The sequence below is a fragment of the Primulina eburnea genome, chromosome 3 (assembly GCF_022965805.1).
Source record: "Primulina eburnea isolate SZY01 chromosome 3, ASM2296580v1, whole genome shotgun sequence".
In the NCBI taxonomy this organism is placed as follows: domain Eukaryota; kingdom Viridiplantae; phylum Streptophyta; class Magnoliopsida; order Lamiales; family Gesneriaceae; genus Primulina; species Primulina eburnea.
Window position 1 is genome coordinate 46,089,513 of NC_133103.1, and position 109,465 is coordinate 46,198,977.

Sequence of the window (109,465 nt, forward strand, 5' to 3'; positions counted from 1 at the left end):
TAACTGAAATCAGATTTGATAGGATCAGATATCTGATAAAAAAAATGAAACTGATTCAGAAGAAATGAGGATAGCTCAGAATACATAGACTATTAAGCCAATTTCGGACGATGACTGTTGGTATTTGAAACCGAAGATTGAGTATATCTCTGACCGGGATATTGATTGTTATGTGTTGTTGCTTGGCATATACGGAGGTTGTATAGCCATTGTTTTGAGGTTAATTATATCACGAGTGAATTGCTTGCGATTTCGAGTACGAAATCATATCTTAGAGGGGGAGAAATGTAATGCCCGAGATTTAATGACTGTAATCAAACGTTGATTAACTGTCAGAATTGTGATTAGCAAATATCACAGGAGCCAAATAAGACATGAGAGGTGAAGCCGGGCGTCGGTACATTAAAAGCTAAGATGTTGGGCAGAACATCTGGCGCCCGAGCGGTAAAAAAGAACCGCCCGAGCGCCAATGCACTATATTTATAAAGTTGGTCAGAACGTATGGCGCCCGAGCGGTAAAGAATTACCGCCCGAGCACCAATGGATAATAAGCGTGGTCTCGGACAGAAGGCTTCGCGCTCGAGCGGTACTTTCTTACCGCCCGAGCGCGAGTCATGCAGAACGGAAAGATGCCACTTGCCCTGATGCATGCGCGAGATATATATATATATACATACAAACGTTATTCAGAAATTGTAAGAAGAAAACCGAGGGAAGCTCTAGATTCTTACGCCTTTTTACTTCAATCCGCCCGTCTGATTTTGAATCCGAATACGGTATCGTGTTCCTATCAACGCAGGCTACAACTGGACGTAAGTTTTGCTACGTTCTGACATGTTTTGAAATTATGATATTGTCAGAATTGAATAGGATTCGTATATGATGTTCTTGTCATGTTAGACATCATAGAATCGAAGTCAGGTTGAGAAACAGACTGATTATGGAATTGTTATGATTTTCGGAGTCGATTTGATTGAGATTCGATATCATAATTGTATTATCATTGAGATTATGAGTTATACTGATACTGCTTACAAAGTCTGGTATTATATCTGTGATGTTTGGATTGACGGGGTTATCGAGACTGTATTGTTATACCGTCGAAACATCAGTTGATTGATATTGAACATATTCGGTAGTGATTTTGATTATATCGTGATATTGTCGATATGAATTGGATTGTGTCTTGATTCGACATTGATCAGATTATGTGTTTTGATTTGAATTGATCGGAACAGGTTCTGAATTGAGTTGTTATTGATATTATATCTATTCGGTATTGTTATTACCAGATTGGGAATGGACCGAGATAGAGTCGGGACTTCTTCTTCTTGTGAGCGAGAAGATAAAGGTATAAATTAATGTTGAGTTGGGATTGCACAACTCGAGTGAGGTTTGATTCGAGTTTCCCTAAATCACATACTTTACTTATTGCATTGATATTTGCATTGAGTTGATTGATATACTTGTTCTCTTGAATTATAGATGACAGGTGTTAGACGAGTAATCTTGTGACAGAAGTTCCTGATCGTGGTGGAATCACCACGGGAACTTTGCACGATGTCTCAAGATAATGATATTAGCGATAGAACTACAGTCCATGACGGATAGGTCAGGACACTGGATGTTTGGTTATATCGACGTGGATAGAACTGGAGTCTTTTCTATTACTGTTGGTCGATATAGGAATACCACATCTGGAAACCGGGATCCCTAGGCTAGGATTGAGTCTAGTCTAAAACGTGGAGTCACGAGTTTGAGTGACAATTATATTGATTTATATTTATTAATGTTGACTATGTTCCTGAATATGGTTCATGTTCCTTGTTGTTCCTGATATTGGTACATGTTTAGAATATGAGTTATTCTTGATATGGAGTATGTCCCTGATGTTGGTACATGCTTATAATAGAATTTATTCTGGATATTGAATTATGTTCCGGACTAGGGTACATGTATAGAATATGATTTATTCCTGTTATGGATTGATATCATGATTTTGATATATGATATGATTTTTGAGATATGCTTTTATATTGTTTATATGATAGCATGTATACATGATTTTTACTGGGATATTTATATCTCACCGGAGTTATCCGGCTGTTGTCTTGTTTGTATGTGTGCATGGCAACATGTGGGATAGAAGCGGGGTCAGGACAAGAACGAGGCTGGACTAGATAGCGTGGAGATCCGGGCTTTGAAGCAACGTAGGATTCAGCACGGACTTGTAGTTGAACCTAGTCGTATTATTGTAGATCATACATTAGATGTATGTGATATCTAATATGTAATTTGAATTTAATTACATTATGTTTCCGCTGTGTAATTTATAAAAAAAAAAATTTAGACCCTGTTTATTATACTTGATCATTCATTCTTAGAGACATAAGGAACGAATTAGCGTCTGGGTCCCACATGGATGATTTGCCGGTCATGTCTCACTCTTATCCCAACGGTAGACTCTTCCCCTACCAAAATTCGTAAAAATTAGGTCCATAAATCGACTGGATCTATCAAATTTTTAGAAACAAAAATCTTATATTCTCACATCATGAATATATATCACAATTATTTTAGAAACCTCTACGATCTTGTTTAAAAAAACGAGGTCATGGTAAAATTAAATTTATTTATAGTACCACAAATTACCATTCAAAAAAAAAAGAATATATATGCTATCTGTACTATATTGTAAAGATGAAGATCAAACTTCAAGTAACTAACAAAGTATGAACACTTCATAATTATAAGTAACACTCTTATCTGTGATTAATTTATTAATTATTTATTTTATAACTTATCTAACAAAAATGAGAATAATATATTAATTAATTAATTAAATAGTTATAAAACTATACTAAATCACTTGAAAAAAAAGGAAAAAAAAGAAATCGAGCTCTTTCATCAAAATAATAATAATAATAATAATAATAATAATAATAATAATAATAATAATAATAATAATAATAATAAAAAAAAATTATATAAACATAAATAGTCTAACAAGCTAATGATCTCCATGATCCCGATCTTACTAAACAAAATTTGTAAAAAAAAGAAAAAAAAAAATTCAAGCAATCGTAATGATTGGTCTAACACACTTTTAAAGTCGAAAAAAGACAAATCACTGTCATCTTATTTACCATCATTAAATAAATAAATCGTGATTTGCTGTACTGATTATTTCCCTTATTTTTTTTAAAGTGGTTTGTTGTTACTCTAAAGTTGACTTGATATTCCCATTTCTATATAAAAAAAAAAATCGTGATATATTTTGTAAAAGAGAGAGAGAGAGTGAGAGAGAAAAATGGCGCAAAGCAATGGAAAGTTGGAGAATTCTGTGAAGATTCCTGAAATAAAATTTACGAAGCTCTTCATTAACGGAGAGTTCGTTAATTCCATATCAGGTTCTCAAATTATTATTACAGTTATCTATGTTTCTTTTTGATCTTATTACAATCTGGGGAGGAGGTTTTTGTTGTTCGAACCTCGAGCTTGCTTATTTTTTGTTCATACTAAATTTGAGTTTTTTCCTTCCCAGAAAACCCATACATAAATTCACTTGTTATGTAGTAGCGATATATATATGTGTATATATATATATATCTATCTATATATATATATATATATATATATATATATATATATATATATATATATATATATATATATATATATTATGTATATATAATTTACACTTAAGGTACCGTTTGGTTCGCTATATTATTTATCGGTATTTTTAATTAATCTAATCTCATGTTTGGTGCACCATATTGTTTATCTATATATCAATCATTTATCTTACACTAATCAAATTATCAAATATTTATCTAACATCAATCAAATCATTGAATTGAAATTACTATATTACCCTTAATAAATAATATTATAAATATTTTCAAAAAGACAGAACGGTGATATCACAGTATCTCAAATTTAATCAATCAAATCAAACATTATATTAACTATCATTTTTATACATTTTATTATTAAAAATTATTGCTTATCTTCGTATTAAGACATCAATATCATATACTATATAGTAAGCATGATGTCCAAATATGATCTTAATTTATATTATTTTATAAATATATGGTCTTCATCATCATCATGATGAAGAAAGAAGAAGCAAAATTCATTTTGTAAATTGGTTTTTGAATGGGTCAAACTTGGTTTTAATTCAATAAATTGGTTTCTTTTGTATTTTTGGTGTTTTTTTTTTTAAAAGATAATTGACATGACACCTGCTGCCCTTGATTTAGTGCTAAAAATTGATAACACGTAGTCAACATGTCAAAGTTCCAGTGAGAGGAAAAAAAGTTAGAAAAATATAGTTTATTGCAATTTAGGTTGGGGAAAACCCAACCTGTGAGTTGACGGACCGGCCTATTCGACAGTTTTAAATATTTTTAATATTAATTAATGATCAAGTGATATTATCATGTGGTATTATATATAAATAATATATTTTTGTTTTTCAAATAATTAGATTAGTTATGATGTTCATATATATATAAAAAAATTCCTAAATATTTGATTTAATTATAAAAAAATTCCTAAATATTTGATTTAATTATGATTTTTTACTTCTAAAATAATATTTAAATAAATTGAAAAGTTATTTATCCTATGTATATATAATAGTTAGTTGACAGGAATATTAAATATGAAATAATATAAGGACAATTTTGAAAAAAAAAAATTTGATATCCTTCCAATATGCTCAATTATTATATATGTCATAGTATATAGAAATGGCACTATGTAAAAGATATTACGATCATACTAATATGAAAAAATCATTTTTCAATATTGGTTGATATCGTTAGTCGATAACATATCAAAATTATATATATATATAAACGAACAGCATGTTGAGCACTTATTTTCCAATTTTTTTTTTTTTTTTTTTTGTGGTGAAGGGATATTATTAGATGTTTGGCTTAAATGTGAGTTGAAAATGAACAGGAAAAACATTCGAAACAATAGATCCAAGGACAGAACAAGTGCTAGCACAAGTTGCAGAAGGAGACAAGGAAGATGTGGATTTAGCTGTGAAGGCTGCCCGTCAGGCTTTCGACGAGGGCCCTTGGCCTCGGCTGCCCGGTGCGGTGAGTAAGACATATATACTACATTTACTTTCACCTTTCGTATTATGTTAATTGAAAGAGCTAACTTTTTTGTTTGAACTAATAAAGTGAATTATAATTATTCTAAGCAAATTATTTATAGATATATATTACAAATTACATAGCTATTCATTACATACGAGGAAAGTGACTGAAAATGGGTATCTATGCTTTAAAATATTAAGGTCTATCTTTCTAAAGAGTACAGCTCTAATAACATATTTTTAGTCATTGAATTATTATATCCAATATTTGGTGACTGAATTAACTTGAAAATTCTTCGACAAATTTAGAGATAGCTAGGAACAATGAGATATGATTTTGATTGGGTGGAAGAGAACGAATAATATATCATGAAAAAAAAAAACAATATAATGTTATATTTACGTACATAACATTTAAGATATTAATTGGTTCGTGGGATGAGACGATGAGTGATATAAGGATACGATAAATCCATATATATGGATAATACAATGATATATAATTATATACTTTTGTATAACTTCAGTCAAATGTTAAATGAAACAACCAAACTGTGTCTTTATATATAATAAACTTTGAAAACCGGTTTTAAATTTATTGGAATCGAAACGAAGAAACACATGAACATGTGTGAGACCTATGCTAAATACACATTGAATATTTCTTTGAAAGTGGCATAGACTAAACTTGAATATGGTATACATGTTAGATATTTATACTGATCTTGGCAGGAAAGGCGACGGATAATGCTGAAATTTGCGGATTTAGTGGACGAAAACGCTGAGGAATTGGCAGCCATAGACACGATGGATGCTGGGAACTTGTACAGTTTTGCGAAAGGCCAGTATATCCATGGTGCAGCTAACCAAATAAGGTACTATGCTGGTGCAGCAGACAAAATTCATGGGGAGACATTAAAAATGTCGAGAGAATTTCAAGGGTATACATTGATGGAGCCGATCGGTGTCGTCGGACTCGTAACTCCATGGAATTTTCCGAGTACGATGTTCGCAATTAAAGTTGGCCCTGCACTAGCTGCTGGTTGTACTGTGGTTGTCAAGCCTGCTGAGCAAACACCTCTCTCTGCTCTTTATTATGCTCATTTGGCAAAGCAGGTAAACTTGTATTTTTTATTTGATATATATTTTCAGGCTTAGTCTTCCATCTTTCATTTCTTTGACCATTTTAATCTTTTTTTCCGCGTGAGAGCTTATGTGACACTATACAAGTCAGCGTCGTGTCAGTACCAATACAGAAAAGACTAAAATGAAAAAAAAAAACGAATGAAGACTAAAATTTGATAACAGAGATACAATGACCAAATTGAAAATTTCTATGTATTTTCGTGTTTTGAGCAAAATTTCTCGGTGAAATGGGAGTAATGTAATTATGCAACCTTACCGTTTTTTTTTTCTTTTTAAATGGCTATATATAGGCTGGAGTTCCGGACGGGGTGATCAACGTTGTGACAGGATACGGATCCACGGCCGGCGCAGCCATTAGCTCACACATGGACATAGACATGGTTAGCTTTACGGGATCCACCGTGACAGGGCACCGCATAATGCAAGCCGCTGCAACGAGTAATTTGAAATCTGTATGCCTCGAGCTAGGAGGAAAGTCCCCATTCATTATTTTTAAAGATGCGGACGTTGACAAAATTGTTCCTCTTGCTCTCATCGGATGTCTTTACAATCAGGTGAATTTCAAGCTTTACATATATCGCGACATGAATAAAATCCAAACTCGAAAAATTCGTCACTTGTAACTTTTATAATGAATGCATCAGGGCCAGATTTGTGTTGCTGGTTCTCGGATTTTTGTTCAAGAAGAGATTTATGATACATTTCTCTCCAAGTTGGAGGAGCATGTCAAAAATTGGGTTGTTGGGGATCCTTTCGAGCCAAATGTACACCAAGGCCCACAAGTAGGTCGATTCATGAAAAAAAATATATTATTTTTTGTGTCACAAGTAATACTTTTCTTTGTCAATATGGATCGCGTTGACTCGTCTCTTAGATATAAATTCGTGAGACCGTCTGACTTGATTTTAATTCAGTTAAAATTCCCAACAAAATATACGGAGGTGGTACAGAATTGAAATCCCTTTTGTGTGATTTCTTGTTTACAGGTTGACAAAAAACAATATGATAAAGTTCTGTCATACATCGAACTCGGCAAGAAGCAAGGTGCTACACTATTTAGTGGTGGCAAGGCTTTGGACAGAAAGGGATATTACATCGAGCCAACAATATTTACTGATGTCACGGTAAGTATATTTGATCTAAACAAATATAAAAGAAATGAGTAGGTCACAGATACTAATATGTGAGACGGATCAACCTTACTCATATTCCCCCTAAGTTGATATATTTGGGTTTTATTCTTTAATAAGTTGAAATTTAGTTTTTCAATTTGTTGGTCTTTTTCTTTTCTTTTTTTTGACTTTCAGTCTTTGATGAAATGCTCAAATAACATCGAATGATATTTAAATGACAACAATAATTGCCAATATGAGGTAAAAAATTACCACATATCTGGCACTGTTTTAGCATTTTGGAAAAAAAATGATTAAAGTAAACAAATGACTAATTTATTTAGGCAAAAAATTTTGTGAGACGGTCTCACGGATCGTAGTTTGTGATATATATATCTTATTTGGGTCATCCATGAAAAAATATTACTTTTTATATTAAGATTATTAATTTTTATTGTGAATATCGGTAGGATTGACCTATTTCACAGATAAAAACTCGTGAGACTGTCTGACAAAAGACTTACTCATTTATTTAACCAAGACCAAATTTTGAGTACATAATGTTAAAACCTTAAAATAGACCATCAACTTACAGACTTTTTTTGTTGTTGTAATTTTATTTTCCCCAAAAATCTGCATAGTTAAATAATGTAAACAAGAAGTTTAATTTTATTTTTATTTTTTATATTTTATTTGTAGGATGATATGGCTATTGCTACTGACGAAATATTCGGGCCTGTAATGTCAGTCATGAAATTCAAGTAAGTAATGATCCTTATTTTAATTATTAAATTTAAAATCTAAGAAGAAACAATTTATTTTTGTTCTTTTTGTGATAATCACTCGAACTGACATTATTTGAAAAATACATTATATATTTTCAGTTCCATAAGTTACTGAGAATCGGTACATTTTTTTCATCTCGATTGTTTGAGGCTTGAATTAATTTTGCTTTTTTTTTGGTTACGATGAAACAGAAAAGTCCATACTGACGGCTGATAAATATTAGACGTTTTTTTATAATTGAACTGAAACAAAATGACATTGCAGAACTGTTGAAGAGGTTATAAAGAGAGCTAATAGCACAAAGTATGGGCTAGCAGCGGGCGTAATGACGAATGATTTGAACATTGCTAACACGGTTTCAAGATCCATCAAGGCTGGTACAATTTGGATCAATTGCTACTTTGCTTTTGACGATGACTTAACTATTGGAGGCTACAAAATGAGTGGGTTTGGTAAGGATATGGGGATGGATGCTCTTCAAAAATACCTTAAAACCAAATCTATTGCCACTCCCATATATAATTCACCATGGCTCTGAATTTGTCCATTTCTGAGTTTGAAAATATGTTTGTAATAAATTATACTGTCACTCTTTAATAATTTATCGTCAATGTTTTGTCTCAAATTTTCTGCATGCTATGCTTGTATATCATCACATGTATGTTAAGGTCATATCTATCTCTACTGTAATGTATGTATAAGGGAACCAACGGTGGTGGATATTGCAATTGTCATGTCATCCAAATATCTTCCAATTTTTAATATTCAACATTGTAGCTTCTTGATTTGTGTGTCGAATGAATAACCGGGTTTTTTTTTTTGGGCTTGAGGTAGCATGCGCGTGTGAGAAGGTTTGCAGCGAGATGGTTGTTGTTTGTTTGTTTTTTTTTTTTCAATACTTTTTAATTATATTTAATTATTAAATGAAATGTACTTTCCATTCAGATTTCTATTTTTTAAATATATTTTAAAATTGTGTTGCAAATCCAATTGACTAGAATGTTGGAAATAAGCAGTGATTATTATATAAAACAAATGTTGCCTACAACGTTTATTCTTTCCCAACGAAGTAATATTTTGAACGTTAAAGTTCAAAAATAATTCTATAAATACATCAGTTTTTAGGAAATTAAAATTCATATTTTCAACATCCTACATAAATATTTTTATCACAAAAAAATATTACATACAAATATTTTTTTGGAATGGATAATAATTCCAATAATTATTTTAGGGATTTTTTGAACTCTCCAAATATCGACGAAATTTCAAGAAGAGAAAATTCCCGAATCCGTCCGAGTTTCCATTTCTTACACAACACTCACATAATTTGTAATATTTTCTATATCTACCACCATATTTTTGGAACGCCCCTTTAGCTCCGTAGAATACATGTCCTCCAGAATATTGGCTGAGTAGCCAATATTTGGTGCAAGCTCCATCCCATATAATTAATCATCTTCAATCACCGGGGCTCACAAATATTTGATTGATGATGAGATCACATGTCCCACAAATGTTATTGTGGATGACCTAACTCGATCCTCTTGCAAGTGAATTAGGATTCAAATTTTATGGAATAAAGTTGAATTATGACTATTTTTATATTATATTACATATGATTTGTTTGTTTGGTTTTTTTTTTCCTTATCGCTTTGGTCACATTTAAAGCAAGCACCCATTGGAGAGGTGAAAAAATGTCTCCATCAAGTTTAAACATGCATGATCGTGGTTTTTAAAATTTTGTCAATTTGGGATGCATGTAAGATAATAACATATTTCCAAAAGATTACTGACTTAATGTAAAAAAGATCTTGATATCTCTTCGTTGAATATAAAAAAAGATAATAATATATTAAAAAACAATATGATAAAGTTCTGTCATACATCGAACTCGGCAAGAAGCAAGGTGCCACGCTATTTAGTGGTGGCAAGGCTTTAGACAGAAAGGGATATTACATCGAGCCAACAATATTTACTGATGTCACGGTAAGTATTTGATCTAAACAAATATAAAAGAAATGAGTAGGTCTCATGCGACACCGTCTCACGGATACTAATATGTGAAACGGGTCAATTCTACTCATATTCACAATAAAAAATAATACTCTTTGCATAAACAATTATAATTTTTCATTGATGACCCAAATAAGAGATCCGTCTCATAAATTCGACCCGTGAGACTGTCTCACACAAGTTTTTGCCAAAAGAAATTCGCAAAAGTGGTCTCTTAAGTTGATATATTTGAGTTTTATTCTTTAATAAGTTGAAATTTAGTTTTTCAATTTGTTGGTCTTTTTCTTTTCTTTTTTTCCACTTTCAGTATTTGATGAAATGCTTACATAACATCGAATGATACTTATATGACGACAATAATTGCCAATATGACGTAAAAAATTACCACATATCTGGCACTGTTTTAGCATTTTGAAAAAAAATGATTAAAGTAAACCAATGACTAATTTATTTAGGCAAAAAATTGTGTGAGACGGTCTCATGGGTCATAGTTTGTGATACATATATCTTATTTGGGTCATCCATGAAAAATATTACTTTTTATACTAAGATTATTAATTTTTATTGTGAATATCGGTAGGGTTGACCCGTTTTACATATAAAGATTCGTGAGATCGTCTCACAAGAGACTTACTCATTTATTTAACCAAGACCAAATTTTGAGTACCTAATGTTAAAACCTTAAAATAGACCATCAACTTACAGACTTTTTTTGTTGTTGTAATTTTATTTTCCCCAAAAATCTGCATAGTTAAATAATGTAAACAAGAAGTTTAATTTTATTTTTATTTTTTATATTTTATTTGTAGGATGATATGGCTATTGCTACTGACGAAATATTCGGGCCTGTAATGTCAGTCATGAAATTCAAGTAAGTAATGATCCTTATTTTAATTATTAAATTTAAAATCTAAGAAGAAACAATTTATTTTTGTTCTTTTTGTGATAATCACTAGAACTGACATTATGCATATCAAATTATCTTTGAAAAATACATTATATATTTTCAGTTCCATAAGATACTGAGAATCGGTACATTTTTTTCATCTCGATTGTTTGAGGCTGAATTAATTTTGCTTTTTTTTTTTGTTACGATGAAACAGAAAAGTCCATACTGACGGCTGATAAATATGAGAAGTTTTTTTATAATTGAACTGAAACAAAATGACATTACAGAACTGTTGAAGAGGTTATAAAGAGAGCTAATAGCACAAAGTATGGGCTAGCGGCGGGCGTAATGACGAATGATTTGAACATTGCTAACACGGTTTCAAGATCCATCAAGGCTGGTACAATTTGGATCAATTGCTACTTTGCTTTTGACGAAGACTTACCTATTGGAGGCTACAAAATGAGTGGGTTTGGCAAGGATATGGGTATGGATGCTCTTCAAAAATACCTTAAAACCAAATCTATTGCCACTCCCATATATAATTCACCATGGCTCTGAGTTTGTCCATTTCTGAGTTTGAAAATATGTTTGTAATAAATTATACTGTCACTCTATAATAATTTATCGCCAATGTTTTGTTTCAAATTTTCTGTGTGTTATGCTTGTATAACACATGTATGTTAAGGTTGTATCTATCTCTACTGTAATGTATGTATAAGGGCAGCAACGGTAGTGGATATTGCAATTGTCATATATCATCCAAATATCTTCCAATTCCTAATATTCACCATTGTAATTCTTGATTTGTGTGTCGAATGAAAACTGGTTTTTTTTTTTGGCTTGAGGTAGCATGCACGTGTGAGAAGGCCTGCAACGAGATGATTGTTGTTTTTTTTTTTTTTTTTTTTCATTTTTCAATACTTTTTAATTATATTTAATTATTAAAATGAAATGTACATGGAATGTCTCTTTCCATGCATAGTTCTATTTTTTTAACTATATTTTAAAATTATGTTGCAAATCCAATTGACTAGAATGTTGGAAATAAGAAGTGATTATTATATAAAACAAATGTTGCCTACAACGTTTATTCTTTCCCAACGAACTAATTTTGAACGTTAACGTTCAAAAATTTTATAAATACATCGGTTTTTAAGAAATTAAAATTCATGTTTTCAACATCCTACATAAATATTTTTATCACAAAAAAAATATTACATACAATTTTTTTGGAATGGATAATAATTTCAATAATTATTTTAGGGATTTTTTGAACTCTTCAAATATCGACGAAATTTGAAGTAGAGAAAATTCCCGAATTCGTCCGAGAGTTTTACGTCCTCCATTTACATTTCTTACACAACACTCACATAATTTGTAATATTTTCTATATTCACCACCATATTTTTGGAACGCCCCTTTAGCTCCGTGGAATACAGGGTAAATTCTCGGTTTAGGTAAATTCTCGGTTTAGTCCCAAATCTTAAGTGTGTTTCTCGAGTTAGTCCCAATTCATTTTTTCGACCCAATTTAGTCTCAAATCTTCCCATTATTTTACCCAATCGATCTTACCGTCAATTCGGAGTTTGAATTAACGGAAGAGAAGAGAAATAAGTTTCTGTCTTTCTGCCTTAACAAAAACCCAAATCAATTCACTTGCCCTAATCGTTCCTTTCTCTTCCAAGCTGCCTGCTGCAACAACTACCTCCACGCACCGATCAGTTCACCAAGCCGCTTGCCTTTCTGCCTTGAACAAAAAACCCCAATCAGTTCACCAGCCCTAATCGATCCTTTCTCTTCCAAGCAAGTCCATAGATGCCTGCTGCAAGAACTATCTTCTTCCACACACCGCTGCACGCTCGATGTAACCAAGTGTTCTTTTCTTCGCTACTCATTCAATTTTTAATGCACTGCAATTCCACTCACAGCTGCATGTTTCATATAGTCACGGCCATGGTTTGTTCTTTTATTTTTAATCGCCTACAATGGCATTTGTGTTCTTTTCTTCGGTTTTTTCAATGTTATTTTTTTTCTTAATTATAGGAGAATTCTTAATCTGGTTTGCATTTAATTTTTAATTGCCTACAATTGATAAATTCTTGACTATTATTCCATATGTGATTAAGGTGACTGAGTGGATACCTAATGACTAGACGGACTAAAACCTCAAGAAAGAGCACTCCAAATTATGGTAATGCAATATTTTTGTAACTGTCATACTTTTTTATTTTTTTGATGCATTTTCTCGATAATTTAATGTAATTTTTGTTTTTTTATTTAGGGTTAATTGGGGAACCAGATCACTTTACAATTAAAATTTATTATAATGGAAGATTCAAATCTCTTGAGAAACACGATGAATACATCGGTGAGATGTTTGAATATTTTGATTATGTCGATCTTGATAAGCTGGGAATGATTGAAATGTGGGGATTTATGGAAGAGCTTGGATTTGAAGATAAAAATTCTTTTAGATTTTGGCACAAAGTTGGAACTACAATTAGTGAAGGCGGATATTTGGAAAATGATTCGGATGTGTTGAATATTAGAAAGTATATTCCAATTAATTATGAGGTTGAAATATATATTGAACACTTATATGGTAAGAATAACGAAGTTGGAGATGAAAATGTTGATAATTTTGATAACAATGAGTATGATTTTGTAGAAAATAATGAGTTAGTTGATGCAGTTGTTGTCCATGATATAGAATCTATGAAAGGAAAAAGTGTTGTCCCCGAAAGAGAAAATACAGATAATCTCTTTCATAAAATGCATGAGTATGACAGTGAAATGGATATTTGTGCAGATAGTGACGATTTGACCAGTCTTCATGATTCTGATGAGGATGAAGTTAAAAATCATTTGTTGTTTGACCCAAAAAAAGATTTTGAAAATCAAGAGTTGAAGCTTGGTTTAGTGTTTAGCTCAAAAAAAGAAGCAAAATTCACAATTGAAAGTCACTGCATTAGAGAAGGAAGACCGGTGAAGTTTGTAAAAAATGATAACATCCGATTGTGGGCTAAGTGCAATGATGATAAATGTTGTTGGATGATCCATGTTGCGAAGATGACTAATGATAGTTGTTGGCAAGTCAGAAATTTTGATGGATGTCACAGTCATTGTGTTCGTGATTTTAAAAACAAGTGTGTCAACTCAACGTGGATGGGGAAGACTTTTGCCAAAAAATTCAGCACAAATCCTAAATTGGGACACTTGGAGTTTAGGGAAGAGATTTCTACCAATCTTCAGTCAGATTTTTCAAGGAAGACAGCCTACATGGCTAAGAGAAAGGCGGTGAAATTAGTGCAAGGTTCTGTCGATGAGCAGTTTCGGCAAATAAGGAAGTATTGTGCTGAATTGAAAAGATCCGACCTGGGGCTACTGTAGTTTTGAAGTTGACAGAGGATGACGAAGGTCCAAGGTTTCAGAGATTGTACGTTTGTTTTTCAGCTTGCAAACAAGGATTTAAGAATACTTGTCGGCGTGTCATTGGTGTTGATGGATGCTTCCTAAAGGTAGAACATGGTGGGCAATTGTTATCGGCCGTGGGGCTAGATCCGAATAATAACATTTTTCCAATATGTTATGCAATGGTTGAGCATGAAACAAAAGATAGTTGGACATGGTTTCTTTAGCTCCTAGATGAAGACATTGTTGTTGGCAATGATCCGCATACTTGGACATTTCTGTCAGATAAGCAAAAAGGTTGACTCCTGCACTTGAATCTTTGTTTCCTGATGCTGAACATAGATTTTGTGTGAGACACTTAGAAAGCAATATGAAACATGATGGATTCAAGAGTGTAGCGGTTAAGATTGCCTTTTGGGCTCCGGCAAAACCAACAAGAATTGAAGAGTTTCAAGTGCACATGGCTGAATTGAAAGACATCAATATTAAACTCTTTGATTTAATGTTATTCATACGAGTTCAATATATTCTGAAATGAAATGGTTGATGTGATATAATTATTTTGTTTGTATTATTATAGATTAACCAATCAGTGAACATTCATACACCTGCTTTTATGAAAGATGGCGTGAGCTTCACAACAGTGTCACGACTACGTGCTTCAACAAGTGTTCGAGGTATAGTTGGTCAGTCATCATCTTCGCCACGAATTCATGGGGTCAAATCTAACTCTTCTCAGGAATCTTTCAACAAGAAATGAAATTGTGGGACGTGATATTCTGTCGAGAAGAATTTATTTTGTTTAGGAATCCAATTTCTTTGTTTTCTACTGTTTCAGTGCTTCAAGAAACTTGTTGGACTTGAATTAGTCATGGATGTGAAATGATGTTAAAAGTTGTTGTTCTCTACTGTATGAACAATTTGAATGCTGCTGCTTTCAGTATTAGATGGAATACTGTATGAATATTTTGAATGATGTTGCTTTCATCGAATTAGTTGGGCAATGTTCAGTATTAGATGGAATACTAACAATGCTTGATGCATTTCTTCTGCTCGCATTCCAGTTGACTATATGATCTTCAACTTAATGGTTGGAGTTGTCTGCATTCTCATTTTCAACCATTTACGAACACTTAATAGTTACATAACAGCATATGAGGAGGACCTTTATTGTGTTTTATTTTCATTCCTTTATGTTGTTCCTCAATCAAATGTTTAGAACAGATCTTTACGATTCCGAGAGCAAATGATCTGGCTGGAACGAGCAAAGGCTGATTCAACTTCATTCTTGGAAACACTGCTGCCATGATCTGCTATTTTATTAAAAGAAAGTTTCATCTTTTGAAATAACTTAGTTGTGTGTAGCTGTTACCACTTCAACTCAATGACTATACAATTGAATCAGCAGCATTCATTGGAATTTTCGGCTGCAAAGTTGTATTTAAAATGGGTTCAACATATTAGAATTCATAATACCAAAAGCATCATGAAATGATATAAACGCAATTCACATCAAAGCTTAATAAATTATATGAACTGTGCTGATCAGTTTACATCTCTTATTTTCATATCGAAGATGTCGTTGTGAACTCTTTTCATTCAATTGATTCAAGTTTGCTGCTACGTGTGAAAGAAGTTCACATTTTTTTTACCAATACACCAAAATTATACATAGTCTTGAGTCAACGAACGAACACTACAAATCCAAGTTAAAGATACACAAAGATATCTAATCTTCGCCACTAATTTCTAGAGATTGTACTAGTTGTTTAATCTTTTCCACTAACCCTGCAACCTTTTTTAAATGATTGCGGTTCTCATTTTCTAAATCTAAAAGCAAATCTTTCACTTTTAATAATTTTTCAGCATCAGTACTTCTGTTTGGAGCAGTGCTAAAAGTTGCACACGAACTTTCTTCGTCAAACATAAATGAAGCAGATGAATTTTGTTTCTCTAGGTATGCATGAAAAGCATTTGATGCTTCATCCCTATTCCAGTATGATTTATGAGAAGCCCCACTGAATTTGTTGACTTGACTATGTTCTTCTTCCCATGTCTTGTATACACCAGGTTTACGTCCAACGAAGACAACATATGTTTTCCCCTACAATACAAAAAAATACAAAGCAATATTCAATGTTTTATAAACAAGTATGATTACAATATAACAGTACTTGAAATTAAAGGGTACACCACCATTTTGTTAGCTTTCTTCGATGACCTCCTCAAATGAGAGGTAAAAAAACATGATATTACATGAATGACAAAATTATATTTTTAGAAGCCAAAGTAAAATATTAGTCATGTAAAGATTTCGGCTATTTAGGAGCAGGAAAAAGAGTTCTCATATGTCGGTAAATGAACCTACCAAATGACAGTCATCATTCATATTTTATAAAAGATCATATACACAACAGAATGAAGGGCATGAAGTAATAGAAATCGTCAATGTACTTGTCTTTGCCCAGCATAAGGAAAGGTCTTTAAGAATCATATTATCATATATGGATTCCATAAACTTACACCACCAAACAAGAACTAACTCAATTTATTTGATTCGCTGTTAAAAGCACTGAGGATAGTTATCAAATTGAAATCAAGCAGCTGTGGTGAATGCTAGAGACGAATATCAACATCCAAAAATGATTTTGTGCAGTTCACTCTCTTTCAACTTCACAGCCGCAACATTACCATCCTGCAGTCCAAACAAGCCCTCAACTTCCTCCCATAATCAGCTTTTTATCCATTCAAGATTACCATCATCTAATCCTCGGATTCTCTGTTTATCTGTCTAACTTAACCAAAGATTTTCACGAACCCATCTGAAAAATACTGGAAAGCCGACTTGAAATTGAACAAGTACCGAAGAAAGAACAGATGATTACCTCGAGAGTGTGTCGGTGCGTGGAGGAAGATAGTTGTAGTTGTTGCAGGAGATAGGTTGGAAGAGAAAGGAACGATTACAGCAAGTGAATTGATTTGGGTTTTTGTTAAGGCAGAAAGGCAGAAACTTATTTCTCTTTTCTTCCGTTAATTCAAACTCCGAATTGACGGTAATATCGACTGGGTAAAATAATGGGAAGATTTGGGACTAAATTGGGTCGAAAAAATGAATTGGGACTAACTCGGGAAACACACTTAAGATTTGGGACTAAACCGAGAATTTACCCTGAAATACATGTCCTCCAGAATATTGGCTGAGTAGCCAATATTTGGTGCAAGCTCCATCCCACATAATTAATCATCGGGGTTCACAAATATTTGATTGATGACGTAGATCACATGTCCCACAAATGTTATTGTTGATGACCTAACTCGATCCTCTTGCAAGTGAATTAGGATTCAAATTTTATGGAATAAAGTTGAATTATAACTATTTTTATATTTTATTATATATGATTTGTTTGTTTGATTTTTTTTTTTTTTTTTTTTTGCGTTATCGTTTTGGTCATATTTAAAGCAAGCACCCATTGGAGAGGTGAAAAATGTCTCCATTTCAAGTTTAAAACATGCATGATCGTGGTTTTTAAAATTTTGTCAATTTGGGATGCATGTAAGATAATAACATATTTCCAAAAGATTATTGACTTAATGTAAAAAAGATCTTGATAACTCTTCGTTGAATATAAAAAAAAGATAATAATATATTAAAAAAGGAAAAATTATAATTTTGACATTATATGTTATTCGACTAGTCTTTTGGTCTTGTATACTTCACATATTTATATGTTTTTTTTATGGATCGAGTCATCTTCTTTGTCAGCCCGTTAGTCTATTATTCTTCGGCCCACTAACTACTCGATCAATTTCTTTTTCCATTCAAGTGGATTTGGTGAGATTTGTAATTGAAAATATCATTTTAGTGGGATAACTTTTAATGACTTTTTCAAATGATAGACTTTTATGGATTTGATATATTTTTATTAACTTTTACAGAATCTCACAACTTTATAAACAGATTTATGTGGATTCATGTAGAGTTTTTTTTGCAAGATTTTTATTGAATTTTACAGAATCTCGCAGATTTATAAACAATTTTATGTGGATTAATATAGACTTTTTTGCAAGATTTTTATAGACTTTTGTGAAATTTTTTTTATTGGATTTTATAAATTTTGTACTTAATTATAATATATTATTTTTTATTAATTTCTTTGAACTAATAATTATTTGACATATATAACATATTCAGTTTGAAATATATTTATAATAATAAATAAAATTACTTATTAAAGTAAAAACATTTAATACTTACATGTATATATATGTGGGTTTGTGCGCATGTTTGTAAATTTTTAAAAATACATCAATTGATTAATATGTAACCTTGTTTTTGAATTGATAATATACATGTGTAAAGAATATTATTTATCATTGTGTGGATACAATGTTGTATAAAAATATCATAGCTTACATTTTAATTGAAAATGCTAAAAAGAATTTAAAAAATCATGGTTGTTGCGAGCCTATTCAATTATTAAGAATTAAGCGGCGTTTTTTTGGGTCATCTATTATTATTATTATTGAATATTACATTAATTTGTATAAATTATAAATTAAAAATCACAAAATCAATTCTAGAATTCAAAATTTTCTATGATATTAAAATAAAAAATTATTAAATGAACAATCAGCCAAAAAATGAAAAATTATTAAAATTTGAAGGAAATATGAAAATATATAGAGACACATTTTGAAAATTTGAGAGAGTGATAGAGATATATGAGAGGAGAGAAGATAAGAAGAGATGTGATGTGAAGCGATAGAGGGAGAAATAAATAGCTTGTGTACGAGTTAAAAGTTTTAAAAATCCATCCAAATCTTTGGGTTGAACCTAATACAATTTTTGACAATTTATAGTTGTACTTTAGGCTTTAATGTTTGTATATTAATGAATTTCATAAAGTTATTAAAAGTCTATTAAAAATTTGAATACCTCTAAACTTTCATAGAGTTTTGAAAAGTCAATGTTGAATACCACTTGACTTTTTAAAACTCTATGAAAGTTTATTTTGAACACCACTAGACTTATATAGAATATGCTAAAATCTTAATTGAATATATCTATACTTTTAATATCTACAAAAGTCATTAAAAGTCAATTCCAAAATGAGATTGATATTTATTAGAATTTGATGAGATTTGATTTAACTAGATGAAATCTTTGCAAATAGATAAGATTTCATGCGATTTCATGGAAATTGAGTTAAAAAAGAAATAAAAATATATTTACTAATAATTTTTTATAAATTGTTCATAAATTTTAAATATTCTTCTCAAATTTTATAAAATATCATTAATTTATCCAAAAATACATATTATCAATTCACAAACATTTATATCATATATATTTTTGAGAAAATCAATTTCAAATATTTTTATGTTAAAAAATTCTATAAATAAAACATTTTTATTAAAAGATTGTTGTTTTAATAATAAAAACCTAATTTATCAAAATTTGATAAATTTATTTTTAATGATAAACTTTATAGTTTTTACATTTATTAAAAAATCATTCAATTAAAAATATTTTTATATGCCTGAAAATACATTTTTTCCTTCATAAAAATAGGAATATTTATATAAATATTGTTAATAAACAAATCATTTTACAAAATAGAAATACAAAATTTTTTAAATATAAAATAAATTAGTTTTAATGGTTAAAACAAATTCCAAATTACATTTAAAATTTTTACCAAACACCAAATAGAATTTCAAATTCATGAATTTAAAATCCAAATCCAAATCGAAATCTGATTCGGAATCTAATTTTTTAATTATCCAAACATATTGTTGAGATACTTTTCTAATGTGTATGTTGTCAAAATTTAAGGCTTTTATCTAAAATTTTAATTTGTTTCACATTTTATCCTCATATTGTTTTTGACACCCCAAAGTTATTAAGTATTTTCAATAAAAAAAATACTCAATCAAAATTTTTTTATATCCCATAAAAAATTACGTTTAAGTTTTTTTTTTAATACAAACCTTTTATAATAAAAGAAAATAATATATATAATAATAATAATAATAATATAAGTAAAGAATAATAGTTATTTTGTCAAAAGGTAAAAACTTGTGTGATAATGTTTCACGAATCATATTTTGTGAGACGAATATCTTATTTAGGTCATTTATGAAAAAATATTATTTTTTATGCTAAGAATATTACTTTTTATTGTGAATATCGGTAGAATTGACATGTCTCACGGATAAAAATTTGTGAAACCGTCACACAAAAACCCCAATCTTTATCAAATATTAAGTAAATTAAAAAAAGTGAAATGAAGTGTTCGTATATATAATTCATCATATATTTATATTTTTAAAAAAATATATTTTAAATATCGAGTTTTTATGTCAAATTTAATATTTATATATATGCAGGTGAGTCGGGGAATTGTGGTGAGAGCGCGAGAGAGAGAATCCATGGTTAAAACCCGAGAAATTGTTTTCCACTCTATTTTCTCTGTTCTCTGAGCTGAAAAAGTTACACTAATCTTCCATTGTTTTCTTAATCCAAAAGTGATCGCTCTTCATTCGGTAACGATTTCTCGGTAGATCCATCAAGATCGACGATGGATCAGCGGAAGGATTCCGAAACCCTAGCCTCAACATCGAAGCTCAATGCGAAGGCTCCTGAATTTGTCCCGCGGTCCGCTGTATCCAATCCAGCGCTGCGGATGTTGCAGATTTACGCGCCGCCGCCGCCGCCGCTCCTGCCGCCGCCTTACTATGCATACGAGAACCACTTACCTGTCCAGAACTTTAACCAGAAAAATACCGTCCCTTTTTATGGGAATGTTCGCCCAGTGAGTTTCAACGAGTCGAGGGAAGATCGCAATGTTGCTGCAACTTCCACGAAAAATGGATTGCAAGATTCTCATCAGAAAGTTCTCAATCAGGTGAAATATGGTTTTTGTTTTTATTTTAAATATTATGGTATGAACCTTTTTGGGTGATCGGTAGACTAGATTCATTATTGGACTAGTGTGTTTATTTACTCACGTACTGAAATAGTTTGTAATTAGCTCGGTGTTTTTGTTTACGTTTGATTTTGTCTATGGCTACTTTGGGTTTGCTTCAAATTAACTTGTTGAATTTAAATGGTGTGTACGGATCATGCTAGACTATAAATATCACTAAAGAATTTTCATTTTGAGAATAGATGGAAGAGACAATTTCATGTTAATTAAGATCAAATTTGTTCGTAGTTTAATGAAATTTGCTTTATGCTTTGCAGGTGGAATTTTATTTCAGTGATATCAATCTGGCCACAACTGATCAGTTATTTAAGCTTATGTGCAAAGATCAGGAAGCATATGGTATGATATTTATGTTCAAGGTTTTTTCTCTGTTACCAGTAAATTGATTCCAGAATTTAATTCATTAGACTCTAATTAAGAAACTTAAGGATTTCTGGTTGTTTTAACAATGAAAGTGGGGGCCCCAATGGATGAGTCATCTACTGTAAAGAGTTGTTCTATACAGAAATATAGATTGCTGCGAGTTTGCATGTCTTTGTTTGGTCGTGCATTTCTGAAAGAGATATGTGTAACAAGTGATAGTATGCTAGCGAGGTTTATAATGAGGGACAAATATTCCTTGTATTTGTGAGTCCTATTATTGGCTTACTAAATGGATGCTCCAAACTCTGGAAGATCTAACTTTTAGGTGATATGGACTGGAGTTGGGTGATTGATTGCAATAATTGGTCTCTTGAACTTTTGTTTTACTAAAATGAATGAGTGACTGTAAGTTGAAAGTCGTCCCTTTCTGTTAGGAGAGATCTTGGTTTTCCCTAGCGGGGGGTGGCCCGTGGGATTTGGAAAGGGAAGGAGAAGAAAGTAAGGAGGAGGATGAGATCTGAATTTAGCTACCCACCAATTGATTGTTTTCACTGCATAATTGGTTGGTGACTGCCAGGCTGGATCTATAGTTGTTGATCTTCTGATCAAAGTTTTATTTCTTATCACTGTTATGCTTTTGATCGGGCAAAAATTATATGGGATTCAGTTATTGATATCGATTTTCAAGAGAATGGGGCCTCACTTAGATAAATGAAAACGTGGGAATTTGATGCCTTTCTTATGTACTTAATTCAAAATCAGTTCAGATACTTTTGACACATGATTTCTTTACTGATTTTTAATGTTTCTCAAAACTTCAGCTTAATGACCTTTTATTTTTTTTGCCATCCTCTAATGCTGCAGTACCACTGTCATTTGTTGCGTCTTTCAAGAAGATAAAAAATGGAATCAGTGGTAGCTCTCAGCTTGCTAGTATATTGAGGAATTCCAAAAAACTGGTACTATTTTGTCTTAAGGTCATTTTTTATAATGTCTATTTGGCTGCCTTGCTAGTTTTTGCTATCTTCCCTCCTGATTGATATTTTCCTCTAGGTGGTTAGTGAAGATGGCAAAAAGGTTAAACGCCAGCATCCACTAACTGAGCTTGATATGGAAGAGCTTCAAGTAAGTCATACGCTATATGTCTTTATGCATTTTCATGTGTGATAAACCCAATTCCTTTGCAATTAATTTTTATGTTAAGACGGTTTACATGTGTGCCCCTTGAAGATATAATTTTGTTGACCTAGCCTAAACTTTTGTCCTGGATCGGTATCTTCTACCTGTAGTCCCGCATTGTCATTGCTGAAAATTTACCCGAGGAACATTCTCATCAAAACCTCATGAAGATTTTCTCATCTGTGGGGAGGTACATATTATTCATCTTGTTGAAATCAAATGGAATTATTTTTATGGCATGAGATGTGCTTTTGCTGCTTCTACACTCACCTGAATGATTATTCTACCAGTGTGAAATCAATTCGTACCTGTCCACCTCTGCATCCTAATGGTGGCGCGTCTTCTGCCTCTAGAATAGGAAAAGGGGATGCCATGCATTTCAGCAGCAAGGTATGCTCTCAAATGACAAATTTTACCTTTGGAACTGAAGCTACCTAAGAGTTGTGGATATGCTTTGGAACTAAAGCAACTGATTTCATTTTGGTCTTACGAATCTCTGTGTGCAAAACATTTTTGCTTTCTTCTAAATCTTGCATCACTCCATTGTAATATGCTCCGTGGCTCATGTTGTTTTTGCCTTTAGTATGTTCGCTATCAAATTAAACTATTGTTTTACTGTTGTAAGTTATTCTGTGTGCCACTGACGACTTTCTCTTTGGTACAATCTGCTGTAATCTTAAACCTCTGTTCGTTTGGATGGTTGTTTGGCTTTCCTCATATTCCAGAAGTGAGACCATTTTGAATGAGTTCAAAAGTGATATTTGTTGATGAATTGATTAATAATTGTTTTCTGTTTCTATATATATATATATATATATATATATATATATATATATATATATATATATATATATATATATATATTATATTTGGTTTCAACTTTCAACTTTTCTATCATGTGATTATTTTTTTCCGGGCTCAGATAAATGTCTTAAGCTTATTAGGTTATCTTTCATTCTGATCCTCGTGGAAATATTAATAAGTACCTAGAAAAGGAAAATGGGATCTGCAGACTTACAACATAATGAAGCCGTCGTCTTCAGAACATAGTAGAATTCTTCTGAATTGTAATCAACTGTAATTTCACCTTTTGCTTTCTGATGGTGTCATCCAAAGGGAAAAAGGACGGGGGAGAGTTTTGTGTAGGTGGTTAGGAGTACAATCAGTAAAAAGAGATGGATGAAATGAATGGTTTTGTTTGTATCTAGCCATCAGAGAAAAGCTACAAGGAAACGTGAATCTTTTTCATGCTTGTTGTCTTTAATATCATGCATGCTCTGTATTAGAGAATCTACCAAGTAGAGATTTCTGCACTGTTAATGACATGATTGTTTTACTGGATGTCCTGTATGAAAATAAATATGCAATACTATTTGTTTGAACTATGTTGCAGTTCCCTTGTTAGTGATTGAATGATATTCCAAATGATTTTTGTTCAAATTTCGTCATTGTTACAATTTATGGTGTTATTTTTATTTCTTGCTTATTATGTGCAAGATAACATCCATAACCAGTGAATTAATTATTTTCTTGTAGTTTCATGCTTTTGTGGAGTACGAATCTACTGAAGTAGCAGAAAAAGCTGTAACGTCTATACTACATTTGAGATCATCTTACTTTTATCCCCTCTATTTTGAAAACCTTGTCTTGTTTTCTTTTCATCACATTACTGTCGGTTCTTGGTTTTCGGCAGGTTGTTGAATTGACAGACGAGGGCAATTGGAGGAATGGTCTTAAAATTCGTTTGTTAAAAAATGTGGTATGTATTATGCAAAATTTTGTGTCTCAAATACAAACATGCACACTCACTCGTTTATACTTAGGCAGAAAAAAGAAAGATTTGGTTGTCCTTGTATTATGAATGGAGCCGTGGTTGATCTTTTACGAGGATCCGTTGTCATTATTTGTGAACGACGGTGCTTCACACGAACATATTCTAGTTATTCGGAGCTTTTTAAAGTAAATTTGTTTGATCTTTTGCATTATTTTCGGTCAGAACCATTATAGGGGTCTGACTGTATGTTCAAAAGAAAAAAGTTCATGGAAATTATGGAGGTCAGTTGTACTGGGAAGCACGTGGACAATATGCTGAGATAGGCTAATGTTTGAAATGCCAGAAGTCTATAATGTTGAAAATATCAATTTTGGGATATTTTATGTAGATAGCTGGATCGAAACTTCAAAGGAATCGCGTTTAGTACATTAATTATTGAATGCGAACCTACATTAGGAAAAATAAATCTAATATCAATGATTTTAAAAAATGTGTAGTTGTGTCGAAAATGCATCTTAACCAGCACTTGTTTTCTTATTGTCATGAATGAATGTCGTTCTTTGCAAAAAAGAAAGCATTGATTGTGTTAATTGTCAAGTATGTATTTTGATGTATCCCATGAACTTTTCCATTTACAGCTAAAATCTGTTCAGGTGCGAGCTAGGAGAGTTGGTCATGATGTTCAACCCATTGCTAAGAAAGATGAAGAAGTAGTGCCTGAGATACAGCAATTGGAGGAAAATAATTTGGAAGATTCTTTGCAACAATCTGATGCCCAATTTCCCGAGCTTCAAGTAAGGACTTCCAGTTTCCTTTTTTAGTACTAATATCAAATAAAATTCTTTAGTGAGTCCATCAAACATAATCAATTTGAGTACAAATTTTGAATGGACTTGTTTTTTGTAGTTTGGTTCTCTTCTGCACCATCATCTAGGAAATTACGAGCATTATATATGTGGCTTTGGCTTAATAAATAAGAACAATCTCGAAGGTTCGCACACCATTTGTGGCATTTGTGGAACATGACTAATAGGACTATACCCATTTCCAGTAATTTATTATTATTAGCCTTTACAACTGCTGAATTTTATGTGATAAGTAAATCTTACCGTGGTCACATATTGTGATTTCAAAAACCTTTCATTTTCAGACTTTGTTATAGTAACTGTGTTGGACCACAAATTCCAGACTTTCTTGCTTACATTAAGTTAATCCACAAATTTGGCTAATCGAAACTCCACATGTGATTGAATGGCTAATTTTTAGACCTGTACATGAAATCTCAATCACTTATTTTAATTACCTAAACATTTCGAAACGACCTCCTTTAATTGGAGTCTCATCTGAAATACTCCATTGACATCCCAAACTTTTTTCAGTCTTGAAGGACGAGTTTCATGAGTTATGGTGTTTTATTCACTGAACAGGGCGAGGATAATATTTGCGGTAATCCTCATGGGAAAGGGCCAAATAGTGTTGGTGGCAAAGGCAAGGGAAAGGGGATGGGACGTGGGCGTGCTCATCATCCCATGAATTGTGGTAGCCAATCCGGACCTCCACCTCCACCTTTGGAAATGTCCATTCCAACTGAGAGGCTTGTTGTAGCTAAAGTATCTCCTGTTCCCCGGATGCCTGATGGCACTAGAGGATTTTCTATGGGTCGAGGAAAGGCAGTAGCTATTAATGTACTGTAGGTATATTCTGTTTCCAGAAAGCCGAAATGCAAATCTAGAAGCAAAAATGGTCTCAAAATATCTGCACTGCAGAGGGTGTTAAAAAAACTTCTATAAAAAATATTAGAATTTCCATCTGGCAAATCCTTTTTGTTGAGTAATTAAAGAGTGGAACTTGGGATAACCTCTCAAGAACTATTGTAGCATGTTGCTATTTCCTTACTCAATATAGAGGCACCTCATTGTAGATATTAAACTTTACAACTAGATTCTTATTCATCTATATACACCTAAAAGAAGAAAAGAATTCTAGTAAGATTGTGTATCTGACTGAACTGAGTTGTGTTATCTGATTTTTTTCCCATATATGTTGATGTTTTATGTATGCGAGTGATTATGTAAGCGAGTATGTGATGGTTCGCTTATGGTTCCGGCTTTTGAATAGTATTGGTAGCTTTCACCTGATAATACATGTGCATTTTACTTGCAATTTTGCCAAGTAAATTTACTGGTAAAGCACCAAAGGGGACTATCTTCTATATGGGGTCAATAAAATATTAGCAGGATGGGTTGGATCATGTTTTGTGCAACAGAATTTTGAATATATGAAATTAAAGGTTAAAAGACTACTGCATAAATATCCGATTTTAAAATCCAGTGGTTGATATTTGAAATTTAGAATAAAAAGGTGGGTGAAATAGGAGGGCAACCATCCTTCTTGAGGAAAGCATATCTCTGTTGCTTCGTTTTCTATCTGTTTGGGGGTTTGGCAATGCTTACCAATTTTTATTTGGTTAAATACTATGGAAGCTTCTTTTTCTTTAAAGAAATAATAACACTATGATAGCTAAAACTTTTATCATCTATACGTCATCTATGTTGCCAGTAAGGTTGTCTCTCGAGGAACAAAATTGTGTAAAATAATGAAGATTTATGGTTATATGGACAATGCATAAAAAATCCATCTAGTTTAGATATATTCCCGGACCATTCACTCAATTTCCTGGTGCGCTAATTTAATCCCTCAAACTTCAATGTACATTAAGTTGCCTAGGCCACGTCCCCAGGTTAACTTTCCCATCAATAATTATAGATTCAAACACCCACGTGTCATCTGTCACTGTAGTGGTTGAGGTGGACTTGGGACTATTTTTGTTTCTCTCTTTTCTCTGTTTTTCCCTCTTTTTTTTCCAGTATTGGCCGTGGAGATTATTGTAAGGCTCGAGAATTGTCAATTGACATTGATGTGAGACTTAAAACCATGAGAATGCATGACATATAGAGTGGAATTTTTGAAGCATGGCCGAAGCCACACCGCACCCGCGGTGCTAAGACTACCGCACCCGCGGTGTAGGTGACAGAAAGTTGAGGGAAATTTGCGAAGCAACACCGCACCCGCGGTGCGTGCAAGACCGCACCCGCGGTGGTGGGACCGCACCCGCGGTGGTGCAAGCGCCGCACCCGCGGTGATCGAGATTCAGAAAATATTATTGCTGCCGAGAGCACACCGCACCCGCGCTCTTGAGTTGCCGCACCCGCGGTGCTGCATGCAGAAGTGCCACCTTTGTTTGTACTTATGACACATGGCATGTATATATATAGAGTCTCATGCTGATTCATTCGTCTCCATTTTCAGTAGAGAGAACCGAGAGCTCCTTCCAAAATTCCTCAAGTTCCTCATGGCTTTGAATTGAGCTTGTATAAAATTCATCCATCCGAATTTTGTTCCGAGTTAAGATTTGCGATCCTTACAGCGTTGGCTACGAAAGGATGTAAGTATTGTTCATTTCCAGCATGTCTCGATATGTATGTGTTGGGGGAATTCAGATTTGAGTTAGAATATGTGTTCTTGATATATAGAGCATCGTATATTCGTTGTCGGATCGATTTTCAGACACCGTATGTTATTGGCTCGATTTTCAGCATGTATTGTGTTGAGAATATGCAGATTTCAGCATGTATATTGATAGTATGAGTTGCTTGTGATTGAGTATGATGGAGTAGACTATTAGTGAGTTATCGGTATCGAAGAAGTACGCTGTTACGCCGTCGAATTGCATTGAAACCGATGTTAGCTTTGTATATTGATTTGCTTGAGATGTATATGATTGAAGTGCACATTGTTTATGCCATTTCAGATTTGTATTGGCTATTGTAAACTCGAGACTTCGACTACGACACCGACGATTCGACAAGAAAGGTATAATTCATGTGGTCACGGGATTGCACAACTCGATTCAGATTTGATACGAGTTTCCCTAAATCACATACTAGATTGTTATTACATTGATTATGTAATGCCTTGTTTATTGATTTATATTCGAGTCCTGAGATAGGAGAGATTGGCAGACTTGCCAAAACTAGACGTTTCGGTGTATCGACGCATAGGAGCAGATTTGCTATATGTGTAGACCCTCGATACAGAGTTGACCGAAGTCTAGGAATAAGACGTACCGTTGCCCCGAGTGGCTGGGTAGGTGACAGACCGTCTTATTCACACCGGGATCCCTAGATTAGAAAAGAGTCGAGTCAAGATTTGAATATTGAATACAGATTTGTATTCTACTACATGTTTAGATGTATATTCATGTTACTTGATTTATGTTATGCATTTGTACATGATTTATTACATTGCATGCATCCATGTTTTATACTGGGATATGTTCTCACCGGAGTTATCCGGCTGTTGTCGTGTCTGTATGTGTGCATGGCAACAGGTGGGGCAGGATCGGGGTCACGAGCTAGATGAGAGATGATGATAGCGTGGAGATCTCGGGCATTGCAGATTACTAGTGTTTTCTTATGAAACTTGTACTACTTATGTTTGTAGTTGTCATTTGAACACTAGTGTATATTTGTACGAACAGACTTGTATGTACATTACGTTGTTTAATTTCTATCGAGATATGTTATGCTTTAGTTAATACATTTGAATTAAAGTTAAAAGCAAAATTTTGACCCACATTTTCGAACAAAGATCCAATTAAATCCCAAAAGAATAGAGTTAGAGCCCGGGTCCCCACAATTATTTTGTGGTCGGAGATGAAAGTCAAGCAAAAATTGAAAAGTAAAAAAAAAAAGGAACAGTTTGGAGAATCGAGAAAGTGAGGGCACATCTTTACAAAAAATGAAAGAAGGTGAGGACATTTTGGTCATTGTAAAAAAAAAACTAAATTAATCAATCATATTAAATCTTACCAGACATAGTATGATTTATCATATTCAATTTATTACACGAGAAATTGGCCTTCAATCCTCAGCCGTCGATTTTTTTTGTGTTCAGTCCCTGAGTATTCTTTTAGTACCACATTTTCACATGAACTGTACCACATTTCCACATGACATAGTACCACAATTTTGTGGATAGAGCAACCCAAAGAAATGTTTTGATTAGAGATTTTTTACCGACTTCCCCATTATTATACGTATTTTTCAATTTCTTATTTCTCAATTTATCTATCATTGGTTCATCTCATAACACACAACAAATGGCGCCTAAGGTCTCTTTGTTGATGTATCACACGCTTTTCTACGGACCATGGCACTACAATTTTGTGGATGTGTCGTATGAATTTAATACAATATACAATGGCTCCAAACAAATTGAGGGACCAACAAATGAATTCAACATATCTTTTAAAATGAACTGCAAACTTATTTAGTTAGCCCCACCCTTTACTAGTACTTTAATTTGCACAAACCGCTCCACCACTCAGCTCATCAGCGAGAGTATGAAAACATTGTGTATATAATAATTTCAACAACAGATGCAAGCAAGACAAGGAGCCAATCTCATTTGTGCAACAATGGGATTCGATCGAGATGGCCGAAATTTATGAACATCTCTTTCCAGGTAAGTTTCCTATGACATATTGTCACTTACTGAAGGCAGAACTCGATTCAAGAAAGTTCACGAATGTATGAGCCGTTCCATGACCATTTTCACCACTGTTGGAGCATCAACTGTAACCGCAACCTTCACCATTGGTTTATCACACCATTCTGTAACTTCTTCAAACCTTGTTCCATGTAGGAAGTTAAACGTATGAGTTCCATGAAATCCAACAATAAAAAATCATTTCCATGCGCGTCATTTTGTATCAATGAACTTTGATTACCATTAATTATTTCACCAAATGCTAAATTCTCTCCTCAGTAATTTTCACACCCTCCCACAGTTGCACTCATCCGGACCATCCAAAAATGTTGTCCAGGTGCTAGAATTTAACAAAATGGAAATATAATTTCGGGTATATGGTTGCTGAAATTATAATTTGCCTCAACCTTGAACCCCTGGCTCACTCACAGTCCATCCAAATTTGTTTATTAAGTGATGAAACTAAAATGAAACAGAAAATATATGATGGCAACTAGTTGCTAAGAAAATCATTTGCACCAGCAGGATTTACCTTTTCTGTCTATTGTAAAATAAAGTTAAACCCCTTGTGATGCCAATCGTCTGGACGCGGACAACTCCTTCTGTGTAGGTGAAGAGTGAAGGATCAACAGCAGCAAGAAGAGCTGTTGGGTCGTGTAGGTAAACACCTACACAAGATTTAGGTTAAAAAAAGACATTAACAAACAATGATTACATTTTCATGTGGTCTGGCTAACAGACCTTTAGTGCTGTAGGCTTCATGATGATAAGAAAAATAAACATCTAAAATCTTGCACAGATACTTGGCGAATTTTGCATTTGTTTCTGCCAGCATATCTCGATCAGAATCTGCCAAAGAAATATACAAAACCATCTATCAATAGTTAAAAAAAGTTAAAATTAAAGATCAATGTCAATTGTCAAATGGCATGATTGGTAATGGCAAACAAGAATGGATACCAAACAACTATTAACTTGTATCAGAGTAATGAACTAGTAAATATAACAGTTGATTTGACATTCTAGAGTAGCAAGGACATACAACCATAGTTTCCCTCATCCAGTAATGTGTCCAAGACACTGCTAATACAACGTAGGGTGGCCAAAAGTTGGCCTTTAAAGCACGAAATGTTGCAAACACAAGAATTACCAGTTAAAATAACTTGATGGGTGACATTAATCCCCACAGCTAAGACATCAGCTCCACTTGTGAATACAACATCTGCAGCATCGGGATCTCCAAAAATCTTGGAGACCAGTAAAACCATGATAATGATAACTGCTTAACTGAAATTCAGGTGAACAACTAAATAACTTACATTTGCCTCAGCTGCTGGGTTAACATTCCCATTTACTGCAAATGCACCACCAAGAAGAATTATTTGCCCAATATTTTTTACAAAGGCAGGATCTGATTGAATAGCCTGCATAGACCAATTAATCTTGGAAAGCATGATCAAGTAACATCTTAAAACTGTTTGCAGCTAGAAACGAACCAGTGCAATATTTGTTAATGGACCCAAGGCCACCACGGTGACCTGTCCAGGATAAAGACTAGCTTTTTGAACAAGGAAGTCTGTCGCAGACTGCTCAGTTGGCTTTCCTTTAGGTGGAGGAAAGTTTTGATTGCCCAATCCATCAGTGCCATGGACAAAATCAGCAATTCGAAGTTTTGTACCTTTCTTTAATGAAAAAATGTTTAGAAATCATACCTACCCAAAATCTGGTTAATATCAGTTAAACAAACAGCATTAGTAGAATTTAAACAAGCAAAAGAAGAAGATTGGCCAAGGATTAAGCAAGCAGGTAGCCAAACAGTCACAACACCCGACTGTAGCAGATCAAAGTTGATACTTTAACTCCAACCATTCAGAGTTTATCAGTTTAAATATTAATGCACATTATCCTACCAACTGCTGATTGACTAAAAGTTTTCTACTCTGTCTAAAGTCAATCAGTTTTTTCAGAAGCTAAGAGCTAAAAATCCCAAAAGCAAATAAACATTAAATAGACTTTTAATGATGTGTACGATGATCCCGACTTCATTAAATGCGTGAGTGCTTAAACATCAGTATTGATGGATGAAAGCTTCCAGGCAAGGTTATTAGAATTAATGTTTTGAAGTTCTGCTCACATGATTATGAAGGTGATTTAAGGAATAACGATTGGCAGAAAGTGACTTAATGTATCAATTAGTTTCCTCAACCACAATATGATAGCTGTACGTAGTAGCCATAAGTTTTTTGTTGCAACAAAAATGAAATTCATGATGAGTATATTGTTTTCTATCATGTCTGTCAACATCCACTAAATCTCAGATAAGTTTTAACCGACTAACTGCCACGACATTGGCAACTCAGTTTTGTCAGTAAACATACACGAGTTCTAACAAATTCATCAGGTAGAATGAACTCCACCCTTAAATATTAAAATAACACACCGTGTTAAAAGTTCCTGAACCGATTTTATATTGGATAAATGTGTTCCTCATTCCTGCAAAACGTTCATGAGCTGGGCTCATAATTATACATATGTGACTTGATGTTTCGGGAACATATTTTTTATTAATTAAGAGGAAAACAGATTATACTGGAATGGGCAGGGAAATAAAACTAACAGGACATATCACAGTGCATAACACTTCCGTGATTGTACTAAAACCTACTCGTATATTATAATATAGAACATACAGTTAGCGTCACATGAGATCCTTCAGCAACAGGAATATCTGTCCTCCCCGCAATCTCCAACTGTATTAGGAAATATAAGTTACAAAAATCGTCAATAAGAAACTAATGAACTGCACTGAATTACAAAACTAAGGCATTGCATCAGTGATCACTTTAACCTATTAATATAATTCCTTTCTTAAGAGTAAACATCATTCAAACCAAATTATTTCAGACATTTGCGGGATTTCAGCCCATCAGAACCGGGTTACATTTAGTTTGAATGAAGCATACTAACTGATGTGCTACTCTCCAGTCTCTTCATCAGTATTATTATCTTATTCACAATCACATTAAGAAAAGATATACATCAAACTACAGCAATTGAACTGATAAAGCATAACACTTGAATGATCCCATCCTCTCTCCATCCCCTTTTACCTTCCCTACAGGGTGATTTAGGCTTCATAACAGAAAATTGGAAAAAAAAAACCTGAAATAATATACCACATAAGCAACTATATAACTCAATAATCAACAAACCCAACCTAGAATCAAGATTCGGACGCCCTTTCATTCATGTTTCCCAGTAAACATTCCGGATTTACTTTCCTCGGCAAAATCCAATATCCACAGAGCAAAAAAAATAAAAAATAAAAAGGCGAGAGATTTATATATTTACCAAATGCAAAGCATTTCTGGTAGCCAGAGTGGTGTATACGTTGCCATAAATAGTAGTTAGCCCAATCACGTCAATTTCCGGTGATTGCAAGGCTAAAAATATCGCCATAGCATCATCTAATGAAACAAAGTTCATCAAAATATCAATCGAAAAGGGAAAGAATTGGAGCATCGCAAATAAAAAATCTGAAAATAATTTCTCGAGCAGAATTAAACTGAAAAAGTACCGATTCCTGGATCCGTGTCAATGATGATCTTCTTGCGTTGCTCCATATCTGAAACTACGATGATCTCGTCTCCTTTTCGGTTCTGAGTCAAAATCAAGAGCTCAGCCAAATTTATGCTATGAAATTTTTATTTTATAAATTGTCGGGTATTTTCGAATGGCTTATTCGGTAAGTTCGGTTTGCTCGCAATAAAAAAATTTTGATTTTTCAATATTGTCACGTATGTATGTAATCGTGAAATATGTCGACTCAGTTCATATCAATATTGAAATGTAATATTTTTTATATAAATAATAACATTTTCCATTCGTCGGGTCGGAGCAAAAATCTCTTTCATAAAATTAATCGATGAGAGTTTTTGAGTAAATTCAATTCGTGCACGAGACCATGCATGACAAACTGTTTCTCTCTATATTGTCTACTTCGTTTATTTATTAGAATCTATTCCTTGTATTTAAATACCAAATGAATTCTAAAATATACATTATTATGTAATCCACAAGTTATGGTACACATTTGATTACTTCGTTTATTTATCAGAACTGAACTTTTGCCCGAAACTAAAGCTTCGAACTTTAAAATATTTTCGAAGCACGAAATCTTGTTTTCGTAAATATATAATACTTAAAACATTAATTTTGATTTATAAATAATAAAAATATTAAAATATACGGGGCGATTGCTCTTTCTTGGCTCCGCCACCTTATAAAAATGAGTTTAGAATGGACCACTGATTGCCATAAACCTGTAACCAAACATATTAAAACTTGATTATTCTTGATAAAAGAAGAGGTTGGACTCTAAACAAAATAGGCTTCTGTACATACATAACAGATGTAGTCAAAGGCAAGGACATGGTTTTTTAATCATGTAGTTGCACTAAACTGTATTAAAAAGCTATACTCGCATTGCTAATGATCAAAGAGCAGTGATCCCCCTCTTCTGCATGGGTCCTGCTATGGTTCCTTCAGTGTTCGAATTCCTAGACATGATATATCATACCGACTTCGATAAGACTAATATGAGGAATGTGAAGTGCCACTGCCGGACCTCTGCAATTCTTGCGCAGAAATGAGTACCCAAAGTCGATAACTAGCTTCTTCAAGAAAGATGATGACCTCCTGGCTTTTATGTAAGAGTGCCCCATGATGTACGCGACACCCGCTTCTTTTGCTTGGATCAAGTCTAGGAGTTCATCTCTTACAGAAGGATCCATCACAGGATTTTGAGGTATTTGAAATCTCAGTTGACGCCTTCTGATCTGTGGGTTCTCATCTTCATATGATGATCTTAAACTCCGGAGAGTTAAAGTTTTGCTGCTTTGGATGGAACTACTCGTGCCAAATTCCTCCTCCTCAGATACGATGAGGCTCGATCCAGATTGAAAAGATCGGGAGCTTATGACCGCCATCCTACCATCATAAGACACTGAGTCAGGGCTTGAGATCTGTTGCTCTACAGCTTCCATTTGAATAAACTCCGCTATACTCTGAATCAGCAGGTCCTCAAAGTGCAAGTCGTCTCCCTGCAAATCCTTGTACCCATATCTTACAATGCATCGGTACATTCGATATGGTCTCGGACAAATGCGACCAATGAGGAAGCGTTCTTCAGAAGTAACATAGGGAACTGGAACGTACTTTACACAGACGAATACCAAAACATCATGGAATGCAGGGAGATTTGTTACAAAGTGTGAGAAGATCGAGGGCACTCCTGTTGCCAGCTCAGAATATATGAGACCTATCCCAGGCACACGGACAATACCAAGACTTGGACCTAGTCCAAGGATCCATTTCAGAGGCACCTTATTATGCAAATCAAAGTTGTACTTCTTGAGGGTTCCATAGTGCCAGACAAACATGATAAACATAAAGATGACAGCAAGTACAAGTGAAACCCATCCTCCCTGGGGAACTTTTACACATGCAGCTGACAGATATGATGCTTCAATGATCCAAAAGAAAACAAGGAAAACAACTGCAAGTATTATACTTCTCTGCCAGACAAACACCATGACAAGTGCCATGAGAAAAGTTGTGATGAACATCACTGACATGACAGCTAGGCCTGGCAAAAAAAAAATGATGGAAAGAAACGCAACTCAAAAGGTAATCTAAGTAAAAGTGATAAGTAACATCTAAGTTAAAGTGATAAGTATTGATTGAAATGGACGAAACATAAAATAAAAATGGATAAAAATAGAAAACGTGAAATTGTTGATTAATATTCTCCGTATCCAGCCTTGTTATTGATAAAATACTCAAGTGTTGTTCTAGCATCAGCTATGCAAATTCCACTTTATTAGGTGGTGACATTAGTAGATATGTGCGGAAAAATACAAAACCCTTTCAGAAATTTCTCCATTTGTCATATAAAGTATGCTATGCAGAGAAAATTTTCATTTAGGATACAGGTGTTTTTCTTTGAGGAGTGCAATCAAGTAATTCAGTCCTTGCACATCAGCTTGAAGAGCCTCGATGTGCTTGACTTCTAATATAATAACAAAGGAACTTCAAACTTTAATCACCAACTCCTCCTAAACATATGTGAAACAATCTCTTCTACAGTTATCAACTCTCTACAATACCAGCAACAACAAACATAGCTACTGAGGGTGAATGATAGTTTATAATTCCAAATCAATCTGCTAGTAACCTTTTTTTGCCTCAAGCCTCTAATAATTGAGTTCGAAAACATCTCTCTCAGTGAGACTGCAAAACTTATGTACTCCGCAGAGAAAAGGACAAGCAAAGCCCAATATCTTTAAACCTCAATCATTACAGACTTGAAAGAAAGTAAATATTGCCAATAGATTGGTTAGATAAAATCAACTACCCAAAAATTTAAGTAGTTAACTTCATGTTGATGTTCCGGTGATTGGCAGATGTTAAAGAAGAGGGGTTCGTGATTGTAGTGCATAAATTGGAATGAGTTCTTTAACCATATTAATCCACAAGCTATGTTATACCCCATGTAAAGGGGTGGCAATTGCATACAAAAACTATGACAAAAATTGTTTTGGCACTTGGGTATTTGCTCGTGAATATTGATTTTTTGACCAGATCATGTAAACCATATGTTATGTGTCTATTTTCGTACCATTCAAAATGTGACATAAAGTAAGAAACACTAATCTAGCTTCTTTTATGTGGCCCAAAAAATGTAGCCGTCATGCTTACTTCCTACACTATTTCATACCATTTAACAGTTACTATGCACACAGTGCACATCAAGTCGCCAAAGGACGCAAGGCTCAAAAGCAAAGATTAAAAAATTAGGACATGTCTCAAAGAAAATCAACTGTTAAATCATAAACGAGTTTCTGTCCATGCATATTGAACTCCACAAGATTACAGAAGTGCAACAGCAGTTTCTAAGGAAGATAATTTCACCACCTACACCATCATGTCATTTGGAATGTGTTAGGATCAAGTGCTTACCATTAGACCAAAAGCTATAATTGTTAGCCCACGCGCAACTTTATCCCTTATACTTGTTGCAGCGCAGAGTGCACTAGACCCATTAGTCCGGAGAGGTGCGTGTCTATCTGCTGGTACTGTTTCATATCCTTTAGAGATCAGTCTTACCCTTTCCCTACCGTCGGCCCTGTCCCCAGCAGAGACAGTATTACCCGTTAAGATCTGGTATCACTCTTTTACGGTCCACTTAGCCAACCAAATCAAGCGGCGTAATGTCAGCAGTTTGACACATTAGAACTTCTCAGGAGGTCACCCATCCCAGTACCACTCTCACTCATGCACGCTTAACCCAACATTCCCCCCAAGAAGTATAGAAATATTCTTCTTGGGAGACATGAACCCATGACCTCGCTCTGATACCGATTGTTAGGATCAAGCGCTTACCACTAGGCCAAAAGCTATAGTTGTTAGTCATGACACAACTTTATTTCCTTCTACTTGTAACAGCGCGAAGTCCACCTAATTGGATGCTAATGGGTCGTGATGCAAGGCCCATGAGTCCGGGAAGGTGCATGTCTATCTGCTGGTACTGTCCCATATCCTTTAGATATCAGTCTTACACTTTCCCTACCGTCGGCCCTATCCCCAGCAGAGACAGTATTACCCGTTCAGATCTGCTGTCACTTTTTTATGGCTCACTTAGCCAACCAGATCAAGCGGCAGAACCTCAGCAGCTTGACGCATGAGAACTTCTCAGGAGGTCACCCATCCCCGTACTATTCTCACTCATGCACCCCAACAGAATGGTTGCCCCTTCTTCATCCGTTTGTCATTGTTCCTAATTCATATCTTTGTTGAAATAATTTATTTTGTAATTTCTTACATAAGGATTATGAAAATATTGGATCCCCGCCTACACAACCAAATCGTTGATAAAACTCCACGATAACAATTTCTTTTGATCCAATTTTTCTCTTCATCCAGAATAGACAAAAAGATTTTAGGATAATAAACAATGGCTATAGATTCGAACCCATAGGAGATGATACAACTAGAATAGAGATCTTTCATTTCCCACTGAAGCGAGCACATATCCTTATCCGCATTATTTTCATGAAGAAAATCGGTTTCACAAGTAGGAGTCAATACGTACATGAGGGTAAAAACTCAACTTAATTTTTAAACCTGGTCTACTACCAAAAATTCAAACTCGTTTCGAAATAAAGTTTCATTATATTCTTTGTGCAATAGTTTGGAACTAATGATAAACCACAAACAAAATGGATTCACGAGTTTGTAAGATTTCAAATAAACACATTTCAAGTTCTTTCTTCATCCATCACTTTAGTGAACAGAGTCGGAGAACAAAGCAGGACAACACAGAGACCAGGCATTGTAATCTTCTTGCATGACACATTAGAGAATGAAGTAGAGAATAAACATTACAATTGATATAATTGAAATACTGTAAATTTCATCTAGACTACCATAAAACTACACACTTGTAAAGAAACGATACTGCCTATCTTCGTATTTGAGACGTGTATAGTTAAAAAATTTGAAACCTTCATTTATTCAAAATGATAAACTTCTTCATGATGGCATACCATTTAATAAAAACAATTTGGAAGCTGATGACCATTATAATCAAAATGGTAGTTTATTGGACCAAATTCAAGATGCTAAAAAGAGAAATTAGAGTTTGGATTGAAGGATTTGGATATGAAGAAGTATTTAAAAAAAAAATTGAAATGAGTCCACGTTGATAGAGATTTGAAATCCATCGCAATGACTTTAAAAATAATTATTTGGGATTTGAATCTATTGTCAAGTGGATTTGCTCAAACAAACAAATCGATTTGTTCTTATGAATTTGAAATTTCATCAATCCAAATACAACATAATTGTTAGTGTAGATTCAATTACAAGATCCAAGTCCATGACAACTAAAGAGGCTCTTAATTGTCTAACTAAAAAGTTTTAAAGCACACCAATTTAATCAGCAAGAATTAAAGTGAATCAACTTGATTGAAGCCCAAGCTAGAAGGCTTCATTAATCGGCTATTCAAGAGCCAAAGGGCAAAGCAAGCAACATGAGCTAAATTTATCAGCATGACTTGAAGTGAATAAACTTGATTGAAGGCCAAGATAGAAGGCCTATATTGTGAGGTTGATTCGATTTAAATTAATTATCTAAGACTTACTGGTGTTCATGTGCTGATAGTTTATTTATATAAATGTTTTTTTTTATTTTCATATTTTTGGTTGGTAACTTTTAGTGGCCAATATATATATTAGTTTAGACCCATATTACATTATCTAAGTATAATATAATCTATGTATTTATACGTAATAATAAGTTTTGACAGACTTTGATGAATATTTCTTATTTATATATCTATTTGTTCCTAAATGTTTTAGTCTAGCAAATAAAAGAACTTATCAAGTTACATAGCTCAGCCTAATTAATGTTCATGGGATGATAATTTATTTATTACATTATTTAGGGTTGATTTATGCATTTATATGTAGGAGATTTCCTTTCAACATATGTCCACTGATCTTTTAATTTTATATAATAATTTGTGAGAAAATTCTTGAGTGCCTACCAAATAAAATAACTTATCAAGATCTTGATATTGTGGCTTCAACTAGAGTTATCATTTTCAAATTGTTGGAGAAGTGGCATCCTAATTCATTTTCAAATTTTGATGAAATTTGGTTCACAATTGATATATATAGTTGGGTTGATTTTCCAAGTAAAATATAGGACTAGTTTCCGAGATCTATGTGTGGTATCGTGGTGTTAGTTGAAGATGCCCCGAAAACTTGGTAAGATTATGACACAGGAACCCTATAGTATATTGTTGGGTTCTCATCACTTCGGAGGTGAAATCACTTGTGGCTAGGATGCTAAATTTCAATATCTTTTGGCATTATAAATATCAAACAAGAGTTTCTAATAAATATAGTATATGGTGGTTAAATGGAAAACTATTTTTTTGTGCGACTGGGATACAAGATACTGAGACGCATAATCTTTTCCCAGTGATCATATTGAAAGATATAAAAGGACACAAAATAAAAGCTTTTCACATTCATCAACTTACCGTATGCATTCCCTATGGTAGTTGTTTCTTGAAAGCCAACAGCAATAGCAAGAGTAAGGATCATCAGAATCCAGTTGATCTCTGGTATATAGATCTGCCCATGGATTTGCTTTGAGGTATGCACAACCTTCACACGCGGGAAGCAACCAAGAGCATGGCACTGCTTCACAATAGAGAAAGTGGCAGAAATTATAGCCTGACTGGCAACTATAGCCGCAAGGATTGCAATTACAAAGACAGGCCAGAAAACACCACCTGCAGGATAAGCAGAATAGGACTAGTTTTTCAACCACCATAAATCTTATAGAGATATCATGTACACAGAAGCAATACTAACCAGGAATGGAGTCATAGAAACTATTCGGAATCGAAGAAATATTTTTTGACAGATAAGCAGCTTGCCCCATGTATTGTACTACCAAGCAAGGATATACAAGGCATATAAATGCAAGCTGCAAAACAAAAGGGAAAGATTCGTGTTGAAAGAAGCACAGATGAAATTTTTCTTGTATGGAGAGAACCATGATTGATGACTAATACTGTACGAGTCCACAATCTATCTTATAACAGACATGATATAACAAATATTCTATGGATCAACGAGAGCTGTGTGCATCCACACCCTAATAGCTGTCATTATGTTGTTTCAATAAATTTTTTCCTCAAAGACATATGTTTGTGTATGTATCGCTTCCGATTGGATAAAAATTGAGAACTACAGATACAACTATAAAAACATGCCAGTCGTCTCATTAAACCAAGCATCAACCTTCAATTCTGGAGTCCATATCATCCTATCCGAATAATGGGAATTCTACCACCCACCTTTTAAATATGAAATCATCATCTGAATGTTAACAAAATCTTACTTACCCTAATCGAAAATGAAGTGAAATGGCCAAGATCTGCATACATCGCCTCAGTACCTGCATCAGTAACTAAGCTTAATTTGGTCGATTTTATGTGATCATTATTGAACTAAATAAAAGCAATAAATTGTTGCAGGTAATATAAAATCATTGGTAATTCACTCCTCCTCATTTGTAGATGAAAGATATAAAAATAGTAAGATGCAGGGTACTACGTACATGTGGGTGTGATATACAAGAAAAATAGCATGTTGCTTGAGTGACATTGAGGAAAAAAATAGTGAAACAAACTTAATTAGAGAATACTTTCATAATAAATAGACGGACATTAAGATTAACAGAAGACTTTGGCTACAAGAAGGCAGTCTTTGTTAGGATAATATATCATGAGAGGCGAAATCCCGTCTTGGGGCAGCTATTTATGATTCCTAACGCCGATAATACTCTTCGGCAAGCTATACTCGATTGATGGTCGGCTCCATACTGGGTACAAGCTAGCAGTACGTTACAGATTCATACAACTTAGCTCCGCAGCTAGCTCTTTGTTTTACTGTTTCCTTGTTATTTAGCTCAAACAGGCAAGGATTAGCTCAACCATCGGGCTCCTCACCTGAGGATCCCTTCTGATCTCGTTTAGCTACTAGCCGTAGGATGTTAGCTGTTGTTATGAAATCTTGTTGCATACTGGTACCTAGGAGGTGAGATCGGAAAGAGAGGCAGCCCTCGCCCCAAGGGGCTGCTACATTCCCGTACATACAAAGTATTCTATACCATTAATAGATGTCCTTAAAAGGGTTCATGAAACTTGGAATATTCTAAAATCGATAGTTGAATGGGATTTTTCCAAATCCCATTCTGAGCATTTGGTAGAACGGGATTGATATTTTTTGGAATTCGATATAGTCGATTTAATTAAATGAAATCCTTGCCAAATTGAAAGCATTTCATGGTTGGTGTTGGGTCTAATTCTTCAGGCTCCAGCAGCGGAACAGCAACTTCTGATGGATCAAAACCTCCTTCAAACATCGCCCTCTCCAATACATCCCTTCAAAACACGATTCACAAATTAAACGGATGAAATTACCTTGAATGGGCACAATATGTCCGTCTAGTGATCGATGGCAAGGGCAAATTAGGTTACCCGAATGGCGAAGTGAAAGCACCATCATCAACCGATGCAAAATATAAAAATAGCGATCTGAAAAAATTCTATGGTCACTGCGTTGTTGATTAATTCAATGGAACCTACAATCCATGAGCCCTTCATGTTCCTACCAACTGCACATGACATTTGGGAGGCGGTTAAGGAAACATATGTCCGACATGCAGAACTATTCTCAATTATACGAGTTAAAACACTTGTATGTGCTGGATGCAGCAGGGAAATCGAGATATGACAGCCTATTACAATGCATTGATGGTTGTTTGGCAAGAATTAGACCTCTTTGAAGTGGAGGAATGGGAGAGCAGCAAGGATAGCGCCTGATACAAGAAGGCAAAAGAACACATCCTCGTGTTTGTGTTCCTTGCTGGTTTAAACATATATCTAGATGAGGTTCAGGGTCATATACTTGGACGCAACCCTTTTCCGAGTCTTAGTGAAGTGTTCTCTGAGGTCCGCCACGAAGAATCTAGACAACAAGTGATGATGAAACGTGACTAACACAACCTGGACGTTGAAGGTTCAGCCCTTGTTAGCAGGGAAATTTTTTTGAGGCTGAAAACAGGGATGGGAAGTCAAATCCTTGGGTTGAATAATGTAAAAAGTTGTGGCACACCATTGAAACATGCTGGAGAATTCATGGCAAATCAGCCCACCTCAAGAAAAAATCACGAAACCACAATAGAACTAGCGTCTGTGGTCGAGCTTTCAAGCAAGCAGTGATGAATCTGGAATGCAATCTTCTTCCTCAGACTATCTTCCTTTCACAAAGGACCAGCTAGATAAATTGTTCAAACTGTCTGATGCTCGTGTGGAAAAGTCCAATCCTTCGCATTCTTTATCCCAGATAGGGATCTCTTCATTTGAAATTTTGCAAATTCAATTTCTAACAGCTCTTGGAGTTTAGATTCAGGCGAACAAACCATATGAAGGAATCATCGCAATTTTTTTCTTTCTATGAACCTTGCTCAGAGATCAAGAAAGTTAAAATTGTCGACGTTTCTTTTGCTTCTATTGTTGGGAAAGGAACCGTTATTATTTCTTCTTTCTAGGCACTTAAGAATGTCTAGCATGTTCCTCTCTTGCCATATAATCTCCTGTCTGTTAGCAAAATAACCCTTGATCTTAATTGCCGTGACATTTTTTGTCCTCTCGGGAAGATGATTGGCAATGTCATTTTCTATTGTGGCTAAACTTATACAATTTGAGAATGTCTGGCTATCTCATCATAAATTCAAACAGTTGGTTCAGACATGGTGGAATAATGGAACTACTCGTGGGTGGGAAGGTTACAAGTTTATGCAAAAACTGAAAAGAATCAAAGAAGAGGCTTTAAAATGGAATAGGGAGGAGTGAGAAGATGTGGACAGTAGATTCAAAGAATTGAACTTCAAGATTAAGCAGTTGGATCTTCTAGAAGGTGATGGGTTGTGGTCTGAAATTTTAAATGAGGAAAGGAAAGAGTTAAGATGCGAAATGGAAAAAATGATTATCCAAGGAGCCCAAATGGATAGACAAATAGCAAAATTAAAATGGATGAAGGAAGAGGATCATAACACCAAATTTTTCCATTCGTTGTTGAATAACAGAAGGAATATAGCCATGATTGACAAAGTGGAATTGGAGGATGGGTCTGTTGTCACCGACGAAATACAAATTCAAGGGGAAATTATTAGATTTTATCGAAATTTGTACAGGAAAGCGGATGCGGTGGAGAGGGAGATAGATGGGGACGAGGAGGCTTTTGATGGTTTACTTTGGGGTGAAATCGATTTAGCACAAGCCGAGGGATTAGAAGTGGCTTTTGTCGAGGAAGAGGTCAAAAAAGCAGTGTTTGAAAGTGATGGGTGCAAAGCCCCGGGTCCGGACGGTTTCAGAATGGCCTTCTACCAAAAGAACTGGGATACGGTGAAAGAAGATGTAATGAGAGTTTTCGCTGAATTTTGCGAAAGTGGGATTGTTAACGGTATTACTAGCGAGACCTACATTTGCCTCGTCCCTAAGAAACAAGATGTGATCAGGATCAACAACTTTAGACCTAGCTTGTATAAGATTATGGCGAAAGTCTTGGCTAACAGATTGAAAAAAGTGATGAATCATACAATTGCGGAAAACCAATGTGCATTCATTAAGGGAAGACAGATTCTCGACTGTTGTCTAATTGCAAATGAGGTTGTGGAGGTGTACCGGAAAAATAAGAAAAAAGGGTGGGTACTTAGAGTCAATTTGGAAAAGGCTTACGATAATGTTGATTGGAATTTTCTGAATTATGTGTTGAGGAAAAAGGATTCGGGGAGAGATGGAGGAGATGGATTATGGGATGTGTTTCTAATGTGTCTTTTTCGATATTCATCAATGGAAGACCCCGTGGAAAAATAAAAGGGGAAAGAGGACTCAGACAGGGAGATCCATTATCTCCTTTTCTCTTTAATCTGGTAGTAGATGATGGGTTGGGAAGGATGATTGACAAGGCAAAAGAAGATGATATTGTACAAGGTCTGGAGGTTGGTAGACAGAAAGTTCAAATCTCGCATATTCAATTTGCGGACGACACCTTGTTCTTTACAAAATCGCAGCAGCATTTGTTGGCAATTGTGGATATCCTCAATAGTTTCGGTCGTCATTCTGGATTAAGGATCAATTGGGAAAAAAGTGAGTTGATGGGCTTGAATAGATCGATGAGGAATTTGATGAGTTGGCAGTTGCAATTGGATGCAAAAAAGGAAAATGGCCGATTAAATATTTGGGGATTCCATTGGGAGGGAACCCGAGGGTAATGGGATTTTGGGAACCGGTTCTTTCGAAGATGGCTAAAAAATTGGCTAGTTTAAAAAAGTCTTTTCTTTCAAGAAGGGTTCGGCTTACTTTGATCAAGGCGGTTTTGTGCGCTATGCCATCTTATTTTATGTCGCTATTCAAAGTGCCTAATCATGTCGCACTCAAGATGGAAAAAATAATGAGAAATTTCTTATGGGATGGAGCCGATGGAGGAAAACATTGCCATGTAGTTGGGTGGGAGCAAGTGTGTAAGCCAAAGGATAGGAGAGGATTGGGACTGGGAAAGATTTTCTTAAGAGACAAAGCGTTACTTGGAAAATGGTGGTGGAGAGGGTCGGTGTAAAGAGACACCCTATGGAAAAAGGTTATTATCAGTCTCTATGGTTATCACGAGAATGGATGGGATTTAGGGTTGGCGGAAAAAGCGACGTTCAGAAGTCTTGGAAGTGCATTTCTCGATCTTTCCCGGCTTTTCATCGATTGGTTAGGGGAGTGTTCAGAGAGGGTAACATCATTCGTTTTTGGGAAGATGAGTGGGTGGGGGGAGTCTCTTTGAGAGAGAGATTTCCATCTCTATTTCTTATTTCTGTTCATATTAATAAGCCTATCAGTTTTTTTGTAGATGAGTCTTCTAGTTTCATCAACTCAGTTACCAGTTGGGATTTAAGATTTAGAAGAAACTTGAGCGAGTTGGAAACATGTGAGTTTGCGGGTCTCATGGGTGTCCTAGAGTCGGCTAGGGTTCAGTGGGGTGTTGGGGACTATAGGATGTGGTTGGGGGAGTCATCGGGTGTGTTTTCTGTTAGCTCTTTTTATAACTCTTTCTTCGCATCTCCAAATCCTTTGTCTTTTTCATTTGTTCGAAATATCTGGGATGTACCTGTACCTACAAAGGTCCAAGTGTTTTCGTGGATAGTGGCTTTGGAGAAATTACAGACTTGTGACTCCGTGCAAAGAAGGTGGTCGGGCTGTTCTCTTAGCCCAAACTGGTGCTGTCTTTGTAGGGAAAAAGAAGAAGATCAGGATCACTTGCTACTGCACTGTTCAATTTCTTATAGCATTTGGCTAAAGGTGATCCATGAAATGGGTTTTCTGTGGTCCTTTCCGAAGAAGGCAACAGATATGTTCTTCCTGGAACCAGGCTTGCAGGCAAGGAGAAAACATTTGAGATTCTGGTCTATGGTTGTTCTTTGCACATTTTGGTCGATATGGATGGAAAGAAACTCAAGAATTTTTGAAGACAAGTCGGAGTCGTTGGCTGAAGTTTGGGAAAAAATAAAATTCAGGGTTGCAAGTTGGACGATTGTGTTGAAAGAATTTAAAGATCTTCATATATCGGATTTGGTTAGGGATTGGAAATATGTGCTGTTGTGATTATGGCGGTTTAATATTGTAATCTTTTATTTAACTCTGCGGATTGCTTATCCGCTATGGTAAACCTTATTATCTACTTTAATAAAATTCTGTTTCCTATAAAAAAAATAATAATATTGATAGAAGATGATTTAGAAGAAACAGGCGGATTTAAGAAAACTTGGCAAGAGAATTCAATATGAAAATCTAGGCCAGTTAAAGTATTTCCTTGGAATGGAGGTGGCAAAATAAAAAAGGCTAATCATGGTTTCCCAAAGAAAATATATCCTCGATATCTTGGAAGAAACTAAATTGAGTGGTTGCAAACCATCAAATACTCCAATAGAGGCAAATGCTAAGCTAGTAGATATCAAAAATGGTGTCAAGGTGATTACAGGGATATGTCAAAGACCAATTGGAGAATAATTTATTTGTCTCACACTCCCTGACATTCTTTTTGCAGTAAGTGTGGTTAGTCAATTTATGCATTCATCATGTGTTGAACATCTTGGAAGTTGTGTATCGGATTTTGTGATATTTGAAAGCAACCCTAGGGAAGGGATTATTCTTTGAAAGAAATGAGAAGGAAGGATTGAGGTTTACACTGATGTTGATTGGGCTGGATTTTTCACTGACCAAATATCGACATCTGGTTATTGCACGTTTGTATGGTGCAACTTAGTAACTTGGAGAAGTAAAAAACAAGGCGTGGTCACTAGAAGTAGTGATGAAGCTCAGATCCATGGCTCAAGGGGTGTGCGAAGCATATTGGCTAAAGTAGTTATGGAGGAGCTAAAAATCATAGTAACTTGCCTATGAAGCTCTTTTGTGATAACAATGCAGCTACTATTGTTCACAATCTAGTGTTTGCATGAGAAAACCAAACACGTCGAAATTGACAAGCATTTCATAAAGGAGAAACTTGATGAAAAAGTAATATGTACACCATTTGTTCCAAGCACGTTGAAAATTGCAGATATCTGAACAAAGGGCCTATCAAAACAAACTTTTGCACAACAAGTTGAGCATGATAAATATCTTTGCAACAACTTGAGGGGGAACGTTGATTTGATAGGAATGACATTTGGTTGGATAGAATATTTTCCATATATTTCCCAGATTTGTTGGGATGTGATTTCTGTTTTTTTATCTATTTCAAGTGTACCACCTACAGAGAAATGATATACTGAAATGAAAGAAGTATTCTTCCTTCTTCAATCTGCCAAGTTCTTACTTTTCAGCAATTAGTTTATTTGGTTTACTGAATATTGTTCTCGAAATCAATGTGTTTTTGTCACGGCCCTGTGTTATGGATAATTTTACGGGACGATGGATCGGAGAGTCCTAAATATCGAGAGTCCTCTCTTTCTTTTTGGATATCCTCTACCACTAAAGATAAACCCAAATCAAAAGATCCTCAATATAAAATATCTCTCTTATTCCTAGCAATTATCCAATGTTTATAGAACACACGGGATATTGACAATATTTTTTATTTGAAAAAATAGACAAGTAGTAACTAGAGTCCTGAAGAATTGATGTTTACCATCGTCTGAGATGTTGCAAAAACGGTTCCTTTTTTGTTCTCTTTGGCTAAATTGGTATGTATTATGAGACTCATGATCATTTGATTGTCTTTGGTTTAAAGCTTTGGCGGAGTTTGGCTTGATTTTGGAATCTCCGAGATCAACTTTTGATTTATTCGAGGCGGATCTTGGAGGCATAATATTTTGGAATATGGTGGTTCTCTCTTTGAGTTGGTTTGTGTGGATGGAAAGAAATATAAAGATCTTTAAAGATCGAGAAGATTTGATTGAAAAGTGCTGAGGCAAGATTAAATTCAGGGTTTCATGCCGGACTTCGAAGACTTTAGAATTTAAATCGTTTTGGTTCTCAGATTTGTATAGGAATTGGGGCCTATTACTATGTTAATCTATTTTGACTGTGAATTTCAATTCGTTTTGCATGGAGCTCTTGTTCGCTTTTTTCTGTAATTATTTTACTAATCAATATAATATCAATTCTTATATTAATAAAAGAGTTCCGAAGAATTAAGTAAATGAGCAATTTCAATACCCATCACATTACTTCCAATCTCAAGAATTGTGTTTCTCCGCAAACACAAAAGGTACTGCTCCTCACTAGCTAGTGCCTTCTTGGGTGTAAACTTCATCAGAGTTGAAACAAAGCCCTTCACCCATCTTTCTTCTACCTTCTCCATGTTTAACCTATTAATGGATGGTTGTTATGATGGATTACTAATGGCCCTCGTTGTCTGGCGCTTCTAATGTTAGAATCTCAATTTGTCTCTCATAGAAACTTGGAGACTCATCGAACCGAGGTGTGTTGAAGCTCACATTCTACCGCAATATGCTCTTATAATCCACTAATAAAAATATGAACTTCTTGCTCACAGGATAATGTACTTGCCATTTCTGCTACTTGCTCAAATCGCCTTTGGTAGTCCTCCATTGTTCAAGTTTGGCACAATTTTATTTTTTTTTTCCTAAAAAAAAATAGCACCGCTAAGGTCATGACAGGGGGTATGGCAGATCCATACCGGTTCATATAATAAAACAAAAACAAATGGAGAGGGGAGATTAGGTTAGAACCTCCTCATAGATACAACTAACTACCCAAATCCATAATGGTTCTTAAATGTGGCATTCTAGCTCCCCTAATTTACTGCTATGTCAAAGTGCAAGTTGCATTGAGCACTGAAATTTTTCCCACTGCAATCTGGGTCAGTCACATTCCAATTTTCAGAAGCACACTAATCCATTTCTTCAAGGTTGAAAGAAGCTGTAATGGGCGAAAAACAGCTGACCCAACAATCCAAAGAAATCACCTACAAAAGATTCACACATGGGAAGTTCAAAGCCAAGATAGAATCTTAGTCATCAACTTCCATGGAACTCTATCCTCCTGTCATCTAGTTGGTTATATTTATTTTAAATAAAAGAATTATCTCGTGTGAGATAATTATTAAGATTAGGATTTGGAAATTTAGCTCTACGGATTTCTAGTAATTAAGATAGGAACCACTCATGTACTTACAATGGAAGATTGGGAATAGAACAACAGCTTACTTAAGTTCATTCAAAAAAATGTTGCAAGAGACCGACAAGTTCTCTTTAACGAGACTTGAACTGTTAACAAGATTGTGAGGTTCTCTCCAAAAATGAGCCTTAGTTTCCTCTATGAACGCATTAACCACCCCATAATGCTAGGACCATAACAAATTGGTACCAAACAGACGTCATGAGAAACTTCCTCTTATTTCAGCAACAATTCAAAGCCTTTGTGGAAATCTATTAAGGGGACAAGGTATCTGCGGGGAAACGATAACAAGCTCTTCATGATTAGTTGGAGGATATATCCAAATGGTCACCTATGCACTTGAAAGAACTAGATCAAGGCAAAGGCAGCAGCAATCAACGAGGAACCACGGACAAACGTTTCAGAGGATAGCAAGGCAGCAATGTCATTCCTATAAACCTCAAAATTCGGAAGCTCGATTTGCCCCGGTAAGACAACCAATTGAACCCGTTGGGATGGCTTAGTCAATGTGGATATTTTTCGACAAACACATACCGTAGCAAAATAAGAAAGGGTTGGCCTCTTTCCACCACGAGGGTGAGTATGGTTCCTCAAATGGGAATGAAAGCAGCATGAGTTACAACTGAAGGATTCAAATACCAATGCCACATTTTGCTTAACTTTCGAGTTACTCCAACACCGTATATTCTTACAAAAATTCAAGTGCCTCCAGCTTGTCATCACAATATCCCTCTTTAGGGTTTGAGAATAAACACGTTTCGCCGGGATAGCTGATGTAATGAGCCAAAAACTCTAGGACCAATGGAATCCAAATAAATCACAACAGAAGATTCCCGCATGGAAAGTTCAAAGCCAAGGAATATAATCTTGGCTATCAATTTTCATAGGACTCCGGCCTCTTTTGGGTTTGAGAACAAACACGATTAGCCAGGGGGAAGTAATGTATTGGAAGGGACTATTTTGATATTTTTAATGGAAAATTTGCAATACGAGCTTGAATCCAACCCAAAAAAATATTGCAAAGAGATGGTCTCTTCAACGAGCCTTGAATTGCCAATTAGCTCGTGAGGTTCTTTCCTAAAACGAGCCACAATTTCCACCATAAACTCATTACATGTCTCATAACACGATCAAAACTCGGGACCATAACAAAAGCCAACCCAACCTTGTCTTAGGTGTGTGTAGGTTTCAAAAGAAAAATTAACACCGATTTAGCCATCTCGGTGGATCAAACTGCCCGTCATAATGGGGAAATCCAACTTCGTGTTTAGGTACGTAGGAATGCCCATCTCCAACATCACCTCCAAGATTGTCCGGAAGGCCCCTCAATTACTGCTGCTGCTTTCCTTCGTTTCAGTTTGCATCCAGAGATGTTGAATGATAATTTTTCTAACTTTGCATTCAATTCTAGCTGCCTTCATCCATTAACAATCTTATCTTCTTGGTACATCTTTATGAACAACTCAAACTGCTGTTGTAAAACCGGAATAGCCCCCATAACAACCAGATCTAATACCAATTTTTCACGGCCATGTGTTATGGATTTTCTCATGGATGGATTGGAGAGTCCTCAGTATGGGGAATGCTGTTTTTTTCTTTCCGGATCTCCTCTTTTGAACCATTTTTCTTTCTTGCCTTGCGGTCATTAGATAACCTCTCAATCTCTTTAAGTACACCTTTGTCTTTAGAAAACTTCATATTAATCTTTTATTCCAAATAAGTGCCTTATAGATACTAGAGTCCTTCAAAGCTCTATCGCTGAAGATAAAATTCAAATACAATAGAACGAAATCTAGATTTTAAATTAATGATTTAGCAAAGATAAAAATTTGGTTATATGGTGAAATTGGTTTCTCAAGTTCAAATTATATTTTGATGTTTCACCAAGTGAATTATAGATCTGCATGCTAGTTAATTTAATGTTTTGCATTAAAGTTATTTACTAAACTCCGTTAAAAATCACTTCTGATATAGTTTTCTTATTTCAATTATTGCTTCTAATTTTAATATTTTCTTAATTCGGTTAAATAATTTAAAATATTAATCATTAGAACTAAATTGAATAGAGGTGTAGAATTAATCCGTCAATATCACAAGAGAGCCACCAAAATTCAAAATTCAAAATTCAAGCAATTTCACATGAAGGCATCCAGTTATGACTCACGAGAAAGAAAGAAAAAATTTCAGAATCTATTTACCTGTTATTGCAAGTAGGACTCCCCCAAGTGACATGAACCCATCTCTACCAGTTTGACCAAAGAATCTGACAATATAATGTGGAGAAAGAGCAAGCACGATTTTTGGGTTCCAGTGTATTGTATTGTACAGCCCAATAGCGAAAATTGATATCAACCAGAGAATAACTATTGGTGCAAACAGAAAACCGACCTTATGCGTACCACAATGCTGTAGAGCAAATAGGCCAACCAACACGATACAAGAAATGAAAAGTATTACACCTACATAAAAAAAACTTTCATATTCATGCGTAACTCAAGCAAGATATTATTACTTTAGCAAAGCCACGAGGAACAAGAGTAGAATAATGCATACCGTGGTCCAACCGTGTATCAGCTGTTTCTAGAGCTGATAATGATGATAGTACTGCAATAAAACGTTTATATCGAGGAAATTAGTTGGGCCGATTGAATTAGATTTCAACAAGAGACTAGAAAATGTGCATGCATGGGCTAGAAAACTGGTCACCTTGCAACTGACACTGCTACTGTGCTATCAAACAATAATTCACTTTTATTTTTATTTGAATACAGCCACTGATTCCTTAGTTGGAAGGACGACAAGTATACTCATATCAATCCTTTGTACTTGAGGACAAAGTTGAACATATGTGCCTAACTCTAACAAAAAGATGGATAAAAGCCACTCAAGGTGACCTTACAACATGAATTGAAGCTACTAATGATGAATCTTACACCATAAAATATATGACTACGTCTCATTTCAACAATACCTGACATTGCAGGTGTAATCACACCATCACCTATTACCATGCCAGCACCCAGTAACACTACAACCAGCAGTCCAGTCCTAAGCTTTTTGTGCTTCTCAAGAAATCTCTTTAATATTAATGATGCTGACGACTGTCCCAGAGGACCATATTTGTATGCAGAAAGTTCCTCATCTGCTGCTTGTTGATTGGGAAGTAAACCAAGCTTTCCATGTCTACAAAGCAATGAGTAAAGAGCAAATGTCCCACCTGGAATAATTGAATAGTTAGGTCAATTATGACAGAAAATTTGGATCAGTAATCTTCAAATTGAGCATATTTAGCACACCTTCACCATTATCATCAGCATTTAGTAGGACCATTACATATTTGAGCAACGGAATGAGTGTTAAAGTCCAAAAGATTAATGAGAATGCACCAAATATTGTATCAGGATTCTGATAATCCTGTAACTTCCCAACAAATATGCTTCTGTAAACATATAGCGGTGAAGTGCTCAGATCCCCATAAACGACCCCAAAGCTTTGGTATGCTAGCACAAGCGAGGTAGAAAGGTTCACCAAGCAAAACTGCAGACACAAACAAGCACTTCAGTTCATGTCTGTTAATCATTAACACCATCTCTATTATTCAGTTCTCTTTATTGAGCACATTTATACCAAGAAAGAGCACTTATGCATTTGGTTCTTCCAACTTCGATAGAATTCTCACCAAACAAATTTTAAGATTTCATTGAGCAAAATAATAGAAAATCTGGTTTTCTTTTCCCATTTCAGGACCACATAAAAAACTTGAGGAGAAATAATCAGTATGACAGTGTGATCTCCATTGTGCTGGTTACATGGTCAACACAGACAGGCAACCAGAAATATTGGGCTGCCCGGACAAGAATTTTAAATTAAATCAAAAATTTTCTAAAAATTAATATATAAAAAATTAAAAAAATTGGGTGGCAACATACATAGCTCCGCCATTGCAGACAGCTAACCATCATCATGAATGGAAAATTTGATTATAAATACCAGAATATATCTCATTGGTTCATAACTAGTAAATTATATGACGAACATCCAAATTCTAAATACCAAGAATTTCTCGTAGACCTTCAATTTTATAAATTTCTCGCAGTTGCTGTCATAAACATATCAGAAGCATCCTTGGGATCTTTCGGATTGAGATAGAGCAACGGCCATTTTGGCCAATATAACTTGCATCAATCAATTGCTAGGTCTTGCAAGCTACATAGTTCTTATCATTTTTCCTCCATGCAGCATCACAAAAAAGTGATGAAGCTTTTTTTTAATATTTTTTTTTGCATATATTATAAGGTAAATTGAAATTCTCTACCTTCGGCATCAACTTTGTTCCGTTTTTATCTGTCTGGGCTTTGTCACCTTGCCAATCTTGTTGACATGAATGCTTTGATTCTGGAGCTGTGCCAACTGCCCGTGGAGGTGGGTTTCTGTCTCCCTCGGATTCATTCTCAATGACAACGTGATTCATCTACTAGCCTACCAAAATTTTCGAATATTTTTTTTCTTGAAAGCCCAAAGAAATCTGAATTATATCCAAATCACAGGCGAAATGAAAATGAGAAACCCGAAATCAACACAGCTTATTTATTATACAATCATTTACAATTAAATGGGTCGCGAGACGTGTCTGGTACGCGTAATCAGACGCATCATAAAACAATAAAAATTATATTCTCAGCAAAAACAGTGGAAAATTGAGAGAATCGGAACATGAAACCTGACCTTTTTCCCCTCCAAAGGCGATGGCGATATGAGCATACATTCCACGAAATGACAGTTGAATCATTGGCGCACATTTATATAGTGGCATATGGTGCATGACAGCGTGGCATTTATAATCATATTTATATTTGTCGGAAAGGCCCAGCTCCGACCCAAAATCCCTCTATCGGGTCGGATTTAGATTTTCAAAAGTAATTAGCAAATAATATTAGTTAAATATTTTTTAAAAAAAAAATATTCAAATATACTTAGAAATTGTTATTTTTTAAAAATAAAGTTTGACAAAGTTATTTCCCTAAATATCCCATTTTCAAGCGTCAAAGTATCTGTGGTGAGGCCAAAACTTCGTAATTTTGGGTTCAAATTATTACACTTGTACGAATAATTAAGTATGTTAGATTTAGATTAGATTGAAAATCTCCCACTCCTCTGTCCGTCGGACTAGGGGTGTTATCATAATAAACCCGAAATTGAAAAACCAATACGAAGCATGAGATTTTGGTTTCATTAGCATTTTGTAAGTTGTGTAACATGTGGTTAGATCAAGACTGAAACACATATTTTGATTCGGTTTATGAATATATTTAATTTGGGTTGAGTTCGAAAAATTCCTAAACTCGGACATATGATTTTTATTTTTATGAAACAAAAATTGGTTTATAATCTCGCCAAAAATAATATTTTTATGTAGAGCCGATCTATGTATAAGTGAGCCAATTGCAGATCCCTTCGATTAATATGAAATATTATATAAATATACAGGAGATGAATTTGATGTTTATTATCTTACTTTGTAAAACGAAAAAATATATTTGAAATACATCTATCCAAATGCAACCTTAGATATATTTATGAAATATGTCCTTCATGATCTCATCATCACATACGTCGACGACGAGCTAGACTATCTAGGGACCTCGAATGCGATGAGCTATCCAAGCATGATTTAAGTAGAAGTTGGGGAGTCTATCGAGCGCAAATCCTCTTGCATTCATGCCTAGCTCAAGTGGTCGGCAACCACAAGCCGTGTTCCCATAAAGAGGGCTAATCTAAGCATTTCGATTTAGGAATTCTAGGGTGATATGTGAGTCCAAGTGTTAACAAGTCATAGTATAAGATCTCAATATATAAATTAAGAAGTTTTTGATTATTTGGGATGAGTTGCTCCTATTTGATGGATCCTCATATTCTGTTGTGTGACTTTTAACCTCTTGGTATCAGGTTCGGGATCAGGGTCTAGTTAAATATACACGTTTTTTATTCTAAGGTAGTTCTTCCGAGTTCATTATGATTTAGTTGGTGGAATTATTTTGTGCACTCTCATAATTTAATTAAATATACATATAATAGCTATCTAATAAAAAATCCAATAAGGTGATTTAATTAATTATGAGTTTTCAAAGTATTAAATGAATTGGTATGATCCACTTTATATGTGGAAACACAGTCCAATTAAGTCTTCCATTATGGGTCGAAGACTGCTAAGATTATATAAGGACATGGTCCTCGAGGCACATAGAATAACACAGAATATATACGATACACATATTCTAGATCTCTCTCTTTCTCCAGGCAAGAATAATGTGGTCGATTCTATGTTGTCTTGGAAGATCCATAATTCCGACGTTAGATCAATTGATGGATTCTGGTACGTGTTTACTGTTATTTATATTTTCTAATAATTCGACATGAATTCCTGACGTGTTGTGATATATGGATTTAATTACATGATTTATGGATTTATTTTATTAAATTCCAACTAGTGTTATCAAAGTCATGTTCCTGTTGAATTATGAGAAATTTTGTTTATTGATTGATCATGGAAATTTGAATTATTCGAGATCTGAATTTTTTTTTTGTGAATAATTCAAATTAATTTTGTGGGGAAATCAAAATCTGAAAAATCTGACCAAAATTTGAAAATCCCCAAATTGAATTTTTCAAACCCTAGCGTTGAAATTGATCACCATAAGGAATCCAAATCTGGAAATTGAAGCTTCAGGCCGATCCACCATGTCGGGACGACCACCAAGCCACCGCTGGATGCCAGAAAGTGCCCGCGAAATGGTCAAAAAAACACGATGAAGTCAGCGGTTTCTGTCCGATTTTAGAATATTTCGATCGAATTCAGGCAGCTTGGAGGTGATCGGCCGTGATAAGGCGACGTATGGTCATGGTCGCCGCCAAGTGGTATCACCGGAGGAGGTGGCGACGCCACTTAAGATTAGGGTTTGGAGTTGGGATTTTTTTAGTTGAATTTAAGGCCTTGTTACGTTATTTAATTTTGAACCAGATTTTGAAATCCAGAATTTTGACCTTTTATTAAGTTTTAATTCCGCAATTCTGATTTGTGAAATTAATTTCGACCATTTCAAAATTTCCATGAAATAAAAGTATTATGAAATTATTTATTATTTTATAGTTTTTGTTTATTTCGATAAAATATTTGTGGATAAATAATTATAAGGTGCAAATATTTTTATTTCTGGCATATTCGATCTCTATATTGTTTATTTGGCCAAATAAAGATAAATTAAATTTTTTTGAGAAAATTTTAAGTTAAATTAATATCATGTATCTCAAATTTGGTTAAATTTAAATTTTATGTTAATAAAGAGATTTTTGAAAATATAGATATTTTTAAAGTTAAAAATAAACTGTGGTTCAATTTATATGAAAAAATAGCCGGCCCATAGGAAGACTATTTTTTTGGCCAAATTTCAAACACAATAGATGATTTTAAAGTACATCTAGATCTATGTGGAAAATAATCGGTCCAAAAGAAAATTATTTTCTTGAAAGATTTTAGGTACAATATATCTTCTTCAAGCGCATTGATATATATGTGAAAAAATAGTCGGTCCAAAAGAAGACTATTTTTGGCCAGATTGCAGATTTAATAAGAGACCAAAAAAATGTGTTTATATCTATGCAGAAAACAATCGGCCCAAAAAATATTATTTTTTTGGCGAGATTATAAGCACATAATTATGTGGTTTTAAAGCGTGTCAAAAATATGCAGAAATTAATCGGCCCAAAGGAAGATGATTTTCTTGCCAGATTGTAGACACATTATATGATATTAATTGTGTTAAATTTATTCAAAAAATGATCGGCCCAAAGGAAGATCATTTTCTGGCCAACACAATATGTGGTACTAAATATGTTATAATTTTGGATTTATCCATGCATGTAATTGTCGGTTCAAATAAAGGCATATTGTTGGTCGGATTTATTATCAATATTTAATAATCATGATATCTGAGGTTACCACTTACAAATTGTTATTTTTGTTCAAAGACTAAATATCAATGTTGTGTTAGGTACTTTTTTTATGGACCCATCACCTACATGCATATATTTTTGTGATTTATTTAATTTAAATATATACATGGACTATAATTTATTGTGAATTTTTGTTCTATTTTGTTATAGCATCTTTTATATTTGCCAATCTGAACAACATTCTTGTACATAATGGCTCAAAATTCAAGAAATATAAAGAGCATGTTATAGTAGTGCTCGGCTGCATGGATTTGGACTATGCGTTAAGGGAAGATCGTCCCGCACTTTTGACCAGTTCAGGAACTGCTGATCAAAATGTATCTTTTGAAAAGTGGGAGCGATCAAATCGCATGAGTCCGATGATTATGAAACATTCAATTCCAGATATTACAAGGGGTGCAATTCCTGAAGAAAATAATGCCAAAAAGTTCATTACTCAAATAGTAGATTGTTTCGCTGCAAACGAAAAGGTTGAGACAAGTAATATTCTGACTAAACTTGTTTCAATGCGGTACAAATAGAAAAGGAACATAAGAGAGTACATAATGGAAATGTCAAATCTTGCTCGAGTAAAAGCATTCAAGTTGGAATGTCGGAAGACATAGCAATTTAATCAATTCAAAATAAGTTATATTACCCAGAAGAAAAAGTGGACTTTGAATGAGCTTATTGTGCAGTGAGTTTAGAAGGAGGGGAGATTGAAACAAGATGTGATTGAAAGTACTCACTTGACATCTAACTATCAAGTTAATTGCATCAATAAGAAAAGGAAATGGAGCAATAAGGAAGCAAACTCTAGGACTTCACAGCATATGAAGAAACATAAACAAGATAAAGTGATCATTTGATTTTTTTGTAAAAAGACTGATGGACATGTGAAAAAAGATTGTCCCAAATATGCCAATTGACGTGCAAAGAAATGGTTGCCTAAGGAGCTGATTGCCAACTGACGGTGAAATAAACATCTTATGGAAAATGACAATAATACCGTTGGTGTTTTTTAAAATATTTATTTAGGAACTTATTTTTTTTTATTTTATGATATTTGAATTTGGAAAACACTTTTGTTGCACAGTTTTTTTTAGACGAAATTTGATTTTAGTTTCATGTTTGGACAAATGGAGTGTTTCATTTATCCACGTGTTAATAAAACTTTTCAATTTTTCGAAATTCAAATATATTTGGTATGAGTTCTTTGATTGATAAGCTTGATAAATTGAACATCAATATTTTAAATGACATCGATATTATACATGCATGAAATTATGAAATTAAATTCAAAGTAATTTCGTATGTTGACTTTAGTGAGAGTGAGTAAATTGGAAAGTCAACATTGATAAGTATATATTGATGTTTATGTCCACATATTACATATGTGATAGTGTAAATTTTATCAGGTAGTAATCTCATTCGGATTTATAAAGAACACCGTTTAGATATTGTGTACATCATTATAACGTTGAGCAGATATTTAAGAAACCCGAGATTGGATCATTAATCAGGTTATACGATATATAAAGTGAACTAAGGATTTTATGCTCACATATCGGAAATCTAACATCTGGAAATATTTAAATATTTAAACTCCAAATAAAGGTGCGTAGTTTTATCACCGAAAATGATAATTGGTCTAAGAAACCATTGAGGATCAATTGTGATAATAAAACCGTTATATTATATTTAAATAACAAATGAAGCTTGTCAAAGTCAGAATATATTGACATGGAGTTTTTAGTTGGAATGAAATATTTTAGAGTGGTTGTGTGTGAATTGAGCATGTTATGACAAACTCGATAACTTCAGATGCGTTTGTTATGTGTTGGCCGCCCAAGATGTTTATGAGCATGTGACACACATTGATGTTGTCCATATAGATGATATGCATGTACATTGAGAGTTTGTATTCGGCTTGAACATCGACTCATTTGACATGATTTAAGTTTCTGTACAGACTAAAGTTTATTTGAATTAATCTGAATTAAAGTGTTGACTTTCAATGCGATTTAGCATTTGGTTAAAAGTTTGTTATTGGACTCTTTGAGTCATTAAGAGGACTAGTTGGAAATACAGGTTTTCTTCTTTCATTTATGTATTTCCATGCTATACATCCATACTTGATCTATATTATTAATTATGCTAATATTGTGATCATTGATGAGTCTACTGATTTAAATATAGCGATGACTGCTTTAGTTCGATATTGATATAACTTGTAAGGCCCGAGATAATAAAGATGATATTATTTTAATCCGAGAGTATATAATTGGAAACTTTTGGAGTGTTGAATTATATTACAAGATGTTTGCAATTATTTAGGATTGAAATTGAATTAAAAAGAGTTTTGAGGACCAATTTGCAAATAGTGAAAAGTTGAGGGACTAAAGTGCAATTAATGGGATTTGAGTGGACACTTGTCTTGCCATGCTTGAGTGATATATATAAGTTTCAATTTCTTTCAATTGTCCAGAGAAGAATCGAGAAAGCTTAAAGGAATTTGTCAAGTTTTCTTTCAAGCTTTAAATTGGGATTTTGAATGATCCGTTTATCAGACTTTAAATCCAGACACAGTACCGTACTTGTAGTAGCCTGAATTCCAAATTGGGTAATTAACGGATTAATGGTGATTAAGAAGGTTAATGTGTAATTTTGACCATGGTCATGATCGGATGGACCGAAGATGGTTCGGTAGCACCGAAGAGTTCGGACGATCCGAAGTGGGTTCGGTGGATCCGATCATGAGGTGTCAAGAGTTGATCGACACGTCAGTTTGCATGCAAGTTCGGATGATCCGAAGTGTAGGTTCGGTGGATCCGATCATGAGGTGTCAAGAGCCGATGGACACGTAGGAGTTCGGACGTTCCGAAGTGTGTTCGGTGGATCCGAACATAGCCTATAAATAGTGCTCGGAATTCCTCATTTTGGATTGCAAATTCTTGAAGTTGTGTCTCCTAGTTGAGAGGTTTGGAAGGTTTCTAGGGTTAGTTGTTGGTCGAGCGATAGCCAAGAGCTGCCAGGATTGGTAGCGTAGCGACGCCTGAGTTACGAGGCAATCGACATCAAAGGGCTGTCGACGGACGAAGGTAAACCCTAAACCTTTGGTAGTACTGGTTTTGCTAGTCGAGCATGGTAGTATTGTTCATTGGGTATGCTTTTGATGCGTAGGCTTGTTCTAGACCTGATTAGCGGTGTTGCGTAAGGCTAGGCTTGCTGTGATAGAGGTACGAAAGTACTATCCGAGATATCCTGGTCGAGTATACATTCTTATATGTGTTGCATGATTATGTGGTGCATTGATATATGTCATATGATGCATGCTATTATGTCACGTTTTATGATGCATGTTGCATTTCATGTTGAGCCGTATCTCCTTCGAGATAGCCTTTACTGTTGAGCTGTATCTCTTTCGAGATAAGCTATATCTTGTGGGGCCGCTCAGCCCTATCTTGTGGACGCATGGACACCGAGAGTACACAGTGGCCGACGGGTCGGGAGGGCTTCGGTGATCCGGGACATTTTAGGTCCACGTCTGTTCTTGTAGTGGATGCAGTGACCCAGAGGAGTACCGCGCGGCACTATCCACTTGGCGCCTCTAGACTGAGCATTTTGAGATCCTTTGTTACTCCTATTTCTTGACTACCCTGGTATCATATCATAGCATGTGCATTTCATATAGGTTTGTATACTCATTCTTTTGTACTGGGCGTTCTTATCGCTCACGTCCTCGGTTTTGTTTATCTTGGACACCCCATTCCCACGGGGCAGGCCTCAGGTTGGACAGCTCAGGAGGAGGAGGAGGAGGACGTTGAGTAGCTGGTTGGTTTAGTTCTTCGGTATCTTTTTGTTTCGATATGGTTGTACCGTATATTTCAGTTTATTTGAGTTGTTCTGGATTTTTCGATTGGGTTGTATAACTATCGTTTGGTGTCAGTTTTCCGCTGTTATCTCTGATTATTATTAATTAAGTTAAGTGCATGCTTAGTTCTTCATTAGTAGGTGATTCTGGAACGGGTCACTACATTTATGGTATCAGAGCCAGGTTACGAATTTGGGATATAGATTTCTGTTTTGGGATTTTCGTTGACCATTTTACCATTTTTTCCCCATTCTATCTTGTAGTGATGGCTGATCACTTTGGTGATGAGAGTAGTCAGGGAAGTGTAGGTCGTTGGGGTGACCAGGACGATCGTAGGCGTCATCGTGAACATCGTCATCGTCGGGATGGTCCTAGGCGTTTTGATTTGCACCGTTTCATTCAGATGGGGCCTAAGCCTTTAGTCGGCGGTGAGACTCCCGATGATGCTGAGGATTGGTTAGAGCGCATGGAGAGTTGTTTCCGTGCATTCCAGTGCACCGAGGAGCAGAAGATGGAGACCCTTAGTTTTCTTCTCGAGGGCCGTGCGCGCAAGTGGTGGCGATCGACTTCTGCGCCGATAGTCCAGTCCTAGGGTAGGGTGACTTGGGCCGATTTCCGTGCAGCTTTCATGCAGCTGTATTTTCCTCCAGCCCTTCGCCAGGCAAAGACGATTGAGCTCCTGAATCTTAAGCAGGGGAGTATGTCTGTTGATGAATATCAGCAGAAGTTCTTCGAGTTGTTACCCTTTGCCCCTCATATCAGTGGCAGTTCTGAGGCCAAGTATGACCATTTCCTCCAGGGTCTTAACCAGGAGATTTTTGATCGAGTCACTGTCTGTGATAATCCTACTTCGTATGATGGATTAGTGAACCGGTGTCGCCAGGCAGAGATCAGTCTCCAGCGTGGTAGGGCTATTCTTTCTTCCAGACCTCCGAGTACTTTGAGCCCTCGATCTCAGTCTTTCAAGAAATCTGGTTCTTCTTCTTCTGGATCTGGATCACGGTCTAGCGGTGTTTTCCGCTTTGGTAAGAAGAAGGTTTCTTGTGTGCATTGCGGGAAGAACCATCCATCGGAGCAATGCCGATCAGCCGCGGGAGCTTGTTTTCAGTGCGGAGAGATGGGTCATCTCAAGAAGAATTGTCCTCAGTTGCGAGGTGGAGCAGGATCTGGTTCTGGATCTCAGACGACTGTTCAGCAGAGGAGGCAGGGTCAGGCAGTGGGTAGTTCAAATCTTCGACCTCGTGCCCAAGGTCAGGTTTTTGCGCTGAACCAGGATCAGGCTGCAGATGAAATGGAGAGAGTCATAGCAGGTACTTTTCGTTTATGCGGTATTCCTGCTTTTGTTCTTATTGATACCGGAGCATCACATTCATTCATTTCTGCACGATTTGTTAAGCGTCATAAGTTACCGTATGTTTCTCTAGACGTCATTCTTTCCGTTTCTACTCCGATGGGCCATTCGGTGTTAGCGAAGCGTCTAGTGATGGGTTGTCCCTTAGATTTTGAGGGTAACGAATTGATTGCAAATCTTATGATCCTGGAGATGGAAGATTTTGATTGTATTCTAGGTATAGACCTATTGACTACCTACCGAGCTACCGTGGATTGTTACCAGAAGCTTGTTCAGTTTCGTACGACTGAGAGCTCTAGTTGGTTTTTCTATGGTGAGGGAGCGCGACCTCCGATGCCAGTGGTATCTGCTCTGAAAGCCTGTCGTGCTTTAGAGTCGGGCGGGGAAGGCTACCTTATCTATGCGATTGATTCGTCCATAGGTAGTGTTGGTATAGAGGATATTCCAGTGGTTTGTGAATTTCCTGATGTTTTCCCAGATGAGATTCCTGGTTTTCCTCCGGTTAGAGAGGTGGAATTTGGTATTGAGTTAATGCCAGGGACTGCACCGATTTCTCGTGCCCCCTATCGTCTTGCTACGTCAGAGATGAGAGAATTGAAGCAGCAATTGCAGGATCTTCTTGATAAAGGTTACATTCGCCCAAGTGTTTCACCTTGGGGAGCTCCAGTCTTGTTTGTCAAGAAAAAGGATGGGTCTATGCGATTGTGCATTGATTATCGCCAGCTGAATCGTATAACGATCAAAAACAAGTATCCATTACCTCGTATCGATGATTTGTTCGATCAGCTCCAGGGTACCTCTGTTTACTCCAAGATTGACTTGCGATCGGGTTATCATCAGATGAGAGTTAGAGATGATGATATTTCCAAGACTGCATTTCGTACTCGATATGGGCATTACGAGTTTCTAGTTATGCCATTTGGATTGACGAATGCGCCAGCGGTGTTCATGGATCTGATGAATCGAGTCTTTCGGGATTTTCTAGATCAGTTTGTTGTGGTTTTCATCGACGATATCTTGATTTATTCTCACAGTGTGGAAGAGCATATCCAGCACTTGAGGATTGTGTTGCAGATTCTTCGCGAGAAGCAATTGTATGCTAAGCTGAGTAAGTGCGAGTTTTGGATTGATCGTGTAGTATTCCTTGGTCATGTGATTTCCAAGGAAGGAATTTCTGTGGATCCCAGCAAGATCGAAGCAGTGCTGAATTGGTCACGTCCGACGACGGTGGCTGAGATCCGTAGTTTTCTAGGTCTGGCAGGGTATTATCGTCGCTTCATCGTGAATTTCTCTCAGGTAGCTAGACCATTGTCGCAGCTTACTCGGAAGGATGTTCCATTTGAGTGGTCATCTGAGTGCGAAGATAGTTTCAGAGAGCTTCGTCGACTTCTGACTTCTGACTTCTGCACCTGTTTTGGCGTTACCGTCAGGATCTGATGGTTTCAGTGTTTACACCGATGCCTCTTTTCAAGGCTTAGGGTGTGTGTTGACGCAGAATGGTCATGTGATCGCTTACGCTTCTAGGCAGCTGAAACCTCACGAGGAAAAGTATCCTATTCATGATCTAGAATTAGCTGCTATTGTGTTCGCGCTGAAGATCTGGCGTCATTACTTGTACGGGGTTAAGTTTGAAATTTTTACTGATCATAAGAGTCTGAAGTATCTGTTCACTCAGGCTGAGTTGAACATGAGACAACGTCGTTGGATGGATCTACTTAAAGATTATGACTGCGAGATCAAATACCATCCAGGTTCTGCGAATCTCACAGCCGATGCTCTTAGTCGCAAGGTGAGAGTCTCTGCACTTCAGACCAGTGCTATGATTAGTACTATCCAGGATTGTTGTTCATTAGGATTTAATTTCAAACATCGGAAAGGTATGGAGAGTATTCGTGTTGCTACCATTTTATCTGAGCCAGCTTTGTTCGCTCGGATTCGAGATGCTCAGATGTCTGATCTCAAGACTCAGAGATTAGCTCGGTTGGCTGGTGGAGATAGCAATTTCCATTATCAGTCTAATGGTCTTCTGTGTTTGTCTAATCGAGTTGTAGTACCAGAAGATGATACTTTGAGGGAAGAGATTTTATCTCAGGCCCATCGAAGCAAGTTGAGTGTCCATCCAGGAAGCAACAAGATGTATAAAGATTTGAGGACACGATTTTGGTGGAAAGGGATGAAGCGCAGCGTTTATCAGTTTGTTTCCAAGTGTCTTGTTTGTCAGCAGGTTAAGGCAGAGCACCGTCGACCGGGAGGATTATTGCTGAACTTACCTATTCCCGAATGGAAGTGGGAGCATATTGCGATGGACTTCATTACTCACTTACCATTGTCTTCGAGGAATAGTGATGCTATTTGGGTAGTGGTGGATCGACTCACCAAGTCTGCTCATTTTCTGCCATATAACCGTGATTTCACTTTCGATCGTATGGCTCGATTGTACATTCAAGAGATTGTACGTTTGCATGGGGTGCCAGTTAGTATTGTCAGTGACAGAGATCCTCGTTTTACCTCACGATTTTGGGGTAGTTTCCAGTCAGCATTGGGCACTTCACTAAGTTTGAGTACGGCTTATCATCCAGAGACCGACGGTCAGACAGAGAGGACTATCCGTACACTTGAGGATATGATGCGAGCTTGTGTGATGGATTTCGGAACCGCTTGGCATGATCATTTGCCTTTGATTGAATTCGCGTACAACAACAGCTATCATCGTAGTATTGGTATGGCACCATTTGAGGCGTTGTATGGGCGACGTTGTCGTACTCCATTATTTTGGGATGAAGTTGGGGAACGACATGTTGATGGACCGGAGTTAGTCCAGCAGGCTATTGATAAGGTTGCAGTAATCAAGAAACGGATTAAGATCGCTCAGGATCGACAGGCTAGTTATGCGAACACCAAGCGGCGACCTCTTTATTTTCAGCCAGGTGAGAAAGTGTTTCTCCGAGTTTCGCCTTTTCGCAGGATTTTGAGATTTGGTCTCAAGGGTAAGCTGTCTCCGAGATTTATTGGTCCATTTGAAATATTGGAAAGCGTGGGAGATTTGGCTTACAGACTTGCATTGCCGCCGTACCTATCAAGTATTCATGATGTATTCCACGTATCTTTGTTGAGACGATACGTAGCAGATGAGTCTCACATTTTGCATCCCTCTGAAGTTCAACTAAATTCAGATTTGTCCTACGTGGAACGACCAGTACGGATTCTCGATCGCAAAGACAAGGTGTTGCGGAATAAGATCATTCCTCTTGTCTTAGTTCAGTGGCAGCGCAGAGGCACTGAAGAAGCCACTTGGGAGCTAGAGAGTCGTATGCGTTCGGAGCATCCAGAGCTCTTTTGAGTTATGCTTTATATATGTTTGTGTTTTCAGTTGTAATCGAAATATCAGTTGTATTCAACAACAATTGAGATGTAATAACAAGGTTGTTACTCCTTTTTGTTCATCCTCTAAATTTGATTTCGAGGACGAAATCTTTTTAAGGGGGGGAGAATGTAGTAGCCTGAATTCCAAATTGGGTAATTAACGGATTAATGGTGATTAAGAAGGTTTAATGTGTAATTTTGACCATGGTCATGATCGGACGGACCGAAGATGGTTCGGTAGCACCGAAGAGTTCGGACGATCCGAAGTGGGTTCGGTGGATCCGATCATGAGGTGTCAAGAGTTGATCGACACGTCAGTTTGCATGCAAGTTCGGATGATCCGAAGTGTAGGTTCGGTGGATCCGATCATGAGGTGTCAAGAGCCGATGGACACGTAGGAGTTCGGACGTTCCGAAGTGTGTTCGGTGGATCCGAACATAGCCTATAAATAGTGCTCGGAATTCCTCATTTTGGATTGCAAATTCTTGAAGTTGTGTCTCCTAGTTGAGAGGTTTGGAAGGTTTCTAGGGTTAGTTGTTGGTCGAGCGATAGCCAAGAGCTGCCAGGATTGGTAGCGTAGCGACGCCTGAGTTACGAGGCAATCGACATCAAAGGGCTGACGACGGACGAAGGTAAACCCTAAACCTTTGGTAGTACTGGTTTTGCTAGTCGAGCATGGTAGTATTGTTCATTGGGTATGCTTTTGATGCGTAGGCTTGTTCTAGACCTGATTAGCGGTGTTGCGTAAGGCTAGGCTTGCTGTGATAGAGGTACGAAAGTACTATCCGAGATATCCTGGTTGAGTATACATTCTTATATGTGTTGCATGATTATGTGGTGCATTGATATATGTCATATGATGCATGCTATTATGTCACGTTTTATGATGCATGTTGCATTTCATTTTGAGCCGTATCTCCTTCGAGATAGCCTTTACTGTTGAGCTGTATCTCTTTCGAGATAAGCTATATCTTGTGGGGCCGCTCAGCCCTATCTTGTGGACGCATGGACACCGAGAGTACACAGTGGCCGACGGGTCGGGAGGGCTTCGGTGATCCGGGACATTTTAGGTCCACGTCTGTTCTTGTAGTGGATGCAGTGACCCAGAGGAGTACCGCGCGGCACTATCCACTTGGCGTCTCTAGACTGAGCATTTTGAGATCCTTTGTTACTCCTATTTCTTGACTACCCTGGTATCATATCATAGCATGTGCATTTCATATAGGTTTGTATACTCATGCTTTTGTACTGGGCGTTCTTATCGCTCACGTCCTCGGTTTTGTTTATCTTGGACACCCCATTCCCACGGGGCAGGCCTCAGGTTGGACAGCTCAGGAGGAGGAGGAGGAGGACGTTGAGTAGCTGGTTGGTTTAGTTCTTCGGTATCTTTTTGTTTCGATATGGTTGTACCGTATATTTCAGTTTAGTTGAGTTGTTCTGGATTTTTCGATTGGGTTGTATAACTATCGTTTGGTGTCAGTTTTCCGCTGTTATCTCTGATTATTATTAATTAAGTTAAGTGCATGCTTAGTTCTTCATTAGTAGGTGATTCTGGAACGGGTCACTACAGTACTCCTCTCGACGAGAGCTACAACTGGACGTAAGTTTTATTGAGTTCGGTTATCATTTGAAAAGATGATGTTGTAGGAATTTGATATAATTCATATATGATGTTCTTGACATGTTAGACATCGTAGAACCGAAGTCAGATCAGGAAACAGATTGATTCTGGAATTGTTATGATTTTTCAGATTATATTAATTGAAATTGAATAGATTTGGATTATAGACTGATTACAAATCGTATCGAAATGGGTTATGATTTGTAATTAATATCTGGTGATATGGTATTGACGGGAATACTGAGATTGTGCCGTTATGCCGCTGATTTGAGTTAATTCAGATTAATCAGATTCAGAGTTGAATTGAGAATGGAATATTGATATTATGATTCTCGATATATCGTTTCAAATTTAAAGAGACAGTCTTGAGTTCAGAACTGATATTGATATTGTGCCTGTTTTATATTGTCATTTCCAGATTGAGAATGGACCGAGATAGAGTCGGGACTTCTTCTTCTTCTGAGCGAGAAGATAAAGGTATAAATTAATGTTGAGTTGGGATTGCACAACTCGAGGGAGGTTTGACTCGAGTTTCTCTAAATCACATACTTTACCTTATTGCATTGATATTTGCATTAAGTTGATTGATGTACTTGTTCTCTTGATATTAGATGACAGGTATTAGACGAGTTATCTTGTGACAGAAGTGCCGGATAGTGGTGGTATCGCCACGGCACATTGCACGATGTCTCAAGATAGGATATTGGCGATAGAGCTACAGTCCTTGACGGTTAGGTCAGGACACTGGATGTTTGGTTATATCGAGTAATGGAATCTATTACGGAATTCGATATAGGAACACCATATTTGGTTATATCGAGTAAAGGGTATTGGAATTCTTCTATTACGGAATTCGATATAGGAATACCAGGGCACTGGTTATATCGAGTAATAGAGATTATGGTTCCATCCTTTACGGAATTCGATATAAGAATACCACATCTGGAAACCGGGATCCCTAGACTAGGATTGAGTCTAGTCTAAAACGTAGAGTCACGAGCTTGAGTGACAGTTATATTGATTGATATTGATTGATGTTGATTATGTTCCTGAATATGGTTCATGTCCTTTTATGTTCCTGATATTGGTACATATTTAGAATAGAAATTATTCTTGATACTGATCATGTTCCAGATGTTGGTCCATGTTTAGAATAGAAGTTATTCTTGAGATTGATTATGTTCCTGATATTGGTACATGTTTAGAATAGGAATTATTCTTGATATTGATTTATGTTCCTGATATTGGTACATGCCGAGAATAGGATTTATTCTAGATATTGAATTATGTTCCTGATTAGGGTACATGTTTAGAATATGATTTATTCTTGTTATTGATTTATATCATGATGTTGATATAGGATATGATTTTTGTTATATGCTCTTATATGATTTATATGATTGCATGTATACATGATTTATACTGGGATATTTATATCTCACCGGAGTTATCCGGCTGTTGTCTTGTTTGTATGTGTGCATGGCAGCAGGTGGGCTAGAATCAGGGTCGTGAAGAGAATGAGGCTGGACTAGATAGCGTGGAGATCCGGGCTTCAGAAGCAACTTAGGATTCAGTACTGATATGTAGTTGAACCTAGTTGAATTATTGTAGAATTTAATTACATTATGTTTCCGCTGTGTATTTTAGAAAAAAAAAAAAAAATTTAGACCCTGTTTATTATGAATGATTAAATATTCCTAAAGATGATTAAGGAATGGATTAGCGTCCGGGTCCCCACATAACTGATAGAACAAATTGTGAAAGAATATTTTTGTTTGGATATCAAGATCTCAATCCAGTTTTTGCATGTGCAATATACAGATAACTTGTGGCCCAAGTGGGAGATTGTTGGATTTATTTTGTGGGCTCAAATAATTTATTTAATTGTAAATGGACAAGCTATCTAATAAAGAATTTAATAAGCTGATCTAATTAATTATGAGTTTCCAAAGTATTAAATAAAATGATATGGTCCACCTTATGTGTAGAAACGCAGCTCAATTAAGTCTTCTATGATGGGTCGAAAACTACTAAGTTTATATAAAGTTATGGTCCTCGAGGCACAGAGAATAACACAGAATATATACGGCAAACATATTTTAAATCTCTCTCATTCTCTCATCTAAGACAAGAATAAGACGACTGATTCTGTGTTTTCTTGAAAAATCCATAATTTCGACGCTAGATCAATCGATGAATTCTGATACATGTTTACTTCTACGCTCCTTCCGAGTAAGTTTTCTCCCCTACTTGCTTAGTTACCCTTAAATCAATGTCTTCCTCTGATTCTGAGTTCAATTGCTCGAGTAATTCCGAGAGGTCTAGTGAGTCTGATGAGACTAGGATTTCCTTTGAAGATCCCGAATTTCCCCCGATTCCCATGATGAGGAGATCGTAAGCCATAGTTGTCTTGGTAAGGAAATCTGTCACGTGAATCAACAAATGGATATAGCCAATACCGATATACTATGGTATGATCACTTATCATCCACATCTCCCCTACTAATGAGTGAGACCTTAGGGCTCTATGACACATTCTATCTTCCCACAAAATCATCATTCCGACATTCCAGGACCGACTTTATCTAGCTCCCTAAGGGTTGATATACATTTTTCGAAGATCAATTAGATGCAGATTTCCGTTGTCCTCTACCTGAGTTCTTCCAAGAGCTGAGCAGTTATTACCAGGTGCACCTAAGTCAACTCACCATCAACGTCTTCCGTTCGATATGTAGCTTAGTGGTATCACTTCGAACTCTAGACATTTCTCTATATTGCACCATTTTCTATTACTTTTTGATATTGGCCAAATCGAAGGAAGGACATTTCTATGTAACCTCTCGATTTGTTGTATGAGTTCTCCCACTTCCTCTCCTTCCGATCATCTCTACGCCTTGCTCAAATTTCTCACCGACAGTACCAAGTGAAGGGACGACGACCTCGGAGCTCTGCCCTATCTGCCAAGCTGAGCTATTCTAGTCGGATACCCGTCTAAGTTCGTTGAGCTCGGGCCTCTTGTGCTGTGCCAACCTCACCTAAAGGGTCAGCTTACATATGCAGTTGATAAAGAGCTGTCTCTTTTTCCATTCACTAGATCAATTCACGTAGAAAATTATTATTATTATTATTATTATTATTATTATTATTATTATTATTATTATTATATATATAATCGTATTTAATTTATAGCACAAAGTTCAAACTTGGTTTGACATTTTGCTCTCCCCGACCACTTTAATCTTTAAATAGCATGGTGAAATGGTTCAAGAAGGCGTAGAGTGTTCATCAGATCAAGAAGGCGTGCATCTTGACATGCTTGTATTTTTTTTTTTTTTGGATTGAATGGTTTGCTAAGATAATCTTTTCACTTGGGTATACTCAAAATTCTTGCTTTTAATTTTAATCTAATAGATAATTATATATATTGAAATCAAACTAATAATGTGATATTTAATGCCCAATTAAATTGTTTCAATCAATTCTTTTTATATATATGTGTGCGTGCGTGTGTGTTCCTTGCACAAATATATTAAATTTTAAAGATAAAATTTATTTATTATTTTTATTAGATTTATATATAAAATATAGATATGTTGGCATTATTTTTTTAAAGTACATTTGGAGTTTTGATTTTGTTATATTTAATTTTTGAGAGGATCAGTTAATTATTAGTGAAGCGAATAATAAAAACCTACATTCGGTGCCCTAACGTGTGGTATTCTATATTCATAGTCACAAAATATATATTTCTTATTTTGTCCGTCACTAATAATTGTTGATTAAATTAATTTTTTATTTACTCAAAAATAAAATAAAATAAAATCAAAAATAAAAAAGTTAGCACAAAAACTCATATGAAACCGTCTGACACATTAATTTTTTGAGACATGTCTCTAACCCGATCGAATTTATGAAAAAGAAATTATTTGTTATGTAAAAAAAAATTTTTGTTTATAAATATGAATCAGATCAAATCGTCTTCCAAATATAAATTCATAAGATCATCTCATACGTCAGAATTACTCACCAAAAATAATATCCAAAAATTTCTACTCACAAATATCTCTTCTCCGAGTAAGTCTTTTGTGAGACGGTCTCACGAATCTTTATCTGTGAGACGAGTCAACCCTATCGATATTTACAATAAAAAATAATACTCTTATCATAAAAAGTAATATTTTTCATAGATAATCCAGATAAGAAATCTGTCTCACAAAATACGACCCATAAGATCGTCTCACACGGATTTTTGCTATCTTCCTTCACGTTGTACTAAAAAAAAGGTTGATTGTTTCATTTAATGAAAGCCTATAATATATATATAATGTCTAGAGGGGAAGAACCTTGGGCGTTGGTTCTTTCATATTAAAATCCACAGAACTCCCACAAATCCATGTCAGAAGTTTGTTTCTTGGCTGCGTCTTCCCTCCTATTTTTGCTGATTCAATGAATCTAACACCCTCTGTGTTTGTTCTTTAATTTTATATATCAATTATCATATAATTTATTATAGCAACAACTCTATTCCATTTTTTCAAATCTTTTTTTCATTAATTATTTATTATTATTACTCCCACAATATACGTGTATTTTATATTTTTTTAGGCAAACCACGTAAAATTTTATGATATAGTAATAATAACTAATTAATGACAACTTAACTTTATTCAAGATAACATAGTTTATACTTGTGGTTTATCCAAGAAATCCTCCTCAAATCATATTTGACGAATAATAAAATAAAAAAACGTCCTTAAATAATATTTCCATTCACATAAATGCATAAAAATTATTAAAAACTGTTTACAAAATAAAATAAAATAAAGTATTTGCAAAACGATCTCACGAATCTCTTTCCGTGAGACGGATTAATACGATTTATATTTTAAAATAAAAATTAATATTTTTTACGAATAATAAAATAATAAAACGTCCTTAAAATAATAGTTCCACTCACATAAATGCATTAAAAAAATTTTGAAACACTATTTACAAAAAGGCAAAAACTTGTGTGAGACGGTCTCACGGGTATTATTTGTGAGATGGATCTCTTATTTGGGTCACCCATGAAAAAGTATCACTTTTTATGCTAAGAGTATTACTTTTTATTGTGAATATGGGTAGGGTTGACCCGTCAACAGATTATGATCCGTGAGACGGTCTCACATGAGACTCACTCTTACAAAAAAGTAGAATTTTTATGAGGTCGTTTCACAAATCTCTTTTTATGAGACGAGTTAATCTAATTTATATTTAAAATAAAAATAAATATTTTTAAGATATATAATAATTGACAAAAACTTATGTGAGACGGTCTCACGTGTCGTATTTATGAGACAGATCTCTTATTTGGGTCATCCATGAAAAAGTATTACTTCTTATGCTAAGAGTATTACTTTTTATTGAGAATATGAGTGGATTGACTCGTCTTACGGATTAAGATCTGCGAGACAGTCTCACATGAGAGCCACCATAATAATTTACGATGAATGGCGTCAGATAATTTTTGTATATTAAGTAGATATTAATGACCATAGATGGACGTACTAGTTAAAGCATTCGAACAGGAAAAAAAATCTTATTTATCGAATACAATCCCATCTCACCAACCCTGATCCCACCACAAATTCATGATTCAACAACACGATATATAAATATTTCCCATACTCCGAATTTCTGTTTGAACCAAATTTCTTCAACCTTAATACACTTGTTTGAGTTTTCTTGTACAATATAGTATATTTTGTGTTGATTTCTTTTCCCATCGTTCTTTCTTCGGAGGCCCGAAAAGAAGAAAGGAAGAAAAAAAAACAATCAAGAAATCAGCGACAGAGGAGGAAAAATATCAGTGTTTTGAGGGAGAGTTGATACGCATGAAAAGGTGACTCTGAATTTATGCATCCATAATATGTCCCCAAGCCAGTCTAGGTAATATATTTTACACAAATACATAAAAAATAATCGATTTTTTCACCTGTTTTATGTCATATCAATTCCGGGATTTGGTTTATTTTTCTGCTAGTATTTAATTTTTTACTCATTTTTTCGTGTTAGAATGGATAATGGAAGGTCGATCATGGAGTTCATAATGTTACTTAAAGTATTACGTGGGAAAGTGGAATTTTGAGAAAGAAAATTGCTTTTTGGAAACCAAAATATATCACTAGTACGCGCATAATATTTTGGATTTCCCCCCTGATTTTGCTCCAAGATTCTAGTTCTATGTCGTGGGATTTTCTTTATTTTTGTGCTTATATTGAAATTTTTGACTCGTTTTCTGATGTTAGAATAGAAAGTCGATTTTATCTTTTGGTAAACATGGTTGACTTTCGTTCTTTCACATTATGAACGGATCCTTATTTGGTTATAATGTTTTGTTTATGGTAGATTTAGCTATGAATATGGATTGGAATGGAAATTGTTTAAAAATTCATACATCAAAGAACTTTTCTGGTACATCACAAGCAATATAAACCAAAATAGTTTGTCCCCATTTTCTCCTTTTTTTCTGAATCCTTGTGCGTCAACTTTCAAGTTATTGATGTTCGAAAAATTTTCTTGGTTCTGTTCTTCATAGCCTGGCAACATTCTATTCCCTGCCATTTGTTTTCTTAAATAAATCTCTATTTTGGTTGCAGTTGGATTCCAGTGAACTTTGTGTTATAAAGTCCCAAAGAATAGCCATTCGCACAGGCATTGTTGTCAATTCTCCTGTGACTTGGTCGATTGTGGATGAGCCTAAATGGAGACCCGCAGGTCCGAAACGAATCAACGTGTGCGAGATGAGAACTTAAGGCGCAAACTGGATAGAAAGACTGCAAAAAATCCGACCCTTGCGAGGAAGAGCAGCATCCCTAAGAAACTGGAGGGTTCTTGGTCTTTTTCGCAGGGGCATGGTGGTAGGATGGTCCGTTGCTTCACACACGAATCGCTGTTCGTGCTGGTTTGTCTGACGGCCTCGTTACTGATCCTGCCACTGATACTTCCCCCGCTGCCGCCTCCGCCTTTTATGCTACTTATGATTCCCATCTGCATTTTGGGACTGCTCATTTTCTTGGCTTTCAATCCCTCTAAGAAAACTCTGGTTTGAGATTGGGTAAGAAAGGAGATTTGTAAATGTTTAGAGACTAAAGCGACTATGGAGAGCAATTTTTGTTTTGTTTCACCGAAATGTTATTTTAAATAAAGCACAGATTCTTCATCAAGACTCAACTTATTTGAATATATGTTATGAACAGATAACATATTATTAAACGATATATTTTAAATAAAATATTTGATTAAATGTTATAATAGGTGTGGAACGAGCCAACTTGTAGTGTGAGTTTTATTGACGTTTATGTAAAAACAATCTATATTTTAATAATATTTTACGATTTTATCCAATTATGATATTTACTTTATTTGTACTTACATACAAATTAAATAGATAAAGTTTTTGAATATACTATAGTTACCATGATGTCTGTCTCTCAAGTAAGATCATGAAACTAATTAGGAAGTGTATCTTATATTTTAAACATGATCATAGTTGATTCAGTAGCCTAAAATAAGGATAAAATTCGCTTGAGCTTGAGACTAACTTATGTGATGTGAACGTCATGTTTCTTTAGTAACGAAATGAAGATGTCTATTCACACATATTAGTGATAATTTGGTGAGGCAATGAATAACCTTTCATCAGACTTTCCAAGTGATATCACTTATCGAGTGGAATAGTCCGCGATTATAGTTGTACATAATTAGTCATTTGACTCGAGACAACATAGATACTCTACGTACTAGCATTTTAATCCGTTTATTGACTCCATTGAAAGTCATCAGATGGTGAGTTTGGTTGTAATTTCGAAATACATATGAACAAATGTATTGTAGTCGGGATTCACCGCTCGATTATGAGTGAAGATATCATATGTAATCTAATGAGTTAATAGTGCAAGGAATCTCTTGCCAAAGTAAGACATGTGCATTTTGAAAATGTGTTTCTTCATTTGTACAAATCATGTCACTATTATTACTTAAAAATACATCACATCGTTATTGAATTCATTTGCAACTCTCGAGATATCAATAATTATAGATTCGATCGAGATATGTGAGTTGAATGGACTGTAATGTATATTATGTAATGCCCAGGAATCATAGAATTGATAAACCAAGATTATTAATCGTCATTAACGTGAGACTCGGAAGATACGAAAATGCATGACATGCAATGAGGGAAGAAAAGACATGAGAAAATAGGGTTTACAAGACCGCACCTGCGCCCAGAACAGGAGTGCACCCGCGGTCATGTAATTGTGGATTTTATCAAGAAAGGCCGAAGCCACACCGCACCCGCGGTGCCAGACATGACCGCACCCGCGGTGCATAGACAGTAAGTTGGCAAGAAATTTCGTAGCATCAGCGCACCCGTGGTGCTAGCAGGAGCGCACCCGCGGTGCTGCACCGCACCCGCGGTCTTAACTTAAGCGCACCCGCGGTCGTTGCACTCAGAACAATAAAGACAATGCCGAAGCATGAGCGCACCCGCGCTCCTTGTGCGTACCGCACCCGCGGTCATGCGTGTAGCTTGAAAAATAATGCCACGTTTCAGAGTTTGCATGCAGTATATATAGGTTCGAATGACGCGTCTGTTCCTCAGAAAAATCAGAATAAGGTCGAGGTTTGGGAGAGAAAATCCTTACGACTTTTAAAGTTGCGATTGTGAGACATCCGTCTATCAGAATTCAAATCCGACTTCAGTTTTGAGTTCCTCTCGACACGAGCTACACAAGGACGTAAGTTTTATTACGTTTTGAGATGTTTTGAGAATATGATGTTGCTAGAATTGCATGTGATTCAGATATAGCATTTCTGCTACCGTAGACATTGTATAATCGAAGTCAGATTTCAGAATAGACTGGTTATGTAATTGTTATGATTTTTGAAAGATATTGACTGAGATTTTATATCAGGATTGTGGTAGTATTCAGATCATGAATTGTATTGACACAGATTATGAGTTCCAGTATTATAATTGTGATGTTCAGATTGACGGGGTTATTCAGATTGTATTGTTATGCCGTCGAAACATCAGTTGAGTTATATTGATCAGATTCAGTATTGATTGAGATTGATCAGACTCAGTAATTATTCAGATTGTATTGTAATGTCGAGGACATGAATTAGATTGTATCTTGTTCAGATATTGATCAGATTGTATACTGATTTGAGTATTGATCAGAACAGATTGTGTATTGAGTTATTCACTAATACAGCGTATTCGATATTGTCATTTCAGATTGGATATGGACAGGGTTGAATACAGATCATTGTCTTCGTCAGACCGGGACGACAAAGGTATAATTCATGTGATATTCGGGAAGACATAACTCATTTGAGATCCCATTTGAGTTCCCAATAAAATCACATACTAGACTATTATTTATGTTTTGATATGATTATGCTTTGTTTAAATATTAATATTCATTGTATTTAAGATAGGAAAGTCTTGACAGATCAGTGAGACTTCTAGACGTTTGGTGATATCACAGCTATAGGGGAAGATCATTCTCCTATGGTAGATGTGGATACAGATCAGACCGAAGTCTAGGAATAAGACGTACCGTCACCCCGATTGGAGAGTAAGTGATAGATCGTCTTATTCACAACGGGATCCCTAGAGTTATAGTTGAGTCGAGTCTAGACATGATTTGACTAGAACTGCATGTGTTTATAGATGTGGTTTCATAGACTATGAAACCCATGTTTATTGCTTTCAGTCCTGATAGCATGTTTATAAGATTTGATTTAAATTGCATGTTTATTTGAATTGAATTGTATGCTTAATTTTATTTGATTTCATAGATTATGAAATCTATTACTTTTGAATATGATCATGATAGCATGTTTTATGATTTAGATTGTTTCTATACATGCTTACCATGTTTTATACTGTGATTTATTCTCACCGGAGTATCCGGCTGTTGTCTTGTTTTGTATGTGTGCATGACAACAGGTGGGACAAAATCGGGGTCGAGAAGATGATGAGAGAAGACGAGTTTAGCGTGGTGATTCCGGACTTGGATAGATTTGGTTTTATTACTTGAACTGTAGTAGTTGAACCTTAGATTAGTTAAAAGATTGTTGTATCTTTATACTGAATTGTAGTTTTATACAGATATGTATATTATGTAGATGCCATTACCTTCCGCACTTTATTTTAAAAAGAAAATTTTTAGACCCTGTTTATCTTAATTGATAATTAAATCCCAAAGATGATTAAGAAGAAAGATCAGCGTCTGGGTCCTCACATATTAACCATAACTTAAGGTTCTTTCTGACACTATCAGTGATACCTAGAGGATTATATGGCAATGCTACTTGACTCTCTTACCATGATCAGATGAGTACAATCAGACTTGAGTTCTGACATTCTTATTCAAAAAGTTGATGAAAAGAATGTGACTAATTAGGATAAGCCCGAATAAGAATAAATGTTATTCTGAATCACATATAGTTGTGAACCACAACTAGTTGTATCTCTAAACCATCGATGTTCACAAAAACATTGAATTTTGTGTTCCCCTTGAGATAGTCAAGTTCAAGAAGTAGAATTTGGTTTTGATGAAAATCAAACTGATTTCTTATAAAATAGTTTATGAGTTGATTCCATGTTGTGGAATATGTGGAAGTTAGTTTAACATCTAATTAAGTGATGAGAGTGAAACTGTCTGTTTTAGTGAAGAAGTTTACAAAATTGATAGCTGCAAAAAATGGATCAATGAAAAATTTTAATTTCATTATATGAACGAGATTTATACCATTGATACATCGTCGCTGTTTAATCTTTGATTGGGGTTATAACGAGTTCTCAATTATTTATTTAGTAAATTTAGAATCTACTAATTAAATAATAATAATAATAGTTGTGAGTACAATGTACATTATTCTCATATAATATTCTACATGAGCCTAGAATTTATTAATTAATAGTAAATTAAGAACATTCAACGATGTGTCTATAATAAACTATAATCCCAGTCCCTCTCCAGAGTTGTAGAATTAATCAGACAACAAAAATTTATGGCAAGTAAACTGAAGTCAAATAAAAACAAAGAAACACAATTAAACCAAAGAAATTCAACCACATAAACAACCGAATCAAATTATCATATCAACAAAGCTACGTCATTCTCTAGAATGGAAAGTTAGTTCATAACGAAATCTAAACAAAAACAAGACATGTTCAAAGGTTTAGACATTGCACCACAAAAAAATAAATGTGAAGGAATCAAATAACAAATCAAGAGTGGCGTCTTTGTCCCCAGAGTCGTCGTTCTTCATTTTTGGGACTGATCTTTGCGCTCCAGATATTCTTGTGTGTCCTCTCGTCTCCCGTGTGAAATCTCATCCAAAAACGGTCTCCCCCTGTGTTGTAGGTTTTCTCACTTTTTATATTTTCGTCGGGCGGTGAGTTCAAGCCCATTTTTTTAATTCTCGCCGCCATTAGTTCCACGGCGCTACTCGCTTGGGTAGCGCCTAGGCGTCTCTTGTTTGGTGCTACTGGCACTACGACGCTTGTTTGTGGCGCAAGTTTGTGGTGTTGCGGCGCTAATCATTCGGATGTCCTAGAGCTACGGCGCTGCAATGTGGCGCCTAGGCACCTGTTTTCCTGCTTGAAGCCTTAGCACCGCGGCTCTTGTTCCTTGGCGCTGTGGTGCTAATCCATCAATCGTTCAACATCAAAATTTGTCCTTAATCGCCATCAATCATCTAACAGTCGTTTATCTCTTGCACGACACAAAAAACAATAAATACCAAGCGTAACTATGTTCAAAACTAACATAACTCAAATGGATTATCATATAAATTAAGTGCAATTCTTGCACTTTTCACATATCATAATTATACAACAAAAAATTAGCATAGGAGCACATCAAAATAAAATATTTTACATTTCTATTCTACCAATATATTGATCATTTTCAGATAAATCATTCAGAAAATCTGCAGCAAAATGAGTTGAATCACTCAAACGGTCACTGTGTTTAGTGAAATTGGTCTCTTTTTTCTTTTTCCTTTATTGATTCTTTGTAGAGATTACAAATGTGCTTAGAGGCTCGACAAATACGAGACCAATTTCCTAGAGTACTGCATCTAAAATAAAAACTTTTAAATCGTTTTGAGTGATTTTCATTAACACTCACGTTCTCATGATGCCTTGTTTAGTGGGTGGTTCGTGCGCCCTTTTGAGATGGGTTATAGAAGTAACTATCTCGATAGTTTTTAAAACCACGGCCACAACCACGACCACGAACACTTCCACGTCCACGTCTACGATCACGACCTCGATTTCGACCTCGACCAAAACCTTGTCTTTGACTTTGATTCTGGTTTCCATGTTTAAATTCATTTTTACTTACAACATTTACTTCTGGAAATATTGTTGATTCAGTGGATCGGGACTGATGATTTCTCATTAGCAGCTCGTTGTTTTTTTCTGCCACAAAAAGACATACGATAAGTTCATAATATCTCGCAAATCCACGCACTCTATATTATTGTTGTAGAGTTATATTTGATGCGTGAAAAGTGGAAAATGTTTTTTCAAGCATTTCCGATTCCATAACCTCATGTCCACAAAATTTTAATTTCGAGATTATTCGATACATGCCGAATTGTAATCATTGACTTTTTTAAAATCTTGGAATCCTAACATATTTCATTCATCACGTTCAGTCGGAAGTATCATTTCCATTATATATTCAAATCTTTCATTTAATCCTTTCCTAGAGCCATGAGATCTTTTCCAATGAGATATTCACATTTTAATCCTTCATCAAGATGTCGATGCAAAAATATCATAGCTTTTGTTTTTTCTTGTCATGATGAAATACCATTTTCTTTAATGGTCTCATTTAGACCCAATGACTCAAGTTGCATTTTATATCTAGAGTCCATGTCATATAATTTTTTTCCGTAATGTCGAGCGCAACAAATTCGAGCTTTGTCAAATTTGACATTGCGGTAGAAAATAACAATGCATTTTATTAGTTAAATTCTAAATCTATTAATATGACAATATAAAGTAACGGACAAATTACAAGTACAAGCATTTTAAAAATAAAGATAAAACGCGAGGCGAATATTCTTGAATAAATACAAGACTAGTGAGTATAACAACCAAAATAATTAAACAAAATAACCTTGAAAGAACCATTTTCTTCTTCTTCTTCGAAAATTTTGATGAAGAAAATTTTTAGGGATGAAGAGTAAGTTTAGAGTTATTGAATATGTTTGTAAAATCATATTTATAAAGTAAAAACTAGTTGTTTATGACCGTTATAAAATCTTTAAAAAAATAAATGCATGTATATGTAAATTTTGTGGTAATAATATGATGTGTATAATGCTAATCATGTTTAAATAATTATGTATATCACATCACACTATTATAATGAGGTGTCAGATACTCCTTTTATATAATACTGTGACATCATACAAATATATTTACGTATAATTATTATTTAACAAAATAAAAATTTATAAACGGTGAAATAATCACATCATGTTATTAGAATGAGGTGTCATAGATTTTTTTTATATAATACCATGATATTATTCAAATATATGTATAAAATAAATAAACAGTAACACAATAAAATATATAAACAGTGTAATAATATAATCACATCACGTTATTATAATGAGGTGTCATAGACTCCTTTTATGTAATAACATGATATTATATATTAAATATATACAAAATAAAAATAAATCAACAGTAAAATATGTATTTTTATTTTTGAATATTATGACACTTTTCTTGTGTTTTGGAGCTTTGGAAAAATATGGAGATCCTTCGAGTATCGTCCTGATAACGTGTTAAAAGTAAAAATTTCAACTCTTATTTTCAACAATATTTGAATAATCCAAAAATAAATACATCATTACATACATCATCACACACTAATTTTCAATATTTACAATTTTTATTTTCAAAATTCAATAATTTCAACTCTTATTTCCAACAATATTAATATTTTAAAGAGATTTTATGCTTTTTAAACTTTTCACATAGGTTGGTGCAATTAGCTATTCTAAAAGCCCAATCCCCACTACCATATATTAATGATGATCACTTAATCGGGAGAGGATCCCCTACTGTGGAGAGAGAAACAGCATATTATAATGTGCACTTAAAACAACACCATGCTATCAAATTATTATTATTATTTTCTTATTTCCCTCATTTTGGTTTGTTTAATTAATTAATTAAGACAAGACAATGAAAATAACAATTATATATTAATTTTGAATAATGAATAAATTGATGTAAAGTGTATCGATCCTATTAAAAATAAAAAAAACATAAAAATTAAATTATATCAAATATTTCGGTAGAATAATTCAATGAAAAATTAATGAATAATTTGACTTAAAAAATTAAATATGAACAAAAAATTTAAATAAAGTATTAATTTTTTAAATAATTCAATTTATTTTGTATAAAATAATATTTATATATGGTTTAATTCTAATAAGTTAAATTAATAAGTATCTCATCTTTATACTGTCTTGAAAAAGTGAAATACATGAAAACTAATGATGTATTTGTATTGTTTGTATCAGTTTATTGTTAAATCAAAATTGTAAATTGTTAGATAATTTAATTCAGATAAATGATACAAAAAGATTGTTACAACTAGTAAAAGTATTATTATTAATATAATACAATTTAATTTTAAAATAGGTAAACTTAATAAAATTAAACTATATATAGTATTTCATACAAAATAAATTTAACAAACATTTAATATAAATAATTATTTAAAAATTTACCCTTTAGTTAATTTTTTTTTGTTTAGATTTATTTTTGAAGTAAAACTAATCATTAATTTATAACTGTTTATTATATTTGGAGATTTTGGTTTAATTTAATTTTTCTGTAAGTTTTTTAAAATTTTAACAGTAATATATTTTGGATGAATTAATTGAATATTTAAAAATTAATATATAATAATTATTTTTATTTATCTTGTCCTTTTTCATTAATTGAGCAAACCAAAATAAGAGAAACAAAAGTTTTAAAAAAGAAGTTTTGACAACACACGCACAGCACCGCGTGATGATCCTCTCCCCACTTAATCACACCATTAAGATGATGATCATGGGAATTAAAAGGCTTCTCCTCTAATTATAAATCAGACTCTTTATTTGCACATTAGTCCAATTTTAATACTTCCTAATTCAAGCCACAATTTTTTTCCCAACAAGTAACAGAGACAAATTGAATAATTATACATTTTGTCTTACACAAAATATACAGAGGAAAATGAAGCATTATATATTGTTACTCCAACTAGCTAACCACCAAACCAAATACTCAGATACAATTATACAACCATTCAAGGAAGCCACATCTCAGTCCAAATTTTGGCCTTGAAGGGTTCTCCTCTCATCCCATTATCTGGTTCCTCAACTAAGCTCGATTTCTCGTGGTTTTGCTCGTTCAGATTCGCGTATGAGAGGAGACTCTTGACTAGATACTTGTCGCCGGCCGTTCGAGTCGTCACTCTTGTGTTCCTTGTTCTTCAACTTCGCCTTCTGAGCCCAACCCACTAGACCAACTTGTATGTGATCGTCAAATATTGCCTTGTTGAATGAACTTCCCATCTTCCCACATTCATGATAAGTGAGATATTATTAAACCCGGTTCGAAGAACAAGTGTATATTATCTATGCATGTGTAAAAATTAACAATAAATCTATTTGATGTTGTGATTATTTTTATTTGGAAGATGTGGTGGTTTAATTTGAATGAAAAATTGAATAAAAATTGGGGAAGGTTTAATTAAGTTTACAATATATTTTACCTTATTTACGTAATTTTAAAAGACAAAAACTTGTGTGAGACGGTCTCATGGGTATTATTTTGTGATACGGATATCTTATTTGGATCATCCATGAAAAAGTATTACTTTTTATGCTAAGAGTGTTACTTTTTGTTGTGAATATCGGTAGAGTTGACACGTCTCACAGATAAAGATTCGTGAGACCGTCTCACAAGAGACCTACTCATTTAAAAAAAACTCCACCAACACATCAAATTCTATTTTGCCATTCATTATTTTCGCTTTTCAAAATTATCCTTTATGTTGAATAAGATATTATCATAATAAAGTTAAATCAAAAAAATTTGTTTTTACAATATACTCATTATTTTAAAATTCTGTAAAATTAATTATAGTATTTACAATGGATTTTGATTAATGCATAAAATATTATATTTTTCATGATGATTAAATCAACTTAATTTTGCTTACATTTAATTAAAAAGATTATTACTAAACTCATATTATATTAATATAATAAGTTCCAACTATAATTGTAATTTAGAAAAAAAAAAACTAGCTTACATACACAATAAATAGATACCTGTGCGACAATGGCATAGAGTGGAAGAGTACTGTAACTGCAAAGAAATTGCACAAACACCCTGCATGTACCCACCAGTCCAGCACCATTAAAATTCATGGAATCTCTTATGTTTGAATGTGCTAAAAATATCTATTGATTTATAAATTTTAGGCATTTTTTATCATTTTAATTCACGATTAAAATAAATTAACGATTAAGACATCAAAAGCGAGGACTGAACAATTTTTGTTCGGTTTTTTATGTTTTCAAATTTCAGTTTTAGTCCATTATTTTTTATAATTTTAGTCTTTTTTCGGTGTGACGATGATGTGACATCTATATGGTGCTAATATGAGCAACGCCACATCGATATCATTATAAAAAATTGAAAGATACGAGACTAAGACTTTATAAATTTTAGCCATTTTAAATCATCTTTCGATGTTAATTCATCATTAAAAATTAACGAAGAAAGGCATATCAAAAGTAAGAAGGACCTGAACAAATTTTTTTTTTATGTATGTTTCAAATTTAATATTCAGTCGTTATTTTTACTTTTTGTAACTTTAATTTTTTTTGACGTGACACTGATGTGAAATCTACGTAGCACTAACATGTGTAATGCAACGACAGTATAATATCAAAAATTGAAAGATAAATACTATGTGATTTTTGAGTGCTTGTGAGTGAGAATTTACCCAATAACAAGTCTAGGAATGATAAAACCAGCTTCTCCCATTATGCACGAGTCAAAACCAAAAGTAACCTGTGAGAATGAGATGAATTTTTTTTCATCAAATTTGGATTTTGAAAGCAAAAAAAGAAGAAGAAGAAAGGGAAAATGGCAGTGATTTGAAGGATCATTTGATTACCAGCATCCAGAAGAAAACAGCAATCTCAAAGGCATTCTGGAACAGAAGCACATGAATCAGTAGAAGCACAAGACGAGGCCGGTGGAACCAGAAGTAGTCGTCTGAAGGTCTCACAGCCACATCTCCTTCCACAGCTATATGTTTATTCGCGACCTCGACCGCCAATTCCGTGATGATGTGCTCAAGCTTAGTCCCAACAGCGAGCAGAAGCTGACACCAAAAACCCGAAAAAATTAAACGAATTAACTCGATATATATTTATCTTTATGTATGGATTGGTACTCAATGGATATGTATCGAAGCAAGTTACTTACGACTAAGGGAACGAATGAGATCCAAAAATATGCATGCCAACCTGAATAGATCAACATATACATATATATATATATATATATACACACACACACACACACACACACACAAATATGTTCAGGATTCAAGAATTGACTGCTATAATATAATGGTAGCTAGCTTGGATATTGAATTCGTTACGACTTACCTGAAACATTCAACAGCAAGAAAAGAACCACGAAAAGCCAAAGATACCAACTGCATTCATGGAGAATATTTCAAGTATCAACGATTGTTATCGGTTATGCTTGGCAAAAATCGATTAATTTCTTAGATGTGTCGATGAAATTACAAGAAGAAATCTTTTGTAACATTTTTGTGTAACAATGTGTGTGTCGTTTATTGATTATAGAAAGTTAAATGACGAAACTCAGACTCTCGTGATAGCCCAATCGACATATTGGAGGAATGCACCGCACCTTATTCCGACAACTTTCTTAAAATCTTTCTCAAAAGCACGAACCATGTACTTGTAAAAGTTGAACTTTGGGTTTCCTTTACAATGAGCCTGCACACAACATAATCCCATGATCACCTAGCCTACATATAAACGTGGAACATCAAAACTAAGAAGGCGAAGATTTCGCCAGTTTACCATAATGAAACCATGGCGGAGACTGGTGTACTCTGATTTCTTAACTGATCCATAAAATTGCTTGAAGAATGATTTCTGAAACCGAAAAGAAATGCCTTATTTGCTGATGCGTATGTATAAATTTCGACAAACGAAATTGATCATTCTTGAAGAAGACTTACCAACCAACTGAACAGAGCTATTCTTGCAATGCCCGAAATCCGGCCCATGATGAAGGCGTCGTCTTTCACGTGAGTGATCTTCGTTTTCATGACTTCTTCGGGATCGTATTTCTTATTCTGAATTGAATCTTCCCAATGTCTCCACTGACGTATCTGGAATATAAACCAAAATGGATGCACACATGATCAAAAACGTCAAGTCAAGTCTAAAAAGCTAAAAGAGAATAAAGAACGATTTATGAAGAATCTCATTACCTTCAATCCCCCCAAGACAATTGTTGCAGCAGAGAAAATAATATGCGAAACGGCTAACACAAAGATAAAGATATGGAGATCGTGCAAAGCTTTCAGGGATAACAATGGTGCTTTTCCCTAACATGAAGGAGAAAGAAATAAAAAAAATCTTGATTATTTCCATAGTTATAACAAGTGATATCTAAAGGGTCAAATACTTTTTTGAATTTTAGATGTTTTTGGTCTTGAATATCTTTAAAAACTAGCAGAAGAGGAAGCAAGAGACTTTGTCCACATTCCCTTTTTTCATTGGTTCTTAACAAGCCGTGGATCAAAAATATCTAAAATTCAGAAATTGCGTGACATTTATATATGGTTAATTTTAAACCCAAAAATAGGGATGAAAAAAGTAATTATCTCAACTTTAAATCATAAAATTCGGAAACGTGTGGACTACCTTAGCTTCACAGTAGCCCGAGGCATTAGATGCGGCTGCCAGAAGGTGCCGGCTTGCGAAAACTTGAACCTGGTCTAACTCCAAGTGGGCTGTGGATTTTGCATTGGTTTCTGCTTTGTTGCAAGGCAACCAGTGATTCATATAGTGCGTGGGGAGGCACATTTTACTGATTCTAGCTTGAAACACGATCAGCATTAGAGATATAAACCCAAGCAACATCAACTCTGGTTTATAAAACAAACAACCAGTCAAGATTTCATTCCATTAATTCAAGAATCATCAAATAAGGCTAAAATGATCAACCACACGCATATATATATATATATATATATATATATATTGATTCTTCTGCTAAATTGACTTAAATTATAAGACACCTTCTTTAATTTTCTGCAAGGCCTGGAAGAGAGCTCCCTGGTTTTTCCTCAACAAATACTGCATTAAACCAAGAATCACATATTAAAAATGACAAAAAAAACGTAAAATTCTGGAAAAATTCCATTGGATTCATGGTACCTTGCCAGCCGTGTGAAGGGATCTTTCAGCAGCTAAAGAGATGGCAACTATCACCGTGCAGACCAAGGCCACCACCCACGTCGGCGTGTACTCTAAGGAGGCGCCTTCTCCGCCGCCGCCAGCCATTGTTGCTCACTTGAAAATCTGATCACTCCTTATTTTCATATATAAAGAATCCAGATAAATATTGGCTAGGTAGCACCTAGACCAGCAAGCATATACGGACAAAACACAGAAAAGTAAAAGCAACATCATGTACAAAATAAAATTAATCATTATAAAATATTTTATTTATTTATTTTTTCAAAAATAAATCGATATCCCAAATACAATAAATTATTAAAACAATATATTCATATTTTCTAATTAAAAAATAAATTAATCAATGATTAATTATATTTTTTTAATCAATGGTATTTAGCGAGTTTAAATTTTAATGAATAAAAATATAACACGATTTAAAATACAAAATATAGCGGAAGATTCCTTATAATTATTTTTGTCTGATTCTTTCTTGATTATAGACTTATGGAGCCACAATGGACCCACACGGATACCAAGTCAGATTAGGCCATCAACTCATTACAAGGGGAGCTCTTCCAACTATTATTCGGTGAGACTCGAATACGTGATCTTGTTCGATCTCTAATATAACAATATGACACTGAGTTGTCGACGTATTCATGTAAATACTTCAATGTGAAAATGAATAAAATTGTTAAAAAATTTATCGAAATTGTCGGAAAATAAAAATATATGAGACTATGATTGATGACATAACGTACCGAAAAATTCATGATAATTTTTCCAAAATTTAATATGTGCAACACGTTTACATGTACAAGCGTACCGCGTATGTGGGTCCCATGGCATAGAGTAATAGTCCCATGGGAAGATGATTGAAAGAAGAGTAGGTCTCATGTGAGATCGTCTCACGGATCTCAATCTGTGAGACGGGTCAACCCTACCCATATTCACCATAAAAAGTAATACCCTTAGCATAAAAAGTAATACTTTTTCATGGATTACCCAAATAAAGATCCGTCTCACAAAATATGACCCATGAGACCGTCTCATACAAGTTTTTGCCTTGAAAAAAAGACTTGAGGGTATGTCAACGCTTTTATAACCTTAAATATCTTGGAGGATACAATAATAATTAAACTATTTTGTAATCTTCTATTAGTATCAAAACACATATTTCATATACACATTTAAAAATTTAGTCTTATCAAAATAACCAAATAATTCATAGATAAAAATTAATTTTTAAAATTAAATAATCCGGTCAACTTGCTAAAAACAATAATAATAACTAGAAAAAAAGAACACGTATTGAATGTGTTATTATTATTTTTAATTTGGTCAAATAATTTTAAACAATGAACACGAAGTTATTATGCAAATTATAAGAATTGTTCGATTTAAAAGAGAAATTTTGTTTAGATTTTTTTCTATGTAAAATATATATTGACTTAAAGAGGTTTTTAGTAAGGTAAAAGAGTGTAATTATAAAATTAACTATTTTGGTGTCGTCTAAAATAGTTCTTCTAAGATCTAATACTTAATAATATAATATAATATATATATAATAATAATAGGGCGAATGTGGCAATAATAATAATAATGATATCAATAATATAATATTTCACAGTTTGTTGATAAATATTTTAGTTTTTACATTTTTTTTGTTGTATATATATATATACACTGGTTACTATGCACACGCGATGTGTGTGTACAATTTTTTTTTATCATTATCGATGAACTAAAGTGTAATTTGACAATTTATGGAGTGATATATTTTATATATATATATATATATATATATATATATATATATATATATATATATATATATATATATATATAAATATACTAGTTACTATGCACACGCGATGCGTGTGTACAAATTTTTTTTATCATTATCGATGAACTAAAGTGTAATTTGACAATTTATGGAGTGATTAAATTGATATTTGAATTGTTGAAATAAAATAAAAATAAAAATGTGTGTTGAAATTTAAAAAACAAAACAAAAAAAAAACAAAAATGTAATATTAGTATTATATAAGGGTAAAATAGGAAGGAAAAATTGGTGTCCTCTTAGGTAGTTACTATCATGTGCTCAAACTTAATATAATAATATAGAAGTATAGAAGTATAGATATATATATTTTCTTTGATAATGGTATGTTAGTGGGGAGTTGAGTTCTATGAAGTCAATCGTTATTATTTTCGTCTGAAAATTAATTAATTATATACAAATGGACAATAGAAAATTTAAATTATTTATCAATTAAAACAATACAAAAACTTGAGTGAGATCTGATGGGTCGTATTTTATGAGACACATATCTTATTTGGATCATCCATGAAAAAAATATTACTTTTTATGCTAAGAGTACTATTTTTTATTGTGAATATCGGTAGGGTTGACCCGTCTCATAGATAAAGATTCGTGAGACTATCTCACAAGAGACCTACTCTTTGAGGCAAATACTTGTGTGAGACGGTCTCACGAGTCGTATTTTGTGAGACAGATATTTTATTTGGGTAATACATGAAAAAAGTATTACTTTTTATGCTAAAAGTATTACTTTTTATTGTGAATATCGGTAGGGTTGACCCGTCTCATAGATAAAATTCGTGAGACCGTCTCACAAGACTCAAGAGACCTACTCTTAATTCGAAGTGGATGGGGTTCTTGTTTACTTGAATGGTAATGATAATAACATAGTTTTTTTGCATCAAAACCCGTTTGAAATATCGAAAATATATATTTTACTTTGTGTTTCTATAGAAGTTACACGATTTACTCTTACTAATCCAGTTGTTGGAACACGTATCCATGTTGTGTATGTGAAAAATTTTTCTGAAAAATAATATATGAAATATATAAAATTGTATTTTATTAATCTAAAAGAAAAATATATTTACATGCACCAACACCCCCTGTAAAAATTTTAAAATGCGCAATGCACCTCATGAAAATTAATAATTGTTTTGTGTGTGTGTGTTGGAATCAACTTCCATGTAACAATCAATATGATGACTTGATCTTAACAATATTTCAAAATTTACAGTAAATTGAATACTCTACAAATTTCGAAACATCTAAATCAATTTTTTAATAATCGAACCGTGATCGAATCGATAGACCTTAAAAAAATAATTCTCAGCAGGTCGGTTCAGTTCAACTAAACTGTCGGACCGAAAAAAGTTTTATTATATAAAATAATAATATAATATAGTAAACAATATATTTTAAATTATAAATATCTTAAATGTGTATATAAATAATAAAGAAAATATATTTATCAAAGCATATAATCTCAAAAACATTCATATAATCAAATACAATTATATCTATAGTTTATAAGCAAAAAATAAATCAAAATAAGGTCTAATACTGCTAAAATAATATTTTTTTCTAACTTCAAAATCCAGATAATCATATATATAAACAAAAAATAAAATTTTAAATTTTAGGTATAAGAAATTTTTTTTAAGGAATATAAAAAAAATCAATTTCTTTTTTAAAAAATTAGTTTTCATGAGGTAAATTATGTATTTTCGATATCTCACAAAAGATTTTTTTGCTATAGTTGAGGGTAATTTAGAAAAAAAGTAAACTATTTTGACAATGTGTTTGCTCTTGGGGTACATGTGTAAATTTTATAAAAGATTAATGTCTAAGATACTGTTAAATTTTCATAAAAATGAAACGTCTGTTTTCAATATTTCACAAAGAGATTTGGTGCAAAATAACTCGATACTAACAACAACGTATACATTTATATATCAGAAAATGCTTCATAAAGTGGGGTAGGGATTTTGTTCATTACATTAGAAATGTTTACCATTACTCCATTAGGACGTGCGTGGAATTTGGAATTAAGTTATTAAAAAATAGAATATGTGTGATATTTTGTATTAAACTCCAATTCACATCTGCAATTAAATAATCTATTCGATTGGTCAAATGTATTGGTTGGAACTAATTCATATAGAAAGGGTGGTTTGCCAAGTTGATTCTTACAAAAAAATATTTTGACAATTTCAACACCTATCAATGCACATGATAATCTTTTGAGTAGGTCTCTTATGAGACGATCTCACGAATCTTTATATGTGAGACGAGTCAACCCTACCGATATTCACAATAAAAAGTAATACTCTTAGCATAAAAGGTAATACTTTTTCATGGTTGACCCAAATAAGAGATTCGACCGAAATTGATCCGTGAGACCGTCTCACAAGAGTTTTTGTGTAATCTTTTAGACATAGGATATGGTTATGATTTAAATAAAAAGTGAATTCTGAATTAATTTCTCCTTTAGAAAGTTACATAGATGATATTGGTCAATTATTTTTAATTTATAATTTTTTTGAAACCTTTTTAATACACGATCTTCTCCCTTGGGAAAAGCACATGGTATTACACTTTGAAGGATACATAAAATTAGCAGATCAATAAATATATTATTTGACTTGAGCTCTATTGTTGGAGCTAAATTATATAAGTTTCGGTGATACAAAGTTGTATTTATAACCATGCTGCTTAAAGGTTGTTGGAATTCCCTTGCTGATGGTGATAATTTTCTAGGACATCAAAGTGTGTTAGCTTAATGTCTCAAAGTTTAATTCGAGAATGTTTCCAATAATAATAGACAAATTGATCTACTAGTTTCTGTTGGGTTGCACAAACTCTAGAAATCTTGATTTTGATGATAATCAAAAATTTTATTGTGTTGCTAATATATTTCGTCGAATGTGTAATTGATAGTTTTCAAGTTGGAAGATTTGAGAAGCTATGACTCAGATTTAGTCAAGTTGGAAATATGGCAAGTTAAAGTATTTCGATAATATTTTTCATAGCTCAATGATCGAAATGACCAACGGGCAAAATGGCTGAACAGAAAACTCAACTCTCTACAAGTAATGTATCAGGTCGGCTGGGTTAGTTCGAAAGTTATCTATGTTAAATGGACACTGCAAGATCGAGCTGGAAGACAATGATACAACTGCCGCGAGACATGAGCAGTTATGGTATTTTTGTCAGATTTCTCAGCTCGATTATCTAAATACAACGATTTAGCGTGCGTTACAAAGCTAAGACATTGATATACAAATAATATTCCAAGGTTGAAGTCTGAATCGGAGCTTAAGAAGCTGATAAACTATGATGAAATTTCTAGTTCTGGAGCATCGATATAGCTGTCGGCTATACATGAGCAATTATAGTATTTCGAGTATATATCTCTAGAGATGGAAAAGGGGTGGATCAGGCATTAGAATGTCTTTCCCATCCTCACCCCAAGCTCTGTTTTTTCTATTCGAGAATTCTCCATTTAATCCCTGTGGGTTCTAAGCCCCCGTCGTGCCCCCATACCCGATTTTATATATTTGGCCTAAAAATTCTCATCTCGACTTCGCATGTAATGTCACAGATCTGACGACTGTCTCCACTGTAGCAAGACGAGTCTTTCAGCATGCTTATGTCCTCACTCACACACACCTTAGAAAAATTTCCAGGGGATCACCAATCCTAGAATTTCCCATTCAAGCATACTTAACTTTGGAGTTCTTATATGATAAGCTCCTGCAAAAAAGATACACTTCTTGATATGAGTAGTACATATCAAATCTTATAAGTACTCCTCAACTTCACAGTCTAATACTTGAACAGTTTTGAAATCCCTCTCATTCCTGTGTGGGATCGGTTCATTCATGTTACCTTCGCCTAGAAGCTTGTCAGGATCCGCTCATTGTCCGTGCAATCTCATAGAACCGACGATCACCCCCTCCCTCTTCGGCCTGGACCTCACATGTCCACCAGTTTCCGCTTGGTTCGTCCCCGAACCACACCAAACTAAGAGAGATCGGCTCTGATACCAACTGTAACGCCTCAAATTCGACAACTGTCTCCACTGTACCAAGACGAATCTTTTCAGTGTGCTCATGTCCTCACTCACACGCACTCTAGGAAACATTCCAAGAGGTCAGTCATCCCAAAATTACCACAAGCCAAGCTCGCTTAACTTTGGAGTTCTTTTATGATGAGATTTTGAAAAGAATATGCACTTCTTGATATGAGTAAAACCTATCAAATTCTTTTAAGCACTCATCAACTGCATAGTCTCATACCTGAACAGTTGTGAAATCCCTCTAATTCTGGTGTGAGATTGGTTCATTCATGTTCCATGTGAGGCCCAGGGTCGAAGATGGCGGGGGTTATCATGGGTACCATGAGATTGCACGAACAATTAGCGGCCCCTAGTAGGCTTCTAAGTTAAGAGAACATGAATAAACTAATCCCACACCGGAATGAAAGAGATTCCAAAACTGTTCAGGTATAAAACTGTGCAGTTGAACATTGCTTAAAATATTTGATAGAGATTACTTATATCAAGAAGGTGTATCTTCTTTTTGAGAGCTCATCACATAAGAACTCAAAAGTTAAGTGTGCTTGACTTGAGAAAATTCTGAGATGGGTGACCCCTTGGGAAGTTTTTAGAGTGCGGGGTGCATATGAGTGAGATCATAAGCAGACTGAAAAGACTCGTCTTGGTACAGTGAGAACAATCTTTGAATTTGGGGCGTTACAGTTGCTTAAATGTCACGTCCGAGACTGGGGTTAGTTGAAACTGACGTTGTTCAACAATCACATAATTTTTCAACAACAAACTTCATAATACATTATTAACTAAAACCAGTTTATTTCATAAATACCATAAAATAGAATCATCTTTACAATAGTAACTCGGAAAACAATAAAAATCTGCGGAAGAATTTACAACTTGAATTTAAAACTTAAAACAATATAAACTTAATTAAACTTTTTCAGGCATCCACTACCAGCTTCAAAACTGGTGTTTGATTCTTCTTCTTCTATTTCTTCTTCTGACATATTTGGGAGGGTAGAGTAAGGGATAAGTGATATAGTCGTCACTCAGTAAGCGAGGGCTGTTCGGACACATATATAACAAATACACATGAATTTCGAAAACCAAATATCATATCATGCATAACATGATTCTCATAACATGTCATCATCATAATCATAAGCATAATTTTGGCCAAGACACTAAGATTCCTCTACTTTCCATGATTTACTGATATCAGTCATTAATTTTTACTCATCTATAAGGACGATGCCATATAATAGTTACAACCGTGTAAGGGCCATAAATATATCATGCTTTGATATTCTCACCCATGTCCATTTGAATCTTCATAGTGCCCAAAACATAGAACATACGACAATTGTATCAAGAATGGATAAAAACAGAACAACGGTGCTCCACCGAAACTTTCGAAAATGAAACAAGGCATAACCGAAATTATACTTTTAAAACAAGCCCACTTACTTTAGACCTTGAAGAAAATGTAAAGAATTCGAAAACCATAGAAGAATCATACAACCGTACTTCGAAAAGCATCAGCACATCGACTGGAAAATTAGTCGTCTTGCAAAATCCTTTGTACCTTATTGAAACGTAGGTTCGATCTTAAATTTCACAATACGTTCAAAAGTACGTCAAAAAAATTATGAACGGTGTAGATCGGGTTTGGAAGTCGTTTCAACCTGTTTATGGAGGAAAAACCATATGTATGTTATTCATGCATAAAATCTAAGCAGTTTTCTAGCAAATACTATAGGAAAAAGTAACCATTGATTTGGCTAAATTTTGGATATGTTATTCAAAACATTAAAATCATATTCTGAATGGTGAAGATTGGATTCCGAGCACTTAAGCAAGGGAAATAAATTTTCAAATGTGAACAGCTCTTCGATGACTACAGCAGCACTTGGGAGAGGATTTTCGAAAATATGGAGAGTCGAAAATTTTGGTGTAATATGAGGTGTAAACTTCGAATGAGAGCTTATCCTATTTATAAAGATGTGACTTCTATCCAGATCGTGTATTATCTCATCGTTTAAACTTTTTTTACACATGATAATTACATTATCTAATATCTCCTATTTTCAATTCTTGGAACATAACCTATTTATATATCCCAAAAATAAAAATATAGATATATTATCATCTTAAATTTTGAATTCCTCGGATAATTGTACATAAAAGATTTAGTTATCTCACATCACTTTATATAATTTTGATAATCTTAAATAAAAAAAAACTTGATAACTTAATATGAATTTCGAGTACAAAATATTACACCGAGTTTGAATTTACGGGTTTTACATCATGGATATTAAATCTTCATCCTAGTCCTCATACTTACTTCAAATAATCTAAAAATGGTAACGAGGTAGGCCGAATTTTTAATCATAGACGTGAATTAAATCATTATTCTCTTCACCGCTTCAAATATTGGTTCAATTAACCAAAAAAGTCTTCAACTTCACTTAAAGAATATTGATGTAATAATCAAACGACATATATAAATATTAATATTTCTAAAACAATACAAATTTTTGTAATTCATGCTTTTAATAAACAAAAATATGAAACCACATAATTATCATGAGGTGACAAGTTGGATCATGAACGATATTTGAATGTTATAAATTTGAGATTTCTTTTTTAATCATTATGAAAAGTCATTATTATTAGTAGTAGTAATGATATTATTATTGGAGGCCTCAGGGCGGATTCAGGGATGAGGATAACATTCTCATACACGTCCCTGATTTACGATTTTTGTTTCTTTGTGATGAACCTGGAAGAGGCAGAATATTAAACTCTTCAATCTTTTTCTCGAACAGTCTCAACGTCCTTGTTGAGAGTCGCTCTGCGAGACGTCCAGTAGTTTCTGACTTGGCCCATTCCTGGCTTGCCTCACTCTCAGGTAAATCCCCAAAACCTGTCACATTTCGGGTTTTCCACGTGGGCCCCAAATCCACGAGAGAAATTGTCATCCCTATATATCTCATAAAAACTTTAAATTAAGTGATTATTAATTCAACGGAAAGCTAAGATAAAAGGGCTACAACTTTCATCTTCAACAATGTACCCAAAATTTGAAGAATCAAGAGTTGTAATCAAGAGAAAAGACTAGATCAACTTGCACCAGCTTATATACAGTCTGGTATTTAATGAACTCAAAATTGAGTGATTCTTGATTATTGAGTAGAAATATAATGTTTATCAGTTTTCCCAGAAATTGATGAATCAAGATAAAAGACCAGCTAGATGTGGAAAAACTCTAGCCGCCAAACTCGAGTCGGACAAAACAAACTCCATCAACCAAACTATAGCTGGACCAGAATAGGGCTGTAAACAAATCGAGTTGGTTCGAAAAAATTTCGAGTTTGCTCAATAAATATTTGAATCGTATTCAAATTTTTCGAACTCGAGTCAAACTTGAACATGTTCGAACTTTTGTCGAGCTGAACTCGAGCCAAATTATTTTGTTCGATAGTTCTCGAGTCGCTCGCGAGCCTTAACATTTTATTAATATGATATAATTATATATTTAATATATATACATTTCGAACTTTCATTCTCGAACCTTAATATCCAAACAATAGTGCGAATAGCTCACGAATAGGTTCAAAGATTTCGATTCGAACTTCTTTTCGAGCCGAACTCGAGCTAAAAATAAACAAAAATCGAGCTCGAATATACTTAATTCGAGCCGAATCCGAACCTTAAATTTTTACTAATATTTGGATTGATTCGGTTCGCTACCTAGACCAGGCCAACTCTAGCTGCAGCTAGACCAGACAACTCCAGCCGCTTCAACACAAAATCAGCTCAATATCGAAAAATGGTCAGCAACTCAAATATGACCGTTTTAATGTCAGAAACCGTACAAAACATTTCCAAACAGTCATATTCATGTTTCAAATATTCATATTATTTTTTGAGGCCATAAATACAACACTTTGAAGATCAAATCACAAGAGAGAAGTACATATTTAAGTGGTTTGGAGCCTTGAGTAGATTAGAGTAAGAAATAAAAAGAAAGCTCACCCATAAGATAAGTTCTTCTCAAAAAAGGGAGTCTAAATAGATAGATTAGCTTAGTGGGAGTCTTTCCGATATGTGTGGATACATTTGAGATAAATATATTGTAATAGATTAAATCATCACACACATAATCAATCACACATATAAATGCGAGTTGAGTTTCAAAGAATAGATGAGTGATGATCTTTACACAAAGACGTAAAAATTGTGTTTGGAGTTTTTGCATAATAAAAGTTAAACATTATGCGGATTTTGGGGTTGTGGCCTTCAACCGAGAGTGTGATAAGAGTTTCGATTAGCAAGAGATAGGTCCTAAATTGAAATGAGTTTTTATAAAGAGTTGTATAAATCAAAGTTTTCTAGTGAAACCTTCTTAAGTTGAAGAAAGGGTGAAAGTTATTAATATATGAGCATCCATAAATAAATTTGCGCATCTTTATTTTATTACATTTAATTATTGTTGTTGTTTTGATTTGCATTGTTGAAGTATTTTATTTGTTCTTCCGAATTCCAAAATATTTCATACAAAATTTTTGATAAAATGTTTCAACAAAAATATTTTTATACATTCAAATTGAATGTTTTTTTAATGTTTTTCAAAATGTTTAATCGATTTTTAGGATTATATTGAGTTTATTTTCTCTTGGTTATAAAACAATCTCAATTCACTATATTGGTGCTTGGTTAATTTATGAACTTTTCAAGAACGAGCAACTATAACTCAAGTTTGAAGAATGTTTTTAAAAGAGTTTATTCATCATTTTCTAAAATTTAATTTGATCCCAACAATCTTTCTGTCACTTGGTACAACAATTATTAGGCATTGGGGGATGATGATACCCTTGGGATAGTCCGGGTCATGGATGCTAAATTGATAGCCCAAATCTGGTTTAATCTGCAGGATGGATTCTGTAGAAGTCGGACAGGTGAATGGCCGGGACATATTCTCCCCGAGCAAGCAGATGCCCAGGCTCTCGAGCCATCTCCCGAGAAGCTTATCACTCGGGCTACCTCGATAACAGTGTCGCACTTGAGTGCTATCTTATCTGTCAGAACTACAGGGGTTTGGCGTGTCAGAGAAGCTATCAGAGATAGGGCGGCTTGATAGGAAGTCAACATCAATGGCTATGAGTGGCAGGTGTACACGCAAATCGAGGTAATCCTTGATTTTCTTTCCTATAAATAGCAGGTATACATCTCATTTAAAGGATTCTGAAATTTTTGAACTCTCAAGCACTCACATATATTGCTTGTGTTTATCTTCAACCTGTTGACTTAAGCATCGGAGTGGCCACGTCGGACACCCCTCCGACGCCCATTCACGAGTTCATCTCCTTTTCTGCAGGTCACAGTGGAAGCTATAGCTCACAGATTCATCTACTTTGCTCATTATCAACATTATTGATTTGATCCGGTGGAGCACCCGACCCAGCTGACCCATTTCACCAGGATCGCATCATTGACGTCGTCTGTGTGAACTTGAGCTGGTTTCCATTCAAAAGCAAGTTCGACCTTGCTCGGCACCGCAGTAAGCCCAACTCTGCTTGGCAAACATACAAGTCCGACCATTTCGGCACTCAGATCTTATATGTGGATTTTATATGGGCCCAAAGCTCAGCAGCTATCCCGGATTGGCGTGGAAGAGCATTTGCTATGCACTCAGTAGCATACAGCTATATTAGTCAACTAATTTAGCTCAACCAGAGAAGTGTCACTCTACCGAAAATGAACTCGGATTCAATATTTCTAGGTTAGTGAATTGGTTTTTAATAAAACTAATACAACAGGAGAAGCAAAATATATTAAGTTCGGGAGATACGAGGCCCCGGAATATTATTTAAAGTCCGGGAGACATGAGGCACCGGTATAATCTTTTAAGTCCGGGAGGTATGAGGCCCCGATACTTTATCTTAAGTCCGGGAGACATGAGGCCCCGGTACAATCTTTTAACTCCAGGGATCCATACCCTGGCTCGGGGCACCACACCTCGACCACAAAAAGCCCAAGGCATGACACCCTGACTAGGGGAACCACACCTCGACCAACAAAAAGCCCAGAACACCATACCCTGACTCGGGGAACCACACCTCGATCAACAAAAATCCCAGGGCACCACACCCTGGCTCGGTGTTACGCCTTAAACGCATACAAATCTCGAGGATGAGATTAATGTTTTTAATGCTGTAACATATCCCAAAGTTTTTGTTTTGATGATACCAAAACTTGGATTAAAAATGTACTAATGTTTTATATTGAGGCATGCAGGAAATTAAGAACAAGGTTACGTTCGGAAGATCCGACATTTGGTTCGGACGTTCCGAAATTGTGCAAATCAGAAGCAAATTAGAAGTTGTTCGGAAGCTGCGAGGAGCACGTTCGGACGGTTCGAAGACGTGATCGGACGTTCCGAACACAAGCAATCAAATCACTTCAATCCGGAGACAAATTGATCTGACTGTTGATTGAGTAGATTTCGGACGCTACGATGGACATGATCGGAAGCTACGAAGTGTTGAAGATTTCAAATCTCCGGAAACGCGGGAATGTTCGGACGGTACGAACTGGAGTTCGGACCTTCCGAAGCTGTGCATACACTGTCTAAAAGAACTGTTCGGAAGAAACGAAGTTTGATCGGTCCCTCCGAAGCATATGTTCGGACCCTACGAAGTCCAGATCGGAAGATCCGAAGTCATTCCAGAATTACGCAAATTGATTTCAATCACATCGGACGTTCCGAAGTATAAACAGAAGATCCGAACCTTGGCGTCCAAGACAAGTATAAATAGGCCTTTGAGGATGCATTCTCAATCATCCCACTCCACTCTCTCTTGTCTCTTACAAAGCTTTCTACTATCTCTTGTGTGCGTTGATTAAAAGAGTTGTAATATCAAAAGAGTTGTAGAAAAAAAGTGAAAGCAATACTCTCGAGTGGGTTGTAAAGTTCGTGGCTATCCTTGGAGCCCTCAAGGCCAAGTAGACGCATCGAGGCGTGATTGTAAAAGCTAGCTTGGAGCTCCTAAAGCCAAGTCGATATAGTGATACCTCGATCCTCATCGAGAAGGGGAGACGTAGACGATTCTTCGTCGAACTTCCATAAACATCTCTATCCCTCTTTACTTTACGCATTTACTTTACTACGCATTTATTTTACGCACTTACTTTACGCATTCATTTTTATTTGTGATTGTCCCTCAAGTCTTCCGCTTGCAATTTTTGCAAACTCGTTTTAAAAACGCTAAAGGGCCTAAAAGAACCTATTCACCCCCCCTTTAGGTTCTTCAAGTGGTATCAGAGCCAGATTTTTCAAAATCTTTTAAAATGGCCAATCTAGCAAGCGAGTATGCCCAAGGACAATCCACAAATCGTCCCCCTCTTTTCAATGGTACTAATTACGGATATTGGAAGAATAGAATATCTCTATACATCCAATCCGTCGATTACGACCTTTGGAAAATAACGGTGAAAGGTCCCTATATCCCCATGAAAACGGTGGATAATAAGGAAATTCCTAAGGGAATGGATGACTTCACCAAGGACGATATGAAACTTATCTCTCAAAATGCTAAAGCTATGAATATTCTTCATTGTTCCCTAGATATGAATGAATACAACCGAATCTCGGCTTGCACCTCCGCCAAAGAGATTTGGGACAAATTGGAGATTTGCCACGAGGGAACCAATCAAGTCAAAGAAACGAAGATAGACCTTCTCCAACTCAAGTACGAGACCTTTGAGATGGAACCCAAGGAGGATGTCGACACCATGTTCCGGCGGCTCACCCAAATCATCAATGAGCTTGCCCAACTTGGTGAGAACTACCCAACTAAACAAGTGTGGAGGAGAGCCCTTCGAGCACTACCGGCGGAATGGGATGCAAAGCACACGGCTATCATTGAATCCAACAAGGGAGATGCGGCATCCTACGACCTTGATCAACTTCATGGGACCCTAAAGACCCATGAACTTGAAGTATGTACCCGGAAGGAGACAAAGAAAGATGACGACAAAGTAAAGGTGAAAGGGATCGCCTTGACCAGTCAACTTGAAGATAGCGACGATGAAGAAATGGCACTCCTCACTAGAAAGTTCAAAAGATTCATGCGGAGTTCCAACTTCAACAAGAAGGACAAAAAGATTGAGAAGGAAGTGACCTGCTACAACTGTCAACAAAAGGGTCACTATGCAAACGAGTGTCCCTCCAAGAAGAAGGCCGGCAAAGACAAGAAGAAGGCCCTTCTAGCCACGTGGAGCGACAGCGACAACGAAGAGGAGTCTACCCTATGCTTCATGGCGAAGGAAGATCATCTGACCGACTCGGATGACGACGAGGTACCCTCTTACGATGAATTACTCTCCGCTTACACTAGTATGTACAATAAGGCTAAGTGTAGTGACCCGTTCCAGAATCACCTACTAATCAAGAACTAAGCATGCAATTAACTTAATTAAAAACAATCAGAGATAATTGCGGAAAATAGTCAACCAACGATAGTTATACAACCCAAATGATAGCCAGAACAACTCAGAAATAAAATATGCGGTACAACCAAATCGAATCAAATGGTACTGAAGAACTAAACCAACCGGCTACTCAACGTCCTCATCGTCCTCCTCCTGAGCCATCCAACCTGAGGCCTGCCCCGTGGGAATGGGGTGTCCAAGATAAACAAAACCGAGGACGTGAGCGATAAGAACGCCCAGTACAAAAGCATGAGTATACAAGCCTATATGAAATGCATATGCTATGATATAATATCAGGGTAGTCAAGAAAACAGGAGTCACAAAAGATCTCAATATGCTCAGTCTAGAGGCGCCAAGTGGATAGTGCCGCGCGGTACTCCTCTGGGTCACTGCATCCACTACAAGATCAGACGTGGACCTAAAATGTCCCGGATCACCGAAGCCCTCCGAACCCGTCGGCCACTGTGTACTCTCGGTGTCCATGCGTCCACAAGACAGGGCTGAGCGGCCCCACAAGATATAGCTTATCTCGAAAGAGATACAGCTCAACAATAAAGGCTATCTCGAAAGAGATACGGCTCAAGATGAAAATGTAACATGCAGTAATAAACGTGACATAATAGCATGCATCATATGACATATATCAATGCACCATATAATCATGCAACACATATAAGAATGTATACTCGACCAGGATATCTCGGATAGTACTTTCGTACCTCAACCCAGCAGATCCTAACAATCAGTCCTAGACTCACGCCTGCGTCCGCAGTCGGCCCACTGATGCCGCTAGCTCCCAACAAGAGCACAGCTCCGCTACAAAACCAGTAGCTCCCCGCTAGCGCCTGAACCTCGGGAAAAGACTAGAACCAATCGGAAACGACTAAACGCTCTGGAATGCTCGGAATTAGCGAGTAAGAAATGAAACCTCGCGCCTCTATTTATAGCCAATGTTCGGACGATCCGAACCACTTCGGAAGCTCCGAACCGGTACACTTCGGACGCTCCGAACCCAAATCGGACGATCCGAACCTGCATGCCTTCCACGGGTCTAGCCACCTGGCTCGGACGATCCGAATCCTGTTCGGACGATCCGAACCCTGTTCGGACCTTCCGAACCTTGTTCGGTCCTTCCGATCTCACCGAAATATAATTAATCCAATAATTAACTCAAATTAGGCATCGGGATACTACACTAAGTCACTTAGAAATGAGAATAAGCAACTTAAAACTGAACTAGAAGCTAGGATGCATGACAACACTAAGCTCAAGACAAACCTAAGAGACTTAGAGAAAGCCTTCAACAAGTTCAATGTGAGTAGCGGTAAACTAGAAAACCTCTTGAGCATGCAAAGGTGTAACTTCGACAAAGGAGGTCTAGGATATGAAAAGAAATCAGTCAACTTCGCTAGTCTTATCGCAAAGGCAAAACTAAGAACACCACCAACATGCACTTACTGTTGTAAGATAGGCCACATAAGACCTAAATGCAAGAAACTTAGACACCAACACAATAAGAATAGTTATTGGAAATGGATCCCCAAATCCCCAACTACTACTAACCTCAAAGGACCCAAAGAAACGGGTACCAACTATCAAACTGTATCTCAATCTTGTAGGGACAAAGGGGAGACAAGTCATCGAGCATTTGGTATCTTGACAGTGGATGCTCTCGACACATGACGGGAGAAAAGAAGCTGCTACAATCCATTCGACCAAAAGAAAAGGGATCGGTGACCTTTGGAGACAACAGCAAAGGGATCATAGAAGGCATCGGCTCAATAGGTATATCTAACTCTACTATTATTGATGATGTACTTCTTGTGAAAGGACTTAAACATAACCTCCTAAGCATTAGTCAATTGTGCGATAGGGGTTATGAAGTCAAATTCACACCACACGATTGCACTGTATCACTCACAACTGACAAATCCATTAGTTTCAAAGGTTATAGAAGTGAAAATGTTTACAAGGTCGATTTAAAGATTTCATCTTTCTCAAAAATAAAAAGCCTTGTAACATTAAATGTTGATGACAACATTCTTTGGCATAGACGACTTGGTCATGTTGGGATGAGCACCATAGAAAAACTTTTAAAACTTGACCTAGTTTCGGGAATGCCAAAGCTGAATTTAAAATTAGATTCTTTTTGTGATGCTTGTCAACTTGGTAAACACACAAAGGAATCTTTCAAAAATAAAACTTTTGTATCCACTTCTATGCCCCTTGAATTACTTCACCTAGATTTATGTGGTCCCTCGAGGACAACTAGTCTAGGAGGTAAATCCTATGCTTTTGTCATTGTGGATGATTTTTCACGTTTTACTTGGACATTGTTTTTAGCCCACAAAAGTGATGCCTTTGATCATTTCAAAATTTTTGTCAAAAAGGTTGAAAATGAGAAAATCTTTTGATCAAACAAATCCGTAGTGACCACGGAACGGAATTTCAAAATGAAAATTTTTCAAATTTTTGTCAAAGCAAAGGCATTGGTCACAACTTTTCTTGTCCTAGAACTCCTCAACAAAACGGTGTCGTTGAGAGGAAGAACAGGACCCTAGTAGAGATTGCAAGGACCATGCTATGTGAGCATTCTCTACCAAAATATTTTTGGGCTGAAGCGATGAATTCTGCTTGTTACATCATCAATCGCGTATCAATAAGGCCAATTCTCAAGAAAATTCCATACGAACTATGGAGAGGGAGAAAGCCTAACATTTCTTACTTCCGCGCTTTTGGATCAAAATGCTTCATCCACAACAATGGTAAGGACAACCTGGGTAAGTTCGATGCTAAATCGGACAAAGGTATCTTTCTTGGTTACTCTACTTCTAGCAAAGCATATAGAGTCTTTAATAAAAGCACTTTACTAGTTGAAGAATCTATTCATGTCATATTTGATGAAACTAACCCTTGCTTGCCTAGACCTGTTGTTTCTGATGATGATGATATAGATATCCTTGGCGAAAAGTTGGAGTCCACAAGCCTAGAGGATGTTCCTAAAGATCAAGAGGACGCACCTCTTCCGAAGGAGTGGACTACGCACAAGGATCATCCCATGGACCTCATCATTGGTAGCCCATCGAAGGGAGTATCTACTCGCTCTTCTAATATGTGCAATTATCTTGTTTTTCTTTCTCACATAAAGCCTAAGAACATAGAAGAAGCTTTACTTGATGATTCTTGGATTATTGCTATGCAAGATGAACTAAATGAATTTAGAAGGAATAAAGTTTGGAATCTTGTACCTAGACCCACTGATAGACCTGTCATAGGAACTAAATGGGTATTTAGGAACAAGTTAGATGAGCATGGTACAATCACTAGAAATAAAGCTAGGCTAGTAGCTAAAGGATATAGTCAAGAAGAGGGAATTGATTATGATGAGACTTATGCCCCTGTTGCTAGACTAGAATCCATTCGCATGCTACTTGCTTTTGCTTGCTCTAGAGACTTTAAATTGTTTCAAATGGATGTTAAAAGTGCTTTTCTTAATGGTGATTTGAAAGAAGAAGTGTATGTTGAGCAACCTGTTGGTTTTGAAGATGTGCACTTATCTGATTATGTGTATAAACTTGATAAGGCTTTGTATGGTTTGAAACAAGCTCTTAGAGCTTGGTATGAGAAATTGTCTACTTTCTTGCTGTCTAACGGTTTTTGTAGGGGTAAAGTTGATATTACCTTGTTTACCTTGACTAAAGATAATGATTTGCTGATAGTACAAATATATGTAGATGATATTATTTTTGGTGCTACTAATGAACACTTGTGTAGAGATTTTTCTAAGCTTATGCAGGATCACTTTGAGATGAGCATGATGGGCGAGCTCAACTACTTCCTTGGTCTCCAAATCAAGCAATGCAAGGATGGTTTCTTTGTCAACCAAGGGAAGTACATCAAGGAGATGCTCAAAAATTTTGGGATGGAGTCTTCCAAAGCCTCATCCACACCTATGAGCACGACAGTCAGACTCGAAAAAGATGAGGGAGGTAAACCTGTTGACCAAAAATTATTTCGTAGCATGATTGGCTCCCTACTCTATGCGACTGCTAGTAGACCTGACATTATGTTTAGTGTTTGCTTGTGTGCACGATTTCAATCATGTCCAAAGGAATCACACTTATTCGCCTTAAAACGCATTTTCAAATATCTTTCAAATACTCCAAATCTCGGATTATGGTATTCTAAGAACTCATTTTTCGATTTAAAAGCTTACTGTGATGCCGACTTTAGAGGATATAAGGTGGATAGAAAGAGCACTAGTGGTACTTGTTTCTTTTTGGGAAATTGCTTGGTGTCATGGTTTTCTAAAAAGCAAAACTGTGTTGCACTTTCAACGACCGAGGCCGAGTATATGGCTGCCGGTAGTTGTTGTGCACAAATTCTTTGGATGAAGTATCAATTACTCGACTATGGTGTTACTTTTTCAAAAATTCTAATCTTTTGTGATAATACAAGCACCATATGTCTAACAAAGAATCCAGTTCAACATTCTCGTACAAAACATATTGACATTCGACATCATTTTATTCGTGATCACATTGAGCAAAATGATGTTGAACTTCACTATGTTGACACCAAGAATCAAATTGCTGATATTTTTACAAAACCACTAGATGAATCTACTTTTACTCGTTTGCGTGGTGAACTTGGCATGATTGAGTTGTAAACATTAGTCAAATACTCTCGTACATATTTGTTAAATTGAGGGGGAGTATTATTAATGTGAGCATTATAATGTCGGATAATACAAATTAATTGTATTTATCCATAATTATGGCTCAACATTCATTTATGTGCTAAATATTTTAAATTTTAGGTGTTCCTCATCTTGGCTACTTCGGAATCACCGTTCCTATTCAGATGCTTCGTTTCACTTCGTATCCACCGAACGTGTTCGGATCGTCCGACCCTGACCATAGGTTCCAGAACCTCCGATTCACTCTTCGGACCATCCGAACACACATCGGATCGTCCGAACCTCCTTCCGATGTCATTTATTGTTCGCGCCTTCCCCATGCCTGATTGTCAGACTTCGGACCCTCCGTTTACTCATCGTAGCCTCCGTTCTAGGATCGGAATGTCCGATTGTTAATCGGATCGTCCGAACGTCTTGCCAGATAAACGTTCCGTTCACATTCCGGACCTTCCGAACTCATGTTCGGACCGTCCGAACATGGCCTATAAATAGGCGTTCGGATCCTCTGATTCATTTGCTAATTCACATCCTTCTTTCTTTCCCCACACAAAACACTCACTTCTCACTATGCCTCCGCGCCGTAACGCAGCTGGTCGAAATGTTCGCCCTCGTCACGGTGCCTTTCACCATGATCTTACCCAACCACCCAACCCTCGTCCTATCCCACCTGAATTCGAAACCCGTAACATTCTGCCTGGTCGTACCCTTCACACCGAATATCTTCGTGCGAATTTCTTTACGTTGATTACTCTTATTGAGTCTCAACGTTGGGGAAACTTTTTCCTACCTTCCGTACCCGATCTCATCTACCCCTCTCTCATGCATCAGTTCTATGCGAACTTTTCCTTAGTTCTTGGTGGTGATGACACTCGTGTTGTTACCATTGTTCAGGGTCGGTTCATTTCTTTTTCTACCGCCGACCTCTCTACTTGGTTCGATCTTCCTCGAGACGGACCGAGTGAGTTCTTTTCTCAGTCTTGGACTGAGAATGACCCCACTTTTGATCGAGTCACTGCCTTGACCACCATCTTCGGTCGTCCGCCTACTCCTGCCGATGACCGTCCTCATGCGAAGGACCTTACTCCTCAGCTTCAGCTTGTTCTGAAGCTTATCACTTCTTCCATTGTTCCTCGCAGTGGAGACCTCTCCACTTGCAAGTATCTCGATCTGTACATTCTCTATTACTTAGTCTCCCAGCGTCCTTTTAACCTTCCCCGTTTTCTTATGTACGCCATGCAGTACGCGGCTACTTCTACTCGCGTCTCTTTTCCGTTTGGTCGGTTCATTAACCGGATTCTAGCCCATTTTGACATTGACTTTGTAGATGAAGAATCCGTGTCTATTTCTCCCCGCGAGACTATCGACCATGATACTGTTGTTAAGATGGGACTCTCTTGGAATCCCGTCTTATCCTCTTGGGTCGTCGACAAGGATCGCATCTTTGCGTCCTATCGTCCGACCGAACACTTTCATGTTCCCTTCGGTCTCCTTCCTCCTCACGTTCAGACGAGAGGATTTCCCGCTGGTCCCCCTACTACGGGTACCACTCCTACCCCTTCGTCTGATATTCCCTCTTCATCCCATCAGCGTGTTCCCGACCCTATTAGCACTCCTTTGATGACCATGGATGACCTTCCTCATGGCTTCACTCCGCCTGCTCCCTCTGGACCCTACGATCGGATTTTCGAGTATCTCGAGATATTGGAGACTCGTTTCGACACTCGTTTCTCTCTTTTGGAGTCTACCTTAGAGCGCCATCATACTGAGACTTCCTCGCGTCTTGATTCCATCGAGGCTGAGATGAGGAGCCATAGAGAGTCGCGGGATGCGGATTCTTAGCTTATGTTTTTGTTATTTTTGTTTATTTTATCTTTATGCATCATTGTATAAAAGACTTGCATTTATTAGTGGATATTTTACCTGTTTATTTGTCTCTCTTTATGTTTATGTCTTTTTGATTATCGCAAAAAGGGAGAGAATTTATTTGGTTAAAATTGCTATTAAATGGTTATTAAATAAATTCGCCTTAATTCAACCTCTTAGACTTGTTATTTGATTAAGGGGGAGTTATTTAATAACATTTAGATTATGTTGATTATTGTTTCTCAATTTTTAACCAAGTTTTGTGATCATCAAAAAGGGGGAGATTGTTACGCCTTAAACGCATACAAATCTCGAGGATGAGATTAATGTTTTTAATGCTGTAACATATCCCAAAGTTTTTGTTTTGATGATACCAAAACTTGGATTAAAAATGTACTAATGTTTTATATTGAGGCATGCAGGAAATTAAGAACAAGGTTACGTTCGGAAGATCCGACATTTGGTTCGGACGTTCCGAAATTGTGCAAATCAGAAGCAAATTAGAAGTTGTTCGGAAGCTGCGAGGAGCACGTTCGGACGGTCCGAAGACGTGATCGGACGTTCCGAACACAAGCAATCAAATCACTTCAATCCGGAGACAAATTGATCTGACTGTTGATTGAGTAGATTTCGGACGCTACGATGGACATGATCGGAAGCTACGAAGTGTTGAAGATTTCAAATCTCCGGAAACGCGGGAATGTTCGGACGGTACGAACTGGAGTTCGGACCTTCCGAAGCTGTGCATACACTGTCTAAAAGAACTGTTCGGAAGAAACAAAGTTTGATCGGTCCCTCCGAAGCATAGGTTCGGACCCTACGAAGTCCAGATCGGAAGATCCGAAGTCATTCCAGAATTACGCAAATTGATTTCAATCACATCGGACGTTCCGAAGTATAAACAGAAGATCCGAACCTTGGCGTCCAAGACAAGTATAAATAGACCTTTGAGGATGCATTCTCAATCATCCCACTCCACTCTCTCTTGTCTCTTACAAAGCTTTCTACTATCTCTTGTGTGCGTTGATTAAAAGAGTTGTAATA

General features: G+C 35.3%; 6 protein-coding genes and 1 long non-coding RNA gene across 12 annotated transcripts; 4 read left to right on the forward strand and 3 right to left on the reverse strand.

Moving 5' to 3' along the window:
* The first annotated feature begins 3,251 nt into the window (after window positions 1-3,251).
* On the forward strand, window positions 3,252-11,704 carry LOC140827655 (aldehyde dehydrogenase family 2 member C4-like). Of its 2 annotated transcripts, none has more exons than XM_073190416.1 (8): window positions 3,252-3,410; window positions 4,972-5,114; window positions 5,849-6,232; window positions 6,553-6,816; window positions 6,907-7,044; window positions 7,249-7,386; window positions 8,074-8,135; window positions 11,353-11,704. In XM_073190416.1, exons 1-8 carry the CDS (start codon window positions 3,311-3,313, stop codon window positions 11,624-11,626), a joined length of 1,503 nt encoding a protein of 500 aa, XP_073046517.1. In that variant the 5' UTR covers window positions 3,252-3,310; the 3' UTR covers window positions 11,627-11,704. The 2 variants fall into 2 exon arrangements, with proteins under 2 accessions (XP_073046517.1, XP_073046516.1); XM_073190415.1 differs by lacking the exon at window positions 11,353-11,704 and adding an exon at window positions 8,425-8,905.
* A 1,494-nt stretch (window positions 11,705-13,198) lies between these two features.
* Window positions 13,199-14,662, forward strand: LOC140828511 (uncharacterized). Its single transcript, XM_073191450.1, has 2 exons — window positions 13,199-13,259; window positions 13,350-14,662. The coding sequence occupies exons 1-2, from the start codon at window positions 13,214-13,216 to the stop codon at window positions 14,456-14,458; spliced, it is 1,155 nt and encodes a 384-aa protein (XP_073047551.1). The 5' UTR covers window positions 13,199-13,213; the 3' UTR covers window positions 14,459-14,662.
* A 6,217-nt stretch (window positions 14,663-20,879) lies between these two features.
* On the forward strand, window positions 20,880-26,819 carry LOC140827656 (la-related protein 6B). 2 transcript variants are annotated; one of them, XM_073190417.1, is made up of 10 exons: window positions 20,880-21,387; window positions 21,726-21,807; window positions 22,696-22,790; window positions 22,885-22,956; window positions 23,121-23,200; window positions 23,301-23,400; window positions 24,547-24,594; window positions 24,704-24,769; window positions 25,423-25,578; window positions 26,212-26,819. In XM_073190417.1, exons 1-10 carry the CDS (start codon window positions 21,061-21,063, stop codon window positions 26,476-26,478), a joined length of 1,293 nt encoding a protein of 430 aa, XP_073046518.1. In that variant the 5' UTR covers window positions 20,880-21,060; the 3' UTR covers window positions 26,479-26,819. The 2 variants fall into 2 exon arrangements, with proteins under 2 accessions (XP_073046518.1, XP_073046520.1); XM_073190419.1 differs by having other exon boundaries at window positions 25,438-25,578.
* A 3,366-nt stretch (window positions 26,820-30,185) lies between these two features.
* Window positions 30,186-34,081, reverse strand: LOC140827657 (probable uridine nucleosidase 2). The gene is made up of 9 exons (XM_073190420.1): window positions 33,912-34,081; window positions 33,686-33,801; window positions 33,025-33,084; window positions 31,831-32,016; window positions 31,654-31,758; window positions 31,485-31,581; window positions 31,076-31,183; window positions 30,867-31,002; window positions 30,186-30,476 (listed from the first exon to the last, which is right to left on the reverse strand). Exons 1-9 carry the CDS (start codon window positions 33,955-33,957, stop codon window positions 30,368-30,370), a joined length of 963 nt encoding a protein of 320 aa, XP_073046521.1. The 5' UTR covers window positions 33,958-34,081; the 3' UTR covers window positions 30,186-30,367.
* Window positions 34,082-34,674: 593 nt separating this feature from the next.
* Window positions 34,675-54,477, reverse strand: LOC140827658 (potassium transporter 4-like). Of its 3 annotated transcripts, none has more exons than XM_073190422.1 (10): window positions 54,391-54,477; window positions 53,981-54,144; window positions 52,962-53,202; window positions 52,637-52,882; window positions 52,219-52,269; window positions 51,864-52,124; window positions 41,317-41,369; window positions 40,781-40,895; window positions 40,444-40,698; window positions 34,675-35,981 (listed from the first exon to the last, which is right to left on the reverse strand). In XM_073190422.1, exons 2-10 carry the CDS (start codon window positions 54,134-54,136, stop codon window positions 34,894-34,896), a joined length of 2,466 nt encoding a protein of 821 aa, XP_073046523.1. In that variant the 5' UTR covers window positions 54,137-54,144; window positions 54,391-54,477; the 3' UTR covers window positions 34,675-34,893. The 3 variants fall into 3 exon arrangements, with proteins under 3 accessions (XP_073046523.1, XP_073046522.1, XP_073046524.1); XM_073190421.1 differs by having other exon boundaries at window positions 53,981-54,190; window positions 54,391-54,459; XM_073190423.1 differs by having other exon boundaries at window positions 54,386-54,410.
* An 18,957-nt stretch (window positions 54,478-73,434) lies between these two features.
* LOC140827659 (uncharacterized) lies at window positions 73,435-75,158 on the forward strand. The gene is made up of 2 exons (XR_012116998.1): window positions 73,435-74,345; window positions 74,502-75,158. It is a non-coding gene; the product is annotated as an uncharacterized lncRNA (long non-coding RNA).
* Window positions 75,159-83,129: 7,971 nt separating this feature from the next.
* On the reverse strand, window positions 83,130-87,646 carry LOC140827660 (MLO-like protein 1). 2 transcript variants are annotated; one of them, XM_073190424.1, is made up of 13 exons: window positions 87,454-87,646; window positions 87,315-87,372; window positions 86,938-87,161; window positions 86,502-86,618; window positions 86,247-86,399; window positions 86,086-86,160; window positions 85,910-85,998; window positions 85,639-85,688; window positions 85,454-85,494; window positions 85,140-85,349; window positions 84,966-85,033; window positions 84,286-84,346; window positions 83,130-83,523 (listed from the first exon to the last, which is right to left on the reverse strand). In XM_073190424.1, the coding sequence occupies exons 1-13, from the start codon at window positions 87,577-87,579 to the stop codon at window positions 83,326-83,328; spliced, it is 1,470 nt and encodes a 489-aa protein (XP_073046525.1). In that variant the 5' UTR covers window positions 87,580-87,646; the 3' UTR covers window positions 83,130-83,325. The 2 variants fall into 2 exon arrangements, with proteins under 2 accessions (XP_073046525.1, XP_073046526.1); XM_073190425.1 differs by lacking the exon at window positions 83,130-83,523 and having other exon boundaries at window positions 84,287-84,667; window positions 84,930-85,033.
* Between the last annotated feature and the right edge of the window lie 21,819 nt (window positions 87,647-109,465).

Bases quoted from the DNA above. Each gene is read 5' to 3' on its own strand.
- LOC140827655 (XM_073190416.1), top strand. From the start codon at position 3,311: ATGGCGCAAAGCAATGGAAAGTTGGAGAATTCTGTGAAGATTCCTGAA. The intron at 3,411-4,971 runs GTTCTCAAATTA...GAAAATGAACAG, and splicing joins GTTCGTTAATTCCATATCAG to GAAAAACATTCGAAACAATA. The intron at 7,045-7,248 runs GTAGGTCGATTC...TCTTGTTTACAG, and splicing joins ATGTACACCAAGGCCCACAA to GTTGACAAAAAACAATATGA.
- LOC140828511 (XM_073191450.1), top strand. From the start codon at position 13,214: ATGACTAGACGGACTAAAACCTCAAGAAAGAGCACTCCAAATTATG. The intron at 13,260-13,349 runs GTAATGCAATAT...TTTTTTATTTAG, and splicing joins AAAGAGCACTCCAAATTATG to GGTTAATTGGGGAACCAGAT.
- LOC140827656 (XM_073190417.1), top strand. From the start codon at position 21,061: ATGGATCAGCGGAAGGATTCCGAAACCCTAGCCTCAACATCGAAGCTC. The intron at 23,201-23,300 runs GTACATATTATT...TTATTCTACCAG, and splicing joins ATTTTCTCATCTGTGGGGAG to TGTGAAATCAATTCGTACCT. The intron at 25,579-26,211 runs GTAAGGACTTCC...TTCACTGAACAG, and splicing joins CCCAATTTCCCGAGCTTCAA to GGCGAGGATAATATTTGCGG.
- LOC140827657 (XM_073190420.1), bottom strand. From the start codon at position 33,957: ATGGAGCAACGCAAGAAGATCATCATTGACACGGATCCAGGAATCG. The intron at 33,085-33,685 runs GTAAATATATAA...TTCCTAATACAG, and splicing joins CCAGAAATGCTTTGCATTTG to TTGGAGATTGCGGGGAGGAC. The intron at 31,582-31,653 runs GTAAGTTATTTA...CTGGTCTCCAAG, and splicing joins ACCCAGCAGCTGAGGCAAAT to ATTTTTGGAGATCCCGATGC.
- LOC140827658 (XM_073190422.1), bottom strand. From the start codon at position 54,136: ATGAATCACGTTGTCATTGAGAATGAATCCGAGGGAGACAGAAACCCA. The intron at 52,883-52,961 runs GTGTGCTAAATA...CAATTATTCCAG, and splicing joins TGCTGATGATAATGGTGAAG to GTGGGACATTTGCTCTTTAC. The intron at 52,270-52,636 runs GTATTGTTGAAA...GTTTTATTGCAG, and splicing joins GATTACACCTGCAATGTCAG to TACTATCATCATTATCAGCT.
- LOC140827660 (XM_073190424.1), bottom strand. From the start codon at position 87,579: ATGGCTGGCGGCGGCGGAGAAGGCGCCTCCTTAGAGTACACGCCGACG. The intron at 85,034-85,139 runs GTAATCAAATGA...TCATTCTCACAG, and splicing joins CTGTTTTCTTCTGGATGCTG to GTTACTTTTGGTTTTGACTC. The intron at 84,347-84,965 runs GTAAATTCTCAC...GGGTACATGCAG, and splicing joins ATTCCTAGACTTGTTATTGG to GGTGTTTGTGCAATTTCTTT.